The 106,692-nt window shown below is 41.6% G+C and overlaps 1 protein-coding gene across 2 annotated transcripts; it reads right to left on the reverse strand.

The window, feature by feature from the left end:
* Nucleotides 1-8,880: 8,880 nt before the first annotated feature.
* UGCG (UDP-glucose ceramide glucosyltransferase) lies at nucleotides 8,881-43,139 on the reverse strand. Of its 2 annotated transcripts, none has more exons than XM_052777328.1 (9): nucleotides 42,844-43,139; nucleotides 21,599-21,740; nucleotides 17,847-17,949; nucleotides 16,845-16,946; nucleotides 16,333-16,445; nucleotides 13,868-14,046; nucleotides 13,355-13,441; nucleotides 12,692-12,881; nucleotides 8,881-11,327 (listed from the first exon to the last, which is right to left on the reverse strand). In XM_052777328.1, exons 1-9 carry the CDS (start codon nucleotides 42,939-42,941, stop codon nucleotides 11,157-11,159), a joined length of 1,185 nt encoding a protein of 394 aa, XP_052633288.1. In that variant the 5' UTR covers nucleotides 42,942-43,139; the 3' UTR covers nucleotides 8,881-11,156. The 2 variants fall into 2 exon arrangements, with proteins under 2 accessions (XP_052633288.1, XP_052633290.1); XM_052777330.1 differs by lacking the exon at nucleotides 42,844-43,139 and adding an exon at nucleotides 25,029-25,248.
* Between the last annotated feature and the right edge of the window lie 63,553 nt (nucleotides 43,140-106,692).

The raw sequence follows: 106,692 nt of genomic DNA on the forward strand, positions 1-106,692 counted from the left end.
CAGCAGGACTGGCTGGTGGTCAGCGTGATGGTGGCCATCAAGGTACCATGGCTGCCTCTGCAATTGTGTGCCAGTAAGCAGCAGGCTTTTCCCACACACAAGTCCTCCAGGAGGGTGCACGCCAGCAGCACATGCATGGTTGGCTTCTGTGTGAACTGGTACCTCCTGGAAACGGAGGACGAGAGCAAAGGTGGAGAGAGTGACGTGCACCAGGCACACAGAGGACGTGCAACTCATTCCCATAGATGTGCTGTTGCGCAGGGAGCAGCGGCCTGCATCTGCACTTGGCTGGGAGGGAAGAAACGGGAAGCAATAGGGGAGAGATCAAACCTAGATGGCAGTGGGAAGATTGAGCAGGCGAAGGGGGAAGCCTGCCAGAGAGACAGGGGGCACTGGGGAAGAGAGGAATGTTTGATGAGAGGGACAATTTGTTGATTCCCTCACCCAGAAAAGATGACTCTTATCCAAAATGCAATGAATGCACTCAGAATTTGTGCCCAGATGCATACATCAGGGATATACAAAACCCATTTATTTTCTTTTTTCACCTAGTTATTTCAGGAATGAGTCATGGAGCCAACTGTCACAGCCAATGATTACAATCAGCAACCCATTTGTATTGTTTCCATTTTAGACCGAGAAGGAAATAATTTTCTTTTGGTTAGGAGTAATAGAATGCTTTTTTCCCTCTTTATACCAATGTCAAATAATTTCAGATTGATAATCTGAATGCTTGCAGAGAGGCTTGAATGCTGCTCCCTGCCTGAATGCACCTATTTGTTAACACGTAATGCAGACATGAAGATCTGGCAGCCCTGACTGCCTGTGTTACACTCCTGAAATGAACGTATTCTTTACTTGAAGTCTGGTGTAGGCAGGAGAGCCTAGAGTCAGCCTAGTGATGCCTAGAGTACTTTCAGTTCCAGTTTTTAATCAACAAAAGTTGAAAGTCTTCAAAAGCCCAAGTCCAGTCAGACCCTCAGTACACAGTAGCCAGAAACTAAGCGTGTGAATTCCAGACTTGGTGTTCTTCTGTTGTTTGGTTTTTGTTTGGGTTTTTTTTTTTCAAATCTGGTGCAAAAATGAGAGGTTGCATAGTCATTGATTCCTGCTGGTAGGAATTCTCAGAAAACACTCAGCTTCTCCTACAGCCAACTTTAGCTACAGTTAACTAATTAACATGGCAAAAGCAAGAGCCCAAATGTTCAGATGATTTAAATAGCTGCTTGGGATAGCTTGCCAGTTAGGCAGACATAAGGCACAAATGTTAATGAGAGAAATGTAGATGAGAGACCAGTTATGCACCTAGTCTGTACAAAGGAGAATTGTGGGGACTTAGAAGGAGCCAATAAAATAACTTGATTTGTATGACTGAGACTTGCAATCAAGAGGAGTCAAATACACTTGCTACAAAGGGGTTTTATCATAGATCTGAAATATATTAGGTTATGCATTACTCTGGCATACATACTCCCTTTTTACAGGGTGCTGATGCACATATGACAGCCAGGACGTCATCCTGTCACCCAGAGGGTTCTGGTCTGGCTGGAGAAGTGGGCCGACAGGAACTTCATGAAGTTCAACAAGGAGAAGTTCAAAGTCCTGCACCTGGGGAGGAACAACTGTGGGCACCAGTATATGCTGGGGGCCAACTGCCTGGAAAGCAGCTTGGCAGGAAAGGATCTGAAGGTGCTGGTGGACACCAAGTTGAACATGAGCCAGCAATGTGCCCTTGCTGTAAAGGCGGCTAACGGTGTCCTGGGCTGCACAGGGAGGAATGATGCCAGCAGGTCGATGGAGGTGATACTTCCCGGCTGCTCAGCACTGGTGAGGCTACCCCTCGAGCAAGTCCAGGGAAATGCCACAAAGATGAAGGAACTGGAGAATCTGACATATGAGGAGAAGCTGAGAGAGCTGGGACTGCTCAGCCTGGAGAAGAGAAAGCTCAAGAGGGTCTTACCAATGTGTATAAATACCTGGTGAGGGTGGAGTCAAGGAGACGGAGCCAGATTTTTCTCTGTAGTGTCCAGTGACAGGACCAGAGGCAATGGGCACAAACTGAAATAAAGGAAATTGCCTCTGAACAACAGGAAACACTTTGCTATGAGAGTGGCTGAACGGGTTGCCCAGAGAGTTTGTGGAGTCTCCATCCTTGGAGATGCTCAAAACCCAACTGGACACAGTCCTGAGCAACCTGCTCTAGCTGACCCTGCTTTGAGCAGGGGGGCTGGACTAGGTCTCTGGAGGTCCCTTCCAACCTCAGCTACTCTGCAAGTCCAAGATTCACGCCTAATTCTTTGTGGGGAGAACTGCACTGCAGCTCCCTGACAGCAGCACATACATCTGTTCTTGGATGGGCAAGGGAGCAAGAAGGTCCTGTGCTACAAGGACGCTCACGGTGGGCTATTTGATGCTGTTTGCAGCAGCAGTGATTATCTATCTTCCACTGAAGAATCCAGTTCTGTTTTACCAACAGGATCCCTAAGGCAGCATGGACCCCCTCTGGTGGGGAGTAGAAATTTCTTTGTCACACAAAGTTTTCTTAGACTGGTGTCCTCTGATTCATTGCCTATGGGCTTGCGGACATCTGTAGAGTACTTCTAAAGGACACACAGAAAGTAACTAAGCAAAGTCAGCCTGTCACAAAAAGAGTTCAACATACCATCCAGGAAAAAAAGTTTAAGGATCTATCAACTGGGCAGACAGAGGAAAAAGGATGGCTGTGATTTAGTCAATCTGATCCAACTCAAGTTGGTAGTGATGCACCTTTCTCCCCCAAAACAACAGGTTTCAGCAAGTATGGAGAAAAGTCCAGGAACCTGAAACATTGCTGAGTAGATGGGTAGCAAGGACTGCCTTTCACGGAAATACTACAGTGAGACTCTCCAAACAACCTATTTATCTCTGAATAAATGCTAAGCGACGGCTTTTTTTTCCTTTTTCTATTGCCACCTTGGCAGGAACCAGTTCCCAGCAAGGGACTGCCGAGCATCAGCTGTGTCAGACTTACACCACCTGCACACTGTGGTACATGGAGATAATGTTCAGCAACCAGGACTCGAGTGCGCGCTTTAGTGCCCTCTGATTTTCAACCATTGCTAAGAGAAGAGAGGAGGTGGTCATTTTCCTTTGCTTAGGTGTAACGCATTAGTCCACCAATTGCAGTGTTGCAATAGGAGCAAATGGTTGTCACAGATGCAGCAGACATCAGAAGTGGCTGCAGTGCATACCAGGTGAAGGCACACAGCAGGAAAGTTCTGGTGCGAAGCAAAGAAACAGCGGAGCTTCAGTCCCTTCAGACACTTGCTACCTCTGGCAGTCTGAAAAAAGGAAGAAAAAATGCGTCCAGCCTATTTATGATGACAACATCAACTTCCTGGGGAGCGAGAAGCTCAAAACAATTCACAGCCAAGAGGAGGTAAAACAACAATGTGATGTTGGGAGTAATAAATTGACTAATTCCACAACATTTTTTTAGAGGGGAAAGCTACTGGGTGTTGGAGGTGGAGGAAAGGGGTTAGTAAAAAGAGTCTCCTTCAGTCTGTAAGATACTTTCCTTTAGAATGTGATCTGTGTTTAGACTTCACGCAACAGCAGGAAATGCTGCTCATGCAGTGCAAAGTGGCATAATTTTGTGGCCAGCAAACTGGCCTCTGTGGTCCTGCAAAACAGCTATCACCACCTGTACCAGCCATTTGAAAGGCAATTTCCCCTGGATACCTGTAGTGCTCTGACTTTGAACAGCTCTAGGGGTACATGGCCTCTGGGGCATAACTGCTGCTGGGCTTAGGCTACTTTGCTGAGAATCTGTGAAAACCAGCCTTGAGACAGACCCTGTGCACAACTGCAGTCTTTCCTGCTTTATGGACTTCGTTTTAGTACTTCATGTAGTTGATAAAGAATAGGTCCACAGCAACAGACTGCCTGAGGCAGAAATGCACCAGCTTCTCTGTTAATCATAGAACAGAGCACTGCAAATGCCAAATTTTACTTCTAGTGCTCAATTCAGCTATGGCTTTAAGCGAAATGAAATCATCTCTCTAGCCATCACCTGCTACATACAAAAGCAATTGGTTTGACAAGCAAAGCATGAAAATATTATGCAGTTGTATTCTGGCTGCACAAAGACTGTCTTTATGAAAGTACCACTGCATGTCAAATATGACTGTTCACTCCTAGCAGAGTTAGCATATAGCTGACGCATTATGAAGAGAGCGTTGTTTGCGTCAGTCCGCAAGATACACTTACGTTCACACGCAGTCATTGTTGACCACATGCTACATGTCTGCTTAATTATCATCAAAATTGCAGGAGGTTGCCTGAAACACATGAACATTTTAACTCTGTGCTGTTCTAGTATCTGAAAGTAAGAGGGTTCCTAGTCCATACCACCAGGGTTAGACAGGTTGTACTCCCAGGAGGACAACACTCCTTCTAACATCTGTCAGCTCCCATCTGCCTCCCTGATACAGTCTGCTTTAGACAGATGGACTCCCCAGGTCCCACAGCATTGGCAGGGACCCTTCATGGTAGGAAAATCCACCAGCAGCAATTTCAAGACATTGTCATCTCAAATAAAGCCCGTGGCTGCAGACACTCCAAACTTGGGAAGGTCCAGATCTGCCTGCTCCAGCTGTAGCTTCCTCCCCACTTAGCCAACAGTGACAAGCCATCCTTATCCTACAAGTCATCTGCAGGAGCCTGCATGCAACTGAATGCTCCAAGACATGGGGAATCAAAATGAGAAGGTCTCCGAGGGGTCTGTAACCAGAAGACAACAGCTGCAAGTTTGCATGTCTCACTTCTCAGCTGCAGGGTGGGCAGCAAGTCCTGCTGTCTTGCTTTTCTCCTTTGCCAGCCACACGACATAACCATAAAACACATCTTGCTGAAAGCCCCATATAATTCAAAGGAAACAGGCTTATTCTAGAGAGCTACCCTTGAGGAACATCTCGGAGGTCTCAGCCTCTCTCTAACCAAGAACCCTTAACAACGTTTCTAAGGTTTCACCTCGGTGTTATTCTTCCTTATTACCCCTGTTGCAAAAGCACCCACATTTGCCTGTACTCGTTCACTCTGGAGCATTAGTCACAGACACACTTAACACTGCATTCACTACAGTTCTGTCGCTCTTTCTGTTCTTTCTCCTTCCCGCACATTTCTGTCCTAGGGGAAAACTCCTTTTATAAAGAACTTCAGGGACAAAACAGTTGTCCCAAGAGGGAAGAGGAGAAGCCAGTGAAACTGAACAGAAAGGAGGCAAGTAACAAAAGTATGTGCCTTGCCTTGCTCAGATTTTGGGGGGCTGCCAACTAAGGAAGCAGTCTCTCTGAATTCTCACTCAGTGGGGCGTTACTAAGATGACCCAAAAGGCTAGACGAATAAAACATTATTCAAGCTTGTAAGTAATCAGACCAGAAAAAAACCCTCTTTTTTTGAGTTTTCCTCTGTCTGCTTACTGAGAGATGAAATGAAACTGGATACTAGCCCCAGTGGTTCATGATTTATTTAACTCTGAGCTGCTGGCTTTTTGTATTAGAAGAACATTATTTCACCTGTCTGGTCCATGTACAGAAAAGAACAGGCTTGTCAAATTCAAGGCTTCTTGCAAGGTTTTATTTTGATATTAGTACCTATATAATTATATATATAAGTTCATATATAAAAATGTATGCACATAAATTCATATATATAATTGTATGTATGTGCAAGTACAAAAAATAAACTTAATTATATACACTGACAGAATCCCCCAAAGGCTTCATAGTTTCTCCATATTTTCTCATTTCCGTGGTGCTAGGGGGTCACTTTTGAATGTGTTACTGCATTTTATATGTGTACTGTACAGGTCTTCTGTTGTCCCAGCACCTCCCCCAACATTTGGTATCAGAGAACGGAAGGACCCATTGCCACCAAAAGTAAGTTACTGTTGAATACATAAAAATAGTGTCTTTCAGGCAACAGGCAAGCCTTAAAAGAGGAAAAGCTACTCACCATAGTTGAGGGCAGGGGGGAAGACTAGCAGAGCTTTAGATTCATTTGAGCTCACTGCAACCCTGAGCAGATCTAAGTTTAACACAGGCCCAGAGGATGCAAAGCCAAGTCAAGAACAATAACTCACTTCATGTCAAAGCCCAGTGAAGAGATTTCTTTTGACAGCTCCTGTTTCATGCTCCCAGTGAGCTTACTGGCTTCCTGCACAGACACATGAGCCTGACCTCTCCCATTCACCCACAAGCTGGCCGCATATAAAATGGCCATTAATTCCAGCTGGCACATGGGTTTGGCTGAGGCCCTTCCTTCCTGTCAGCAACAGGGAAAAAGAGCTGTGGGGATGTGTGTGGAGGGATGAGACAGAAACAAGCAGCAATCTACAAACTTCCATGTTGAGCTGTCTGGTTTGCACCTCTTAATTGATCATCTACAGACACACCAACATTTAGGCAAAAATACTTTGAGCCGATTAAGATCAATAAGAGGAAGCATATTCTCCCCAGAATCATGAGCCACGCATAAGCAGCAGGCTACTCTTGAGCTGATGAGAATTTAAGAAATAAGGCATTCCAAAAGCTGTGCTGGAGAGAATTAGAAATACTACTTTACTTTTTTTTTTTTTTTAACAGTCTCTTGGTTTACAAGAGTAAGCTGATTAGTTATTGTAACCTAAGCTAAGTGTGAAGACAAGCATCACAAGCATCTTCCACTGAAAAGCTAGTTAGACACACTTCTTTCCATATACAGATTGCAGGGCTTCAGCATAGTTAGAAGAACGTTTTTACAAGACACTAACCTAAAACTGCTTTTGAAAAGGAAACACACAGGACATAACCTTGCAAGGTTACAGCTGAACATTCACAAAGCCTTAGGATCCACGAGACTGGCTGGTTTGCTTGTAGTTGAACATGATGGATTTGAAGGGAGAACTGGGCATTGATCTGCAAGTAGACTTCCAACTGAAAACAGAGGCAGCTGTCAGCAGAAACTGCTACAAAAAAAAGACACATTTTCAAAGATTTGCAATATAGTCAACAGCAACTTTCTACATGGAACAGGTAACCAGACTCTTTAACACAAACATGGAAGTGGCTAAACTGGCCTGAAGTGCTTCACTAAACTTGGCTTCCTTACTGAAAGGTTCAAACTCTAAGGACCAGACAAATAAGGAGTGAAAGCTGAATGTGGGGAATTTAACCATAAGAATTATCACTTATTCTCAATTGTCTGATAGCTGGCAATGGAAATTTATTTGTGCAATGCAGAAGAGGTAACAACCTTGAAAGTAGTCTGACTTCAAGCGCTCAGGATCTACAGGATACACAAAGCCAGTGGGGTTTTGTCCTGAGGGGTCTTGGGGGTTGTGTATTGTTTGTGGGGTTGCTTGGTTTTGGGTGGGGTTCTTTGTTGGTTTGGGTTTTGGGGGTTTTTTTTTGGTAAAAGCACATCCCAGATCACTGATTTGAGTTACAGTGCAGTCCTAAAACACTGAGGTAGGAATCATACATGCCTTCTCCAAATCCAGCATGAAGGTGAAGATGACTTCCCTGGGGGAAGTTCTCATCTGCCCAGATATGCAGCACTCACTGTTATGGGGCAGATCAGTCATGGAATTTAGTTCGTTTGAAGAGCTGAGAAAATACTTTTAAATAAAGTTGTACATTCACTCCGAATATGAAAGTAGTAAACCCATGCAGTATAATCAATTAGTTAGAAACATCAGCTTATGCATTCTCAGACCCAAAAAGCTGGGTTAAGTTTGAAATTATTGCCATTCAATACACTGCCATCTTCTAAGTGTTATTATTTAGACAAGCCTGGAGACTATTTAGGCTGAAGTCACTTTGTGTAACTGTAAAAAGTTTATCTATTGCCATACAAAACTTCAGGTTTCCTTAGCCTCAATAGCCAGAATTAGTGTCACAGCTCTTGGGGGACCAGTTAACCCAGGAATACCAGGAGCTCAAACCCACCTTAAAATTAGATGATCAGAAGTTAGGTGTGAGGATTAAAAGAAGCCTTTAAGATGAATGGAACAGCTTTCAGAAGTGATACACAAAAGCAGGTGGTTAGGAGGAGACAAACTTTTCCAGCTGACAAAACAGACAGAGGAAGTGCAGGTAGTCAGCAGTGTCAGGAGACAGAAGAGTGGCAATGAAAGGAATTCAAGAGGGAAAGATTTCATTTGAAAGCACAGAATAAAATCAAAACATTATTTAATAATAGGCAGGAAAATAATAAAAGGACTCAGGAAAGGGGAATTAGGTGTTGTGCTGTGTGGCTGCAAAAGTACTGAGCACAAATTACACTCAGGAATATTTAAGTTTCTATAATTAGTTTTCAAGTGATTCCAGTGGTGTTTGTTTCTGCCATGCCTCCCAGATTCCAACAACTCTATCATACACACAGTCTCTTATTTTCACATGAAAACCTCAGTTAAGTGTTAGGGAAGAGATAAGAAAAAGCCAAGTCAGACGACAGAGGAAGCATAGAGTGCTTTCTTGGTAAAGTACCTCAAAGCAAAAGCTATCAACACTACTCCACAATTTCAATGTGGTTTGTGGCAAAGATATCCAACTCTAAAATATGAATCTAGGCTGACTAGTTACAATAGCCAGGGAACTACCTGTTCAGTTGTAAGGTTTTTATATACTGAAATTATTCTAAGAAACTAAGGATAACTCAAAATCAGATTTAGGTACATGTGAATTAATTACAGCAAAATATAGAATCCAAACCAGATGTGTCCAGGTGTAAAAAACCTCAAAAGAAAGGCACATCCATTTATTGCTATGAAGATTAATCAGAAATCAAACTTATCAAAACTGCCATAATTAAAGCTGTCATGTTACAGCATCATTGAACAAAGGGCAAATTCCAAACAGGTTGTATTCAAAATTTATTTTTAAATAAGAGAAAAAACAAGACACTTTTAAATAAACATGGTATATTCTACACATCTGTAGATCAACACAACTTTACATTACCCATTTTTAACTTTTAGAAGTTCTGTTGCAGCATCTTCTACAAGATTTGACAGTGTTGGTTTCCATTTCATAATCAACCGAACAATCCCAAATGAAACTGTTTGCTTAAATGAAGCTTTATTTTTCATGACCAAAGATGGCTCTACTAATACAAAAGCACCTGTTAAACAATTATCCCCACCTAATTTTTTTAAAAATAAAGTCTGTTCAGCCTTTTATTTTTGGTTCTGTTCCATTGCCTGCATAGAAATCAGCATAAAGCTAAGTTGCAAGCTAAGCTTCACTTTAGCAGTGCAATGAATGGCATCAAACTTCATGAAACAAACGAAGATACAAACATTGTCAGCAAAATTCAACTATGTAAAAAACTACACTAAAACCAGAATGTTTTTGTGGGTCACAACTAGACTAGCTTTCAGTGTGCAACTTTCCTCAGGAAAAGCACTTCTTCCTGATTCACATGAAAAGAATGAAGCATGCATCAAAAGCCTTTGTTCATACAGAAACACCAATTAAGAGTTCCATGGTACCATAAGGCAAAAGAGATATTAAGGTGGATGAAACATTTTGGCCCAGAGTATGTTTTATGACACATACATACACATTACACTTGTGTAGCATATGACAGGTAAGGGATTGGCTCAGTAAGGTAAAAATGTCAATTTTTATAAATACATGTCATTATTGCTAATATGCTACACGTTATCATCCAACTTTTAAAGCTGCTTTGTTGGCATTAGCCTTTTAATTAGCAGCTTACGTTCATGGTGACAATATGCTATTCCGTAAGTAAAGCAGCATAAATACAATTATGAAAACAAAAGGCTTATGCAACATCCCTCTCTAGCTTTGCTGTGTTTTTTTAATTAAAAAGTGTTCAAAGAAAACAGTCCAGTTCACCACAAATTAGGAGGTCTCCCAATGAGGTTGGAAACCAAGCTACAGGGAGCAGAGGGAAGTAAAACACGGCATGCATTATAATCTAGTCCTTTTAGTCATACCACTGGAATACAAAAGTCCAATTTAAAGGCTAGACTAACAGTAGAAGGCAAAAAGCCAAGAGTAGACTTAGTTTGATATTTAAATTAAGATTACAATTTTAATCAGTAACAGCAAACTCACCCGGCCCTTTAATATATTCATAATATCTACTGCAATTGAATACTTAATTATGACTAGTATAGGTATGTATGTTCACTATAAAAAGATATTAAATACCTGCATCATGAAATTACATTCTTAAGACATTGTGTAAGAAAATAGCTCATGTGTGAAATGTTTCTGAAATGTATTTCTGCTCCCTTCTACCCCCTACTATGTCCCCCCCCACACACACTCTCCCCCCGCCCTCCCCATCAAAGCATTCACTCACAGGGAAAAACAAACACCCCTTAAAAAAGGATGGAAATATTGAAGGGGACCAGCTTGGCTAGTTACAGCACAGTGCTTAACAAGGTTCAAGACAGAACCAGATCAGCGTTGGCCAAAAGATGCCCATGATACATGCCTGACCAGTAATTCCTTCCAACTCATTCTGTCAAACTCAGTCCACTTTTGGTTCATTGCAATGACTAAAGCATTTCATATACACATATAAACACAAGACTCCAGCTTTACTTTAGTTTGTTTTTGCAAAGCATTTTTACCTTTCCATTCATTTTGTTCTGCAGCAACTGCAAGAGGTAGGCATAAAGCATTTAAGAGCTTCTTTCCCAAGGTCCTGTTACTAGCTCAATTTAGTGGGATAAAACAGAAATGAGCTGTACTTCTGTGATTTTACTAGGTACAGCCTTGTATAATCCAGCTGGAAAATAGCTATGTGAATCCTGGATTTGCTAGGCTAGCACACCATGGAGTAAGAAGCTGTTCATATCCAGGAGGATACTTTTTTTTTTTTCCAGAGTTCACTGCAGAGCATTCCTATAAGAAGTAGATGTCAGGACCAACTCTCTTCATTTCTATTTGTACATAGGAGCAAGGTACCATTTGGCCAAGACTACAGATGTATTTTCACAGATGCAAGTGCCATGCAAAAATAAATTAAAGAACCGATACCAAAACATACAAGTAATAAAACTACTGAAGGTAGATCTTCTTGAAAGTATTTCTATAAACAATTTATAATACTTTTCCTCCCCCTTTTTCTTTTTGACATTCACAGTTACAAAGCTGTGGCTATACATCAAGAATTTCTTCTGCAGTGCCTCCACACCGTAATCTGTAGCGTCCTGTCCTCCAGCTAATAGTGGGGTCCCACAAAGCAGATAGAAAAATATAAATTGTCATGGATTCTCTGATGAACCAAGCTACTGCATAATCAAGTTTTGAAAAACACAGAGCACCACCCTGGGAATATAAAAAACAAGTATTTAAACATACTGATTATTTAAAAGGAATTTTGAAGTAACTTAAAACATTTGTGTTACAGATAAATCTATTATAAAGCTTATTATACAGATTTGCATATCAATAACATTTTTTATAAGCCAAGAACATTTTCCTGTTCAAGATATGATTACCCATATTAAACATGAGGAGTTTGGCAGAATGACCCAGAAGGTTTGAAAAAAGAGACTTGTATGTAGAGTAAAAGGCAAGGAAAAGCGTGACAATTTGATTTGCTTCTTTTTGAAGCTTGGTAAAACTGTGTTCAAGCAGACAACGGGTTTTTACCACAGACCCCAGAAGAACATCATCTAGACAGAACACTCCTGCACATTCCCAGAGGAGTAAAATTCAAGTAAGCAAGCCTTTGGCCTATTACATAGGAAAAGCAGGACTAAGGAAAAAGCTTACAGCCTCTCTAAATTTTCTGCTCCTTTGAGAATTTCCAGCTACATGCAGAGCTGGAAATCAAAGAGGCTTCAGAAGAGGAGGAATAGGCACAAAGCTCTTTTACATGCTGTGCATTGTGAGAAGACTGATCAGAAAGGTGACTGTTGAACTGACCTCCTGGGCTCCTACAGAATCAACACAAGGCCTAACTTTGGGTTTTTTTTTTAATTTTCAGTACATGTTAAGTCTACCAAAAGAATATTTTTCAGTATGATGAGAACTATTTGAGAAGTTTGAATACACAAGTACTTATGGAACAGATTTGGATGGAATATGCTCACAGCAGAAAGTCATCTAAGTAGTTCCTACAGCACTAGAAGAACAAATGCTGTTCTGATTTGTGACATTTTTCTATATTAAAAGTTTTGAAACCTTACTGCTAGTGATGGGAAGACTTTATTTTTAGAAGTAGGCTACAGCTGTCCTGTAAGTCCATTATTTCCAAAATAGAGTGAAAAATGTACTTAAGAGTACATATACACCTCAATAAATACAAGACAAAGTGACAACTATGATAAAAGAAAAAACCAAAATCCCACAAAGCTACTGTTCTTGTACTGTTAAAAAAGCTTAAAGTTTCTGGACATGCCTAGGCAGAGCAGACTGGAAACATGAAGATTAAGGGGACAGATATGCAAACTTTCAGAGCCTAGGCAGGGGCAGGTGCATATAGAAAACAAAGTTACGACCAAGCACATTTACTCCTTTTTGTCCTACTATAACTGAAGCTGGAAGACTGAGAAATAACAGGATTTAACCTATTATTTCCTTGATGTCAAGAGAATTATTTCGTTGTTACAATTAGGCTTAGCTTTTTGCTGACGTAGATAGCACTAATAACTTTTATAACCTCCAAAGAAAATAAGGCTACATACCTGAACACCTTTTAGTTGAATGTAGTCAAATATAAACCATGCCAAGCAGTGACACATGAAAAATACCATTATATCCCATCTAAACACATGATGAGCTGCCCATCCAATAACTAGACTGGCAACAAAGCACTCCGAGATTGGCTCACAAATTATTGTGGCAGGCAACATATTAATTCGCAGTTTGGCCCACCTAGAAAAGACAATCAAATCAGTTCTGACTATGCATTATTCTTTATATCCTCCTCTCCCACCTCATCAAATGATGAGCTGTCATGGTCGTTTCTGACAATGTTAGTTTAATCTCATTTAATTTACAACAAAAAAAAATACTGCAAAAATTCTCCCTTTCAAAGATACTGCACATAGCATTTAAAAGGTACAAAGGGGGTTTGGGTTTTGGGGTTTTTGGGTTTTTTGTTTGTTTTTTGTTTGGGGGGGGGGGGGCTTTTTCTATACTTGCATCAGTCATACTTCTGTCTAAAGTCAGTGCCTCTGTCCCAACACTAATAAGAAGCATGCATCAAGCTGTTCACTGGAACTTCAGAACTCTGGACATTAGATAAATTAGCTTGGAAAACTGTATTCCCTCTCATTATCAGGTTATCCACATCAGAAGCAGGTGACAGGGGTGGGTGGGAAAGGAACTAAAAATTAAAGTTTTACCTGATCATTCTGGACTGAAACTGAGAAATAGAATATGAACCAGAGTTTTGCATTGCAACTTGTGTGGCCATCGCAAATTTCCAGCCCCTGAAAAATGAATTTTATTATTATAAAAAATGTGCAAATAAGAGATGCAAAAAACAATTAGAGAACAAACACCCCAAAATTTTATTAGGCTTGAAAAGTTTCTCTGGCATTATGTGCCATGTTAATACAATGGGTATAAACAAAAAAGTTAAATGTATTTTATCAAGTCTCATCATTGCAAGAAAGCAAATACCACTTGAATAATACTTAAACCAAGTTCTCAAACTTTTTTCTAAAGGAATTGACAATGATATGGCTTAATTATTTCTAAAAGACTATATTGATAGGACAAAGCACACATCATAAGCATGTCTACTTAAGCATGTGAAGCTGACCTGAACATGTATGCTTATAGTATATACCATGTGTTTAAGAAATGATTTAAACTGCACTTAAAGCAATAAGCTTACTTCAGAGTCATCTTACCGGTCAGCTATAGCTTTGGCCATAAAGTAATCTTCAGCAATATATTGTGCAAAAGCTATCAGTCCTCCAGCCTGGTCCAAGACATCCTTCCTCATCAAGCATGACATTCCTGTTACACACTTAAAGCCAGTTAAGTTGGCTGAAATATATGACCTTGGATGTGAAGTTCCAAAATAAACCTGCCAAAACAAGGTAAGGCTTTTGAAACTCTCTATGTATTTATGCAAGTACTACTCACTGACAACTTTTTCTGCAAGAATGTTTGGAGGGGAAAGGGCAACCAAGTTGGTGAGGGGCCTGGAGCATAAGTTATGAGGAGTGGCTGAGGGAACTGGGGCTGTTTAGTCTGGAGAAAAGGAGGCTGAGAGGAGACCTTATCGCTCTCTAAAACTACCTGAAGGGGGGGTCGTAGTGAGGTGGGTGCTGGTCTCTTCTGTCAGGTGGCTGGAGATAGGACAAGAGGAAATGGCCTCAAGTTGCAGCAAGGGAGGTTTAGGTTGGATATTAGGAAAAATTTCTTTACTGAAAGGGTTGTCAGACATTGGAATAGGCTGCCCAGGGGTAGTGGTTGAGTCACCTTCCCTGGAGGTATTCAAAAAGTGCATAGACAAGGCACTCCAGAACATGGTTTAGTGGGTATGGATGATGGTTGGACTCGATCTTGAAGGTCTTTTCCAACCTAAATGATTCTATGATTCTATGAGTGCTAGACATGGCCAATTATGATGGTACATTTGGAAAGATCTTTACTGCCAGTCTAAGAAATCTAGTCTACCACCAAATCTGAGAAATCTAGTAGTAATATTGGCTGTGTTTCTACAAATCCATAAGCGGTTTTTAAATCCACACATTAAACTACCATATTTCATTTGGTATTTAACTTCTAATTTATTGAGGTTGTTCTCAGGGAATACATATATTAAATATCATTAGGTAACTTACTACTCACTAGGATTAATATATTATTTGGTGATAGCTGACAGACATGCTGTCTCCTTCCTCTTGTAAACATTAACTGCACTACTGCATACATGTTCTCAGAAACTTACTATACTGTTGTACAGAAGCAGGGGAATTCCGTTTACTTAATGTACTTGCAAACAGAAACAGCAAAGAATCAGATTGTAAGCGAGCCTTTTTACAAGATTCAATAACTTAAAACTAGGAGTGTCCTATGAAGACACAGTGGGAATAAGTGCTAGTACCTCTCACTGCTATTCTTCCTGTAGATGGCCTTCACACTGGTCTTACTAATACAGTAACTCATTCAAGAGAAGGCATGCTCATCTTGCAGTGTACTGGATCTAGAAGCAAAAAGCTCTTCCAGGAATATAGAAGCAGGAGTTGTACTTCTTGCTACTTCAGCACATAGCACTGCTAAGAGCTTTGTGCTCTTCTCTTGTAAGAGGAAATTCAACCTTTGTATCACAAAAATCACACAAGCTGCCCTCTCTCCAGGCAACGGAGTACGGCATTTCACTGCACTTTTCATCTCTCACATTTCTGCCTTTGACACACATTAGTCAACCTTGGGGCCAAAACGCCTTACATATGCCAGCTTAGAATAAAAGATAGTTGATTAAATTACATGCCTTGAGACACAAGGAACAAATAAGAAAACTCAACCTCTTCATTCTAAAGAAGAGAACTTACTAAGAAGAGAGGGGAGAATAGGACAGAATGAGTGATATGAAGATGGTGGGTAGGAATCAACTGTTCACTCTCTTTTCCCACACAAGTATTAGGACACATGAAATAGCACTACAGAAGAACAAGAGTCAGAGTGAACAAGGTGGTGGTTCCTGTAACAGATAGTTCTATGGAACTTCCTGGTAAAGACAGTTACAGATGTTCAAAATCTATATGGACTCAAAGAAAGAATGGAAAAGTTCATGTACGAAATCTGTTTTTACTAAAATACTAATATATTGAGGATTAGTAAGTATACAAGTCTATTTCCTGCTCAGGAAGCCTCTCAGCTGAAAATTGTGGAACATTGAGACAGTATTACAAGAAAACAGGATATAAGCCTTGCTTGTGTTCTCTCCTCAAAGGCTCTGCTTATAACCCTTGCTAGAAACAAGATACTGTGTGAGCTGGACTTTGCTCTGACTTGCCATGGCTATTTATGTGTTCTTTTTCAGACATCAAAATAGAATTAATGGCGCTTTCTGACTAAGCATTAGAATGAGCTCTTCAGTTTTAATAAATTTTTAAAGTAAAATCCATCATTTTCATCTTGTAATCTTTATTGTTTGCACTGTAAACTTAAATATTGAATCAATGTTCAGAGCACCACAGTAGAATTTTGGAGCATTTAGAAGTTATCCTAGATAATCTGAAGATGACTGCAGCTGAAAATAAATATTTCTTCATTCAAAGGCACTATACAACTTTCAGTCAGCAAGGTCTTGCAAAAAAAAAAACCCCCAAAACCAAAATGAAAAAATGAACATTGCACTCACCTGTTCAAGGGTAGCAGCAAACCCCTGTCTGTCTGCAACATAGGGAAGCCCGTGGACCAAGCCTACTTTTTCAGTCATTTGATTGGCCATATCTGTCAGAGTGTCTGGTGTTACTAAGTGACAAATGAAAAAAGACAGTTTATTGAGCAATTCTGTCATTAGCAGACTACTGTACAGAGATACTAATTCTCATTCTATTACCAAGAGCACATATACCTTGATGCACAGTATTTTGGAGGAACAAATTTTCACAATAATAATAATAGTGATTAACAACAGTACTATGATCAACACCAAATACAACGGAAACAGTTTGAACAGTTTGGGTTTTTTTTAAATGGGATTTTCACCTTTGATTAGAGATTAAACATTTTTATACCATGAAAATATTTTTTTCCAAATTTTTAACTTTCACTTCTACTTGTATTCTCCGTCAAAATAATCTCCAGCAACTGCTTGCCTACAGGTAATAAGGGCAATATAACAGTCAGCACATTACAACACACACCTACCTCTGATTCCACTATCACAAATCCATATGAGATCATATTTGGCAACTTCATAGCCAGGCATTAAGTTGTTAATCTTGGGGTTGATGCCAACCTTCTTGCCACCTAAAAAATACAAACATCATGCACTAAATAATGCGTAAAGTTCTTTCAGAATTCAGACTCAATACCCAAAATATTTAGATATACTAACTAAAGAACAGTAAAAGTTTACCCATCAATTCTTAAAGTCCACTTTTATGAAAAGGATTTAAATTTTAAGTATTCCTTCACATCTATATTTTAGCTTACTACAATTATGTAGAGAATTAAAAAGGAAAAAGTATTCAAATGATTCCTCAAAACAGCAGGGCAGCAAGGTTAATGTAATTAAAAGGGCAGTAGAACTATGAAGTTGATTACTACATTCTGTAAAGCAAATATTCTCTACCTTTTATTTCTCAAGACTACTGGTTATGACCATTATACTCTACAGTAATTTTAGCAGAAAAATAAAAAAGGAGAATAAAGTGAGACATACTTTTTTGCTTCCAGCTGACAGACACAGTCCAGTTTGTGTCATGTCAGAGGGAAAAAAAATTACACTCTACTACCTAGTTCTACTATACCTTCCCTCCTCTAATTCAAATGTAAAGTGAAGAATGAGCCCTACAGCCTCAGCTGATATAAAAGGATTGTCACAGGACCTCAAGCTCAAATACAGCCACAACTCCAAGTCACTTCCTGCAGATTCAGTTCAGCCTAAAGACAGAATTTAAACTGCTGTTTCAGATTTAGAAGAAAAAAAGTTGTGAGAGGTTGTACAAATCATTATTCCTAGTTTTTTTGGACTGATGTCACAGATTGTGACTACAAACTTACTGCTTTACCCCAAACTGATGACTAAGCTACAGAACCAACATGGGCTGTACAAGACAACTATTTATTTTAGAATACCATCTATGGACTTGAAAACCTAAAAACATTTTACACGTAAGAGTCCCGCCTTCAAGTTGCACTGCTTACCTATAAACAGTCTAGCATCAACATTCGGGTATTTGCCAAGGAGCTTTTTGCAGACATCAATAGCTGGATCATCATGATCTTGTACACAGAGTAGTACTTCATACTAGTAAAAACAAAAATGTATATGCACACATGTATATTTACACACACACACACACACACTTACTATCAATATGGTCTAGGGAATAAAGCTAAATAGGGTATCAAACTGAAAAAATAAAGAGCACTGTTATGGAATTAAAAATAAAACCAAAGGGTTTGTTTTACAGCTAAATAAGACTATTTTTTAATGCACAAGCAAGTACTTGTGAAAAAAGAACCAAGCCTGTACCCCAATAAACTCTTGTACTGAGGAACATCAGTTTTCCTGTTATCAGAAGGGTTTCTATTAGGCATAAAGCAAGACATCCTGTTATAGAAGGTAAAAATTTTATTTCCACTTCCATTTTTGTTCACATCTGAATCTTAAATCCAATCTCATATTAAATAAAATTACAGCACACAAAACATTAAAGGAATAATGTTATGATACACTTGACTGCATACCTCTGAACTACACCTTCCTTTCCTTTACTTTGTAAATGCATATGCAGAACAGAGTTGGAAGACAACCCACTGAGACCAGTATACATATACTTAACTGTACAAAGCTATGCTCAGGAACACGTATATGCATATGTAATGTGTATGTATTTTCCTCATTAATAGAATAATCATTAAAAAAATCAAGAGGTATGGGAAAACTGTAATTGTTTCAGCAATCAAGCTACACGCTTGTTACGTGAGCTACAGACAGTGGGTGAAGAAATAGCATTTGAAGAATCATTCAACATTTTGAGACAGCTTTGAAAGCTTTGATGGAGGTATTTCTGTTTCTGCATTAACAGCAAATTCCTTGAATATTCCTTACTTGATATAACCTTCCTCTCTCCCTGTTAAAATTACTGAACTATTACAAGAAGTTATGAGAGCTCCAACCCAAAGAACAAAATTCAGAAAATGCAACTTTCTGATCAAGATACCTAGAAGCCATTTTTACAGTCCAAGATTTAAAAGTTCAATCTCATTAAAAACAATTTTCTTGGACCTCATTTGATATAGCAGTTGTAAATAAGAGTCCCATCTAGTGATCAAAACAGTTCTTATTCTCCCTTATACTATTCTATCACATCACTGAACTTTATTTTCAGTGAACTACCTAAGCAAAAAGTAACCTGAACTTCAAAATCTGCCTGTGGGCTTAATGATGACAATCTCTGATGTTCGTGTATGAAATACTTCTTACTGAACAACAGAAGACATTAAGTTAAAGAAATACATCCTTTCAAGAAAAAAATGGTATTGTTAAACACAACCCCCCCCAACAACTAACTGCATTCAGAAGATTGTGGAAACTTAAAATCATTAACCACTAAATGGGAGTTGCTAAGACTTGGTCTAACACTACAAACTATCAGACAAACACATCTCTGCCTCTCAGAATGCAAACTCAAAGCCAATTTGCCTAAAGAGCAAGCAATATTTGATTCCTACCATTTTACCAGCATGGAAAATGGAATTTAAAAGGTAAAAGATCTGTCTCATTAAGCGGACAAGTCCTTCTGCCACAACAGAACAATCCCAACAGCACGAACACTGTCGAAATTACCAACTGAAGAAATCAGTTCTTTATTGCTCATCCAATTAAATACATGAAAGAACAACTATTTTTGCTAGTAATTAACTAATCTTCAATCCACAGTTGCAATGACACTTCTATATACATATTCTCCAAGAAATTCAACCAGAAATAATAAACAACTTTGACATTTCAATATTTGAAAACAGAAAAATTCATAGTAAATGGCCTTTGTATGCAGTAACAAAGAACAACAAAATGTATGACTAACACAGAAGAAATACAAAGATGCTTATTTACATAACCATTACAAATCAGGTTCATTTGGATATAACATGAATGGAAAGATTTCTGCCAAAATTACGATATGCACAGTAGGTAAGAATTGTTCACTGATAAAAATATTACATGTAAGTCCTGCTGTTTAGAAGCTGCATAACTGGCTTCTATGCAAGACAAGATTATTTCACACATGGGGTATCACAGAAGAGTATCAGAGAATCAGTATCACTGTAGATTGAACTCAGCTTCACTGGAAAAAGTTTAAGATTATTCTTTCCTAGTAATTTTTCCCTGGCAGCTGAACTTTGAATGCCAGGCAATACTGTTGTTCTAATTTTTGTGGTGCAATGTCAATCTCAAATGAAGTATTTTTGTAGTTACCGTACAGAAGGATCAGAGGATCTTGCTTGTACTATATAATCTATGTCCCAGTAAACTGAACCATTCATAGCACCACTTTCACTCTCCTTGGGAAAAATATGATTGTCACTGTTGTTACCTGAAATTCAGATTTGTGTGGAGTAGCAATTTTTTAAGATTGCCACCCATAGGTATCGTTATCAGAAATAAGGGTCAAGACTACCTTTCATAAAGCAAGATCCAGCATAACTGTTTTTCTGAATTCTCAAACAAATTGTATTTGTAGTCAAATGTTTTCAGCTGCATAATGTTTTGATGCTCATTATAGTAATAAATTAGCTTAAGATATTGTTGCAGCTTCTTTGCACTGCTTGCAGTATTGGCATAGACAGCATGCCTCAAGTATACTTTAAATTTACCTTGGCCACACTTAATTTTTATTGCACTTTTGTTGAGTCAAAAGGATTCAGATGTTCGTGCCTGAAGCTTTTCAAGAGGCTCCAAGCTTCATTACAGAAGAACTATCCAACTTTTAATAAGTTCCAAATGGTGGGGGTTTTTTGGTTTGTTTTACCTTGCCTACTTAGGAGTAAGTTTAAAGCTCTCAGTCAGAATATACAAAGGAAACTCACTGTACAGCTTACACATACCTTTGACCTTTTATAACTGAAGCAGCAGTGCCAGAAGCAGTTTCAAGAAGAATTGAGAAGTTTTATTAAAAGTAAATTACAAGTTTTAGAATTCAGGAGATATGCAGTAGAAAATGCAGTCTTTCTTCCATCCACAGGAGCATACACCAAGTAGTGAACGATGCAGCAAGAATTTGCAGATTTCTCCTTTAATTTGTAAGCTCCTTAGAACAAGGACAGCATCTGACACACCTACCACTTACATTACTTAATACTTATATTACAAAGTCAAACAGTGTTCAACAGCAAATATAAGCTTTTATTAACTATATGTTTCCCAACACCAGTAAGTGGCTTGGAGACTACCCTACCTACCAACAACTGGTGAAGTACACCACCTCATCCCTGAGCAATTCTTCTTTAGATGAGTCATCAGGAAGAACCACCAGAAAGTTTCAGGCTATCAGTTAAGTGTTCTCTTTTATAGGATCTGTTACAGAGTAGTAGTTCATTGGGAAGGGTGTCTGGTCTCTCAAGTGATCTTTTATAGATTGAAGGGTTTGATACTGATATAAACACCACAATACTGGAATAATGATTAAACAAATCTTAGTGAAGTGTAGAGTATGTTTCATCCCTAAGTCTTGGTCATATTCCTTTATAGACAGCTCTTTAAGAAGGAGTAAGTTTTGTTTGCAACATGTAAAATGTGTAATTATGCATTTGCTGTGGAAGGAAGAACAATCCAAGACATAATCAAGTTGCATAGTTCTAGCCCAAGCTGCTGATACAACTTTTGGAGGCATGGGAGGGAAAAAAAAAAAAAAAAAAAAAGAAAAAGACACACTAAACAGTATACATACTTTTGGATAATCCAGTTCAAAGAAGGTTTCTAAGTTGTTGATCAGGTTAGGATCCACACCTTTTAACGGCTTTAGAAGTGAAACACCAGGAAGCTTGCTATATGGCTGTTTGTCTGTGGCTTTCTTATTGAGGTGGAGGCGTCTGTAAGGAGAAATAACACGTACCACCATATAAAGAAAATATGCTAGAGAATTCCATTCAAAATACAGTGAGAACTAAGAAAGCTTGGGAGTTAAAATTGCTTCAAAAAATTAGTTTTGGTTGTAGAAACAACAGCTATTTTTATATCTGACAGTTGATGTGTCAGACACAATGCTTAAAGAACTCAGCATTGTATGTAGGTTAAATTCAACCTTATTCAACTTATTAGACATTTCAGATTAATGCGTTTTGCAGTATGCATTTTGAACAATAAGAGTATCACTTTTTTCAAACTGTACAGGAGATAAGATTTTTCTGCCTTCCTCCATAGCATTAAAACTCATAGTACTGTAACAGGATAATCAGAAAAAACAGTTTACTGTAAACAAGACAAAACAAGAAAAGGGTCAGGTGCTTTTTGCTGCATTAATTAATGCAAAACTTAGACCAAGCTGAAAGCACAGGGGAAACAGTTGATCCTACTGATCAATTTGTTAACAAACACCTCCAAGAAAAGGGTAAGATCAATTAAATGTAGTATAAAAATCCTAGAAACTGGACATCAGGCTGGGTCAGAAGCATAGATAAACTGAGAAAGTATTTCAGTCACTAGTATTTCAGTCACGAATATACAAAGTAAATTGACAATCATGTCACAACTCACTAACATGAATGTTTAATCCTACACTCCTGTGTGGATGAATGCAAAATTAAATTCTGAAAGCTTGATGGGCCAGTATACAATCAAATTTGCATCACTTAAATTATATACATATTTACTTAACTGGAGAAGAAGTATTTGCTGAAACTTAAAATTTGCAAATTAGTGTATATACTCATACTGTAGCTCTCTAACTTCCATAGTAGTCAGATTGAAAGAGTATTTTATTGCAGCATGCACCTAATGGTATCAATTCTTAACTTAAAACTTTCACACTTTAAAATTTACAAGATGCTGCCTCAAAAAAAAACAAAAATGGGAATAGAGTTGCTTCATCCTGGTTAAATGGTAAAAAAAGTCAAGTTCCTAGAAGCATGCTCCTGAAGAATGTGTTTGATCAAGTGAAATTACTGAACTATGAAGGAGCTCCACTAAGAGAAGAGATTCCAATAGTTCTCTAGAGTTATTTTTTCCTGATACAGGACAGTGACATCATGTTTGTTACCTCATCAGCCTCCCCTTCCCCCAGCACGACCCCTTCAGGCAGGTTTGCAGCTGGACACCAGGGGCATAATGGTGTTACAAAGAATAACCAATGGACTCACTAAAAAGACAGAAGGGCAAAGCAGGTGATGTCCTTGTACTTTTATTGAGTCCAAGCCTGGGCACTGCAGGGGTAAACTGAAATGGTCTTGCTGAGCAATTAATAGCCAAGGGACAGTCAGACCAGAGTAAGAAAAGCAATAGTTCAAATAGCTACCACAGACAGAGATTTCCTTACCAATTTTCACAAACATAACAGCAAGCAAGGGCTTTAGTGCCAATAAGGAGGGAGAGTCTCAAGAATGCAACTTTGACCAGGAGGAACAGAAGGTAGATAATGCAAGGAAAAAAAAAAGTACTCCATTTAAAACAGACTGTAGCAATGCACATAGCTTTGTACAGAGACAAAAGCCTTGTTGAACAGGAAATACAGAAGGAAGTGGCAGAGTAAATGGAAAAAGGTAAGGACTGAAAGGATGAAGACAGACTTGAGGCATGACTGTGATAAAGAATAAGCACCAAGTGATAAAACTGCAGAATCTTGCAAGGCATCATATTACAAACCATGCTGACACATAGGCTTTTCCTTATGTAATTCAATCACCTGCATAATCCTACACATGATGTAAGAGAGGGAAACCTTGCAAAGCATGCAAATGAGGCATGCAGCATTATCAGAATCTATTCAGCTATGAAAACACCATACAGTGAGACTTTTGACAGAGTATGGCTCAGTATGGCAAGACTGTCTCTAAGATGCTATCTTAAAAATAAGACTCCAGTTAATGTTCTATTCATAAAGCTGCACAGAAGTGGGAGCCTCTCATCCTGAAAGCACTGTGGTATTGTGACACTAACGTAAAGCAATCTCCATGCCAGTAATTGCAGTGCTCTGTTAGACTTTATGGAGCAAGAAGCAAATTAACAGTAAGCCAGAACATTTTACACTGAGAAGGACTATTCATGAAGTGGCATATTCTGAAGACTTAAAAAGTTACAATTGAAAACCTACCATCACCAGAGAAACAGACCAACCGTTATAAAAAATAAGTTACAATATTCAAATTAAGGCTAACTTTTAACATGGAAGTCAAAATAATAGATTAAATTTAAACAACATCAACATTGTTGATGCAGGCATGTTCTAAATGAAGTTGTGTGTTACAGACCATGCCCCAAAGTCTCCAAAGTAGAGGTAACATGAAGCAGTAAGTTGGTATTTTTTACGGTGGTTCAGTTCTCAGACAGGTGTTGTGATCACAGTGGTCTTTGTCACCAGCAGGTATGACAAGTACAGTTCAAAGTGATAAAGGAAAGCAATCCTTTCACAAAGTTTATATCATATATAGAATATTATTTTGCACTGAAGTTAGCCCAAAGCGGTCAAAAATACTAACTATACAGAAGTATTTGCTTAATGCATTTTTTTTTCTACCTCTGCCTAATGCAGTAATCTGCAGAAAACCACTACACCAAGGAATGTGTGAGAACTTTGAGCTCTGAAACAGATGCTGGCAGAGCACTGTTTAAAGGCACTTTCAGATCCTGTGTGTGAAAGGCCAGTAGCAAGGTTATCTGTAAGCACTTTTGCACCTACATATATTAAATGGGTCAGCCTGCAATCCCTAAGTAGTGAAACTGTGACATTCCTTCTAGGCAGTCTGGTGCTGGTGTACGTAGGTGGGGAAAGAAAAAAAGCAGCAGGATGCATAATGGTGTCAGGAGGTATAGTTCAACTATCCTATATCATGTAAGAGGCATCTACAAAATTTTCTCAGTTCCTTAACATGGTAATAATTAACCCACAGAAGTAACTGTAATCTAGATTTCTTGTCTCAGCAGAGGAAAAAAGTATTTCCAAAGACAAAATCCAGGCTACTGAGTTATCACTGCCCAGTATACTACATGATGAATTCTTACTAACCTGTATCAAATTAAGCAACAAAACTTTTTTTTTTTTTTTAAAGGCCAAGACTACACTTCCTCTCCCCACCTCATTAAGGGCAGGAGAACATTCTAGCAAAAACAAAAAGCTTGCTACAGTAGACAGACTGCTGGGTCTCTCAGAACAGATAGTAACATACCTTTGTCCTGAAGGGCAAAGGAGTCCAGGAAGGCTGGACATCCTTCAAGAAGGCAATCCTAAAGGCTCAGGAGCAGACTGTACCCATGTGCAGGAAAAAGAGCTGGTGGGGAAGACCACCAGCCTGGCTGAACAGAGAGCTTTGGCTGGAACTCAGGAAAAAAAGGAGAGTTCATGACATTTGGAAGAAGGGGCAGGCAACTCAGGAAGACTACAAGGATGTCATGAGGTTACGCAGGGAGAAAATTAGAAGGGCCAAAGCCCAGCTAGAACTTAATCTGGCTACTGCCATAAAAACCCAATAAAAAACGTTTCTATAAATACCTTAGCAACAAAAAGAGGGCTAAGGAGAATCTCCATGCTTTAGTGGATGCAGAGGGAAACACAGTGACAAAGGATGAGGAAAAGCCTGAGGCACTTAATGCCTTCTTTGCCTGTCTTTAATAGTAAGACCAGTTGTCCTCCGGGTACCCAGCCCCCTGAGCTGGAAGACAGGGATAGGGAGCAGAATGAAGCCCCCATAATTCAAAGGGAAATGGTTATCAACCTGCTATACCACCTAGACACACACAAGTCTACGGGGCCCGATGGGATCCACCAAGGGTACTGAGGGAGCAGGCAGAGGTGCTCATCAAGCCACTTTCCATCATTTATCAACAGTCCTGGCTAACTGGGGAGGTCCCAGTTGACTGGAGGTTAGCAAATGTGACACCCATCTACAAGAAGGGCCAGAAGGAGGATCTGGGGAACTACAGGCCTGTCAGCCTGACCTCGGTGCCGGGGAAGGTTATGGAGCAGATCATCTTGAATACCATCATGTGGCACGTACAGGACAAGCTGGTGATCAGGCCCAGTCAGCATGGGTTGATGAAAGGCAGGTCCTGCCTGACTAACCTGATCTTCTTCTGTGCCAAGGTGACCCACTTAGTGGATGAGGGAAAGGCTGTGAATGTGTCTTTAGTAAAGCCTTTGACACCGTTTCCCACAGCATTCTCCCGGAGAAACTGGCTGCTCGTGGCTGGTACAGGCATACTCTTTGCTGGGTAAAAAGCTGGCTGGATGGCCGGGCCCAAAGAGTTGTGGTGAATGGAGTTAAATCCAGTTGGTGACCCATCACAAGTGGTGTTCCCCAGGGCTCAGTATTTGGGCCAGTTCTGTTTAATATCTTTATCATGATCTGGACAAGGGGATTCCAATGCACCTTACTGAGTAAGTTTTGCAGATGACACCATGTTGGGAGGGAGGGTTGATCTTCTCAGGGGTAGGAAGGCTCTACAGAGGGATCTGGACAGGCTGGATCGATGGGCCAAGGCCAATTGTATGAGGTTCAACAAGGCTCAGTGCTGGGTCCTACTCTTGGGTCACAGCAACCCCATGCAGCGCTACAGGCGTGGGGAAGAGTGGCTGGAAAGTTGCCTGGTGGGAAAGGACCTGGGGGTGCTAGTTGACAGCCAGCTGAATATGAGCCAGCAGTGTGCCCAGGTGGCCAAGGTGGCCAACGGCATCCTGGCCTGTATCAGAAATAGTGTGGCCAGCAGGACTGGGGAAGTGATCGTCCCCCTGTACTCAGCACTGGTTAGGCCGCACCTCAAATGCTGTGTTCAGTTTTGGGCCCCTCACTACAAGAAACACATTGAGGTGCTGGAGCGTGTCCAGAGAAGAGCAACCAAGCTGGTGAGGGGCCTGGAGCACAAGTCTTATGAGGAGCGGCTGAGAGATCTGGGGCTGTTCAGTCTAGAAAAGAGGAGGCTGAGGGGAGACCTTATCGCTCTCTACAACTACCTGAAAGGAGACTGTAGCGAGATGGGGGTCAGTCTCTTCTCCCAAGTAACAAGTGATAGGACAAGAGGAAATGGCCTCAAGTTGTGCCAGGGGAGGTTTAGATTGGATATTAGGAAAAATTTCTTCACCAAAAGGGTTGTCAAGCACTAGAACAGGCTGCCCAGGGAAGTGGTTGAGTCACCATCCCTGGAGGTATTTAAAAGACATGTAGATGTGGCACTTAGGGACATGGTTTAGTGGTGGACTCAGCAGTGCTAGGTTAACGGCTGGACTCGATCTTAAGGGTCTTTTCCAACCTAAACAATTCTATGATTATACATTCATAGATGGAATAAGATTTTATTTATATATATCTGAGTCATGAATTCAAGACAGCATTTGGCTTGGGAGCTACAGTGCAAGTTTTTGCCTGCCTGTGAAGGCAGGAGGGAAGGGATCTACACAAGCAGCCATTGTCATAGCTCCAGTCTACCCCACCAGGAAGCAAAACAAGACACTTGGGTGTGGACGCAGAGAGAAGCACAAGAGGACTCTCTGCAATGACACTACTAAGCCTGAATAACACACTATTATCAAGTGTTTATTTCTCATACTGCTCTACCCAGATTTAAGCACACAGGCATACTACTGGGCATTAAGACGCCTACTACACTATTACTCCTTTTTAGGGAACTCCTAGACTTCAGATACATTTGAAAATTGTAAAACAGATCAAACAAAAGCCAACATCACCTGTGGCCACAGCCCCTTAGCAAATGGACAGAATTATTCTTAAAGCAATAACTAAACACCTTGATCCTGTTTTCAATCTTTTTCCCCCAGATTGGAGCTTTATAACATACAATCACAGAATGCTTTGGGTTGGAAGGAACCTTAAAGATCATCTAGTTCCAACCCCCCTGCCATGGGCAGGGACACCTTCCACTAGACCAGTTTGCTCAAAGCCCCATCCAACCTGGCCTTGGACACTTCCAGGAACAGGGCATCCACAGTTTCTCTGGGCAACCTGTTCCAGTACCTCACCATCCTCACAGTAAAGAATTTCTTCCTAATATCTAATCTAAATCTACCTTCTTTCAGTTTAAAGCTGTTACCCCTTGTCCTATCACTACATGTTCTTGCAAAAAGTCCCTTTCCAGCTTTCTTGTAGGCCCCCTATAGATACTGGAAGGCTGCTATAAGGTGTCCCCAAAGCCTTCTCTTCTCCAGGCTGAAAAAAACCCAACTCTCACAGCCTGTCTTCATAGGGGAGGTGCTCCAACACTCTGATCATCTTCATGGCACTCCTCTGGACTCAATCCAACAGGTCCACGACCTTCTTATGCTGGGGGCCCCAGAGCTGGACACAGTACTCCAGATGGGAGTCTCACAAGAACAGAGTAGAAGGGCAGAATCACCTCCCTCGACCAGCTGGTCATGCTTTTCTTGATGCAGCCCAGGATACAGTTGGCTTTCTGGGCTGCAAATGCACATCACCAGGTCATGTTTTGCTTCTCGTCAACCAAACACCCACAAGTCCTTCTCCCCAGGGCTGCTCTCTGTCCACTCATCACCCAGCCTGTATTTGTGCTTGGGATTGTCCCAACCGTTGTGCAGGACCTTGCACTTGGCCTTGCTGAACTTCATGAGGTTCACATGGGCCCACCTCTCAAGCCTATCAAGGTCCCTCTGGATGGCATCCCTTCCCTCCAGCATGTTGACCACACCACACAGCTTGGTGTCATCAGCAAACTTACTGAAGGTGCACTCAATCCCACTGTCCATGTTGCTGACAAAGACATTAAATTGCACCGGTCCCAATACCGATCCCTGAGGAATGCCATTCATCGCTGGTCTCCACTTGAACATCGAACTGTTGACTGCAACTCTGAGTGTGACAATCCAGCCAATTCCTTATCAAACCATACCTGAACCAGTTTAACTACAGGCTACTGCTCAGAGGCACCCCCCTCTTTCCTTCTTTCCCATCTTTTTCTGGGACATGCTGTGCTTGTCAATGGTGCTGACATTTGTCTGATCCCACAGCGACACAGTTGAGATACTTAAACCACCACATAACTATTACGCCATATGTAATGTTAGCATTTTGTCAGTTTAACTTAGCAAGTATACAGTATGAAAGGATGTGGCAAGATGATCATGCAGCTTCACTAGAAGCAAAGATCCCCCAGTGCTCCTTCTCCACTGTGCTGCCATCAACACCAGCCAAACAAGACATCATGCTAGTATCGATACCCATACAATCCTGCTTCAAGTCACTCACTTAACAGAAAGCTAAATCTGGCTTTTTTTCCTCCCACTTCAGGTTGTCTTCTGCCAAATTAGAGTTAGGGTGCCTTAGGGAAGGCTGCAAAGAAGCTCCAGAGCATGTTCAAGAAGGTGGCTGTGAATGTGCTGCCAAGATCACGGGAGAAGAGGAGGAATAGGGTCTCCTTCCTCCTCAGGCTTCAGTGGGCTTCCAGAGGAGCCAAGTTGCCCCTGGATGAGCAGCATAAGCCCACTCACCGTGGAGTCAGAGGAGGACCAGTGTCAGCACAAAGGAAGCATCAGGGGCACAACACCTTCTGCTAGAAACATACACAAGGATTAGGGTCAGGCCCCTGAAAACTCTTTCACAACAAACCCTGCATCACAGTTTTCCTTTACAGCACTCACTCCCTTATAGCTTGCTCCGTTCCTTTGCCTGCCAGAAACAGCTAACTAGAACTAATTACTAGTAGAAAACACTGCCAGAGTTCACAAGTGACTCTGGAAGTAATACTTAAGGCACGCCACTCTTCTCTCCTGGCTGAAAGGAAGAGATTGCCCCATAGAAATGTGCTGGTGCCAGTTCAGGACACCTTTGCTTGGCTGCTGGCCTGGGTCAACCCATCCCACCAGCCAACCAGTGTTCTCAGGTAAGCAGTCTTCCCCAACCTCCACTCTTGCCACTTGCTTACATCCGATTCAACGGCCATATGGACACAGGGCAAGTCAATCCACCCACCCAAGTTACACAAGTGTCAGATCCAACGCCAGGGAGGAATAGAAACACACAGCTGGGAGCAAGTAGAAAGGACTTAAGAGGAACCCCTAATGTCACTTTTAGTATGACAGCAATTGTAATTAAAAACAATTAACATGTCAATTGGCCTTGATAAAATGGTCAGAGATAGAGGGAAGTAGACAAGTCTGAGAGAAGGAAATGGTGGGCAAGATTCAGGTGCCCACTTCAGAGCACAGACTTCTTGTGGCTGTCTGCCAGCAGAGAAAGTCATAGGTTTGTGCATGCCTGCAAAAAACCTGAAAACAAAAAAATGTAATCCTACTGTTTGCATACTAGAAATTTATGTTGAAAAGCATGCTGCAATTGGTTAGTGCTTCATCACATGCCAGCTGAGGGCAGAAGGCAGACCAAACATTTCATTCACTTTCAATGCATATTTTCTCCTGTACTACACATACCCCATAGACAAAACAAAGAAAAGGACCTTAGAATGTAATGCACTGAAATCACAATGGGTAGTGGAGAGGAAAGGGAATGATTAAAAAAAAAAAAAAACAACCTTAAAACAAGCTCCAAAATAGCAAGAGTTAAAGCTTTTCCGCAAAAAAAAAACCCCAGCTGAATTAAAAGTCATGAGAGAGAATTAAGAAAGAGCCTAGGTTGTGATCATTCTCATTTTTCAGAAGGTAAGTGTTCTCAAAAACCAATCATCAATTTGCTCTTCCAGTTTTGGGAAGCAGTAGTTTGATCAGTGGCTAGTAATAACAACAAACAAAATCATACAGTACAGAACAGCAGAAATCCTGCCTAGTGCTACTTGACATTTTGAATCTGAAATCTTCATACACAGCTGAAATTCTTTAAGAAGCATCTTCCAAATGTTATCACAAAGTCATGTTCAGTAGATGTGATCCATAACTTGCTATAGCCTTTTTTAAAAGGGAGGGAGAGAAAGTGGGGATTTTAAATATGTATTATAGTTTTAAGTAGAAAAAATCCCTTATCTTTTAGGAAGAAGAGAGAGCAAACACTACAGACCTCAACTTAAAGCCAGCAAACGCTCCCTTTTTTAATCTAGAAATTCCTCTCCTACTGCCCTCCCTGCCCCACACCTGCACAATAAAGAGAAACAAACAGGCTCCCATACAATAGGTTGTAGTTAAACCTGAAGTAATGGTAACCCTTTTACTGTCTGAACCCTAGACAGTTTACAATTCAGCAAGCTGAAGTGAAACGTGCTTAAGGAAAACAGAGCAAGTTGCCTACAACACAGCCATTACTGCACCATACTAAGCATTAAAACGAACACACGTTTTTTTCCTGTAGTCTATCTGCAGGCTGCCATCAAAATAGCAATTCATTCCCTGTTTCTGCTTTCCCACACCCTCAGCCTACTGGTGGCTATAAAGCAGTCAGCACCACAAGATAAATTGGATCAGCCTGCTGATCAGAGAACTATCCCACAGAAAAAGCTAGCTTGCTGATCTGAGTCACCACATAGCCACATGCTCGCTAAAGGCAGATTAGAATGGCAGAAATGTTTAGAAAGGTGTAGGGGTAGGAGGGGATTTGGATTATCCCTTTGTGCATCAAATCAAGAGCCACTGAGGCACAGAAATAGGAATGCTTTTTGATACAGACCCCTTGCAAAAAACATTACGCAACTTCAGAGAACTGCATCCAGCATAATTTGTGTTTTATTTATGAAAGCATCTCCAGTGGATGGCGGTAACTCTGGGCCAGATAAACCAACCACAGCAGAGTGCTTTTAGTACAGGATCAACCCCTCAATGTTAAGTATGGGATCTTTTAAAACATAAAGCTTTAGAACTTTCGTACCGTGAAACTATTCAATTTGTTTTTCTGACTTGTATTTTGCAATTCTATAGGATTAAAATAGCTCAGCCCTATTAATTTCATAAGGCACGAGTTTAAATGAAAACATCATTAGCTGAATTAGATAATGTGCTTCCTACAGACCCCAGGTTGCTCCTTACTGCTCTCTTTGTGCCAAAGATCCCTGCTACTCATCAACATTTTCCAGTTTCTTCTCCCTAAAAGCTTCCAAAATAGTTAACTGCCAGTAACAGAATTATGTTAATGACTAAACAGAAACTACATTAACAAATCATAAAGCAGATACCATGCTAATATTTTTTCTTAATTTTCACTGGACAACAGGCCATTTTTTATTTAACTCAGCTGCAAGTGTTTCCAGAGTATGAAACAGCATGCCACTGAAGCAGAAACCTTACTGAAACACCAATTCATGAAAGTTTGAACACAGTCCCAGGCCCTATTACCCCCAGCTGGCATAATAAAAAAGCTGTAAACCTTTGTCTGGACTACACAATTGTCAGCGAGACAGTGTCACTGCCCTTGCACTGCAAATGCCTTGGAAAGCTTGAATTAAGTCTCCTATAAGGAATATCAGAATCTGAAGAAAGCAATTATAAAAAAACCTGTGAAAGAAAACGTTAAGTTAAAGTAACACTTCTACACTCAACACCATATTTGGCAGCATTTCAGAAGGGCAATTTTTTTTTTAATGTTTGCAACAGATACAAACCAGAAAAACTGACTTCATAAATTTCACCTGTCTTCTCTCTAAAAAAAAAAAAACAAATTAAAAACACCCGCAACACAAAACGCTTGGCTCATAGACCCTCCAAAAAGTCATTTACCTCCCTGACCACTATGCAATCTACATAAAACAATGTGCTTGGAAATGCTGTTATGAAACATATGTATCATCTCTTAAAAATGCTTAAAAGGAAGTGTGGAGTACCTTAATTTTGAAACACCTCATTAGTATTTCAAAAGGTTAACAGGTACAACCCTTGACACTATTCCAACTGCATCATACTGTGCAGTCAGTACAGCAGGCAGGGGGAAAAAGCAGTGAAAAACCCCACAGACTCCTGCAGCCTAAAAATCCTGTCTACTTCTCCCTCTCCCCTAGCCCATCATAGAGATCTATGAGGATGAAGGCAGGAAGAATTTCTCACCTTCTAGTTGCTACTCCTGTTATTATTAACACTCAACAGTTCAAAATATATGTTCTCATGAAGGAGATGAGTCTGAAAGTTTTCTACCTCTTTTTAACCCAGAATCTTACTTTAGCAAGGCTTGCAAGAAAAATGCATACTGATATAAGTAAAAAAGTATTTCAGTAGAAAGTGCTTAGGATATCTCCTCAACAACAGCTCAGTACCTTGACCAAAATCTGAGTTTCAGCAGCTTGATTATTCTGTATCTAACAACGTGTGCATATGACTAGAGAATTCATAATGAAGTGTAGCACACTACCTATTATCAAACCCAAGCAACAGTCATCTGAGAAGTCATTACTATACAGGCATATTGAACCAAGACCTCAAGACAAGCACTTTAATAAAAATAGGACACTTACAAACAACGTAAAAATGAATGTTTAACTTCATTTACAGACTCCTCCTTATGGACTGTCTGCTGACAAAGTTGAGATGAGCCCTACCACGGGGGAAAAAAACCAACCAAAACAGTCTTTGGTTTACAAAGAGGTGTTTCAGAAGAGGAGGACAATAATTCAAGTGGTCTAAACCAGACCAAACCAACTACCAGCACAAATTGGCAACAAAGATACATTATTAGTTATTCCACTGTTTTTAAAAAAAAAGGTTGGTCCATTAGAAGGACCTATCAAGTGTTCAAAAATTGCATTAAGAGATCCAACAGTTCCGAAGCAAGAAGTTAGAAGAAGCACTGCCAAGATAGTCCTAATCTTTCACTTAGTACAATGCTTCACTTTGGCTTTCTATCTTTGTCTATACTTGTAAACATGTTTTTACCTTACTTGTCCAAAGAACAGAGTAAGGCTTTCTTTATGCATGTTACAACTTCAATAATTTGACTCAAGGTATGAATTCACCCAGGCCAATTATGAGAGGGTATAGTCTAGCCTAGGTCCTCATCAACTATTAAAAGCAACATATTTAAGAAAATGCAAAACTATTTACCTTGCAATTAGCAAAAATAAAAGCTTTTTTTGATCTACAGCAAAACATTTCTCACAATAAAATAATTAATCATTTATTTTAAGCTATAGTCTTCAGTAAGATGCAAAACCAATATTAAATGTGTCAAACCCACAGACCCTCATTTCAGTTAAAATAAAATGTAAGAATCCCAGTGAACTCTGACACCACTATTTGGCATTACACAATTCCCAGGGAGTGATGGACACAAATACTGAAGGGTGCTCTAGTAAACCAGTAAAACTAGTTACATACTTAGCATGCCACAGAGCAGTTCTGACAGACTTTAAAAATTAATTTGTGAAATTTCTATCATCTACCACTCTACTCGCCCACCTTAATCAAAAGTTATGCCTCTATGGAAACTTGGCTCATGTAAAACCTCAGTTTCTTTAAATGTCTTTGAAATCTTCATATCCTTACAAAAGCTGACAAAAAGATTATATTCTTCCTCATCCTACTGTTCAGCTTCTTCCACCCCAGCTGACAAACAAGACTGCATGGGTTTTTTTGCTTTCCAAGAGCTCCACATGCTCCACTAACCCAACCCATTTCATTTCCATCTTACAGACTCTAAATCTTGCAGTCTTTTATCCTCCCCTTCCATGCAAGTGACTCGAACAGATGTGGTTTGTTTTTAAAGCCCACTTGTCACATCTTTTGCACCATCTTCCCTCCTTTCAACATAAGCATACCATCCGGTCTGCCACAATTCCTCTCCTTTAAATCTACACTAGACAGTCTTTAGTCTAGGCTTTAGTTCCTTGCATTCTGTTAAATCATTCATGTTCAGAGGTGCTACTACCATACTGTCACCTCAAAGTTTATAGTCTGTGTCTTATCCTCCTGACACACTACTAAAAAATTGGCCTTCCCTAACTGCCTCCAATATTATGGGGTTTCTCTCACATTACACAGTCACAAGGTAAATTTCAATTTGTTTAAAATACACAACATACACAACTTATATCCTCCACACAACCTCCTTCTCAGTCTATCACTCAGTAACAGTCCAGGCCTGGGTGTCACCTTTCACAAAATCACAGAACAGAGGTTGGGAGGCATCTCTGGAGATCAGCTACTCCAACTCTCTAGCTCAAAGTGGGGTTAACTAGAGTAGGGTGCTCAGGACCACCCAGTCATCCTTTCATGCCTCCAGCGAAGGAGCCTCCACAACCTCTCTGGAAAGCCCATTCCAGTGTTTGACCATGAAAGTCTTCTTTTGTTTAAAATGAGTCTTTCATTTGAATTTGTGCTTGTTGCCTCTCATCCTGTCACTGGGCACCACTGAGAAGAGTCTTGCCCAATCTTCCTCAGACCCCACCCCCCACCCCCCCAATCAGGTATTTACACACATTGATGGGATTCCCCCGAGCCTTCTCCAGGCTGAACAGTCCCAGCTCTCAGCCCCTCCTTGTATGTCAGATGCTGCAGCCTCACCACCATCTCCGTAGCCCTAAGCAAGACTTGCTCCAGTATATACATGTCTCTCATACTGTTGGCTTTCTTTGCCACCACAGGCACACTGCTGTTCATAGTCAAACTATCATCCACCAGCAGCCCCAGGTCCTTTTCTGACAAGCTGCTTTCTAGCCAGTCAGCCCCCAGCCTGTGCTGATGCATGGAGTTATTCCTGCCAGGTGCAGGACTTGGCATTTTCCTTGGTTGAGCCTGATGAGGTTCATGTCAGACCATTTCTCCAGCCTGTCCAGGTCCCTCTGAATGGCAGCACACCCAGCTGGCATATCAGCCACTCCTCCCAGTTCCATATCATCAGCAAACTTGCTGATATGTCCCATCCTCCAGGTCATTAATGAATATGTCAAACACTATTGGCCCCAGCACTGACCCCTAATGATTTTGTGCATCTCAAACTTAGCATCCCTTCAGTGGTTTCCACCTTCTATCACAAGCTATCATTATCCTATCTAAGCACTATGCATAGAGCAAACTGCTGAAATTTGGTCCAGCTTTGAGCAGAGGGTTGGAACTGAACCTTCAACAGGCATTTCCAGCCTGAAGCACTCCAATTTCCTTCACAGTGCTGAAAAACTGACTCTCACCTCTGCGTTTAAGTTGTTAGAGAAAAGTCTCAGCCACTTGTGTGTTTCCATACCCTGTCATTTTCCTGTGTTCCTCCCCAGCAACTGTACTTGACTTTGTATCTTTGCATTGCTATCCTTCAGATTTGCCTCTGCTACAATGCTGAGTAAAAGCAACCCATCAAAGTTGTATGGATGTAACACTCATAGCAAGTACCTTCAGGTTTCTGCATAAAAGTAGGGTCCATCCTCAACGCACAGATTACTAGAGACAGGGCTACTGAGAGAAAGAGCAAGGAAGATGAAGCTTACCCAAGATCAAACAGAAGCCTCAGATAACTTTCCATGGTTCTCCAATGTCATAGTTTGTGGCCAAACACACAAGTCCTTTTTTTGCTTTAAACCCTCTAAGAATTTTTGCAGAAAGATATTGCTAATACAGATCATGAGGTTGCTCCATTGCCTGTTCCACATATACAAGATCACAGACAACAATCTATTGTTAAAGTTACCAACACTTTACATCAAGCTTGTCATCAGCTACGTAACTCATAAAAAGATCTACCTTGAGGTAGACAACCTGTATGGAAAATTTCAGCATGAGTAGTTCAAGTTCAATAAATATTCAACTAAGGAGTGAAGACAAACCCAGGAACAGACATGGCATTCTGCATGTGCTAGACATCTTCCAGCCATTTCCTGGAGAAGCTTCAGTACAATCATACTTCTCACTTTTCTGGTTTTGTTCATCAACAAGAGGGAGGGGTGCCTCTAATCTCAGAAATAAGTATCTGCACTGTCTCCATCCAAGTCTATCAAAACATGAGTTCACTTATGCCTGGTAACACTTGATAGTAATAGGCAAGTTCTCTAAACATCACCTTTTAAGTTAGATGTACACTACATCCCCTCCTGGCTCCTATCTGTGACAAGACTGCCTCTGAAGCACTTCCATAAACCAAGAAAATGCAACCCTATGATGGCAAAGTGATTTAGTCAATCTATTGCCAGACACTGACAGTGGAAAAATTAAGACAACCCAAAGGAAGAAAAAGCCCCACCAGGAAGCAAAAATGTCAAAAGGAGATGACAGAAGACAAGCAGATAAGTCAGAGAACAGAGCAGGGTAAGCCTGGACACAAATCATGGACTGAGCAGCAAGGGAGGGACAAAGAAAAACAGGGTGAGAAGACAATCAAATAGGGCCAAGAGAAATAGAACTGTTATTTTCTTAAGAATGAAAGGTCATAATTACTATACAGTAATAGATTATTAGCCAAAAGATCAAAATGTCTTCACATAACAAAAAAACCCAGAAGTCAAACATTGGCTATGTGTGGTTTTTTGTTTAGGTTTAGAAGCCGTGTTCAGAAAGCTCTTCAACATTGCAGACGTATTTCAGGAAAATTGAGTTTTATGCATCTGTGCAAACTGAATTTCCTCCTTGTGTGCATATGCATTACACTAAGGCAATTAATTACCTTTAGTTACATTCAAGTGTTTTCTTACATTTATATGTTTCTGAAAGTCTTGGGTTTCACTCAGCAGACAAGGCACAATGGGCCCAGTTACATCCAAATACCACATGAATGCAGAATTCATTATTTCTTCATTGACTACTGTAACTCATACACAATTAAATTTTAAAAAGCTAAAACCAGCAATATGTTTATCAATTAAGTGACATGCACTACCCTTCCCACTTCTACCTGGGAACCAAGACAATGAACAACCTCAGTATCAACTGACTGTAGATGCCTTTAAGAAAGTGATTTACATTATGTGCTATAGTTAGAATTGCCACTGACAACTGTTACAAGAACAATGGAGACTCAAAACAAGAACATGACTCCGTGAGTTCAGTTTTGTAGACCAGGTGAATAAAGCAGCAAGATATAAACAGCTTAAGAGATTTACCATATATTTTCTAGGAACGCTGTGGCAGAGGCAATGCGGAGTGCAAGTCAAAGATTGAATTTGACTTCCTTAACTTAAAAGCCATTTTATTGTCTCTCCTCCGTTCCAGAATAATCTTTACAATACACACCTCTACTTGGCATTCAGGTTAAAATAATCATAAGCAAAAAGTGAGAGAGTTATTCAGAGAAAAAAATAGAAAACCTTTCATTTTTAGACTGAAGTCTGAAGACATAGTAGGGAAACTAAGATCAGATTGATTATGCTTAAGTATGGCATTTTCTAGGTTCTGCAGGCTTCGCTTGCCAGCTTTATTTTAGAAAGAGGCACACCATGTTCAGAAAGCTATCATTATTAAACGAGAGCCATCTATTTTGAAATACAGTTAAAACAGCAAATCCACTGCCACAGATCTTGCTAGCCCGTGATTCAGAATTACAAGATGTGTTACAGGGCCATAAACCCCAAGAAATAAGCTTTAGTTTCTGGGTTTTCATGGTTTCTTTTTTTTTTTTTCTCCTTTTCCCTGATTTCACAAAACTTCTGCTCTTTGCATGTGATTAGAATGGAAGTTAGTAAGAATCATTAAGTAACTATTTTAACAGACAGCTAAAATATCAACATTTACTCCAGTTTCCTGAACACCACTTCAGCCAACACTGTAAGACTTTTTCCCCCTATTAGCACATCAAACACATGGTCTTCCATTTCAGATATAGCTATACATTTGGTCTTAGTTCTGATAGTTTATTTTAGTTGTCCACACAACTACACAACTTCAGATGGTTTCAAAGTCAGTGTATCAGATACTGTCTCCAACACCGAACTCTTCAGTTGGTGGCTCAACTCCAACTGAAGAGCCTATATGCAAGAATGGAACAGTCTTAAGTCAAGGTTCCGAGTTGGGTATAAGAATAGCAACTCAAACCGGTCAAATATCACAGCCTTCGTATGCAGAGTAATACATGCAAACTGCATTTTATCTAATTACTAGCTATAAAAACCTGCTATTTTGTCCATGTTTATTGCATTTAATTCACTGACTCAGTATTACTGAGAGCGCACCAAACTAAGACCCGTTTCATAATCACATACATTAGACAATTTATAAAGATTGGCCTTTTGACTTAACAGTGTGGCTATTTGCATTTCATTGCTTCAGCCCACCTGTTTATTTTATAGGAGTATGAAATCAGCCCATACGACTATATACTTATTTATAAATAAAAACCATTCATAGTGGGGAAGGGCAGTAGGGGAAAGAGGTGGCAAGAACCAGATTTTGGAAATGCAGTATGGAGGAACAGACATTCTGCCTCAACTGAAACCTTGTACAGTACCTTAGATATCCAAACCCTGTATCTTTTAAAGCAATTACAGCACAAACCAACACAGCTGAAATGCTGTCATGACCTTAACCCTGACAACTGCTGACAGCACTCCAAGACATATAAGCTTACTTTCTTGAATAATCGCATTATCTGCTTAATTCACACACGGTCTAAGTATTTTGCTAAATCAAACATCTAAAATACCAATGGGGAACCACAGGAGGACTCCCCCCTAGGCCACAACAGCTTTGCTGATATGTTTCAATCTTTTCTTAGTACTCCAGTGGCACAGATCAGCCCTTCCAACTCACCAGTTCAGCATTACTAGATGCAGCGCAGAGAGAACAAACAGCCCCTAGCCCAGCAACTTTAAAAAATGTTAAACCAACAATACTGTCCATAAAGAGAAAACAGGAAGACTAATTAGTGTTTCATCTTTCTTCTTCACTTCCTGTAACAGGTACAGTGTAAGTAGTTTTCAGTATATGACAAGTATCACACAATTCTACTCTAATACTACATCCTCCCACTGCCATCAAAAGGAATTTCTGTCTGTAAGCGGAGGCCCGTTCATACCTCAGCAGTCTAGGAAAGGGTGCAGTGTGCTGTGCCTGCTGTCCAGGACCAAACAGTCTCTATGAGATAAGGGGCACTAGTAACAGGGTCCAGCCACCAGAGTTCTCAGGCCATGGCATTAACAATCACCATCTATCTGGGGTCCGTCCCTTCCCCATAAATGGGCTCCAGCAGTTAAAGCAAACAGTTGATTACCTCCTCCTGTTAATTCACTTCACAGGGTTATCTTGCTTGCAGGACCAGGCCATTCCTCCACATACCATTCCACCAGACAACCCCACAGCCCTCCTCCCTTGCACAGGGCAGAGCTGCAAACAGGCTGCAAACTCACCAGAGCAGTGCTTTCTCCAGCCATCAGCTATATCCCACCAGCTCCAGTTTCCCAGCACCACCACAGCCACTGCAAGGACATCTCCCTGGGATGGCTGCTGTAAGTGTCCAGCATTTCTTTAATTTCACTACAAGCAAAGAGCAGCTGCATGGTGACACTAAGGGGAACAGCAGTCTTGTTTCCGCAGATCTGCCAAATCACTGCAACTGGGGCACCTCTTCCACAACAGCCTGCCAAGACAGCACAGCTTGCAGTTTGGTCACTTCAGTGCTACCAGCTGCTCAACTCCAACCAAGGGCCAACTTTTCACACTGAACACTAAATACTCCTGTTACCACCAGCCCATTACTCTGAGAAAGACAGTCAGCTCCTGGCTCTGGACCTGCTGAGACAGTATCTTGAGAGCCCTACTGGAAGCACACTTTTCTCCAGGGGTCTCACAGGTTGGGACATGACCATCCCAATTCTTACCCATCCCCTTCACAGCTGCCAAGTTTTCTACCTGTTAACACATTGTTTGCATTAACTCCCCATATACAATACGTACACTTGCAACACAAATTCCTAATAACAAAACCGACAACTTCTTCCAGTTTTCACACCACTGCAAATACTCCAGCCCCAGGCCACACCAGGTCCAGCTGCTACCTGCATTTCCCACCAATTACTGCCACAGGCAAACCAGGGAATTCTACATACTTTAAATTATTGCCAATTAACAGACAATTAATTTCTGATTTGGGTATTGAAGAAAAAAAAAAAGGACAAACAACCAAACTCTTAGGGAAGCACCTTTTGTCCTCCTTCCCCAGGCTCAGCTTTAGTCAGAGACTCTTCTTCCCCACCTTTCTATGTGAACTGCTCTTGTTTCCACTGCTCCTTATACTCAGTCCCTCCCAAGCCCTTCAGTGAGCTGACGCAGGAGGCAAGGGTCAGTGCGTAATGGTTTTTCTGCCACACCTTGCTTCTTACTCATTTTCCTCCACAGCTGGTTGCTTCTTAACTGTTACTCTGCTCCAGCAGGTGTACCTGCTCTGCAGTGACTTACCTACAGGTTGCAATCCCTTTGGCAGAGTCTCTGCCCCAGGCTGCAGTCCCTCAGGGTGCCTCTACCCCAGCATGGGTTGCCCACAGGTCCCAGTCCCTTCAGGGGTATGTATACGTGGTCTGGCATGGCTTACCTGCAGCCCACAGTCCATCCAGCAGTGTCCCTGCTCCAGTGTGCAGCCTCCACAGGAGGCAGTCCCTTTGAGGGTATAGCTCCTGTGGCATGGACTGCCTGACGATGTCCTCTTCCTCTCCTCTATTCTATTCCTCTCATGTCTCTTAGTGTATCTCATCCTTTTTCTTTCTCTGTTTATCCTCTCACAATGTCTTCCCCCATATCTCCATTTGTGTCTCCTGCCCCTTGCAGCTGCCACTCTTAAAAGATTTATGAGCAGCAGCACTACACATACTCATCTGATAGCTTGAGGTTTTAGCATGCAATGGGCTGTTTTCATCAGCTTCAAAGCTGTCCAGGATCAGCTGCGCCCACAGTAGTCCATAGTCTCTTCCCCCACCAGGCACCATTGCAGCTCCTCAGTACTGAAATCCTGCCGTTTGTACCCAAGACAACCCACAGAGCTAGTTTTCAAGAAGTTAATTATCCGAGTAAATATACCACTTAAAGGCAACCAAACTACAGTACAGAAAAACGATTAGAGCTTACAAGTGATTTCACATAAAAAAAGAGCAAGGCAACCATGACCAAGGGCAGCAGTAGCAAGTCTTTAGCATCCATGAATTCAAGAGGAGCTTTGCCTTGAACAAGCGCTGGGTTTTATCACAGATACTTATCAAATGCTTGTGGAACAGCAAGAAAGTAGAACAGATAAGCACAAGCAAAGCAAACAGAAATTCAGATATTTTCTAATCCCTGTAGTGATGCAACACTGGCCTTTTATTTAAGGGAGTAAAAGCATGGTCTGCTACAGGAAAAAAAAAAAGAGATGTGTTCTTAATCCTTTTCCCACATACCCACAGACAACTGCTCTGCAAAGCTCAAGCAGGAATCTGCTTTGTTTGTCAGCCACCAAAATACAAACACTCCTCACAAACTCCTAAAGTATTTTTCCTTGGAGTTATCCAAGAAGGGTCTGGACACACTATATATGCTTCTTTTTACTAGTACTACCACTATTTCTCAAGAAAAAAACTTATAGCTAACGTTTTGTCTGGTCAGCACAGGGTACTGCGTGCGCTACTTCGGTTGTTCTGCTGTACACTCCTTGCACAATCAAAAAGCACACGTTTTATAACTGCTGTGCACGGTGGTCTCCCACCACCAGTGGAAAAGCCTCGCTTTACAGGTGTACCGGCAAACAACAAACCCCAAGCCCTCCCTAGCAGCGCTGAAGGCAAAGGAGCGAAGATCAGGGTGCAAAAGCAGGCGGCAGAAACCGACCGAGAACGGGTGTTACCGATGGCAGGGTACCAGCTACGCCCTCACAACAGCCGACCCGACCCCCGCGATGCCTCACGCCGGGGGCCGCGGGACGCAGCCGGCGGCCGCTCCCAGCACGCCGGCCCGCAGGCGAGCCCCTCCGGCCCCGCGCCAGAGGACGGGAGGCGGGCGGCTCCCCGTGCCCGACACCCGGCGGGGGAGAAAGGGGACGGGGGGGGGAAGGCGGGGAAGAGGTGCCGGCGGCCTGCGGGTGCGGTGGCGGGGGACGAGGCCCGCTGCTCCGCTCCTGAGCGGCGGGGCCGCTCTCGGCGCGATGGCGGGTGGGTGGGGTGGAGGGGAGTGAGGGAACAACGCCGGCGCCATCCGCCCCCGCCGCCGCCCGCGCTTACGTGTAGATGATGGACATGAAGTGCATGAGCCAGAGCACGACGAAGAGGATGAGCCCGAAGATGGCGAGTCCCTCCAGGGCCAGGGCCAGCACCGCCATCCCCGGGACGCGGCGGCCCGAGCGGGAGCCGGCGGCGGCGGAGCGGAGCGAAGCGAAGCGAAGCGAGGGTGGGTGGGTGGCTCGGTGGCCCGTCGGCGTGCGCAGACGAGGCGGCAGCTGCCGCGGGCGGGCTCTCGGGCCGCCTGCTGCTCCTCCGGCGGCCTCCGCGCCAGCCAGCCACCCAGGCAGGCAAGGCAGGCAGGCAGGCAGGCAGGCAGCCGCTCACGCTCTGACGAACCACCGGCCCGACCGCCCTGCTCGCCACCGCCCCCACCTTTCTGTCAGGCGCAGGCTCCGCCCACCGCTGGTCGGCTGGCCTCGGAGAGGAGGGGCGGGGAGTCACGGGGCTGGCGGCGGGGGCGGTGGCAGCGGGGCGGGCGGTTAAATCCGTTACCGCGCCTCCCTTGCCCTGGGTGCAGGGCCTGGCCCGGCCTCTCGCCCCGCCGCAGGCTGCGTGACCTTGCGGGCGTCTCCCGGGGGCGGGCGGGAGCGGGGCTGGGGGCCGTGGTAGCCACCGGCGCGGCGGCAGGCAGGCGGGGGGCGGGCTGCGGCCCGTGGCCCGTCGGCGGCCGAGGAGGGGTGCGGGAGGGGCAGATGCGTCCGCTCCTGGTCCTCAAACTTTGCTGGTGGCTTTGAAGGCGGCTCCCTGCCCCACAAAGGCCTTGTCGCCGCAGCTGAGGGGACCGCAGCCCCGTATCCACAGAAGCAGGGCTCGGGGCGGCCGGTTGTTCCCGAGCTGATCTAGCACAGATGGGCTGATGGGGCAGCGTAGCCTTTATTATTTTTTATTTACCGTTTTTGAGTCTGAAAGCTTTCTCGTTGACCTTGAATGCTGCAGGATAGGATTGCTAACTCCAGCATCGGTGTGCACCTGGAGGTCGCTGATGGTGCTGATCCCCCCCGAGCCAGACCAGCCGCCGAGGGCACTGGGGTGATGGCAGCAGTCAAGCCGCAGCTACCACCAGCGGGGCCCATGCAGTGATAAAGCAAGCTGGCGGCTACCAGCCTTGGCTAGGTTTGGGTTAGTGCCCGGTTGGTGACAGTCTGTTGCTCGTTACTAATCACCTAAGCTGTCTAGTTTTGCCTGAATTTCTTTACAGTGTTTATGACAATTCCTATTACTGTGATGTTGCCCCCCTTTTTGAGGGGATTCATATGAAGAAGCTCCCCAGCACTGCTGTTCAGCTTTTACAGTTTACGGTAGCATTTTGGACCTGGGGTCAGAGATGCCAATTTATCTCTTCTGCTGATTGTCTAATAGCAAACATGCATTGCATTAACTGTTTTAAATTTAACTCCGTTAATCTGGGGTATGTTGCAGAAGGAAAATTATTTGAGCGCCTGTGCCTGCATACTGAGCTTGCCAGATGCAGGTTAGTTTTAGTCTGGAAGAAGCATAGACATACGTAAGAGATTATGGTTACCTGTACCTGAGAAGGTACACATTTTCCTCAGGGCTCTTGACCGGTAGCACAAGCTGAACATTGCAGTGTAATGCACACTCTCTAATAGATTTTTTTTTTCTTCCACAGCTCTCGATTATTAATACAGATGGAGTGTTCTTAAATTCTGCTTAAGACCTCAGTCATGGTTTTTTAATACTTTCTAGTCTCCATAATGCTTTGAAACTGTGGAAGAGCTAGGTTTCAAGGTAGCTGTAGTTGTGTATGAGCAGTTAGCATGTAGAGATTTAAAGGCAACTTAACTGTCAAAAAAGCTAGGATCTCACATGATGTGGCAGGAAATTGACTAAATTTAAATTAAAAGCACAATTTAAATTTGAAAGTGAAAAGCTACTGATAATTCTGGTAAGAACAGGTGAGGTATCAGTCCATCCTAGAGCCAATACTGCGTGTAGTCTGTTAGTTCCTGCTTAACATTAGTTCCCACATAAATCATGGTGGCCAGCAACATGCTTTTACACTGGCTTCAGTGTTTTCTTAGTAAAACTTCCTTAAAATAAAATTTTCACGTAAAACAAATGACCTTAATTTTCAAATGCCCCTGTCACAGATTCTGTCCATATCTCGTTTGTAACTGAAAGTGGCAGTCAGTTTTTCATTTTTCTATTTGTTCCTGCAGTTAGAGTCTAATGATCACATTTATATTGACTTAAGATCGCCTCAATGAGCTTTATATACATTTATTAGCCATGATTTGAGTTGTCATGCTCAATTTTGGCACTGTCACAAGACTAGTCTAGCCAGAGAATTATGAGCTGATATATATCAATTGTTAGAACGTAGCGGATATAACCCTTATCTGGTTGGATTGCATCTCTCTTACAAGGCAGAAACAGCCTATGCAAAACAGTTTCTTGCATTAAAATATGACAGTACAGTGAATTTAGGAAGATTGAGGGCCTGCATTCAGTAGTCAGTTGAGCAAATAATCACATTTTATTCAACTGTTTCAGGTTTTGAAGAAGTATTGAGCAGAAGCAGTAAAGCTTATTCTTTGTCCTAGAAGGTGTTTGCCTGAGAGATTACATTGACGGGCTGCTTATTTTGCAATAGCTAGGGTCAATGGCTCCATGCAAACAAACTTTGCTGAGGCTTCTTCATAAATAAAATGAATAAAGGTTGTTTAACCTGCTGCTGACTCCTATACTTCAGCAAACCACACTGATGAATGAGCAGTCATCAAACAATATTGCACAGGAAGATGCCAAGCTGGTGTAAATAACTTTGGTTCAGCAAAGGACCCATCTTTCTGCCATCCTCTCTGCGACGGCATTCTGTCCTCCTGGCTTTGTTGTATGGGGAGAAAGAATTCTCTCTCACGACGGGTTCAAGGTAAAAAGTTCAGGAGATTCTTTGAGAGCATGGTGGAGGAAAGTCAGGTGGGGTAAGTCCTTTGACCTGAGTAACTTCTCTAGTCAACCCTGCCACATGGATTCTTTAAGCAGGTATGTTAAGTTTAGTGGGGGAGCAAAGAGTAAAGGTTCCCGGGACAAGGGGCCATATGGAGCTGTGATAGTTCAGTGGTAGAGGACGTGCTTCTGGTCTCCCTTCTGTTAGTGTGGAGTGCAACGATTCACAGAGAGCAGTGTTCTTCAGATAGTGCAAATCTGCCTCCTCCTCAAAGATGCCTCATCACGTCATGCCTTGGAGGCATGGTACGCCCTGGTGTTTTAATCAAATGCTTTGGACTTATGCTAATGTGTACTGTGTTTAAATTAAAAACAAAAAACCAACACTCCCATGTGCTATAGAGCTACTGTTGGTTCATACATCATTTTGCCAAAATACTGATGAATTTTGTTAACAGTGTTTGAGTATAGCTTTGTTGCAGACTGAAAAAGATTAATTTATTAGAAGTCTCCTTCACAAGGGTCCTTAATGGCCTAGGTGTGAGACTTACTGTTCCAACAGCAAAAATGATGCAAGATAAACTTTCATGTAATTTTGAACTCATAAAAAAGGATATGCATATTTTGATCACTAGCAAAAGAACATTAGTGTGTTAACCTGTAGTGATACTGACATTAGTTCTGAGAAGACTGTGGAAACCAAAACCACAAAAGTTTCTCTTACTAGTATGTCTGTAGAAGCTTTTAACCCCTCCACAGACTTTTCAGTTTCTTCCTAAACCATCAGAGTTTCTATCAAAAAACATTGTTTACATAAGCTTTGGAGAGAGAAAATTGTGATTTAGTTCTCCACCTTCAGATGGCACAACAGTTTGTCACCTGAATTCCAGTTAAAAATGTATTTAAAATCTGCTGAAATGCTATTTCACAGCTTGTGTGTGCCTTTGTTAGTATTTCCAAGTATCTACTCCACAGTTCACTGTACTATTACTGTTTATGTTCAAATGATATCACTGAGGTTCAGGGCAAATAGAAGGCAAGAACAAATTAGCTTTCTCTTGCTTATGTGCATTTTTCTTTATGAAAATATGGAAATAAGGGGACAGACAGTGTAAGTTTTCCCTGTGCATAATGATTAGATCCGTTCATGCATCTGCAATCCGAAACTGCTTTGTAAAATACCTTATTATAAAGGGAATATGCATTGGTAGGAATTGTGTGTCTTTGAAACGAAGTTTTAATAATTTAAACTCTAAAAGGTCTGCCTCCAAGGCCAAGCAAGATGTTGGGTTTGTATAAGTAACCTCTTATTAAAATACCTTTTTTGTTCTTTTTCTTTGAATTAAATCAAAGAAATGTGTATATTACTGCTCAGCATGTATGCTATTATACAAATGTTCTGTCTTGCAGCTTCCTCTTGTTTAAATCTCCTTTGTTTAGGTTATGAAAAGAAGTATGCAGTCATTAGTTGGATTTGATATAGAAATGTATGCAATTGCTCTCTGCCTGTTAGTCTCCCTGCCTAAATGAGTTCAGAATTTTATTCAAGTCTTAAAGCACGTGTAAATATTGAAGAAAAGTCTGTCTAGTGGGGGGGGAGAGAGAGAGAGAGAGACCCAGTTTATCAGACAACTCCGCCAGTATCCTCCTTATCTGGCAGTAACAGGCTACCTAATCAGCGTATGTAAAGTGGCCTGTGAAGTTTAACAAATGCATTTCTAGGCTAGCTGCAGCACTGGCTGTCTCTTGTCTGGTAGAGTGTCTCAACAAATCAAACACCAGGAAAATTAGACACCAGAGCTCTTACAAATGCCCAAGAATGGAAAAAGTTAAACCTACAGCTTGCAGTGAAACCTCAAAGTACGGATCTCTGAGGAATAAGGCTTCGCTACTTTTGATCTTCAGAAGTCTTTTTGTAAGAGAATGTGAAAGCACTTTTAAAAAACAATTTCTCCAACAATATTGTAAAATCCATGCAAATGTTTCAGTTACATGGTATTTTTCTTGAGAAGCTGATCCAGGTCTTTAGTAACCTATGACCCTTCTCCCAAGTATTGCTGCTGAATACAGTTATGCTTATGCAGTCAGCATTAAACTGTGGTATACTTGGAGAAGAATTAAATTTAGAAAACCAAAGTAAATCATTTCACAGAGTGACAGAATAGTTGAGTTTGGAAGAGAACTCTGGAGATCACCTATTCCAACCTACTGCTCAAGCAGGATCAACTAGAGCGGTTTGCCCAGTTCGGAGTCTGTCTCCATCTTCATTACTCCCCCCGACTAGATATTTGCGCACATAGCTAACATTCCCCTGAGCCTTCTCTTCTCCAGGCTGAACAATCCCAGCTTTCTCAGCCTCCCCTCATATGTCAGATGCTCCAGACCCTCTGTCATCTTTGTGGCCCTCAGCTGGACTCGCTCCACTATGTCCATGCGTCTCCTGTAGTGGCAACACATACACTAATGCAAGCCAGGATGCTGTTGGCCTTCTTTGTCAAAAGGGCACATTGCTGCTTATGGTCAACTTTGTGTCCACCAGCTCCCCTGGGTCCTTCTCTGGAAAGCTGTCATCCAGACAGTTGGCCCTCAGTGTGTGCTGGTGCCTGGGATTGTTCCTCCCCAGATGCAGGACTTGGCATTTCTCTTTCTTGAACTTCATGTGGTTCCTGTCAGCCCATTTGTCCAGCTTGTCAAAATCCCTCTGAATGGCAGTCCACCCATGTATGGTATCAGCCACTCCTCCCAGTTTTGTATCATTTGCAAACTTTCTGAGGGTGCACCTTGTCGTTAATGAAGATGTCAAACAGCGTTGGCCCCACTATTGACCCCTGATGCACTCCAATAGTGACTGGCCTCCAGATGGACTTTTTGCCACTGATCACAAGGCATGGAACCTGGCTGTTAGCCAACTTTCTGTCTACCTCACCATACCCTTATCTAGTTCATTCCTTGTCAGTTTGTCTATGAGGATATTGTGGGAGACAGTGTTGAAAGCCTTGCTGAAGTTCAGATTCACAACATCCAGATACCACCCCTTGTTCACCAAACCAGTCATCTGGTCATAGAAGGCTATCACGTTGGTTAAGCATGATTCTCCCTGCATAAATCCATGCTGACTACTCCCAATTGTCTGTCTTTCTTCATATGTCTAGAAATTGTTTCCAGGATTAGTTGATCCATCACCTTCCCAGGGACTGAGGTGAGACTAATCAGCCTGTAGTTTTCTGGCTCAAACTTCTTGCTCTTCTGGAAAACAGGAGGGACATCTGCTTTCTCCTAGTCCTCAGGAACCTCCCCTGTTCTGCCTGACCTTTCGAAGACAATCAAAAGTAGCCTTATGATGATGTCAGCCAGCTCCCTCAGCACCTGTGTGCATCCCATCAGATCCAATGGTCTCATGTGCCCCCAGCTCAGTTCCATGTTCCCTGACCTGATCCTCCTCCACTGAAGGTAGGCACTGAGTACTTCAGTCTTCTCCATGTCCTTTGTCACTAGGTACCCTCCCCCATTCAGCAATGGTCCCACATTTTCTATGGTCTTCCTTTTGTTACAGGGTACTTGTAGAAGCTTTCGCAGTGTCCTTCACATTCCTCATCAGATTCAACTCCCTGCATGCTCAGAGAGTGTGTTTGTATTCCTCCTGGGTTTCCTGTCCTGTTCCCACCTCTTGTAAGATTCCTTTTTATGTTTGATTTTGGTCAGGAGCCCTTGCTCATCCGCGCAGGCCTTTTCAACCTCTTTCCTTCATATGCTATGAATATCTAACATTTCTTTACCGCTTTTCCCTGACTCTCTTTTGAACTTCTTACTCTTCACTCTGGGGGCCCAGTAGAGCTCAATCTTCCCTGCATTTTAATGGCTCTTTCTCCTGCCTTGCACGGTCTTTTTGTCCTCTTGTTTTCTGAGTCTCTTTTTATTCAAATTTATTCAAATTTACTCCATCCCTGCTTGCTCCCTAGACTATGTTCTGCCACATTTCACCCCCAAACATGTTTGCTCTTATCTTGTCCTCTGTTAGGTACTCCGGAGTTTCTCCTTTCAATTTCCAATTATCAATGAGCAAGAGCAATGTGGATTTGTTGTAAGTAAGTGTTAACAGCTCCTTTTTTCCATTTTCATCTGCCCTTTTTTTATTCCTTTACCTTCCCTTGTCTCCATTCATTTTTATTGTGAGATTTTCAGGACAGGGATAATCTCTGCAAGGTGAAAAGACATTATTTTCCAATATACAGACTGCCACAAAATTGTCTTATCTATACACCGGTGTTTTCTTTTGCTTTTAAAAAAATGTAATGCCCTATAAACAAATTACATGCTGCTTCTGGGGAATATCATGCTATCCTCACCTCCTGGAAAACAAAACCATCTGGCCACAGTATTTCAATTACTGCTGAGCCACAGGATAAGGAGGATGGCCAAGATTCTCCCTGTGTGGTGATCCGAGAAAAAGGGATGGTGATCAGGGTTGAGAGCATCTGGTTGAAACAGCTTAATATCTATGATATTTTTCACATCTGAATTTTTTCCCGTAGAATTTATGTGAATCCTTCATGGACAGTGATATCTGAGGTACAAAAGGAAACTATATATATATTTGTAGGTTCAGTTTTTTTCTTTAAAGCTCTTAAATCCTCTCAATTTGGGGGGCTAGCTTTATTTAAAAAATAATCTCTGGGTTCCAGTGTTTAAAAAGTCACCCCTCTAAGGAATATTAAGCAAACAGCTTCCCTTTAAGACCTAAATCTGTTTGCAGGTATGTCCATGGAATTTTATATGCTGAGCAGAATATATGTCAAAATATAATTTTTTTTCATGACCAAAAAACACATTAGAGAAATACTGAATATGAACATAGAGAGGGAAAGACAAGGTCACCAGGTCTTACAACATTTTGCTCTGTTTAGATAAAAGTTTTAAATTTATGTTTTTCATTAGTATTCTGAGAATAAACTTTGATTTTTTCACAAATATTTTCAAAAACATTTTTATTGTTCATTGTCCGGTCAGATACACACTATGCATGGACTTTTAACTCTGACTATAATTTATTTTTTATTCATGGTGCTCAATTGGCTATTGACATCACCTCATAATGGTTCATGTCCTGTAAGGGCAAATCAGTGTTACAAAGATAAGGAGAAGAATCAAACAAAATTGCAAATTTGTTAGACAGGTAAATCTTGCATGACTTTGGAAGAGCAAGCATTCTTTCCATGGGAGAGTTTCTGAGAGTTTCCAGCAATACAAACATTCTTGCAAATAAAAATCTCCCATAAATAAATGCTAAGTGCAACTTAAAAAGCTTACTGCCAATAGAAACATACAGTCAATTTTCTCTTGGCAGATGTTGGACCGAAGCAGACACTCTCGGCTCTTAGCATCTAGCAATCCTTTTTGCTGTGAAACTGTCGCATTCTTGTTAACACAGGCAAGGGCAGTCAAGAGCACAATTTCAAAGTCTTGGTAGATTCAATAAAGGGAAAGTTGTTCAAGGCGTCAGGAACCAAAGGCATACAGCAAGGCCTAGAACTGGGGGAAAGAATTTGGTCTGGGAGCAACAGAACAGAAATTGGGGTCAGAGGGCCCCCTTGGGCTAGAGGACCAAAAATATGAATGCTTTTTTAAACTGAGAGCAAGAACCAAAAAGGGTGAAATCAAGGGAAAACGTGATAGCGGGAACAGAGTCCGCCTACGGAAGTGAGCTAAGCAGTGATGTTTCATGACTGAATATGACACTAGATTTAAAATTCATGTTTGATGCTTCCATCAACAAATGTTTGATGCTCCAAGAACATGAACAGATAGAAATAATATAGCTAGATATATCTATAGATAGCGACACAGAAATTAGTCCTTAAAGCAACTGGAGCACTCCTGGTCCCTAACACTGGACACCTATGCTACAAAAGTGGTGGCTAGGGTGGGAGGTTGTTCCTGAGTTCAGTGGAAGCAGATCCAGGAGCAGTTGGAAAGCCCCCAGTCCTTTCTCACTGCAACAGCCATGAAAGCCTGAAAGCAAAACCACTTTGGCCAGGTAGGTGAGCAAAATCATAAAGATGTTTTGGTCCTTAGTTGTCAAAGCACTCCAGTATTAGGGGAGTGGAGGAAATATGTGCTTTAGAAAGATATCTGGCTTAGAAATCAGGATCAGCCCTGCCTTGAAGCAGAGTGCCTGGCAATTTCTGAAGTCCACAATTAACACATTGATTACAAGATATCTCCTGTGATTGAATATAGTCATCAAGACATCTCACAGGGTTTCCTACTCATGTCTCAAGGGCTAGAAGTAAGCATACTCCACCAGCTTCATCAGAGGCATCCCTAAGGAATGTCTCTTTCCCAAGCACCTGCGAAGATAGGAGCTGTATTTGTGTCTTTTCCAACCGCTGCACAGTTGCCAAGCATTCAGGAATCACTCTGCACTCCTGTATGGAGTGCTGAGATCTCCTTCCTGATATATGCAAATATTTGCATGCCATCTCTCAGAATTTGAATGGAGGTGCAGACTAAAGATGGAAAGAAAGGTTATGTACGAGTAGCCAGAACTCCCTCAGACAACCGTTCTACCCGTGTGCTTGGTTCTCATGGCAGAGAGTCACAGATTGATAGCAGTGGTTGAAAGGGACAGCTTGACTTGTCCAGTCTTTACCTGAGTGCTGCTGAAAGAAGCTGAGTACAGTGTAGCCTGAGGATGAAAATACACTGCTAAAATTGTTAGAGGAAAACTCATCTGGCTTTTTCAGACTGCTTTTTAAAAAACTATTTTAGTGGCTATTACTTAAGTGTTTTAGAAACAGTTGTTTCTAAATAGTTGTTAACACAATATTTCAATCAATCAAATATGAATGATTCCAGAGTTGCTCACTTAGCTTTTACTGCTGCTTCTCCATCTTACCACTTTGCTTTCTGACATCCCGGTTTCTTTATTTTGTGAAACCAAGCTCAAAAATAGAGCTCTATTCACAGGAATGCGATAAAAACTGCTGTGCAGATAATATTTCATCACAGCCGTGAGCACGTTTTCCTGATCTTTCTCAGATGCACCTGTATTAACCCTGTCAAGTACAGGTACACATCCTGCAAAAGCAGTGCCTGCATTTCTGTACCTGCTGTTTAAAGGAGTTGCAAGTAACAGGCCCCTGTACCTAAGAAGCTTGCTGTCCCAAAATGTGTTTGTAGCATAGTCCAGACCTGCTATTTCAACCAGAGAAATGTTTTTTTCTGGAAGGATATAACCACCCTTTTGTTGTGGGCTTGCAGTTGCACGGCCATTTTCACAATTATGTCCCGAATTGGGCAATGCTAATAGGTCATTATGACCTCGGTAGCCGCTCCTGCACGGCTGGGAGGTGCACCGACTTTGATGAACCGAGACTAGCTGAAACAGTGGGGAGTCCTTCATGCAGAGAGTTTCAGATCCATGCCTCAGGTGTTCTCACTGTGCTCACCGAGATGACAAGGATCATCTATTCTGAGCTATGCCCATTTTCCACGGTAGTTACAGGCTCTGGCTACTCACAGGGATGACCATCAAGTTAGAAGCAATGGCAACAGGTAACTAACATGGTGACCCGACATGTCTGAGCTGCCAAGTTTCCTGTGATGTCTTTGTGGTCCTTTGTATTTCTGCTGTGGTTATTTAATTACCACTCTCATGGTGAAGCAGCTGTTAAGTGGCTCAGAAGACTAATATACATTTAGTCTAGACAGGCACAGTTTGAAACCAGAGTTTTCAGTTTCTCTCTAGATAACCATTGCTGTCTGAGTTTCTGTTTCTAAAAATATTCAATATTTCCATAGCATTTTTAGGTTCTTTGCAAATGAAAGATCATCCTTAGTTCTGTTGTTACATCCTGCTTGACATGAGTTACTCCTTAAGAAAGTGGAGAAAGCTCATGGGGAAATTAACAAGTTTCAGTTACCATTTAAGCCCATCAAAAGCCTCACAGTTTAACGCCCTTCTAAATTTCTTTGTAATGGAATATTCTTATAATTAAGCACACAGCAGGTGAGGGAGAAGGCTGAGCTTTGATGCATTACAAAGGAGGCAGCTCTGAGAAAAGTCTGAGAACTCCTTTTTAAATAGTGATTTTATAAAATTCTATGTACATGTTCCTCTCCCTAAGCAGAACATATTTTTGTTTCTTCATTGTAAATATTAAGTTCTTAGGTGTTGTGTGAACTGGGTGCATACTGGGGTCTACCAGTTAGAAAGGATGTGGGATTACTAGGGCTCTTAGCATCATGGTCTTTCCATGTAGTGACTTCTGCTTTTACTGAGGAGTTTTTTTCCTAGTTCAGTTCTTGACATTTACCCAGAGAGTGACTGTTATATAAAGATGTACAGACAGGAATTAATCTGATTTGGTATGGATGAATGGCAGAATGTGTCCAAAATTATGCCCCTGAAATGGAATATATACTCTCCTGCTTCTGGAATCAACTGCCCTTAGCAGCCATTGCTGTCTGTCATCAGGCATGCTTACATTTGTAAGAGCAGAGTCTTGCCAGGAGCAGAAGTAGAAGCAGCTGGTTGCTGTTCTGTCAATGTTGGTGATATTAACCTGGACATCAAGAAAGAAACAGTGGAAACAGCTGCAGGATCCATCAAGATTTTGCCTTGTTCAGGAGCGTGATCTCTTTCATGTATGGGAAAAAGTGAACAAACAGATGACTGAGCAATTTCCTCCACTTTCTTTTAAGTTTGAGACCTCAGCCTAGAGTGTGAAAGTGAAAGCTACAGGGTTAGCGCTTGATTTTGTCCTTCTGCTCATCTGCCTGTGCCAAAAAGCCCTGTAGTAGTCAAAACTACTATTGAATGGGTCTTCCCTTGAGTGAGCTTGGAGACATCATGGAAGCACTGGCACTGTGTCTGGGAGACACTGCTGCTGTGCCCTTTGCCTAAGGACAAGAAGTTCAGTCCTTCACCAGTAAATCATAACTGGGTGGATTACCTGAAATACAGGGGACAGGTTCATTTTGAGTACTCGTCATCATGAGTCATTGTTGCATTGCATCCGGTATTCCAACCCCGTGCTGTCAGTGTAAGGTGTGATGGTTAATTTTGGTAAGTAGGAAGCAAGTGTCTACAAATTACTGCATCCTCCAAAAGGGGCTATTACAAGATTGTATCTTCTCATCCATTTCTTAGTGACTTGCTCTGGTTTTTATTACAGTTAAATGTTCTTTTCAGGCATGTAATTGTGGTAAGTGTGGATATGGAAATACTATATTCTGTTTCTGGGTATCACACCTGTAACGACCTGGGCGTCTGTAGAAACCAGTAGGCATTTTGTCTTCAGCTGACTCCATCACAGCTGAATCAGAAACATTTTATGTACCCCTTCCTGGGAACCTGGCCTTTGCCCTTTCTTTCTTTTTCCCTCTCAAGCAAAAAGAAATATTATTCAGGCAACAAATACTTTGTGTGTGTGAGTGCAAACATTAGATATGGCTAAATGGACAATGTTGCTTGGCAGTCTAAAGACATTGGCATTCTTGCATGTGTGTTTGTGTGCTCAATACAGCCTTACCTTGCTTTTCACTGGGGTGTGACATTCTCTGTTTCTCAGTGCCATGAGAGAGCAGGAGGCTCACCTAAGAAGCTTGTATCGTATGAACAGGTGTGGCTTCAAAAGAAACTCCAGACTATTTCCAAGAGGAAGTTGCTTGCCACTGAGTCTTTTCACAGTTACCTACTCGTGAGAGCTGGTAAACAAACTCTCATTGGGCAATAAAGCTACACGTGGCATGAAGTAATCAGTTTTCCCAAAAGGCAAAAAGAAAAACTCAGACTTCTCTGGCTGGTTCAGATATTCACATGGCAACTGACTCTGGTTAGAGGGGTGTGTAGCCAAAGAAGCTGAGATGGACTGACCACAGTGCTTCTCTCCATCCCTAGGGAACAGCGAACAGGTGCCAGACCCTTCATGGGGAGCAGGCACACCACGCAGGGTCTGAATGCAACCTCCCTGAGCATCTTTAGGGAAACCCATTAGTAAGTGATAAGAGCACAGGCCACTGGTGTCGTACAGGCAGGGCTTGGCACAGTGGTACGAGTCTACCCTCTAAGGCGCTGGCAGGTTGTAGCTGTGTTAGTGTCAAGGCTCCAGCAAGAGAACTCCCAACTATTATCCTGGATCTGTTGCCCACAGGTATTCTACCTCGTATGGAGACAGCTAAATATCAAGGCAGTGCAGAAAAGGTGTGACAGTCAAAAGTCAATTGGTTCAAGAATGTTAAATTATGGTTGTGAATGCTTCCACAGCATTTACCTAATTCTGGGAAAAGCAAAATAAAAAAATAAAATTAAAAAAAGGGCAAAAAGCCTCCCCACCCTCTGCTAAGTTTTACCATATCTGTTAATATCCTCTGATTTAAAGGACAGATATCAGCATAGTTAACTAGGTCCTGGGTTCACAGGTGAATAGGATGCTGTTATATGTTCATATGTGCTATTAAGCATTAAATATAGAGTAGTTCATGACCAAGTATCACTAAAGCAAAGAAGTAAGCAGCATGTCAACAGCTATTGTAACTGGTGTCCCAAAAGGTGATTCCAGACTGAAACAATGCACTGTCAGTTGTTGGGGATATTGAACCCTGAGTGCAATGGAGCTATGTTCATCTGTACCAGCCTAAAGCCTGGCCTAACACTGAAAAAAAAAAACCCTGATATTAAGATAAGTCCATGCTGCATGTCCAAGGTATTACTGAGATTTTCATTATTTATCCTAGAATTCTTCTGAAGTTTTAAAGAAACCTCAGTGTACCTTCTTGTGCAAAGACTGAAACAGAACAAAACCAAACCATATTCTGCTCTCATGAATCTCACTGTGGTATCTGAAATAGAGAATGTTTCACATCCGATCATGCTGGATTTATTTGTGTTTGCTATCTTTTCCCACTTTACCTATGCATATGGAATTGAACCTTTGCTCAACAGATTGTTATTTCCTCAAACACAATGAACACCAACAGCCTTCCTTATATATACTGTTCCTAGTTTTTATCCATATTTCTGAGGGCTAGGAAAATCATTCCCAAGGCTACAGTTACAAATTAAGGCAATTTACAAATGTGTAATGTGATCTAATCATGTTATAATTCACATAGCTACTTATATGCAAAATCTCCTAGATTGTTATAATTTCATTTCACTTCTACTCTAAGTATGTTGCATACTTTGTGGTACTAACAAAGAGACCAGGCTGTTCCTCAAGGAGCTTCTGGTCAGATTTTAGCCATGATACTGCAAAGACAATAATCAAAGAGGGGGAGATAAATAAGGGAAATTAAGGTTACAACTGACTTACAGTTAGATTTAATACAGTGGAGTATAGAGACACCATCAGAAATCCATTTCATAGTCTCTCTACAGCAATGTAACAAATATAAAATACAAGAGCGTATCTTAAAACACATGTTCAAGCACAGTAGCTGAACTAGTTTTGTTGTGATAATTCTGGAGTAAGGCAAATAATAATGCAAGTAATAGCAGTGTACTCAGAAATACAAACCATACAAAATTATAAAAGTATTTTTGTATTAGACGTTCAAAATCTCTTTCTAACACACCATTAAATTAGGGCTTAATTTTAAATCATGCTTTTCTTAAGAAAGCAACCTCTGCGTCCATTTGCACTGGGCACATTACTGGGTTCTTCAGCTTTTTCCCAACTGAAAAACAAATGCAGTTTCAGTGGATGCATTGGTTGACCAGTTAAATGATTCTCAGCAGCTTCACAGAGCTTTGTAAACAGCAAAACAACAGTTTCAGGACATGGGAAATATTAAATATTTATTACAACGACTTAAGCTGCTTACTGATTCTGAAGGCTATTGAAGTATTTTGCAAAATGTTTTCATTAAAAGAGAATCTCTTCATTATACTTTCTAAGAAAGTTGCTAACATTGCATGGTTCCTACCTGCTGACTCCAATGAACTGAGCCTTGTTTTTAAAAGATAAACATGAAGAATAATTTTCTTCTGTTATATCAAGGTCTGTTTCTTAGTTTAAATACTGCAGTTACTTTCTGATATACACAAGATATCTCAAGTGCTTTCCCCCTTTAGTCCCAAAGCTTCCTGCACTTATCTTACCTTTCTAATTCACCCATTTTACTGAATGGGAATCTGCCTAACAGCCAGCTTTCCCATTCTCATGAAGCACCACATCTATCTAGTGTACAGAGATTCAGAGGCACTGTGTATCCTCTTTGGAACCGCAAAGGAAATAACATTTAAAAAACCGCTTCCACCCAAGCACAGTGCTCATATTCAGTGCCAAATGAGAACCAGGAGAACATCCCCAAAGTAGAGAGGTGATATGAGAGGAGATGCTGATATCACAAATGCGACACTTCTTCTGTGAAGATAGCCATACATAGATTACTGTCTATGGATTCAGCTTCTGGCTTCCCTACCCTTAATATCTGGGATGTCCCTGAGCAAGGTAAGTCCTCCCCAAATACGGTGGTCTTTTTTTGTGTGCTGTACTACCTGTGCTTTCCTCCTAATTCTCTTTTTCATGAACCTCAATCCTTTCACCTGTGGATATAAGGAGAAATTGCCCATCTGACTTGGAAGGGCGTTCCTACCCCCAGCCTCCTGGCTGTGCTGCCCCACATCTGCCCTGTAGTGGATGGACATCATGCTCTGAATCTGCTCCTCTGTCTCCCCTCAGAAGATCACTCCCATCTCACAGCTGAAGGAGAGCTATTCCTGGGGAACTGGGCAGAAGTGAGCCTGAAATAAGAGGGAAGGAGATGCGTGCTTTAAAACATGAGACCGAATACTCCAAAAGTCAGCAAGAGAGAATTGGCATAGTTTGTTTGATGTGTTGAATGTATATACCTTGAGCAGTGAGATCAGAATGAGGAGCCAAGTTTGCAAAGAGCTAACGTGACCTTCAGACCCTGGAGGACCTCAAAACCTACCTCTCCACAGTGACCCTGCTGTCTAAGTACCTCACTTGTTGCCAACACTCACTTTCAGAACCTCACATGTGTGTTCACTGACATGGCACATCATAGACTCTTGTGCTCTCGCCACTCACTGTAGCTTGATGCTGAAAATTCCAGCAGTCCAGTTGCTTTGTGCTGTGTTCCTGTCCAATGGTCAAGAGCACGCAATGGCTAAACTTTGTTGTATGACCCAGTAATTTTTCCATTTCAGTTCAACTTAATCTCTCTTACCTCCCATTTGAGATGCCTTTGCAGGCCCTTGATTTTTAAAGAGAGTTAGGCAAGGCACTCCAGCCTTAGTGGTACAAATTACAGTAAAATGAAGTACATTGTAAGTCATACTTAAAATATGGATTTGAGATTGCCTATCATACGTGTGGGCCAGGCAAAAAGGCAGCCATGGTAGCTGTAAGCTCTCCAGGTACTTAGCCCTGGAGGACTAGCTGAAGTCCAAAAAGCCTCCTGGTATGTTCCTACATGTTACAGGTCTGCTTAGACCCTCCCCAGCACATGCAGCTCGTCCTAGCTTCCTTACCATCCCCAGCCTTGGTCTGCTGCAGGGCAGGGTTTCCGAGGAAGTCAGTGGCTCAGAGATCTGTCTTCTGAAGTGCCTGCATGGAAGAAATCCTATCCTGGCTAGATACAGGGATTTTTCAAGCCCTTTTTTATGACTCTTGCCTTAGATCTGCTGTAAAGGAGCAAAGATCTCACCCCACATAGCTGAGAACAGAAGAGGTATCCCATACCAAAAAAGAAGATGAAATGAAAGGATGGTAAAGCATGAAAACAAAAAGCAGAGGCTGTAATTTTAAAAAAAAACAAAACCACAACACACACTCCCCTCCACACCCCAACCCCCCAAAAAACCCAAACAAACAGAAAACCAACAGAAACAAACCCCAAAATATTTGTCGTTACAGAACGAGCTTGGGTAGGCAACAGGAAAAGTGGATCAAGTCAGGGAGGTGCAGGCCTTCATAAACCTTGACCGTCAGCAGAATATGTTGTAAGAATGTTGTTCAGAAAAATATGTGGCAAGACTGTTTGGAAATATAGCCATGTGCTGTATGGGTTTGGGGCATGTTGTCATTTTTACAAAGCCCATGTGTGTGTCTGGCTTGCAATAAGCACTGTGTGTGCAGCTTACCAAACACAGAAATCCTGATCACTGTTCTGCAAGCTGGATTTCTCACTGAAATGAATGAGTGGCCTGCTGGCACAGCAACGCGCAGGAATGTGTGGCCCACAGAATTACATATTTCTGCTGATACGTGGTGAAGTGCAGCACTAGGAGTCATTACTGGCTAAGAGCTTTACTGAGAATATCTGCAGCATACACTTGCATATCTCTAATGGCTGTGATTATGATGCATGTAGTGCCAACCATGCCATCAGCAATACACAGGGCAGAAAACAAACCTCTCCCTGCTTCCCCAAGGTTCAACATGTTTTTCCTACTTTTTCTTCCAACTTATATCCATTTGTTTTTTTTAATTTTCATTCTGTCTTTTTAAACCATACCAGATCTAGAAAAACCTCATTTTTGCATGACAGACAGGACTGAAATGCTGTACTGATTTGCAGCCAGTTCAGAATGGTGTAGGGTTTTGTTTCCAATCCTCCTGTCAGGGCAGAACTTTGTTTTTCTGTCACCAAGACCATAGCTGCTGTCACCCCGCGGAAGATTTTCTCCATTACGAACATTAACCTGCGTCCTAGAATTATGTGCTCTGTGTCTTTAGTCATGCCTTTAAACATCTTTAAGAAAGCTTTCAAATTTATGCCCAGACCTTGCTTTTTTACTGCATGCTAAGCCCCGCCCCAGATGGTAGGTGATATTTTAGTGCTAACACTCCACTGCCTTCCTGTTCTATATACACAGTCGATTTCTGACAAACCTTCTTAAGAGTAAGATGATTGTATTTATGCAACATATTTCACAATCTCAGCTCTTAGAAAAAAGCTAATTTGCATCACTGTCAGAGAACATGCTTTCAACTGGTGTGAAATTTGGTAGTGCTTAAGAAAAACCCGACCACATCAATCTGAAGTTTATGGCCAGTGAGACTGTGAATTTTCATTCCAAGCAGATTAAATTCCTTCGCTCTAGCAGAGGGGAGAAGGAGCAGGAGAAATGCTATTCACAAGCAGTTTAACCCAGTGCCTGGGAAAAATGAAATGACAACTGTTTGGCTGATTGACATGAGAAAACATTGACACAAGATGCCCTGACCAAGATTTTAACTTCTCTCTACTATTCTGTATCTATTTGGCATTATTGGATTTTGATTGTAGGCAGGGGCCCAGCATTCCCATAGCTCCCCAGCTTGAGGAACAGACATACATTTTAGAAAGTGAAAACATTTCTGTATGGATGCAAAAAGCAACCTCAACTTGATATTAATATATGTTCCCATACAGACAGAAGTGCCTTAAACTGATACCATCCATACCAATGGCCAAGCATTGTCAGTGCTTTAATTATTTACATGGCAGGACAGGTATCAGAGAATTTAACTGTAAGAAGGTAGTGCATTTTATGCTCTTTTATTTTGCCCAGTGCCTTGTGATATTTCACTGTCTCTATGGCATTTTGGTGAGTCCAGGTGGCAATAGGATGTTCTATCAATTTCTTGTTTGTATAAAGGTGTATGAACATGCAGCAACATCCTTCACATATTGCAGAGGTGAAGCAACCATGTCCCATTTCCCGTTACTAAGTGTATTACTATGTATAGACCTCTGCAGTTTATAAATATTGCTGCAGCTTGTTAGCAGAACTACATCGACCACAGTATCTCATAACTGCTCCATGTGAAGGTGTTCCCAGGTACCAGGGTGTGTTCAAGAAGGCCTGGGAAGAACACTGCCCAAATCCATGTTAAGCAACCGTAAACAGATTAGTTGCCTTCTATGCCTTCACTTGTATAACAACCCCTGCTCTTGTGTGCATTTCCCATAGTGATCCCGACAAGCCATGAGCAGACATTGCTGCAGTGCTGGCCTGCACTGGAAATTCTGCCAGGGGTATCGTAGCATTGTTTTCATGTGCCTGGCTTATTTTTTCCTGAAGTGATTACTATACTGGGTGAGGACACAGTAGAAAATGCACCTGGGGAAGCAAATTTTAACGGTGATCTTTTCTTCTCTCTGCTCGTTTTTTTCTGTGAATGTTAACACTAACTGTTCCTGTCCCTTTTTGAATGTTTAAAAGGCATCCTTTTTCAGCCTGCAAGCTGATTATGAACAATAACTTATTCTCACAACCCTTCAGTGAGGCAAGTAGGTACAATTATCACCATTTTACTGAAAGGATAATTGACATACAAAGTTTAATGGGCTGCTTAAGCCATATGACAATTAAAGTCTTATTTTTATTTACAGTTTTTGGAACAATTTGGAAAGTCACATTAAGAAAAAGGAATCTCAAAAGCATTAATCTGTTTTATACAGCTGTAAATGAGATCATTGACCCCAGTCTAAATTACTTTTTTCATGTTAGCCGGTGAGATCAGCGCTTGGTTAAATTTCACTTGACAGTCCAGCTGTCTCCCTCCAGACCCAATACCATCATCCTTCTCTGTGAGAGGGGCACTCAACTGCAACATTCAGCATAAACTTTACTTTAAATTAGTTTGAAAGAAAGTTCATGGTATCAGTGCAAAGTCTTCTGTCAGTAATCTTCACTCAGTGTAAACCTATCTTCTACAATTCAGTTTACCTTGGTGGTGGATTTCTTAAGCCACCTGACACTTACTGAAGAGTAGGAGCACCTGCACAGCAAATTGGCTTGGAGTAACTTCACTCTTCTCGCAGATGTTTTACTCCCCTGTATCTAAATGACCCAACCTTCCAACACAGGAAGAAATCTTGGAAGCTGTGAACTTCTGCACTCCTATTTTCATATTTGCATCTTATCAGCAATAGAGCAGGCTAGAACCGTGATGTCTTGCCTTACAGTCTATTTCATGGCAAAACAAAGCTAACATGCCAAGCCATGCCCAATGAACTCCAGCATGCAATGGTCACTCCATGTGCTAGCAAAAGTATCAAAATGCATTTGCCAAATATATTCCTTTCTGAAGTTCTCTGAGGTGCTGCTATATAATAGACACTAGACGGTGTTGCAGGGAACCATCTGGAGACGTGAGCCGAGTAACAACCGGACACCGATAAGGTTAAAGTTGTTCTCCCTTTATTGCCCAAATAGCGTGCTTATATACATTGTCAAGCTAAACATCAGCTATCCATGCGCCATAAGCTAAAATATAATTGGTTATACTAACTCTGTACACGCGCATAAACATAGGACACAATTGGTTATACTAACTCTGTACACGCGCATAAACATAGGACACAATTGGTTATACTAACTAAAACATGCGAAACTTGTCTCAGTCTAATTGGTCAAGATAAACTGCCGAATTAAGGTTCTTCGTGCCAAGTTCCCTTTATCTTGGAATGTGCACCTGTGTTCTTCTAATTGGCATCTTTCTTTTTTTTGTCTTCTTGTTTATTCTGTTCAAGGCCTTCTAAAGGCATCTGGAATGCTTTTGCGACCGTTAGCTAAATATGTGTCCGCAACAATTCCTCCTTTTTTGTTTTTCATCAATTGTCTCCATCAATAAGTTCTTAAACTTCGTTGATGCCAGTGGAACCCCCTATTAAACCTGTGAAAAAGGGATTGCTTGGTGCTGCTGTACGGAGGCATAAGGAATCTTGTCCGGTCACGTCAGCCAGGGTCATCCAGATCTTTTCTTTGGCTTGCGGCAGTACCCATTACTACATCCATCCGAGGACTGTGAGGAAGATGGACCATCCATACATTCTTGTGCCGTCTTGCGCCGCAAACTCAGCCCAGCAATCGGTAGGTGCCAGCTTTATGTGGGCGTCCCCACGTAGGCAACGATGGCCTTGCCATACACCAGCCCGATGCTCTTTGGAAAATCCCGGTATTTATACATCTGCAGAGGAACGGATTTCAGCACACGTGGCCAGCGGGTGCCAAAATCTGCCTCGGCTGCAACATGGGGAGCCTATGACGCATGCGCTTGCTGGCCAGGCGCACTGCACGAGTCATAGCCACCCTGTCTATTGGTTCATGGGCTTTGTGATGCGGTTGCAATGCACAAAGAATCTTGACCTGTCATGTTGATCAAGGTAACTTACAAGATCTATGAACACAATTAATTAAACACAGTAAAAGCAACATTATACCTAATAAAATACACAAGAATAAAAGAAACCCCAATTTTTAACAAAGATACAAACCAACTCCTAAGTCCCCATCCCGCAGCTAAATGCTCTAAGCCGAAATGACAGCTTTCTTAATTGCGTTAAAGCTCTTGCAGCTCCTTCTTGCCTCTGCAGTTCTGTTATCTTGTTTATTAATTGCTCCACTGTCCAAGTTCCTCATGTCCATTGTTTTTCTGGTGGTTCAAAGTCCGTTCATACTGCAGCTGTCACGTACTCTGGCCCACTCATGCTAACTGCGGCCTACTTATGCTAACTCTAAATAATCAGGCTCAAAGAAATGTCCCCCATTTTCCATGAAATCTCCCACAAGACGGAACATTTTTTAAGTCTGCCAAAGTTGAGACCTTCCAGGAAGGCAGAAATCAAATCGTCCCCCAAAACTTAGCAACTAGTTTCTGCTAGAAAACTAGTACCTTAAATACCCATTTAGTATGATTTTCTTCAATCCTGGTAGGATTTATCCAGCAATATTACAAGAACAAACTCACCAGTAAGAACATGGGTTTCCAATTTTCATATTATAATTAATGCTTCATAAAATCCCAGGATACAAGTGTGTGGTCTTAATAAATATACTTTACAAAACTAGCAAATTATCTTTGAGAACAAGTAATTTCCCATTTTTTATTTTAATAGGAGGATTCAGTCCATGGAGCTGTTTGTTCATTTATATATGTATTTTTATTAATGGAATACATTTCAAGTCACATTTGTCCTTGTCTTTTGTCAAGTCATGATATATTGCTTTCTGTACTTCAGAGGTGACATTCTCTCATTGGGTAACAATTTTACTAGGACTGAAAGCCCTGCCAGCAAACAGCCTCGGGAAGCCCTGCCCCAGCTTTTATTTCTTCCCGGCGAAAATGTACTTCTAGTGTGGAAGCCCAACATTAGCACTGGTAACAAAGAAGTGAGTGTAATATACGTGGGTGTCATCCCTGGCACTCAAGAGTCCAAGAAATACAGTATATTGCAAGGGAAAACCTGGGCTGTAGCCAGGCACAGTTTCTCCATGCTCTGGCCAAAGCTAAAGATACATTGCTGCTTCTTGGTTTTGCATGCAGTGTCTGTATTGCTTGCACTTTACCCAGTACAATAGAGTTAGTCCTTAATATGGCAGTTTTAATAATGCACGGAGCCATAATTGTGCTATGTACTTTTAGCTGAATTTTGCCCTATATGGACTGATGGGACCGATATGCTAAAAATATATAACTTATTTCTTGTGGAATACAGTTTTAATTTAAAAGACTACAATTTCTTCCATCCTGTCTCCTACTAAAGCTTCCTTTTTTTTGTCTCGTCTAGGCTACACGAGCAGCTTGCAGCTGCTCTTTTAAACTGGCTTAGCCGAACTTTCTGAATCTTTCCTTTCTGAGTTACCAGCAGCAGAGTCAGAGGTTCCCATGGAAACAGTGGGGCAAACAATGCAAATCTTATAAGAGAGCTGCCTGAGCCGCAGCTTTAAGTGGAGCTTCACGGTTGTATGGTGACTGTGCAAGGGTTGATGCTTGAAATGCCCATGCTAAACTGTTAAGAGAACAACCAAATGACAGCAAACTGACTTTTGGGATAAGAATTATACACAGACATACACATTTTTGTCTAGTATCATGGAACTACTTAAGGAAGTTGTTATAATGCATGTTTTTTCACCATTATCCTGTGTGTCCTTGTAATTCTAAAAACAAGCATATTTTCCTCATTTCCATAGCAACACCCATTAGTGAGATGGAGCTGTTCAGCTCATTCTTTATTGCTGCTGATTTTACCCAAAAAGCTGCTTTTGAAACTAACAGTTAAGAAGAAGTATCCAGTCTGTAGTCCTTATTGCTCTGCTCCTTGTGTGATAAGTACTATGGAGACTGGGCAATGTGATCTCTTCCTTCCAGCCACTACATTACTGTCAGAACATTAGAAAAAAAAGAAATTTATCCAATTATGGTTTGCAATATAAACAATCTTAGCAATAGTAACTTCATTTTTTGCTGTTAAAAGACTTGGGCAAGACCTATGTCAGCTCTAAGTCTTGAGCTCGCAGACATGCCTATGTCCTATGAGTAAATTTAAGCTTAGGGTCTTTCAGTTCTGTCTCCTTCCCTGAACAGTTTACCTATCTTCCTGTGCTGCACCAGCGCCCACTCGTAGCCATATGAGGGCTGGTTCAATGCCTGTCTTGTCAATGTGAGTTCATGGACACTGGGTTTCCATCTCATGGAAGTAAACCTGGGTCATAACACCTCTGACAGAGGAGTACCTGGGGACTGTGGTCACAGGATTGGTGGTATCTTGGTCATGCATGGCTTATGTCATGTTTACATCATGGACTGCTTCAGGGTTTGAGTGTCATCACTGCCACAGTGGCATCAGCTGATCACGCAGTGCATGGTGTCCTTAATCCTTACCCTTTGAGAGCACTCTGTAGTATTTGGAGTTTTATCTACAGATTAATCCAGGACAAGAATGGTTGCCATTGTTCATAACTAAAACTATGAAACGTTAAGAAGTGGGCAAAATTCTGAAAAGTGTATGACTTGAGATTTATAGAGTGCTATTTAAGAAGGGAGGATTCCACAGTTCTTTATGAACTAGAGACATAAACACCCCAAAAAACTCAGCTGCCAGCACAGGGGAAGAAAGCAACCAGACAGACAGCACTTACTGTTCTTCCTAATTACTATGTACATTGTGGGTAATGCAAAGAAACTCCAGGCATGGATAGGGATGCCACAATGATTGATGTTGCACTGACAAAGGATGGGAAGACAGCCCTTGCTCTAAAGGGCTTAATGTTTATAGTGCCGTACTCCACACAGCAAGAACGGACAAAGAACAATAAAACAAACTTGGGACGCAGCTCCTGGCCATCTGGGCAGCTGGGCATGGGTGGTGCCAGAGGCGTGTGTCTGCTACTGGTGTGCACAGAAGAACGGTGTGGTGCTCAGCTCACACTTTCCTCTGTGTGGGTCCCACTGCAAAAGCAGGCATAAACATCTGTGCAGGTGTTCTTCAGACAATGAACTGGGTATGTAAGTGTTTAAAGGAAGCAGTCTTGGGGCAAAAATATTTCATTTTCACGGAGTTTTTCTTTTCCCCAAGGAAGCTCCATCAGTGCCGATGCCTGGAAAGAATGCACTGGATTTGTATATCCTGCCACAGTGCCTACAACAGGGCTCCACTAGCTGCAGACAAGAGGTGAGGATGCTAGCTAGTGGGACTCCTGCAGCTGTTCTGTGTGCAGATATGTTCCCAGAAGATCGTGTTTATGCCAGTACACATGCCATATATGTCATTTATATGGATGGCTTATTGCAATGACATGGTCTTTGCCCACAGCTATCGGTGACGCTGAGGCCCCGCTGATCTGAGGGTTGATAGCAGGCAGGGCAGGAAGATATTCTCCCTTCTCTGTGACCTTCAAAACAGGAAGTAGTTCAAGAAGAGAGCCGCAAACAGAAATTTGTTCCAAACACACATCCTTAATCAGATGCCTACCCTGGCTCTTAACAGGTGTGGGAACCCACCTATTCTGTGAAAATGAGGTGACACTTTGATCACAACCAGGAGCCAGGTTGAAAGCTGTTGTCTCCCTGAGTACTATGTTATCTCCAACCCAAGGGATTAAAAAAAAAGAACAGAGAAAGATCTGATCTAAATTCTTTTTAGTCTGACTCTTTCTTTCAGATAATTTCTTTCAGGTCATTTACCTTTTAATGATCTCCACCAGCAAGTAAATCTACTTTTGACTGAAGCAAAAGCTGAGACTGCAGTGTAACCACAGGACTACAGAACCTGAGACTTCAAGACAAACAGCACCCACTACAAGACTCAGATACAGGGTTGCCAATATTGTCTATCTGACAGTAGTGCTTTAACCCCCTAGGAGTTCTATTTTGGAAGGTACTGCATGCACCGTATTGAGGGATAGTCCTACCTCCAAAGAGATAAACAGTTAGCTGTAGAAGGCAAGCTGAAAAGAGGAATAACTGTATTTTAACCACACGGTTTTACAGATAATCAACTTAAACTTAGTTTAAACTAAAACTTATAGCTAATACATTTAACTAAGACCTAGATTCATATTACTTCCCTCTGATCACACACAAGCTAAATATCTATTCTAAGTGAGCAAGTAGATTTCTTCTATGGTAAATGAAGAGAGAGGGACATGTCTGCAGAAGAGCATACAACCCAACTTAAATACATGTGAATAATGGCTCTCTTCAGGAGTAATTTACACAAGTAGTTTGAATTAGACATTACTTCAGTGATAGCTGGGTGGGATGAATCATCCTGTGTCACTTGCCTAAGGTCACATAGGAAGTTAATGCTATAGTATGATCCAGATGCCTCAGTCCTAAAAGCATCTGTTTTCTTTCATGTCCTGGTTTTAACTTAATGTGCTGTGTTTTACCTCCCTTCTGATGCAGAAAGTTCAAGTTGTTGATGTGACCTAAGAAGTAAATGGGAATTAATAGAAAATCTTAGTAATCTTGGGTAATTTCTGTTTCTATCTGCTGTAGTAAAAGGTCATTTTTTCACAATAATTTAGTCTAGAAAAATTCTATGCAGTTCCCTTTCCACCTGAAATATAGTTTCACTAAAGCTCTATGTGCTGTGAAATACAGTTTAAAAAAATATTGGTATTCAAGCAGGAGCCCAAAGCTGCACTTAGAAGCAGAGAACCGCTTTTTTAATTTAGAGATCAGGAAAAGTTATCTTTCCTCTCTACTGCTTTCATCATTGTGTGCTTACAAAAATGCTCTGTCTAATATTTCTGGGGTGATCTCTCCATCCTCTAACAGAAAAAGATCATCTGCTGTTGTTGGAGATAGGCTAGGTGAACGTCAGGCTGGCATTTGATTTAGCAGATAGCCAGCCTTGAGTCATTCCCTTCCTATTCTGAGGAATGCAGCTGTCGCCCGGTGTCAGGGGCTCGGGGAATGACACTCTGATCACCCATGTTAACCTCTGAAAATGATCTGAAAGTGCAAACAGAAAAGATACGGGCTTGTTGTTCACTGACTGAGGTCCTCTGACTCTGCATTACACAGAAATTGCTAATGAGGTGGCCTTAATGTCCTTGCTGGTCTTCAAATCCTTCAGCTGGTGGTCATCAGCAGTCTGTCACAAACCTGTGTTTCTTGAGGCCGTAAGCAGAGCATGGAGAGCCTCTCAGTCCTCTCACTGGGACAAACTAATGGATTCTGATGCAGATTGAGATTTTCCATGTTAGAGAGTCCTGAAGATGTTGGCCACAAGTCTGCAAATATCATTACCAAATTCATATCATTGGCTTTCTAAGATGAGAGGTGGTAATGAAAACTACATTATACTGGTGCCTGCAAGGAGTGCAGACAATCATTTCCTAATACTGGGCATGCAGGTGTACTGGGCAGATGCCTGTGTTTCTGCAGACACAGCTATGTAAAACGTCTCCAATTCTGACAGCAGATCATCCATCCAGCTTGCACAAGTTCCAGAGGTGGTCACAGAGTTTCCCATGATGTTTCCCATGTCAAGGCATGTTGCTATAAATGCTTCATGCATAGAAACTGTAGAAGTTGCATGGACAGTGACAACATTTCAAACTATTTTGTCACACAACCTCTCCACCACAACATGGGAAAGAATATGGGAGAGATGGTGGAGAGATGCCAAGTGCACTGCTCTACTGGAGCAGCTTTCTGCACAGTGCAAAATCAGAAAAGGGTACTCTCACTGGAAGGAAATGTTAATTTTTATCAGTGTGCCTCAGCAGAGAAGTCAATCACTGTGCTGTCCAGTGGTGCTTTCAGTAAATCCTGGATGGATGCTCTGAGAATGGTTGGGGGTGTGATCTTCATCTGGGCTCTTTCATACCTGGAAAGCAGCATGCTGTGATGAATCTTGCAGTATTATTCTGCAGGTAGTAAAGAGCAGCTATGATCTTGGGCTGAGGATCAGTGACAGGATGCCTTGAATTTTCATTGTTCATGAATTCCCACCCTGTTTTTTCCCTCCTAACTGTATGCAGATTCTATGTCATAAGTGTCTAGGCTAAAAGATTGCACGTTTGTAAACACATTCATTGCTTTTTTTTTTTCAGTAAATACTCTTATTACAGCAAGTATTTTACACTTAAAATCACATATTTACTGCTTGCTTGGAGAGTTTCTATCTCATAAAACGCCTAAGAAATCCTGCAACTTTCTGCAGAGTTTGCTGGGATGTCCAAATCACAGGTGCACACTTGTGCAGGATCTGTCATCTCTTTGCACCTCACCTTCTACATTTATAATACTCCCATAATTATGGCTTAAAGAGAGAATATATACAAGTTGTTAAAACATTGGCCGCCTTTTTCCTTTGGGTGTTGCTAATTCCTAACAAACCTCTCCTGATCTGACTCGTAGCTGTTTTCACACCAAGTTTTTCTCCAGATACACACATCTATGTTGGTAAACTGATCAGACATAAAACCATCTGCAGAAGCCACATAACGTAGCCTGGGTAAACAATTAGTACAAAAGGCTCAGTTAGATGAAGAGTATCCTTGAATGTTGTTTGCTTTTCTCTTAGCAACAGTTATACAGTTCAACACCATGAAGTTCTTTGTGCTGCCCAGTCACCTTTGTATTGGAAATAAGAGAAGACCATGCAAACATAACTTCAATGCAGGATCATGCCAAGAAGAAAAATTTCTTCCTTCTTGGTTTATGGACAAATATGACTCAATGCCTCTCTGACCCTGATTACTTCAGAATTTATATTTATGACAAATAACTCTCCAGATCACTTTCCTCCCAGTATAAGGTTTCCGTGTTCTCCTGGCATATGAAGGTTCAGTATTTCATTAATGAGGTTCTTTGTCATAAGGCATTGGCTGTACTTAAGGAGAAAAAAAGAGTCTATGTCTCCCACCTGTTCTGTATTAAATCTGTTCTGATGAAGCGCACAGCTTTTCAAGTTACATGAATGTTGTCCTTCTGATTGACCCTATCATGAAAAGCCTGGAAATCTCTCAGCTGTCCTGCAGGCTTTATGCTCTCCCCAGTGAGATCTGTATATTTAAAGATCGTCAGATTATCTTATTTTGCAGTAGTATATTGCAGTAGTTACAATATAAAGGGAGTAAATAACAGCCCTTTGAGCAGGGGACACATCAGCCAGGGAATACTTAATTGTAAGGGGCATTCTTATACTTAATTGTAAGAAGCACTGCAAGAAGTTTTGTGGAATGCAATTGTAGCCTGGTAGGGCACAAAAACATACAAAATTTTGAGCAGCAAGTTGCTAGTTCTGAAAAAAGCACCAAGAGCAGAAGAAAGTGGAGTGGTAAAATAAGAGAAATTTGGATCCTGTATGCTTATTCTGGGCTCAAGGAATGTGGTGACACTCATCCCTTCTCTACCTAGAAATCCAAGCTGCATCTATGTGACAGGACTGTGAACCTATTGTGCTTGCCTGTATAATACTGCCTTCACCTAAGATATTATATAAATAATAATAAACGCCATATCAATACATCCGCCATTTCATGTTTTTCACCTGTCTTCTTTGGAAATCATGTTGAATAAGACTTATTAGTTTGAACAGATCTGTCTCCTTTCAGACACCAGTCTACCTGTATGATTATGTGAGCTGTGCTGCTATTAAAATCACTGATGTGTGCATAGAGGAGACAGCACAAAACTCAGAATGCAGAAAACCCATACATAGGACATTTTCCAAGCTGGAATTCTCCCAAATGCACTATTCTGCAGATTATCTATATTTTGTTTTTAAAAGATGAAGACATGCAGTTAAATACATCTGTATATTGTCCTGGGTTTAGCTGGGATAGAGTTAATTTTCTTCCTAGTACCTGGTACAGTGCTGTGTTTTGGATTTAGTGTGTGAATAATGTTGATAACACAATGATGTTTTAGTTGTTGCTAAGTAGCGCTTATTCTAAGTTAAGGATTTTTCAGTTTCCCATGCTCTGCCAGCAAGCAGGTGTATAAGAAGCTGTGAGGGAGCATGGCCAGGACAGCTGACCTGAACTAGCCAAAGGGATATTCCATACCATAGAATGTCATCCTCAGTATATAAACTGGGAGCAGTTGGCTGGGAGGCACAGACTGTTGTTTGGACATCAGTCAGCGGGTGGTGGGCAACTGCATTGTACATCACTTGGTTTTTCTTGGGTCTTATTTCTCTCTCTTTTTGTTACACTCCTTTTCATTACAAATATTATATTTTATTACTATTATTATTGTTATTATTATATTTTAGTTTAGTTTAGTTATTAAATTGTTCTTATCTCAACCCACGAGTTTTACTTTTTTCTTGATTCTCATCCCCATCCCACTGGGAGCGGGGAGGAGTGAGTGGCTGCGTGGTGCTTAGTTGCTGGCTGGGGTTAAACCGTGACAATATACATTGCCCATTTTACCAATAAAGTCATGAGTCAGGACACCAAAATGATGATCTGGCTTAAAAATAATGAAGTTTGCTTTTTTCTTAGTAAAACAAATGGGTATCTAGTTGCATTCAGACATTTTAATCTCCTCAATTTGAACTTTTGACCATATATCAATGTAGCACACAAGTTGAGGCTTCTCTTCGTTTTGTAAAATATCGTATTTGTGGAAAAATCTCTGAAAAAAAAAAAGCATCATGCTAAGAGTAAGGATGTTACATAAAAGCAGTGCAAAACATGGGCAGAAATCACAGTTCACTCCTATCATTGGTGACTATTTTTCTTTGCAATGTGCAAATCAGCTTGATGATCTTACAGTTAGGATCCAGTTTTAGCCCTCTGTGTCATTTGCATGATAATGCTACAAGCCAGTTGCACCAGAAAATACTTTTGCTAATGAAATCTAATTATACAGGCTTAAGTTCAAAGAAACCCTTTAGTGTAAAGCCAGTTCTGTGGACAACAGTGAAACTACCTTTATGCTTAGTGCTACCTATATATCTAAACGAAGTCAGTGCCTTTCCTGTTCTTCCCCTTTCCACAAGAAAACAGTGAATTCAGGTAAAAGAGAAGTGCACAGAATCTCCATAATCCTATTCTTCCCGAGGTTGTACTTATCTGTGGCACATCTTCTCAATCACTATGTGCACAGTAAAGGACCAAAAACATTTCAGCTAACATATACAGCAAAGATTGACAGGCAGAGCTTGGTAGCCTTAGAAAGGGATTTTCTAAAATATCTCACTAGATCAAGTAACTATCTTATATTGAAATCAAGGAAGGTTTGACAATTGTGCCTGTGAGTATCTTTACATCTTATTATCCAAATACTTTTAGAAATCCATTTTGCACATAAGCTTAGCTGTTACTTGTTCTTGACTATCTGTTCAGGATGCTATATGAAGCAGTAGTTCGTACCAGTGTTAATTTAAAATTAACGGGAAGTAACGGAAAAAAAATTGAGATATAAAGTAACAGAAAACCACTCTGAGTTATAACAGCTAATCCAAAGCTTGAAGGGGCAGAAAACTTTCTTCCCGAAGGTGCTATAAATACACCACTTGAAGGAAATAGTCTGTTTCTCACATGGGCTGGAGGGAAAGGCCATCAATAAAGAAGCAGTTGTAGCAAGGCATTTGAGATGAACTATTTGTTAACAACAACAAAAAATAACCAGGCCATTTCATTCTATGCATCTCTCTTAAGTGTTGGTACTGTGCGATACTAGCTGGGAATCCTCTTCAGCAGGCTATTAAGTAGAGAGTGAGTTAGTTCATTGAGTTAGCCCTTGCTTGGAGCAATGACAGCTTTGAATCCTAAGTATTATTTTGTATTAGCCTATGAAAAGTAGTCTTCCACTCAATGCAAATTTACTATTCTAAAGTGGGGAGGCAAAGCTTGTACACAAAGGGGTGCAAAAAGTCAATTTGCAGCAACTTTTACTCAATTCAAGCCTGAGTGGCAAACCTTCAGCTGAAGACCTCCTGTTTTGTGTCTGGAGCTAACTTTAAGGGAAGTCACTCTGTAGACAGCAGGTAACAAGAAGTAAAAACAATTTGCTATACTCACCTGTATCTGAATCTTTTATCTATAAATCAACCCTACTTCAAGAATTGTAATAGTTATCATTTTTTTATTACCCAATAATTTGCATGGCAGCAACACATAGGAGCCCAAAGCAAACTATTTTCATACCCATCCCTTTTTCATTCGTCTCCTTTTCCATTGCCAAGATTCACTGGAGGCTGAAACCAAAAGTATTTGGAGAAAAAGGTACTTGCCACAGTACTCGTGATCAGAACAGAACCAATAAAAAGTATGTCACAGAACAGATGAAATTTTCCAGTTCATTTTAAGACCAGTCAGGTAATTTTCCAGGGGTGATTTCCTCCTCTAAACCATCCATGTGTGTTTCTCCCAGTATTAATTTCAAGTGCCAACTGTGCAGAAGAAGGATACAGGAGTTGCCTTTCTGACTGCTGCAGAACATTCCAAAGGTTGGAGGCTCTTGCAGCAAAATTAGGATCAAAATTCCAGAGTTATAATGGATCTTGGAAATGAAGCAAAAAACCCAACGAACCAAACCTTTAATAGTGTCTTATTCCTTACTAATGCATATTTGCCATAGACAGCAAGGAGAGGTCTCTTCTGAGACAGTTTTTCTAAGAATTGAATATTATGATCTTACTTAATTACTGTGACAACTTGCACCTAACTACTAAATAACAAGTTCTTACACTTCCCTCTGAGGTTTCTGGTGCTGACATTTTGAAGAACATGACTCTGGTCATGGCAACTTCCATATAAAAATAGTGCTTCTTGTCCAGCCCTTTTGGGATGTTCCTGCACTGTGGAAGGAATTGGTGGACTCCAAGTCTGGGTAGAAAAAAAAAAGTATTTACTTCCTAAAAGACACGTAAGTCATGTTCCTAAAAGTGAAGCGAAGCAGAGAGAAAAAACTTGGTTAACACATGTAGAAATCCAGACATCTGGATTCCTCAGCTGTCCAACACTCTGCACTTTTGTGTTGTCATGTACTCTGTTGACGTGCGGCAACAGACTCTACAATCAGGGAGATTGTAAAGTAGGTATGTTTATTCAGCGCTGGGCAGCACGGGGGGTAGTCCCACCAAAGTCGTGCGCACCTGACACGGCAGCTGACTTCAAATTTAAACAGTCAAATATTACATATACATAAGATTTTCTAATACACCTATACATATGCATGACCTATCCCCACTTCATATTAAAATTAGTTCCAAGAAGTCATTTCCCTAAGTCCCTCCTAACTGAGTCTGCGCAATACCTCCTTGTGGTGGTCGTAAAGATGAAGGCTGTATGTCTTCCTCGCGATGAACTCTTTACCTCTTGCTCCTGCGCAGGCTCAGTTGCCCTTTGGCTTTTGTTCAAATCACATGGTCGGTCTTGGCTAGCTCTTGGGGTTGACTTCTACTTTTCATCAGGAACTATCTCTTGCTTCAGTTAGTTACAACAATGTATACATTAATCTTCGTTCCTCATCCCTTTGAACTATGTCTATTGCCATTAAAACTCTATTACAAGTTAGATAATCATTAAACAGCTCCTACCCCAATCCATTCTTTACCATAATCATTAAACCCTTACCTATATCTAAAATAAGTAACCATGCTGATATATTTCTCCTAAAATTTCTAGCCCCCCATCTCACTGTTACAATGGTCGACAAAATATTATTTTTCTGCTGCGGCCAGTTTTGCTAATTGCATTTATTGTTGAACACTAAATGTAAACAGCAGTGGAAAATTATGCCCAATATATAATGTTGGACACAGGGCTGCCTAACACACCCACTGAAGTAGAAGAGTGCAGGTAGAGGTGGAGTTTTAAAAACTGAGTTCATCTTTTAGCTCTGTCGTGGAGTTCTAAAAGACAAGATCCATTACTGGATCTGCTTGAATTTGTCCTCTATGATATACATACTCTGGGGACATTAACGCTAGCTAACTGTGAGGGTTTGTGAATGAAAAATTGCTCATTTCCTAAAGATCTATGGAGGGAAGTGGTTATAGAAACAGAAAATAAATGTATGTATTTTGTGGGTGTGGTGGTGCGTTTTCCCCCTCTCTCTGGGCTGATCTACAAATTTGGGGACTCGCTAGGCCTTAGCCTAAGTGTAATGAGTTGGGTGGTTAAGCGTGCCTTGACCATACCAGGAACTCTTGCTCAGCTAAGACAGGGAGCTGCACCGACCGTACCAAGGACTCCTGTTGCCTGGCGGAGGCTGGGGATGGGAGTAGGGATAATTAGTCATTTCCTGACAACCTTGGGATGTCTCAGTCCTCTTCTGACAGCCTTGGAGCATCCCTTATCTGAATCACAACCTGTGTGAAACGGTACCAGTGCTACCGGAATCCCAGTCGTTGGCTGATGAAGCCAATCATGTCATGAACCTATAAGCAGCGGTACTAAGTGAGACCCTTTGAGCTCTCCTGGACCACAGCAGGCTGCAACCAGCATCTTCCTCTGAGTGGGATGCCTCTCAGAGCTCACAAACTCTTGAGTTTGTGAAGATCAGAGGTCTGTTGCCAAAGCCCATGGGACCTGGGCTGATACTCTCCGCTCCTTGAGGCTCAACCCTTCGCCTGTTGAAAAAGTGCCGAAGCATTTGACATGAATAGTTTCACTGAACTCAAGGGGAATTTTTAACAGGTATACCTCTTTTACTTGCTTATATGTATATCTCTTAGTGTGTTTGTGCGTGTGTGTGTGTGTACTAATCTGAATATTCTATAGCAAGTATATTAATCTATACATAAGTCACTGTCATGAATTTTATTCAACTGTGAATCAATCTCAGGCTGCTATTATAATCCCTTTAGACATAAACCATTGCCCAAGTCTGGGACTAGGAGTTGATCCAGCTGCACCTAAGCTCCGACAGGAGTTTAGAAAGCAAGAGGGTCTTCTCTGAACTTTGTGACTCAACAGGAGGGTCTCCCTACCATTTTACATTCCCTATCTCTGTACAAATCACGAGAAATCAATTCTAATTTGATTTTCCTTTGTATGTTTCTCTTTTACCCTATTGTGTCTTCGGTGTCTGTATACATAATTTTAGTTTGATTCTAAATTAATTTTCCTTTGTACGTTTCATCCATGTATTAAGTAATAGAGTGAACCCTGCCATTGAATTCTGTGAAGTCGCACTTTTATAAATTCCTATTAAATAATTTTTGCTAATACCCTTCAAGGTGATTCTTCAAGCGGTCCAAACCACTCCATTTCATGACAGTCTGGCAGGATGGTTACAATTTGGTTGAGATGGCTCCAGTGGAGCATGTAAGATTATAAGAGAAGGACATTAATAGGGCTTTGCCTCTCAATTTGTTTTAATTAATTTGGTTTATGCTTTTGGACTGCAGCACGTTTGAACAAAAGTAGTATATTTGCCAAGAACTTTTGCATGTAGAGAATAAGTGATTCCTAGAGCACCAGAAATTATGAGTCATAAGCATGACCACGTACAGAAGAGTTTTTAAAAAAAATTGGGCATTTTAATTATCTCTCTTTTCCTGAACTTTTACAAGATTAAACATGAATACAGAAAATTATTATTGAGAAAGACAGAAACTGATCCCTTGGGTTTGAGATACACTATGATCGTTTGTGCTGCATTCATAGCATGGAGATGTTTGGAACTGAAGGTAGATATTGCCCTGACACAGCATCTGCCCCATGACTGCAGGCAGGGTTGAATTCTGACCTGATCACGCTCTTTTGTGCCACATTGCTACTCAATATTACCGACAGTAAGCCTTGAAGCATCAGCAGAGAGATTTGCCTAACAGCATGAGATGGGCTTAAAAGTCACTGTGAGAGACTGGACGGAGTTAATGCCTCAAACATCCGTTGTGATGGACAGAGACCGGGGCCTGGTTTTTGTGGTTGAGGGAAGGAATGGACCTTAGAAGGGTGGAAGAGAATGGAGAAACAAAAGCTAGGTCCACACACAATTCTCGACCCCCTCCTCCAACAAGGCCAACATGGCCTCCCGATAATAGAAGATATACACTGTGGACAGAGGGTGTCTCAAAGGGAATCCCCAGGGAGGTGATAGACGGGTTGCCCACTCCTAACCTGGAAGCTCTGGTGAAAGGCTGGGACAAAGTAAAAGGGGCCCTATCTCCCTCAAACTTTAAAGACCTTTCTCCCCCATCCCGGGAATCCAGAAACATAACCCCATCTGCTCCTCGAGAGGCTGAACTGATTGATTTGGATGTCACCGAGTTGGGAAATCCCCTCCGCCATCCCCAGCAAGGGAGCTGGGGGATGGCCAGTGGGTCCATTTGAGAAGGTTCACAGAAAGCGATAAAGGGGACCTGTTAACTACCTTGCCCCTTGGCCCCTTTAAGAAGCCAATCATATTTTTGGTAGATATGGGTCCTCAAATGCCAGCACATCGACATGATGTTGCCAGCCGCAATGGCATAGTTGCTGATCAGAAACAGATATGGGTAACCAATGTATTTGGAAACTCTCAGCCCCAGGCAACTGCTCGAGTTAAGTGCTGGTTGCCCGGAGATGAGAGTGCGACAGAAACTATAATGATACTGGGGACCTTACCAACAAATATTTTGGGGCTCAACTTATTGAAAGGGAGAGCGTGGACAGACTCCAAGGGGAGGGAATGGAATTTTGGACTCCCTATGGCTTCAGTAAGGCTTTTGCAGTTGGAGCCTGCACTCCCACCTTCAAAGACAGGCAATGTAAAACCTTATGCCTTATGCCTTGCCTCCTTACAGAGGAGATTGCCCCTGTAGTAACTGAGCTATGGGAACAGCGAATAATTGTCCCAACCCACTCCCCTTATAATTCTATGGTGTGGCCGGTCCACAAATCAAACAGAAAATGGTGGTTAACAGTCAACTGTCGGCACTTCAATGCTAATACAGGTCCCTTAACAGCTGCGGTGCCTAACATGGCCAAGCTGATGGCAACAATACAAGAGCAAGCCCACCAGATCCTAGCCACCATTGACGTGAAAGATATGTTTTTTATGGTCCCCTTCGAGGAAGCGGATAGGGATTGCTTCGCTTTTACCTGGGAAGGGATACAATTTACATTTACACATCTTCCTCTGGGATCTGACCACTCACCAACCATCGCCCACTATGCACTGGCACAGGAGCTTGCCTGGATTACCCCAGAGGAGGGAATTAAGGTACATCAATATATTGATGGTATATTGATTTGTGGCCCTGATACCAGTGTAGTAGGACAGACTCAAATGAAAATAATTACTCACCTAGAAAAATTAGGACTCCAAATTCCAAACAAAAAGATACAACTCCCCTCTTCAGAAGTAAAGTTCTTGGGTATCTGGTGGAGGGGTGAGACAGTGTGCATTTCCCCCAAAACCTTGACCACCCTTGAACTAGTGAAAATGCCTGCCAATAAGAAAGAACTCCAACACACCTTAGGCCTCTTGGTGTTTTGGAGGAAACACATCTCCGACTTCTCTATCATAGCCCGACCCCTGTGCAATCTAACATGCAAAAGGGTCTCTTGGGATTGGACCCCAGTCCATGAAGAAGCCTTAAAATTGCTGATTTTTGAAGCTGGGGTGTACCAGGCCTTGGGGTCAATTCATCCAACAGACCGACTCTGCATTGAATGGGGTTTCGCAATCCATGGGCTATCAGTCATACCTGGCAGCACGGACCCAAAGGCCTGACTCCGCCTATCGGATTCTATTCATGTAGCTTTAAAGACGCAGAGAAAAGATACTCAGTTTGGGAAAAGGGCCTCTTTGTGGTCAACCTAGCTTTGCAAGAGGCAGAAAAAATTATACAGCAACAACCCACTACCCCAAGTGGGCCCTTTAGGGTTTTAAAACCAATAATGGTGGGAAGCCCACCCCCTGTAGGAGTTGCACAGCGAGAAACCATAATGAAATGGTATGCACAGCTAGATCATTATTGTCACACATGCCAAATAGAAGAGGGAGCACCTAAAACACTCCAAATACAAGAACGGCCTGACAACCAATTAACTCAAGAACTTCCTCCCTTATCTATAAAACCTGCCCCTCCATTTGAATCTCATCTAAAAAACATGTGGTTCACCAATGTGTCTTCTAAAAGAGAGGGAAGGATCTGAAAGTACGGAGCGGTACCCCTGCATGTTAACTCAGGCGACCGAATTGTAACAGTAGGTTAGGGAAGTGCCCAGGTAGGGGAGTTGATAGTCATTTGAAGTGTGATTAAAAGAGAATCTGGAAATGGAGAACCAGTACTCATTTATATGGATTCGTATGCGGTGTTTAAAGGGTGCACAGAGGGGCTCCCCTTCTGGGAACAGAATCAGTGGGAGGTTAACCTGGTACCCGTGTAGCAAAGAGAAAAATGGGAGATCTTAAATATCACCAAACAGAGAACTTTCTTGGTGGGATGGGTAGCTGCACACCAAAGGGGGAATCACCCAGCACACATCTGGAATAATCAGGTAGACTCCCTAACTCGCTTAGCTATGATGGCATCAGGAGCCAAGGAGGAAAAGTGGGGACACCTGTTAGAGTGGTTACATGTGAAGTGTGGTCATTCAGTGGTTAAAAATCTTTTCAAAGAAGCCAGTGACAGGTGTTGGCCTGTTTACCCCAGAACTGTGTAATGCAATCATTTCTGCTTGTAGTCAGTGCCATATCCGACTAGAAAGACATCCCTTACAAGAACCCCCTCTCCACCTACGAGACAGGAAGGGACTCTGGGAGACTTGGCAAACCGATTATACAGGACCCTTCAAGTAGTCAGTGGGGAAGCAATATGTTCTTGTTGGGGTGGAAGTGGTGTCAGGACTTACCCAAGTGGTGGCTGTTGCAAGAGCAACTGGGGACAACATGGTGAAAGGATTGAGGCTATGGTTCAGTTATCTGCCTAAATCCCAGTCGATCCAATCAGACAATGGTAGCCACTTTACTGCTGGGGTGGTGCAGGAATGGGCAAAGGGCGAAGGAATACAGTGGGTGTTTCACACCCCCTACTATCCTCAAGCTAATGGGATAGTGGAGAGGACAAACGGGTTGCTAAAATGTGTCCTTAGGCCCCACGATTCCAGATGGCCTGCACGGCTCTCCAGTGACGTAGTGAAGGTGAACAATCACTGGGGAATAAATGGATGTCCCAGGCTCACCGCATTTTGCCCCAAAACCCTTGCCCTACTCACGGGGGAAAGAGAAACAAAGGATCCAGTAAAACTACTTCACTACCCCAGGCAACCTGTATTGGTTGACTTACCAACCTTTAACCCTAAAAACTCCACTCAACCTTTATGCCTGGATAGTGACCAGCACCCACGGAAGAGGTCACCGAATCAATACTAGATGGATTGTGCCATCTTTTTAAAACCTGTTTCTTCCTCGTTCTGTGTATGTGAGGGTCGCGGAGCCTTCACAAACCCTATGTTTATGTTGTTACCCTTAGTGATTGCATAATTTGTATAGTTTTCTTTATTGTTTTTGTATGTTATAACTGTGCATGATGCTTTGGAAAACCCTTTTCCTCACCTTCACCATCCTTGGTAAGGGAAGAGGAAATGAGTCTCCAAATCTTGCCTAGGAACTAATTCAGGGGTTCGTGTGCATTTGGAACCACACTGATCAAGGAGTTTGTGTCCCAATCCCCAAGTCTTCAGGACAAGGTATTGGCATTTCTATGATTAACCTTAACCTCTCCAAGCTGTTGGAAAGAAAATTACATATGGCCATGTATTGGGTTTCCGTGGCAAGGTTTTGGTAGCAGGGGGGGCAACAAGGGATACTTCTGTGAGAAGCTGCTAGAAGCTTCCCCAGCTCCAAGTCAGACCCACGGCTGGCCAAGGCCGGGCCCATCAGTGGCGGCAGTAGTGCCTCTAGGATAACTGTGGTGGGTTGACCCTGGCTGGATGCCAGGTGCCCACCAAAGCTGCTCCATCACTCCCCTCCTCAGCTGGACAGTGGAGAGAAAACATAACAAAGGGCTCATGGGTCGAGATAAGGACAGGGAGAGATCACTCAACCAATTACCATCATGGGCAAAACAGACTCGACTTAGGGAAAATTAACTTAATTTATTGCCAATCAACAAGCATAGGGTAATGAGAAATAAAACCAAATCTTAAAACGCCTTCCCACACCCCTCCTTTCTTCCTGGGCTCGACTTCACTCCCAACTTCTCTACCTCCTCCCCCCAAGCAGCACAGGGGGATGGGGAATGGGGGTTGGGGTCAGTTCATCACACGCTATCTCTGCCGCTCCATCCTCTTCAGGGACAGGACTCATCACTCTTCCCCTGCCCCAGCATGGGGTCCCTCCCACAGGAGACAGTCCTCCACGAACTTCTCCAACGTGGGTCCTTCCCACGGGCTGCAGTTCTTCACGAACTGCTCCAGCATGGGTCCCTTCCGCAGGGTGCAGTCTTTCAGGAGCACAGACTGCTCCAGTGTGGGTCCCCCGCGGGGTCACAAGTCCTGCCAGAAAACCTGCTCCAGCACGGGCTTCCCACGGGGTCACAGCCTCCTTCGGGCACCCACCTGCTCCGGTGTGGGGTCCTCCACGGGCTGCAGGTGGAGATCTGCTCCACCGTGGTCCTCCGTGGGCTGAAGGAGACAGCCTGCCTCACCATGGTCTTCCCCACGGGCTGCAGGGGAATCTCTGCTCCGGCGCCTGGGGCACCTCCTCCCTCTTATTCTTCACTGACCTTGGTGTCTGCAGGGTTGTTTCTCTCACATGTTCTCACTCCTCTCTCTGGCTGCAGTTTCTGTGCTGCTGCAACTTTTTTCCCATCTTAAATCTGTTCTCCCAGAGGCACTACCACCATCGCTGATGGGCTCGGCCTTGGCCAGCGGCGGGTCCATCTTAGAGCCAGCTGGCATTGGCTCCATGGGACATTGGGGAAGCTTCCAGCAGCTTCTCACAGAAGCCACCCCTGTGACCCCCCCTGCTCCAAAAACCTTGCCACACAAACCCAATACACTAACATATTTAAGAAGGGGGACGTGCTCCAGCGCCCTGATCCTCTTTGTGGCCCTCTGGACCCACTCAAGCAGGTCCATGTCTTTTTATGTTGGGGGTCTCAGAACTGGGGGTTGCAGTACTCCAGGTGGGGTCTCATGAGAGCCGATTAAAGGGGCAGAATCACCTCCCTCGACCTGCCGGCCATGCTTCTTTTGATGCAGCCCAGGATGCGATTGGCTTTCTGGGCTGTGCGCACACATTGCTGGCTCATATTCAGTTTTTCACCCACCAGTATCCCCAAGTACTTCTCCGCAGGGCTGCTCTCAGTCCACTCATCCCCCAGCCTGTATCCATGTTTGGGATTGCCCCAACCCATGTGCAGGACCTTACGCTTGGCCTTGTTAAACTTCATGAGGTTCGCACGGATCCACCTCTCTAGCCTGTCAAGGTCTCTCTGGATGGCATCCCTTCCCACTAGACTATCAAAAAAGAAATACTCCTCCGTAAAAGACTCTGCTTAGTATTAATCAGGACTGTTGAAAATTACTTTCATTTTCCATATATCAGATATGTAGCACTCAGCAGATGTCAAGTGGGTTTTTATTGTCACTTGCTTCAACTGAGAAAATACTTGTATATGTTGCACTTTCGAATTATGTGGGGTGTTACCTGATACAGGTGTTCAATCAGCTGCAGCAAATTATCCTTTCACTCAGATAAAAACTAAATTAGGAAAATAAGTGAGAACATGCTAGCTACCACTTGCATGCGCTGAGCCCTTTGACTTCTGTAGTGTGATCCCAGATTGCACAGTTTGTAACCAATCTCCTATACATCTGTTTAACCACACAATCTCATGGAGGCATTTGTGGGGAAGGAGTAAAGGAAGGATATTCCCTGTTTTTTCTAAAAAACCTCCCTGTTTCCAGGAAAGCTGCCTCACATTAGTGCAGTTCTGTCTTCTGTCTGTGAAAGACAGTTTCCTACATAAAATATTTCCAGAAGCTTTTTACAGCTTGCAGTTCCTCAAATAAAAGGATTTCCAGCTCTTCCTCTGTGTGATCACCCCCCAGTCTGAAAGACGTCATTACAAAGAAATGTGTTTCCTGACAATCCACCTACATACTCTTTAACTCAGTTTATCTCATTACACTTTATTGTACCATGGAAATAAAGTGCTTCCTGGTCTTACAGCTCTAGGCAAAAGGCCTGATAAGGCCTGCTAATACCTATGAATATTATCAGAACTACAGGACTGGACTTGAAAGAAGGTATTTCAATAAAGCTGTTAAAAATTAATTTTTCACAGTGTTCCACATACTAGCAAGTCAGACTTTATATGTAGTAGCAAATCAAATTTCATATGTAGCACCTAATTAAGGAATTGGGAATCTTTTTTCTTTGCTTCTTGTATTTAAATGTTCACATTCTTTTATTTGATTAAGAAGTCCTTTTCTCACCCTCTGTTGAGAAAATGGTTTTCAGCTTAATCTTTCCCTATCTTTGAATTTCATTACTCATTTACTTGAATCTCATTTCTGCTCAGAACTGGAGTTTTTATTTGCTTTCTTTTTTAAAATTTGGGGTAAAAGGAAGACAATGAGCTATAAATATTGGCTTACACAAAAAATTACTAACAAAATTGCCTTTTTTGAAAAAAAAAAAAATTTTATTCCTATGTCCTTTAGCTTCCAATATCTGGGGGGCGGGGGGGGGGGGGGTGGGTGATTTATGATCCTACAATTAAAAGTGGGTCTCTGATGGGATGTAGCATCAGCTAAAGTGATACATAGATTGAGAACAATGGAGCACACCTGACTGTGTCCCCACAGAGTTTTTCAGCCAACTAAATTACCTTTTGCAAACATGGTCTTCTTTAGGTAAGACATTATTTTTTAACAGGAACTATTGTACTTCATTCAAAACTTCAAAGATGACTGAAGGGCATAAGTTCAGAAAAAAATCAATTTTGAGCTAGTTTAAACAATATGACAATATCTTGTGCTTGTACTGGGGATCTAATCTCCACCACAGCCTTTCAGGTGCTCTTTAATGCAAAGGGTAGAAATAAAAAGACATACTTGCAATTGATTTTAGCTAAGAAAGCAGCTTTCATGCAGACTGAAATTATTTTACATGCACTCAGGCAGTCTATACCTGCTGTCATATAGAACAATGACAGACTACCTAAAAACATGAGAATATGAATAAAAAAGTCAAATAGGGAAATCAAAGATAGGCATAAACATTACTTATCTTTATTTCTGTCTTCATCCATGGTGAAAGGTGTTTATGGATATATTACTGCCTCCCTAACTTACCTGGGTGGTCATTTGACCAATATTGTAGAGATTCAGACTTTCACGATTTGAGCCTAATTATAAAAAAAATTGTTTGTCCACTAGATATCAAACACAACCTATGGATAGTATAGGTGTCCAGGGCCTTTTTATATGTAATTGCAAAGTCACTTGCTCTCTCCAAACCACCCTACAGCTCTGCATAGTGCTCAGCTCAGGTGCTTTAAAATTAGGTCATAGAATAATTTAGATGGGAATATACCCATATAGATCTTTGGTCCAACCCTTTCTCAAAGCAGAAGCAACTAGATCAAGATGCTTGGGGTCCTGCTGAGTTTTGAGTTTCTCCAAGAATGGAGAACCCACAGCCTCTCTGGGCACCTGGGCCAGTGTTGGACCACACTCATAGTGAATTTTTCTTCTTATATTCAACTGAAATTACCCTTGGTGGGAAAATACTATTCACCAACTAGTGAATAGTGCCTGTTTCTCATCTTTCCACTGTGCACCTCTGGCTCTGCCTTCTCTGTGGCTCATCTTTAATTATTTGAATTCAATCAGATCCCCACTTAGCTTTCTATTCTGCAGGCTAAACAAATCTGCCTTCCTTAGGCTTTCCATGCATGTCATGTGCTCCAGCCCCTTGAACCATCTCAATGGCCCTCCTCTGGACTCGCTCCAGTTTGTTGGTATCTCTGTTGTTCTGCCCAAACACCAGTATCGGTGGTGGACACCAGTATTCCAGTTACAGCTTCATAAGATGGTTTCAAGAGATTAAAGAGAAATAATCATGTCCCTTAACCTGGGACCACACTCCTGATCGGTGTGTTCTGAATACCAAAGATGAATATAGCCTGAATTTACCAGTCCCCACTGGCACGCTGATTGGAGTCCTGCAGGAAGTTTCTACCACAGGACTGGCTGGATCATTCCTGGAGAAGCTGATGCTGGCAAAACAGTGTATTAACTGAGATGCAAGAATGATGTGTTTTTACAGTCCAGGAAACAGGCCAGATGGGCCATCTTGGCTATAGAAGACACATTATGGAGCATTCACTGAGGACTGGGAGTGCAGAGTATTGCTCCTTAGCAGGAACAGCCTATCTACAAATAGCTCTGAAGCTCAGCTTCCACCCACCACCTTGAAAACTACTGTGTGTATATTACATCTTCATTGCAGCAAGACCAGAATTTAGCAGGACATGACAGCTTCCTTTGGCTTGTATTAGTCAACAAAAAAAGTGTTTTCTTGCTCTTTGATTGAAGACACTAGTGTTTTCCAAGGTGCATCCTAACTCAATCTGCCCCTGGTTTTAGGTAAAAAAGCAAATACCAAGAATGCAGCATAAGAATGGGAAATGTTGGAATCTTATTAGAAGACTGGAACTGCATCTGAAACTTCTCAGCTAGCCTCTCTGAAAAGTAAAGACCTCTGTCAACCAAGTAGGAACTTCATGCGAAGGCCCAAAGCAGTTTCCCCCAGGGAAAGAAAGGCCTTGGACTTTCTAACACTGTCAGTGTATTTGCAAAGAACAGGTAGAGCTTTCCTCTTCTACCACTGATGTGCTGCACTGCCCCTCAGGCCTCAAGATACTTTGCCTAAGAGAAGTGGTCTTCAAAGGCCAAGGAAAGACCAGCTGAGAAGGTATCTTCTCCTTCTCCACACACAAGACAAAACGATGAGGAAGAGGTTGTGCTGAACTATGGATAACTTCTTTCACATCCCGACATTTGATTTGAGTCACCATCCCTGGAGATATTCAAAAAGCGAGTGGACAGGGTACTCCAGGGCATGGTTTAGGGGGCATGTTAATGGTTGGACTCGATGATCTTGAAGGTCTTTTCCAACCAAAATGATTCTATGATTCTATGACATGGAGAGCAGCCAATGAACATTTGTGTAGAAACTGCCAAGCTACTGAGCAAAGTGTTGGCTGGGATCTAATCTTAAAACTAGCCATAATAAAAGATCCTGCCAAAAGATAAACAAATGAAAAAGACTGTACAGAATTTCAAATACCAATGTCTCTTCGTCCTTGACTTCCCTTGTGTGGGTTGTTTTCATCATATACATGTTACCATTTTTCTGTCAACACCCCACCTCTGAGCCTCCCCAGCAAATACATGTTAATTCTATGTTTCCCCCAGGATGTCTGTGAAAGCCTTCACTTGTTAAACTATTTTTGGGAACACTTACATTATTTTTAGCATAGCTGAAGCTGTTTCCCAAATTGTAGCTGTTCTGTAATAATTTTTCTCCTCCCTTTATTCAAAGTGTATGGCAATTAATGTAACATTGCTCTTGGAAAATGTGCGAGAAACTCTCATCTCATCTAAGTCCAGGATTTATATTTTTTTCATTTTTGCTTACTGAAATATTTCAAGTATAGTATAGAAATATTTCAAGTATAATATAGAAATATTTTAAGCATATGCCACTATACATACTACATGGAAACAATTAACAGATATCCTTTCAGAATATTAATTCCTCCATTTCTTCCTACACGCACATTCATAAAACTTTGCTCACCCAATGTTTCTTTTACTAAAATAGCTATAACCACTTACCTCCCTGACAGAAGTTGCTAATGCTGTCCTGTAATATAACTCAATCCATCCTGATAAAAAGAGGCCCAGCATAATTGGTCACAGGCATCACTAAATAGGAAAAAACACAAGCAGAGATTCTTGGCATGTTTGCAAATTCTTCATATAGACAGGAGCGCTCTCCTGCAAAGCAGAAGGAAGACTCTTTGGTAGTGAGTATGTCAAATAGCACTGAAGTTCCTCTAACATCTCAAGCAGACACTTCATCCACCAAGAGCTCTGGACGCAGTGGCTTAAACTCTCTTCAAGAAAGCAGGCACACACACAAACAGACATTCATAGTCCTCTCTCTCTTTGCGTTGGCAGTGCTTCTTTAACCACTCACTGATGAGATGGAAAACCAGTCTTGGGTTTGTTTATGCTTTTGGTTACATGACAACTAGCGCAAAGAACCCAGATTAAGAGGAAGAAGGAGAGAAAGAATTCCCTTCTTGGTGGCAGCTTCAGCCAAAAGAAGAAACTGCATCAGAAAGTAACACTGTTGTGGCAGTGTAAGGAGAGCCAACTGCTGGCTGTCCTTTCTGGGGCTGCAAGTTTCCTCCCTCAGCAAAGGGTCCAACAGATGCCAGAGCTGGCACAAGGGAAGGGCTGGGATGTACTCTTAGGATGGGGGTCCAACCAGGACTGGGGCAATTGTGCCATGTACAGGTCTGGGGGCTTTGATACATATCTATTGAAGTAGTTAACTACATATAACTTAAAAAAAAAAAAAAAGAAATCAAAGCTACTCTCTTAGGATGATGCTGTGCCACAGGGCTCACCAGGATTAACACCTAACGGACTAATTCCATAGCTTCACAGGGAGGAAGCAAACTGTGTGTTAAGTCTTGGAGCTGAGGTCTGCATCAGCAGATGTTGTTACCAAAGTCAGTGTCTTTTAAAGCCACCTCTCAATTCCCTTCCCAACTAGGAAAAAATCAGCCCTTATATGTGAAATAACCCTACAGACCTCTGCAGCACTAATGTATAGCCCTATATGGTGATCAAAAATATCCTGACTTGAAGATTCAATTCTTTAGTGGGTATGAAGAAAATATATGTACCATATTTAGCAGTTTACACCAGACTTTCACATTTGCAGACGTGTCTAGGAACAGACACTTTATTCAAATAGAGAATTGGTTCCAACAGAGAATGATCAGAGCTGATATACACTGAAAGCAGAAAGACAGCTATGGGAAATACATTAAAACAGATACCAAAAGGGAAGAGGCAGTCCCTTACTCTGAACTACAAAATAAAATAGCTGAGATATACATACTTTCCTACATACTCAGGGGACGACATTTCTTGTGTAAGAAAACAAGACAGTAAAGCTGGTAGGATAATGGAAAGTCAGAAAAACTAGATGATGTACCAACTGACAGTACTGCACACTGGGAAAGCACACACCCATCAAGTCTATCTTTCTGTAGCTGCAGTATTTGAAGCATTGTATTCAGTTGTGATGCATTATATAGTCATTTAAACAGTGGTAATACTCGGATAGCATGTCCTACAATTAAGTATCTTCTGCTATTTTCTCATCACAAAAAAAGGGGGATGACTCAGCGCTACATTTACTTCAGTGATGAAGCTCACCTGAGAAGCTCCTGCCTCCCTGTTCCTCCTGCCCTGCTGCTCATCACTCATGGCTCTCCCACAGCCCTAGGTTCTGCCACACAGCTGTCTGGGGGCTTAAGAAATCATCTGGGTTAAGGATCAACCATTTTTTCCTATCTGAGAGGGCTTATTTGAGACTCAGATAATTTCAGAAGCAAATCTGATCTCCCTATCTGTTTATGTGTTTACACTTTGCCCTGTCATTGTAGTGTCTGAATGCCATGTGATTTCGCAAGCCTTACATACGTTTCACCTTGTCAGAATTAAGGGGTGGGACTCACCAGCCATTAATTCTATTATAAGCAACTCCAATAATGTGTGGGGGGTAATCCCGGGGTGGGGTGTGGCCACCCACACAGGATGGCCTGTGAGGCACCTACACAATACAACCAATAAATACTAACAAAAATAACATCAGCGCTTACTTATCTTTGCTGCAAGAAAAGAGGAAGTGCATTCAAGTGGCCACCTTGTCAGCTTAAGGAAAAACAGCTCCCAGGATTAGGGTACGGTACAGGTGAATTACTCTAATTTGGGGCTGCTGCTGAAGACAGTAGTTAAATTATCCAGCTGCCCTGCTCCTCTCTCCCCTCTTCTGTGCTTGCTGCTCCTCTTTTGCCACTATTGGTGCTTGTTTGACCAGACTGATCACAGAGCTAAACTGACACAAAACCAGCCCTACCAAATAAATAAGTGAATATTTTTATCCTTGTTTGTCTTCCTAAACCGACTCATCTCACCCACTTGACTCTTGCAGTGGGTCCCAGTTGTGCAGTGTTTACCCCCCACAATCATGACAGCAGTGCCCTATCTCAGATATCAGAAAGTATCACCATTAGCCTAGATGCATGTAAACCAGCAAGTACTGGTTTAATTGGTCTGGGTTTGATCTGAGGGTAACATCTTTAAAAGCAACTATGTGATACAGAGGAAGTGTTTTGCTGAGTGTTTGCTCTGCTGGCACAGAGCTTCTGAGGTCAGACAGGGCAGAAACTGAATTCCTGTAAATTCAGAGAAACTTACTTAGCAACTTCTGCATCAAGCCTGTACCTTCTGCTTGAGCTTTTCTGCACTTCTTTTCAGCATATCTCTAATCTTGGAGGAGATGAAGAATCCCTGGTAAGTGTGATTTCCAGTGATTAATTGGTTTCATTGTTAAAAATTCATGCCTTACTTCCAGCCTGAATTTGATTAGTTTTGACTTCCAGCAAGTGGTTCTTCTGGTACTGTTGGTCCCTTGACACTGGTGTCTGTTCTATGTAACTATGGAAACAGAGCGCTAGAAACAGCAGTTTTATAAAACTGTTATTTCACTATCAGTCTGAAATATTGTTCCTGGGAATCTTCATATTGTCTCCTTCACCTCTTTCCTAAGGCCTTTAGGGACAGCTGTCAGGGGAGACACCTTAGTGTACCCACAGCATTTGTTGCTCTGCAAAGTTCGTGCAGTCACACTGCCAAAAACCTGGAATGATTTTGTTTTTCTGAGAACAGTGTATTCAGCTGCACATATTATGGATTTTTCTTTTCAGTCATTATCTGATGTGCTAGACAATCGCCACAGCTGGAGAAGAGACATCAGATGGTTGAGAGCACTGGGCAGGAGTGATGCCAAGACGTCTATTCTTGGATGTTCAAATAATCTGTCAATCTCACCAGCAGATTTACAATCTGGAATGATTTTTCTAAAGTTTGACTGGAAGGACCAGCTGGCTTTATACTTCTTTTGCAGCTGGAAGATAAATAATCTGTTGGATCATCTGGGCATATGTCATCTAAGAAATTCCCTTGCAAGGCCAGTGTGGCTTCACTGCATAGTGAGAACAGATGAAGAAAGGAGTCCAGGCTTGCATTGGTGCCCATGCAAGCCACCCTGGTTGGTGGCAGTGGCTTCTCCATTAGAATCTCATCTATTGTGAGGGCAACAGGGCATACCAGTGGTGGCCTCCAAGTCTGTGAGAGAAGCTTTTTTCTCATGGTATTAAACTTTCCTGCACAAAGCCCACCTTCTCAGCCTTAGAGCTGCAAATGACATTCGTAACATTCAGTGAGATAATCCCATAGGAAAAACAGAAAGAAGTCCTGTATGGTGCATCTTTTTTTAAGTTGAGGTATCAAAAGGACTTTGCAAATTATTCTGCCTTTAATGTAATGCATATAAAACAGACACAGATCCCTATGTAGGCATACAATGTCTAATAAAATATCTAATAAAATTATATGATATATAATAATAAAGAACTAATACAATGTGTCCAAAATTTCCTAGGAAGGAAGATGCCGGAATACCTAACAAGCTTTCATGTTAGTTATGAATTAGAACTTAAAATGAAGTTATGAATGGACTTAAAATAAAGTTGTGTGCTACAAGGCTTAGTGAGGGTTGCCACAGTTTCTAAGATATTCCCAGGATTTAGTAACATGTAGAAAACAGCTGCCCCATGCAGCTGCATGCATGTGTGTTCTCACAGCCAGCCACGCTGAGCCTCCTTTTGTGTGCTGCTCACTAGCAGCAGCAGCAGCTGGGATGACAGTCCTTGCAGGCATTAAGACAGTCAGCCAGTTTCACCCTCTGAATTTTCCAGGCCATTAATCTCCAGCTGTCTTGGCTCAGTGGGACTGTTCTACCACCCCAGAACCTTACCACGTTCATCCACAGGACAAGCCCTACTGATGGCTGTCCAGCAATATTACCCCCAAAGAGGTCTGAGGCTGCACAGTGCATCTGCTGCAACTGCAAGACAAATGCCCTTTGCAGCCCAGTCTTAGCAGGAAAGTTGAGTTCTTCCCTCTTCCCTTCCAGCTTTGCTCTCCTACAGCAGTGGAGGAAATGATTCAATGAAGAAAAGACTAAGCACAAATCCAGTCATCTGTTTTTCATGGTGACTTCTGTAATCCTTCATCTTTATAGGCACTCTTTATAGTCCTTTGAGATCAGAGACCTGGGGAAGTAACCTGCACAGCCATAGTCATGGTGTATATGTACAGTCCGTGACAGAACTTCACTGACTACTTCAGCTATGCTGACAGTACACATACCCCACACAGCTGCTGACTTTCTCTTACAGGTGAAACACAGTGTGTCTACGTTGCTCTGTAGACTGCTCTTTGGACACCTCCTCTTATACACTGGTCTGAAAAGTCACGCTGTCAACATGTGGTGGACTATTTATAAGTGAGGGTCAAATAATGACTGTCACTTCTGCATGAAAAAGACCTGGTGCAAAATAAGATTTATCATACAGCTACATTGTAAGATCTGTTCAACTGAGGAGGATACACTGCCTTAGATACAGGACTATTTGCTTGACAGTCATATTAATACCTGCCCAAAATCCCAGCCTGAGATTGTAAATACTCAGCACGTAAGACCCAATGGGCTGCATTGAAGAGTAATGACCAATGTCCTTGCAAAGCTGCTTAAATGTTTGAAAGGTCCCTAACAACTGAAGAAAAGGAAACCTATCTTCACCTATCTTCAGGAAAGATCGAAAGGACACACCAGGGAATCACAGGGCTGTCAACCTCCCTGAGGCTGGAGCAAGTCCTCTTGAAGCACTTTTCTGGGCACATGAAGGAGAAGAAGGAGTGACTGTGGACAGTCAGCATGGACTGTCCAGGGCAAATCATGCATGACCAGCTGGGTATCTTCTGTGATAAAATGACTGGAACTGAGGATGAGGGGAGAGTAGTGGATGTCATTTACCTCGACTTTAGCAATGCTTACAACGCTATTTCCACAATACTCTTCAATCCACGCTGGGATATTACAGCCTGGGTGGGCAGACAACCAAATGGGTAAATACCTGGTGGATAATGAGGCACACTCTGCCCTGAGGCTGGTAACAAGTAGGGTCCACAGGTGTCTGTACTGGGACCTGTCCTGTTTAAGATCTGTATCACTGATGAGGTGATAAGGTGACAGGGTGCAGTTTCATCAAGTTAGCAGATAACACCACATTGCAAAGACCAGTCAGTAATGTGTGAGGACAGGGCTGCCATGAAGAGGGACCTGGATAGGCAGGAGAAAGGGTCCGATAGGGCCCCCATGCACTTGGGGCAGGAGAAATGTGCAGCCCTGCCGTGGGCAGGCAGAGTCCCAGCAGCACTGCCAGTGGGGCCGGGGTCAGTGCTGGGGAGAAGGTCCCAGGCCCTGGTAGGCAGCCAGCTGAGCATGGGCCAGCCCCGCATCTGATCAGCAATGGGGGCCAGCAGCACCTGCAGCAGTGTGAGCAGAGATCAGCTTTGCAACAGAGATGGCTTTGAGGCACCTAAGCAGCACCCCAGCACCTATGGGGAGGGGATGGAGAGTACAGGGACAGGCTTTTCACAGTGGTGCCTGGCAGGAGGGTGAGAATTAACAGGCATAAGCTGAAACTAAAAAGGTTCAGGCTGGAGATAAGAACGAATTTTTCCCCACAGGGGCAGCCAGGCAGTGGAGCAGGCTTCCCAGAGAGACTGTGCCATCTCTGTCATTAGATGTTCTTGAACACCAACTGGACAAAACCCTGAGTAACCTGGTCTGATCTCGCAGATGACCCTGCTTGGGCGGGAGGTTGGGCTAGTGTCCTCCCAAGGTCACTTCCAACCTGAATGACTCTGTGAATGCTTTTATGTTAAACAGTCTAAGACTTCTGTGTGTAAAAAAAACCATATCCTTGAGCCCAAAAATTCCTTTAAGACTTTTCATCCTCTGTGGCTGTCTTTGCCAATGTACTGAGAGTGGATTCACAACTGGAATCATTCCTATGGATTTATTGTGGTAGAAGTGTCTTTGGGAGGCTTTTGGCTGTATTTCCTCAGGATTATTGGTTACTAGAGATTTAACTCTGCTGCAATGTCAGAAAAAGCCCCCTCAGCCTTAGAGTCCTTGATACCAATTCCTGTGGTCTTCTGTGTAGCATTCTGACTTTTCTGGTCATTTCTTGTGGTGACTGTTCTTTCAAAGATGTATCATCCGTGCTTTAATATCATAGATGGGGACCTCATAGATGGGGATTTCAGATTCACTGATTACTTTTGTTTCTCTGTTTTGTCTGTCAAATCATCTAAAACCAATCTTCCTGATTGAGACAATGCCTCCTCAACATCAAAACAGCTCCCTGCTGGACACATTCCCAAGACTAGCCAGACTCCTTCTAACTCCTGATCAAAGGTTTCCAGTAAGACTGCTCTTGGATTGCAGTGCCATTCAGCATGAATTAGAAAGACACAATGTGCATCCACACAAACAGTATTCTATTAAAAATACTAATAGGCTTAATATATGCAAGAAGCCTATTACCTTTTACTAGGAATCCTCCCTCCTATTTCCATTTCCTTGTATAGTGTCACCTTTTTAGATCACATTCAACCTAAACTGCAGGCTCTTCAGGATGGGTTCTTTCCTTTATCTGTTCATTTAAGTGACAATAATAAAATAATGCAGAACTAGTCACAAAAACAGAGGTGGAGCTTCTGGTCACCAAGTTTCACATAGCTAAGCACTGAGCAGGAGCAGATTTTGGCAGGGCAAGGCAAACAAAGTTGGCTTGTCTTTGTCCTGCATTGTGATAAATCTTCCAGCCATGTAAAAGTGCCATCTCAAGACACAGGATCTCAATACTGTTCTGTGGATGTGAAAATTAGGTGAAAGGTGAGTGTACAGCATAAATCACCACGAGCTCAGTCAGCAACACGAAGAGTTTTGTAATATTAAACATGCTTCTCTCTTCCAAACAGCTCCTACTGTGTAAATACTTTAGTATGTAATACTGAGTCTGACTAAGAAAAACCTGATTTGCTTATAAGCACATTTGGAGCCAAGGCTCACTCTCTTATTAAGTGTATGTGCCCCATGCAGCATAATGGTTTGCACTGGTATCTCCTAACCACCATAATAAGTATCAGTCACAGTAAGGATGTCCATCTTAGGAAAACAAGACAAATTGCTTGAATAATGTAAGACTGGACCAAACACAATGAAATATCACAGGAAGATCAGAGAATGGAGTAGCTGCTATTTTTAAGGGTGATTCCTGTCTTTGCCCTCTGTGATGTCTCTAACATCAGCTGCAGTCATGGACATAACTACACACAGAAAATGACTGTCATACTGAAGAAAGTCTTTGCTGGTTTGATTTTTCCCAGCAGAAACAAAGACTCTGTGTTCCCTGGCCAAAACTCTATTTTTTGCCTGTAAATAAATTTTAGTTGAGACTAAAAAAAAAAATCAGGAGTGCATGTAAATAGTATATAGTAATTTAACATATAGAGCATACTTATATAAGTTAACATATGCAAATTAATATAAAGGAGAGAGTGTAATTTTGTCAGAGGGTGTCTAAATCTTGGGGACAACATAGCTGCCACAAATTTCAAGTAATCTTAGAGCTCTGAGTTGCTTCTTTGCTTCTGGTTGCTTGCCAAAAAAATTCTAAAGTGGATTACTTCGTTGCCTTAACCTTGCCCTGGAGCTTTTAGGAAGTGTTCAACATCCCAAAAGACATTTTGCATGATACATATTTCAAGGGTGTACCAATCCACCCCAAAAGAACAGAAAGAGCCTGTCGGCTCACTTTAATACCTGCCTTCTTACAGGACAAGCTTGAAGAAAAAAAAAGATGAAGATTTTTTGCTTCAAGCAAAAGTTAAGTAGTTGATTATTATAGTGTAAATGAGGATAAACCAAAAGAAAAATAAACAAAATACTTTTTAAAACTCTGTTTGAAGCTGTGGCATTGCCCATTTTCAATTCATGGCACATACTAACAAGGAAATTTCCTTAGCTGTCTGGTGTTAATGAATAACAAAGCTTTCGCAGCTGAGGGTCTCATTCCTAAAAAGAACACCACAGCTTCCAAATACTGCATTACAAAACAGGACACAGGCAGAGATGTAGCTTACTGCACACAGCCTGACTTTTTTTTTTTCCTTTCAATCAAAGTATGAGACCTGTTCTTTCTTCTTTAATTCACTTTAGATAAACTCATAAGAGGTGTGAACATATCAGAAACATCTCTACGTGGTGTTTTACCTTGCTTCTCTCTGCTTAGTTTATGAAAATACAAATTAAGCATTGTTAGGTTTGCTTCTTTGCATAGAAAATTGATTGCTGTGCTTTTGATCTTTAAGAGTTCTCTCCAATGGTAATTCTCTGCTCTTGTCACTGTGCTCAGCAGATAGTAGGGAGAGCTGACTGCACTGAAACTTCAGCTGGACTTCTTCTTAGGCCACAAAACACACATCATGAAAACCTTCCCGTAATTTTCTTAAGTCATACAAAAGCCATAGCCAATGTTATATTGGTTACATGGGAATTGTGACAGTCTCGAAACTTCTGACAGATCCTGCGAGTGAGACACCAAGAGCATGACATGACATATCAACATTGCAGAAGACAAACGTGGCAAAGAGTCTTCTAAGTATGCACCTGCCCTCCCTGCAGTACTGATGGAACATGCAATTATGCTCTGGAGGTGTAATGTAACCTGTGTTATGCAAAGCACTTCTTGCATGACTGTATCATTCTTATGCCTGTACATTACAAATCATGCACTGTAAGAAGCTTTCTCATTCAAATAACTTACTAATTTTCTAATTTACCATTGTGTGGCATTGCAGGGAAATGAAACATGACAAATGAAAATGGATAGATGCCAGGAAATGGATGTCAGAATGAGATTATTTGGCATGCCGTGAGGGTCCAGCCTTGGTAGCTTTCTGATCTTGAGGTTAGGGAAAGGGTGTTTGATTTTTTTAACCTTATTCCTTTATGGGCTTGGCTTTTTAGGCCTTCTTGGGAAAAAAAAGTGTGATAGTATGAGTTGTTGTGGACTAAGCAGGCCCAGGACAGGAGTTAGGAGTATTAGTGGGAGTTACAGATAGAGCGTACTAACTGAAGCTGCTCTCTCCTGCTGACTTTCTGTCAACTGAAAAATGACCCCACTACTCAAATGGAAGTACAGTCATTCTGGAAGTGTTTACTGCACAGTTAAGCCTATAAAAAAGGAATTCACCACCAGCTGTTAGTCCTCCTGAGATCATGATGTCACTCCCTGCTTACTGCCCACAGTATTATGGACTTGGACACTTACCCCAGATACAAAGGATTTCACATGGCAATTGCTCTGTTCCTCAGACTCTCCAGCTAGGAACAGGTGATCCCACAGACGATCAGGTTCAAAGTCTGCAATGACCACAGGGAGATCTTTTGAATACCTTTTCTAGCCAGATGGATAGCACTAGATGTGGTCATGCAACTGAAGAAGCCTCTCAGTACACAACGTCCACCCAAATGTCAAAGCCCACACCCAGTCTCTTCCTGCCTCTGTTTGTCAAGAGCATCAGTGTTTCCAAACTTCTGACTGCTTTTTTCTTTAGAAGTGAGTTTTCAGGATATCATATTCTCCTGAGCCAAATGCTTCCCTCATTTCCTTACAGCTTTGCTGTATTTGTACAAGGCCGTCCATCGTAATGACCACAGGGGGCTGCTAACTCCCTTGGCAGAGGGAAAGAGCATTCTCATTCTGTGTTTTTTTCTCATTATTGTCTGAAGGGCTTGACAGACAACAGAAAGCCATCATTCCAGCAGAGATGGGATTACTCAATGCTCAAACTAGTCCCCCTGCTCTCCCATTTGTAAGTCATTCCTAACCACAGTAGAAACTTCTGAGATGATATCTGAACTATCAGTCTTGTTGTGAAACTGGCAGTTATCTGGCTTCCAGGTCTTCAGAGCTGGATGATGCTATTACCTGTCAAACCCAGCACGCTGCAGAATGTCAACCACTTGGCTTCATTTCAGCTCAGACCAGAAGATGTTGAGTCTGACTGTAATAAGGAAGCATCCAGAGGAACTGTCAAAAGTGTCTGACAACTCCACCTATCATGGGAAACTACTCAACCATAATTATAAAAGCCCAGAATGTCAGACGCTGTCTAGATACACCTGCGCTTCTTTTTACCCTAACACAAGAAATATTTTCGTTTAGTTCCTGCAAGGAAAAAATTACTTTCTCTTTTCTATAATTTAGTGCACATCTCATTCAAGCCACTTAGAGCAGGCTGTAACAAGGTATTCTCCGTGTTCAGGAGACTTACAAAAACCTCACCTCATGAGGTATAACGCTTCCCACCACTGTCAGCATGTCCTCATTTCTGTTACAGTTTTCTGTCCTGGTGAATGTAGCTTGCCAGGTATAACTGAAGTGCTATTGTGACAAAATACTCAACATTAGCTGGTCTAGATGTTTAGAAATGAAAATCATATTACTGTGTCTTTATTACACAGTTATTCTTCATTTTATGTGCAAAAATGTTCAGTTAGAAAAGTTGTCCATATTTAAACCCATATGTAAGCCTCAAAAGTAAAAAAGCTTCATATGCAAACAAAGCAAACAGATTTTTACTAAGCTTTTACATTAGAATGCAATAGTTGATAACTTGCATGTGCCTCACAGATTTGCCTTAGCATCCCATTTGCTACCCCAGTCTATAAATACATCACAAATAATTTGACTTAACAAATGATCTTTTCAGCTGTATTATTCAAAACTTGTTATTTTGCTATTCATGAAAAAACCTGGCCACATCAGCAATTAATATTGTGGCCAGTGCTGAAGCACATAGCTTCTCCATACCCAGCTCCCAAGACACCTGAGGTTGGCTGCCCAAGATGGTAGAGCAGTTTTATTCAGTCATAGACCTATCATGAAGAGAACTATTCAAGCTATTTACAGATATCACCTGAAGCCAAGAGAACAAAAAACTGCAGCTAATAAGTAACCACAGGTCAGTATTATGAATAGCCTGACTGTTGCCATTTCTGTTAAAGATTTCATTAATATCTAACTTTTCATAACTCTGAATATGCAGGAGAAAAACAAATGTCAATGCCTCAGATCAGTCATCAAATACGCTCACAGAAAGTAGCAAGCACTACCAATAGTTAGCAAGTGCAGGAAATGTGTATGAAAGAATGCCTAAGAGTCTTAGTTGGTGTAATAACCACACCAAGACCTGGAAAAGTGTCTGCATTAAAGAGAACACAGATTGTATTAACTACCACCTGATAACGCATGCAGACATTGTGTTCGCCTTCTTCCTTCTGCAGTTTTCTCTTTGGTTTCCTTCACCTAGATGCAGTATCTACTTTCAGACAATTCCCTTTAGATTTGGTTCATCCCTAAGGACATTGCAGATGTCTTCCCTGAGTTTGGACCTCTCTATTTCACAGTATTGTAATGTTACTATAATTTGCAAATTTTATAAAACCACAAAATATAGTCCTTGCTTTCCTCCTGTGGCATTGGCTACCTGACCTAGTGTGCCCTATGCACATGCATAGCAGAGTGTTCCCTGCACCTCTTCAGCCACGCTGCTGTTAGTATGTTGCCCCCTTTCACTTTTCCACCCTTCACCTTTCCACTGGTCCTACTGGCAGCTTGGGTGAAAGACAAGCTGTCTTTCAGAAGTTGCAGATGCCCCATCACTGCAAGTGTTCAAGGCCGGATTGGATGGGGCTTTGAGCAACCTGATCTAGTGAAAGATGTCCTTGTCCATGGCAGGGGGGTTGGACTAGATGATCTTCAAAGGTCCCTTCTGACCCAAACCATTCTATGATTCTATGGTGCAGGTGTCGCACAGTCCTGCATCGTGAATCCTCCACTCACACATCACAGTGGAGCAAGCTGCTGTTGAGCCTACTGAAGTAAATGTTAAATATATGAAGTGTTTCCCAGCAATGATCCAGAGGCAGAGATGGTTTGTGTTACTATCCACTGAGGGCAGGTAGTCTAATGACCAGGACTGAGAGCTGTACTATTTAATGGAGGACAGTACTTCAGCTTCATGTCTCTATGGGAACTGTTGCCTAACAGATCCTGGCAAAAGTTTCAAAGGCTGCTTTGAAGACAGCATAGACAGGGATGGCAGCATGACAGCAGCAACCCAACACAACCAGGCAGACATGGATGTTGAACTGATGCTGTTTCTAATGGCAGATACTCACTGCAGAATGGCATTTCTAGGCCAGAAATGCAACCCAGAACTGCTGGTAGTAATCCATCTAAATTTACACTTTGCGCACGCCTGAGTTAGGAGATAGGTTTGATAGCTAAGGGGAAGACAAACACCCCTCCCCCAGTCTGAGTGCTCCCCAGAGCCCTGAAATAGAGTACCTCTATCATTGACTATACAGGGAGCCTGACTCTAAATACCTGGAATTAAACAATGTATGTGCCTCCCTTGTGATTAAAAACACATGATGACCACTGGAAGGTCCAGACTTTGGTAACCTTCCTACCTTTGCAGCACAGAAGGGGCTTGTCATTGCTGTTCTGCTGCTTTGTCTTCAGATTTAGACTCACATCACCAAAATTAAGTGTCCATGGCATTGTTTGATTCATCAGATATTGCTGCAGTTGTTGCAGACAAGCAAATGAAAAGGTATCCTGGGTTTCTTCCTTTTTCTTCCTGATTTATACAGCTATGACAGAAAAACGACTTTTTTTCCCCTCAGAAGAATGCTTGTCTCTTGTTCTTAGTCACCACAATCCTGCCTGAAGTTAATAAAATGTCTTATCAAATAATACATACTGAAGTAAGCAGTCAGTAGAAAACATAGTAACAATGACGACACTGCATCTCTTTTTAAGCCACTGAAAACATACAAGGTGTTGATATGCTTCAGACACTAAAATGAATGGTACCATGGTTAAGATTACCCCTCACCATGTTAGAAATCTCCATGTCTGGGACAAACGAACTAAGAAATGTGAATAGAAAGAATTGCCATTGTAATTGCTCTCGTAGCAATGAATACTTCAGCCTAGCTTGGTTTCTGACTGACTGGAAACTTGTTTTCTATCAGACTTCCAAACTGGACAGAAGGGGAAGATCAGCAAAAAACATCTGCTGTATTAGTCACAGCATATCCTACCACACAAGCAGTTTGGGATGGTAGTGAGCAATTCTAAAGAAAGTTTTATGGCAACTGATATTTTGGCTGGGATATGGCTGCAAGACTTTCAGATTTTAAAATTAAATTTGTGCACTTCAAAAGAAGATAGTATTGCATTGAGTCCTTGTAAATTGCTGGTTTGAATTTTTTCTCCCTCTATTGTCCATAGTTTTGAACTGGATGATTATAAGAGGAATGCTATGGTGAAAATCTTTTCAAACATGAAAGCGAAGAGCCCACCCAACATTTATAACAACAAGGCTGGGAATGCTCATATTACCTGCCTGAGATGCTGAGGCTTCTGCGGCATCTCCAGTGCAGGAATGCTCCCGGTTTGGGTGCCTGTGGAGTCCCAAGAGAAAACAATCCTGTAAATTAAGGCTAAGCTCTTTTCTAAGACTATATGCATCCTACCACTCAATGCCTTCCTTTTCTAAGGTTTATAGTACCCTTGCAAGCTGTCACATTAAGAACTGTACCCATGCCAGCTCCATAAATCTGAAGAGAAACCAGTGGCCCATGAGCCATCATGAGGAAACTGCAAAACAATCACAATTTTCACACCAATGTCTTTACAGTAACAACATACACTTCAGAAATGCCCTTCAGTTCTAAGATTAAAATTGATAATACACCCAGTAAGTACTATATGTATATGGCAGGAGAATTAAATTAAACTTGGCTGGAAACAAAAGCAGTGAAGGCAGTGCATAGAAATATGTATCACAGGTAACACACCTCAAAAGACAAGAGATGCATTAAAAGCCTATGAAACAGAAATTAGTCTCAGCGAGAGAGAACATCAGTTTATAAGGTCATGTTTGACCCTTGGGAGACGCATCACCGGATCTGTTGATGATGTCTTGTTTAGTGTTTCATTAGTTAGACTAGTCAAAAAACTGAAACATTTCATCAATAACCATCCTTATCTGTGATTTTTAAAAGTTTAATCTGCCCCTCCCACATGATTTCACTGAGAAACACTGAAATAAATCCAGCTCTTTTGCCTTGTGGTTTTCACTGAAACCATTCTCAAAGACTAAGTCTCAGTTAGCCAAAATGTAAATGTTTTCTGAGGTAGTGCTTTATGCTTTCACCAAGGTTCTAAAGCTAGCATACCTGCAGCATTCTGTAATACTTCATTATCATGCCACAGAATGTCTTAGTCCAATTTGTAAAATGAACCATAATAGAACTGCAGTCTTAAAGAAATCAATGGAATAAAAACTCTTCTATCATCTTGCTAAAGATTTTATGTGTCTCCAGGGATGTCTGGGGCTAGTATGTCTTAACTGGGTCACTTTTAAATGGGTCTCCTCAACCATGCAAACGGCCCAGGACTGGAGTCATCTTCTACTGTCACTCTGATGCCTGCTTTGTTTAGTTTGAGATGAGGTTTGCAAATGTACTTCAAAAAGCATTTTTAATATTACAATGGTATTACTCAATTATGTGAACTTCTTTTAGGGCTTAGTTGAGACATGTGACAGAAGTATTTTTCATACCAAAAAAGAATTATGTAAAAATATTACATGACGCTACCTCCTCAACAAACAGTGTTTGCCAAAACAATGCAAAAATCTTTAGTGTTACATGTGAACAACCACATACCCTACATACATGGTTTTTCAAAGATGACATGATAATTTGCAGTATTCAGGAACTGTTAAACAAAAATGTTTAAGTTCACAATGTTTCTGTTGCAGCATAATAATTTAGTTGTCAATAAATTCCATTTCTTTTTCCTTTGGAAGCAAGTAAATCAAACAGCAAAGAAAATACATCAAAATTTCATGAAAGCATTGCACTTTTATTTCAGTGGCTATCACTAAAGGCAATTCCCCTTTTGAGCTTCCTCTGTTCTGACAGAGGAGCTGTTTCTCTAGGCCAATAGGAAGATCCCTTGCTTGGGTGATAGATACCTGGAGAGCAGAAGCCCTTCTCTTTCAGTCCCTGTGGGATTCTTCTGCCTACATTTTGCTCTTGCAAGTGGAAGATGTTTACCTAGATGTGTGACAATGACAGCCCCTAGTGGAGCACAATCACATCCACAGCAGCCTTTCCTATTCCACAAGCATTGCAGGATTTGCTTTACTTGGATATGTATTTTTCTACAAATGTTGATGATGAATGAATATGACCACAAGTTTCTTCATTTTTCATGCACTCTAACTAGATAACAGCTATGTGCCCTGATTCATCAAGTTAGTTGTTTTATTTTCCTCCCTTTATCATTTCTAGACTTACCAATTGTATTTTCTGGTTATTTTTTTTCTGAAATGAAAGTGAGTATAAAGTTTTATTGCTTTTCTCATTATTCTGATTCACAAGTAAAAAAAATTCATTTGGTATTTGTTCTCACTTGAGGTGGCACGTTACGTACTGCAAGGTATCTTTAATATCTTTGCTTTTCTCTGCAGTCTTCGCTGTCTTGTTTGAAAGCGGAATTTTTGTCTTTCTCTCCTTCCTGAAGTTGTTTTCCAATGTCACGTGACTTCATGCCAATAAGCAGGAATTTTACCTTGATGTAAAAGTTATTATTCTCACCATTAGGATGAAATTTGGCAATTCTGGTTGAGATGTTCTAACAAAAGGCAGTCTCTTAGTTCCTAAAATTATCTAACACATGGTAAGATCAACCCTGATATTATCTGATTCAAAGTACCTATTAAAAAGTAAACACTGAAATACTACTGGACATGTGAGCAGTGTTGCAAAACAAAGGCCAATTTAACAAGCCATAACAAATTATAATATAGAGAATATGATTACTTGTGGGATAAACATAATCTCATCAAGCCATATTTCTTCATATTGAAGCATCAATTTCAGAGGTGCATTATACAGCTGATGTAACTAGAGCAGCTGAGACTGTAAAAACCCAAAGACTTCACAGTTCTTGTTTATCAATTAAATTCTTCCAATTTCCTCAGTGAAGCACAATTCTATAATAATGTCTCTCTAGGAATAAGGAGATTTGATTCTACAAATCACTGTTGGTTTTGTTTGGACAGTAAGTTACAAAGGTGGCTTTCCAGAGCCAAACACTTCTTCATTAGGGACATGAGACTAATGCCTTGTACAAACAAGACCACCAAATTCAATGGATTCTCCAGTCACCATGGATCATTCTTTAAGCCTTTACACTGAATGGGATGAGCCTCGCTAACTCTAAAATACAAACGATCCAGTACTTACTTAGTAAGGTCAACCCTCTTCACACCTCTCCTCTCTGTTCTTGAAAGTAGAATACTTTAAACATACAAGCTAGCATATAGACATATAATAACAGAACTTAGAATAAGAGAGGACAACCTGGTTCACATGGATTGTGCAGTATGCATTCTGTGAAGAAGGACAGATCATTCCTTGTTTTATCCTCCTTTTAACTTAATTGCAAATAAACCTCAAGTAAAAAAGAAAGGCAAAGCATATAAATCAAAGCTGCCACTTCCACCTAACAGAGCTGAGGCATCTTATTCTAGCACCTAAGCAGCTATCTGGAAGGCTAAGAAGGCTCCTTCATCAATAGCCTCTACAGCCAACCGTATTTATGTAACACACAAAGCAAATAAAAGAGCAGTGTATTGTGTTGAGGTTCTTACAACTCCTCTCATTTCAGTATCTGAGCATCACAGGTGAAGTACAAACACATGACGCAAGGATACGCTTTGTAGGTGTGTTCCGGTTCCCCCTACTTTTCTCTCAGCAACTACTGCATCTTTCACAGAATTTGCCAGCCTTCGACCAATGGCTGCGGCAGAAAAGTATGTCTCTTTAAATCCATGTTACAATGCAGTAGTGATGCAAAGCAGCAACTTGAGTAAAAGACATCATGGGAAGGTATGCTTCCAAATGAATGACTGTGGTACATTTAGGTATTTATATTGTGTAGCTAACATTTTTCTCTGTGTCTTGTTTTTCTGGATGCCTTAGTTCATTGTGCTGTCTTCAAATTCTACTCTTATAGAATGAACATCTGTTCACTTACAAAAATTCTTAATGAGTAACACAGAAAATATTTGTACCGTTTACATTTCTGTTGAGGTTTTGAATAACTTCCACTTGAGGAATACACATACTAAGAGAATAAATCAGGCATAACTCCACTATGTGTTATCCAAGGAGATAAGTCCTCTGAAACAAAATGAATTGATTCCTCTAGCAAAAAAAAAAATCCACAACTTCACACATTTTCAATTTCTTCTGATCTCAAAGCAATATGAAGCAAAATACTTTTCTCTAAATAACAAATATTTCTTTACATCTTTATTGCTTGCTTGCTTTAGTAGTATTTTACATTCAGTTCTGATTTCTATGACTAACACAAAATTACATGAGGAAAAAAAAAAGACACGTAAAAAGGACACAAGACCAAATTCTCAGTTAACATGAGTTGGTGCAGCTTATATACAGTTAAGGTGAATTGGACCAGCTGTGATCCAGCTCCCAACAGACTATTTTCTAGAGAACAATGAGATATAGTCAAGATTACCACTGTATTCATAGTCATCTTGTGCCCAACCCTCCAATATATGCTCAAAAAAATCTTTCTGGAGTTTAAATTTTACGAAAGTTGAGGAAACAGCACAGCAGCAGATTCCATAGCACTGGTCAGGGCTAAACCCAAGTATTTCACCATCATTTCTGGTAATTCTAAAGAGCAGCCCCACTGTAAAAGATGAGGATGAGAAACACATGCAGCTGCCAAATTTCATCTCATCTCTCCCCACACTCCTTACACTGATAAGACAGTGCTAATTGGCATTCATGTTATTCTCATCCATAACATTCTCAGCTTCACTCACAAGAAATCCAACTAAGATGCAGCAAGTAGTCTTAGGAGGAAAGTATGTGCTCGCCCAGGGAGCACCAAAGCTACAACTTTGATTTCAAATAGCCCCCACTGGCATCCTGCATGGAGGAAGTCTTCACCTGGGTTCAGGCAGTGAGCTGGAAAGGCTTCTTCTATTCATGATCTTAATCATAACAGCAGTAATATACCTAGTATGTAACACTTACCGCTTTTTATCAGCCATACAAACAATCCCCATGCATCTGTTCAAAAGTTGTATGTACAGACATCCAGATCTACAGGGATATCTGAGGAAGAGTCATGGAGGCAACTATGAATTGTTGCCAATTTACTTCTGCGGGCTATGTACCGCATTAACTTTTCAGTCTGATGAAGAAAAACTAGAGATATCATAATCTGCATAGGATATCTCTATCCTGTTAATCACATTATATGTTGCTGCATTGTTTCTTGGAGCAGCGGCAGAAGTTATTTGATCTGCTCTAGTGGTTGTCATTACTTTTACCTTTTCCAGGTACTTCAAAGGCTTTGCTG

Source organism: Harpia harpyja, chromosome Z (assembly GCF_026419915.1).
Source record: "Harpia harpyja isolate bHarHar1 chromosome Z, bHarHar1 primary haplotype, whole genome shotgun sequence".
Lineage (NCBI taxonomy): Eukaryota > Metazoa > Chordata > Aves > Accipitriformes > Accipitridae > Harpia > Harpia harpyja.

Excerpts from the sequence above, each read along its gene's own strand:
- UGCG (XM_052777328.1), bottom strand. The coding sequence starts at position 42,941 with ATGGCGGTGCTGGCCCTGGCCCTGGAGGGACTCGCCATCTTCGGGCTC. Across the intron at positions 21,741-42,843 it reads TTCATGTCCATCATCTACAC|ACGCCTCCACCTCAATAAGA; the intron begins GTAAGCGCGGGC and ends TTCTCCTTACAG. Across the intron at positions 16,947-17,846 it reads TGATGCTAGACTGTTTATAG|GTGGCAAGAAGGTTGGCATC; the intron begins GTAAGCAGTGCA and ends TGTATTTTTTAG.